This window comes from Heteronotia binoei, chromosome 6 (assembly GCF_032191835.1).
Source record: "Heteronotia binoei isolate CCM8104 ecotype False Entrance Well chromosome 6, APGP_CSIRO_Hbin_v1, whole genome shotgun sequence".
Lineage (NCBI taxonomy): Eukaryota > Metazoa > Chordata > Lepidosauria > Squamata > Gekkonidae > Heteronotia > Heteronotia binoei.
The window spans coordinates 138,692,180-138,797,007 of record NC_083228.1 but is presented as its reverse complement, the minus strand read 5'-3'; the positions used below and the strand labels follow the sequence as shown (position 1 = coordinate 138,797,007).

At 48.6% G+C, this 104,828-nt stretch overlaps 1 pseudogene; it reads left to right on the top strand.

Annotated features, from left to right (window-relative positions):
* Positions 1–27,960: 27,960 nt before the first annotated feature.
* Positions 27,961–92,475, top strand: LOC132574466 (cytochrome P450 2J6-like; annotated as a pseudogene).
* The last annotated feature ends 12,353 nt before the right edge of the window (positions 92,476–104,828 follow it).

Below are 104,828 nucleotides of genomic sequence, written 5' to 3'. Positions count from 1 at the left end.
CAGGATTCCGCTGAGAAGCTGCTCTCAAATCTTCTCTCATGCTGCCCTTATATGGGCAGTTCAAATATTTGGTAACCTATGAATGGTAATTTTTTTTTTATCGACCTCTGTCCCGTGCCTTTATCCGCAGCTTAACCTTAGCAGGTTATCTCAGCGTTTATTTCCCTGTCGTCGAAAGCGCCGCTGTCCTAAACCCTGCTCCCCCTGGAGCGGTTAAAGGTCCAATAGCAGGCCAGGTCTTTCGGTTCTGGACAATATGACAACCCTCCTCGGATAGAACAAAACTGGAGTCGATTGCACCTTTAAGACCACTTAGTTTTATTCAGACGTAAGCTTTCGTGTGCTCTCTAAGATTGCTCGTCTGATGAAGTGTGCTTAGAGAGCACACGAGAGCTTGCGTTCTGAATAAAACTCAGTTGGTCTTAAAGGGGCAATCGACACCTACTACTTCAGACCAACATGGCTGCCTACTACTTGGATCCCTCCTCAGATAATAATTCCAGAGGTGTGTTAGTTTGTGGCTCAGTGGAAGAACCTCTGCTTGGACAGAGGAACTGGTTGGCCCCTGTGTGAGACAGGAGGCTGGGCTAGATGGACCTCACTGGTCTGACCCAGCAGGGCTCTTCTGATGTTCTTATGAAGGCCTCAGCCTCTCTGCCCTGTTGCTGGCCCTCCAGAGGAACTGGCTGGCTCCTGTGTGAGACAGGATGCTGGACTAGATGGACTACTGGTCTGATCCTAAAGGGCTCTTCTGATGTTCTTATGAAGGCCTCAGCCTCTCTGCCCTGTTGCTGGCCCTCCAGAGGACTGGCTGGCCACTGCGTGAGACAGGATGTTGGACTAGATGGACCCTCACTGGTCTGATCCAGCAGGGCTCTTCTGATGTTCTTATGAAGGCCTCAGCCTCTCTGCCCTGTTGCTGGCCCTCCAGAGGAACTGGTTGGCTCCTGTGTGAGGACAGGATGCTGGACTAGATGGACTACTGGTCTGATCCTAAAGGGCTCTTCTGATGTTCTTATGAAGGCCTCAGCCTCTCTGCCCTGTTGCTGGCCCTCCAGAGGAACTGGCTGGCTCCTGTGTGAGACAGGATGCTGGACTAGATGGACTACTGGTCTGATCCTAAAGGGCTCTTCTGATGTTCTTATGAAGGCCTCAGCCTCTCTGCCCTGTTGCTGGCCCTCCAGAGGAACTGGCTGGCCACTGCGTGAGACAGGATGTTGGACTAGATGGACCCTCACTGGTCTGATCCAGCAGGGCTCTTCTGATGTTCTTATGAAGGCCTCAGCCTCTCTGCACTGTTGTTGGCCTTCTAGAGGAACTGGTTGGCCCCTGTGTGAGACAGGATGCTGGACTAAATGGACCACTGGTCTGATCCAGCAGGACTCTTCTGATGTTCTCATTAAGGCCTCGGCCTCTATGCCCTGTTATTGGCCCTCCAGAGTAGGGTTGCCAAGTCCAATTCAAGAAATATCTGGGGACTTTGGGGGTGGACCCAGGAGACATTGGGGTGGACCCAGGAGCAAGGGTGTGACAAGCATAACTGAACTCAAGGAAGTTCTGGCCATCACATTTAAAGGGACAGTACACCTTTTAAAATGCCTTCCTTCCATAGGAAATAATGAAGGATAGGGGCACCTTCTTTTGGAGCTCATAGTATTGGACCCTCAGGTCCAATCTTTTTGAAACTTCGGAGGTATTTTGGGGAGAGGCACTAGATGCTATACTGAAAATTTGGTGCCTCTACCTCAAAAAAACAGCCCCCCCCAGAGCCCCCAATACCCGCGGATCAATTCCCCATCATTCCCTATGAGAATCATTCATGGAGGTGCATGATGGCTGTGGGAGGGGGGAAGCCTGTAAAACCTGGGATCCCCCACTGGGACCTGGGGATTGGGAAGCTACTCCAGAGGAACTGGTTGGCTACTGTGTGAGACAGGAATGCTGGACTAGATGGACCTTCACTGGTCTGATCCAACAGGGCTCTTCTGATGTTCTTATGAAGGCCTCGGCCTCTCTGCCCTGTTGTTGGCCCTTCAGAGGAACTGGTTGGCCACTGTGTGAGACAGGATGTTGGACTAGAGGGGCCACTAGTCTGATCCAGCAGGGGCTCTTCTGATGTTCTTATGAGGGACTTGGCCTCTGTGCCTGTTGTTGGCCCCCCAGAGAGAACTGGTTGACCTCTGTGTGGGATAGGAGGCTGGACTAGATGGACCACTGGTCTGCTTCACCAGGGTTCTTATGTTCTTAATTTACCCTCCAAGGCACGGTAAAATTTTAGGGCTATGAAGAGTTTTCTTTAGGACTCCAACCTTTTAAAAAGCAACAAGCTCTTTCAGGATACATAGCAAAGAGAAGAGGAGGAGGAGGAGAAGATAATGATATTGGATTTCTATCCCGCCCTCCCACTCCGAAGAGTCTCAGAGCGGCTCACAATCTCCTTTCCCTTCCTCCCCCACAACAGACACCCTGTGAAGTAGATGAAGATATTGGATTTCTATCCCACCCTCCACTCCGAAGAGTCTCAGAGCGGCTCACAATCTCCTTTACCTTCCTCCCCACAACAGACACCCTGTGAGGTAGATGAAGATATTGGATTTCTATCCCGCCCTCCACTCCGAAGAGTCTCAGAGCGGCTCACAGTCTCCTTTACCTTCCTCCCCCACAACAGACACCCTGTGAGGTAGATGAAGATATTGGATTTATATCCTGCCCTCCACTCCGAAGAGTCTCAGAGCGGCTCACAATCTCCTTACCTCCCTCCCCCACAACAGACACCCTGTGAGGTAGATGAAGATATTGGATTTATATCCTACCCTCCACTCCGAAGAGTCTCAGAGGGGCTCACAATCTCCTTTACCTTCCTCCCCCACAACAGACACCCTGTGAGGTAGATGAAGATATTGGATTTATATCCCGCCCTTCACTCCGAAGAGTCTCAGAGTGGCTCACAATCTCCTTTCCCTTCCTCCCCCACAACAGACACCCTGTGAGGTGGGTGGGGCTGAGAGGGCTCTCCTAGCAACTGCCACTTTCAAGGACAACCTCTGCCAGAGCTATAGCTGACTCAAGGCCATTCCAGCAGGTGCAAGTGGAGGAGTGGGGATTTAAACCTGGTTCTCCCAGATAAGAGTCTGCACACTGCACCACTACACCAGACTGCATCCTTATAAAAGAAATTGCTTAAGCATTTATTTGCAACGTAAAAACACAGCAGTTTATTTATAGTGTTTGCTAATCAGTATACTGCAGTTTCCGGGTTGCCCACCTAGGGACTCGCAAGCCCAGCAGCTTCATTTATATGCTTATCCCGCTCTTTCAATGGCATTTGGACACCGTGTGCGACTTATGAGTCAGTGAAAACAGATAGGAGCCTGTAAGGGGAGAACCATGGCGGAAATCACATAAAATCTTCATCGTAATGATCTGTACACTTCGCCTATAAACGGAAGAACCCCTCTGCAATTAGACGGATGCCTGCAGAGGAGGGGACTGGAAGGTTATCAACCTCTCCGGAGGTCACGTTCGGATATCAAAACGAAACCTTTGTTTGTTCACGACTGGCAGGAACGCCGCTCGAGTGCCAGCAGAGTTCCCTTCCCAGTGGAGCAGAGCAAATTCAGGCGGGTCTCCGCGTTGGTCTGAAGCAAGAGGACAAAGTTTGAGTCGCATGCAGGGGCGACTAAACTGCAGCCTGGGAGCCATATGTGGTTCTTTCACACATAGCGGGTGGCTCTTGAAGGCCCCATTGACAGGTTTGGAGAAGGTATTTGTCTCTTTAAATCACTTCTCCAAGCCAAGCCGAGCCAGCCAGCAGCTTGGAGAATCTATTAAAATATAAAGTTGCTTTCTCTCCATTTTTCTCTCCCTCCCCATCTATTTTCCTTCCTTCCTTCCTTCCTTCCTTCCTTCCTTCCTTCCTTCCTTCCTTCCTTCCTTCCTTCCTTCCTTCCTTCCTTCCTTCCTTCCTTCCTTCCTTCCTTCCTTCCTTCCTTCCGCAGCTCTCTGAGTTGACAACACATGGTAAGTTCTACCACGTAGAGTATTATATCAACAAATGGCATTCTTTTCGCAGTTGCTTTTTTTGTTTAATGTACTTGGAGACTAAGAGCCCCGCGGCGCAGAGTGGTAAAGCTGCAGCACTGCAGTCGGAGCTCTTCGCTCACGACCTGAGTTCGATCCTAGCGGAAGCTGGTTCAAGTAGCCAGCTCCAGATTGACTCAGCCTTCCATCCTTCCGAGGTCGGTGAAATGAGTGCCCAGCTTGCTGGGGGGAAGTGTGGATGACTGGGGAAGGCAATGGCAAACCACCCCGTAAATAGTCTGCCGTGAAAACGTCGTGGAAGCAACGTCACCCCAGAGTCGAAAACGACTGGTGCTTGCTAGGCTTCCCAACCCCCCCGCTTTGGCGGGAGACTTCTGGGTTCGCAGCTTCATCCCCCGGTCTCCAGAAATCGGGAAGCGGGGGGGGGTGGGGGGTGCAGGCGAGGGGAGAACATACCTGTAGGGTTCATGTTGGTGTAGAGCTCCTGAGCAGTTTGTAAAATGTCTGCCCCTTTAAGGCTGGGCAGGAAGGAGGTAACAGGAATGGCTTCGGAGAACGGCCCCTCCCTTTCTTTCCTTTCGTTTTCACAGCAGGCAGAGTTCTCCGGCAGAAGACCCAGTAAGTATTTGTGTGTGTGAGAGAGGGAGGGAGCAGGGAGGGGGGATTCCCTGGTATGGAGGCCCTCCCCCCCCTTTAGAAAGCGTGGGGGGGAGGGAAATGTCTACTAGGCACTCTATTATTCCCTATGGAGAACGATTCCCATAGGGAATAATAGGGAATTGATCCGTGGGTATTGGGGGCTCTGGGGGGGCTATTTTTTGAGGTAGAGGCACCAAATTTTTAGTATAGCATCTAGTGCCTCTCCCCAAAATACCCCCCAAGTTTCAAAACAATTGGACCAGAGGGTCCAATTCTATGAGCCCCAAAAATGGTGCCCCTATCCTTAATTATTTCCTATGGAAGAAAGGCATTTAAAAAGGTGAGCTGTCCCTTTAAATGTGATGGCCAGAACTCCCTTGGAGTTCAATTATGCTTGTCACATCCTTGTTCCTGGCTCCACCCCCAAAGTCTCCTGGCTGCGCCCCCAAAGTCCCCAGATTTTTCTTTAATTGGACTTGGCAACCCTAGTGCTTGCACAGGGGACTACCTTTACCTTTTGCCTTTTTTTGTTTAATGTACTTGGAGACTTAGGACTAAACTATACTATGATTTCTGTTTCACTTAGAACTTTGATGAAGATGGTTAATTCGAATTTGAGCTATTTTCTGTTACCTTTTATATTTTGACATATTGAAATTTGACTGTAATACTCCTTAAATTTGACTATGGAGATTATCTAGCTATGCAGTATTGACACAGTTAAAAATCATTAATAAAGATATTATTACTTAAAAGAAGAAGAATTACATCCTGCCCTTCACTCGGAGTCTCAGAGCGGCTGTCATCATGAGCCCTGATGAGGGGGAGCTGGAAGGGTTAACAGATGTGGAAGAGTTGCCAACCGGCTCCTCAGCCGTACAACCAGCAGCTGGCCCATCAATCCCTCTCCCCACATTCCAGGCACCAGTGCCAGTTGTTGACAATCAATCTCCTCCAAGCTCTCTCCCTCCCATCTCAAGAGTTCGAAGCAGGCTCCGGAAAGAACTTTCAGAGCGAAGACATGAGGCACGCTGATGCTTCAGAACTCTCAGCCCTGAGATATTCTAGCAGAGTCGCTGCTGCCCAGGCAGCAGGCTGATCGAGGCTCCCATATAACTCCCACCCAAGTCGATTCCCTGGCTTGCATCCACGCTCCTTCCTGATTCCAGATCCTGACCTGCTTGAATTCCTTGGCACCCTGACCTTTTGGCTTTTGGACACTGACTTCTCATTCTGGTTTGTGATTTTGCTTTGGTGACTTGGCCCCTGCTTGACTTCCTGGACTTTGACCTTGGACTGGCTTTGGACTCCCGCCTGCCTGCGCCCTGAGAATGTGACAGTGGCTTACAATCTCCTTCTCTTCCCCTCCTCACAAGAGACGCCCTGTGAGGCAGGTGGGGGCATAGAGAGCTCAGAGAGAACTGCTCTTGAGAGAAGAACTCTGAGAGAATTGTGATTGACCCAAGGTCTCCCCAGATGGCTGCACGTGGAGGAGGAATGGGGAATCAAACCCGGTTCTCCCAGATCAGTGTCCATGCTCTTAATCGCAACACCAAACTGGCTTTCAAGGGGTTGGTGGGCACTGTGATGAGGACTCCTGATCTATGTACCTGTGCACAGATGATGAAATTCTTCCTCCATCTGGTAAGATGGAGGATGGTGTGGAATTGTTTTCTGTGGCCCCAGAAGGCAGGGCCAGAACCAATGGGTTGAAATTAAATCAAAAGAGTTTCCGGCTCAACATTAGGAAAAGCTTCCTGACGGTTGGAGAGACTCCTCAGTGGAACAGGCTTCCTTGGGAGGTGGTGGGCTCTCCTTCCTTGGAGGTTTTTAAGCAGAGACTAGATGGCCATCTGACAGCAATGAAGATTCTGTGAATTTAGGGGGAGGTGTTTGTGAGTTTCCTGCATTGTGCAGGGGGTTGGACTAGATTTATTTATTTATTTAGAATTTATATCCCGCCCTTCCCATGAATGGCTCAGGGCGGCTTCCAATAATGAATCCAACATAAAAATTAAACAATATTTAGGCATGTAAAGGGTTAAACATTTAAAACAGATAAAACCTTAAAATTAATAAATAATCCATATGTATATAAAAGAGATCTGGCAAGTACGTTAGGTTCTCAAGCTAGGTATAGGCTAGCTGGAAGAGGGTCGTCTTACAGGCCCTGCGGAATTGGACAAGGTCCCGCAGGGCCCTCACCTCTTCCGGCAGCTGATTCCACCATGTAGGGGCCATAACAGAGAAAGCCCTTTCTCTGGTGGATTTCAAGCGGGCTTCTTTTGGCCCAGGGACAGTAAGGAGATTTTGTGTTCCCGACCTCAGTACTCTCTGGGGAACATGCGGGGAAAGACAGTCCTTCAGGTAGGCAGGTCCCAAGCCATATAGGGCTTTAAAGGTGATAACCAGCACCTTGTACCGGACTCGGTATATCACTGGAAGCCAGTGCAGGGTCCGAAGGCCCGGCTGAATGTGTCCCCACTTTGGGAGACCCAGTAACAGCCGGGCTGCGGCATTCTGCACCAGCTGCAATTTCCAAGTTCGGGACAGGGGCAGCCCCATGTAGATGACCCTGGAGGTTCCAACTCTATGATTCTAAGAGGACAAAGATGCGGCACCTTAAAGAACCTTTGGACTACACTGAATGTACTGGAAGGTGCTTGGTCTTTTATGGTTCCCTTCCTGCCTTTCAGGTTGATTACCGATTGATTTGATGGTTTTATGGTAGTTTTATCATCTCTTGGTTTTATTGGATGTTTTAATCTGTTATTTGTTTTGGAGTAGATTGAGAACACATACGGATGGGAAAAGGCATGCAAACATGGGGAATTAAAAAATGCATACTGGCTTGCTGCCAAGTTTACAGGGCAATTCTATGCAGAGTTAAGTCCATTGGAGAGCCAGTTTGGTGTCGTGGTTAAGTGTGCGGACTCTTATCTGGGAGAACCGGGGTTGATTCCCCACTCCTCCACTTGCAGCTGCTGGAACGGCCTTGGGTCAGCCAGAGCTCTCTTATCTGGGAGAACCGGTTTTGATTCCCCACTCCCCCACTTGCAGCTGCTGGAATGGCCTTGGGTCAGCCATAGCTGTGGCAAAGGTTGTCCTTGAAAGGGCAGCTGCTGTGAGAGCCCTTTCCAGCCCCACCCACCTCACAGGGTGTCTGTTGTGGGGGAGGAAGGGAAAGGAAATTGTGAGCCGCTCTGAGACTCTTCGGAGTGGAGGACGGAATAAAATCCAGTATCTTCTTCCATTGAAAAAGTAGCTAACAAGTTTACTTTTGCGCATGCCACACAGTGTGTTCCCCAGAAGAACATAAGAACATAAGAGAAGCCATGTTGGATCAGGCCAATGGCCCCTTGAGTCCAACACTCTGTGTCACATAAGAACATAAGAGAAGCCATGTTGGATCAGGTCAATGGCCCCTCCAGTCCAACACTCTGTATCACACAATGGCCAATACACACACACACTGTGGCTAATGGACCTCTGCTCCATATTTTTATCCAATCCCCTCTTGAAGCTGGCTATGCTTGTAGCTACCACCACCTCCTGTGGTGTTCATGGAATTCTTACTTTAAAACCAATCGTGACTGTTCAGAAAGGGGGGGGGGGAGAGGAGGAGATCTTCCCCCTCCTCCACAAGAGAGGCTTCAAAAAGAAGAACAAAACTATGAGAATTGTTGTTTTTAATAATTGTAATTGGGCTGAATATAGATATTCGAATTGATTTGGTTTACAATTAAATAAGCTATAATTGGACCATTAGCATATTATAATTCAGTCTGAATAAAAGCTGAATATGAATATTTGTTCCCAATAATTTATTGGGATAATTCATATTGGGAACAAATAGAATCCTCATACTTAACCCCGTATGATAAAGATTTTTTATGGCATGCAAAGCTAAACACACAAACTAAGCTGACTGAAAACTTGTTCCTAAATTCCTTTTTTTACAATCTGGCAGAGATATAAAAATAAGCTTGCGTCAGATATATCTGTATATACTTTTTTTTTTTTTTTTAAAGCCAGGATTGGTTCTCTTTAGGCCGAGACCATTATTTTTTCAAATACTGGAAAGTGTCAAGTTGTAACCGTCTTATTGACTTGTTGCACAAAAATGAGTTCAGAGACACGTGTCTCCATGAAGGGCCATGTGGACAGAGGGAGAGGACAAAGGGAGAGAGGAGGGGCTCAGAGGGCAGCTCCCAGGTTAAGACAGGGAGAGGCATCCCATTCAAGGAGATAACACTTCTACATTCTTAGAGTGATATTGCTTACTGTCAGCGCCGAATTGGGCTTCCCCCTCCCAGTGCCCAAGACAACTGCCTAGTTTGCCTCTCTCCGCTGCGGCTAGCCACCAACAGCCCCCTCCCTTCCCTTCCGCCATGCTGCGCCTGCCTCCCCGAAGCTTCTTATGTGATTTTGGGTGGCAGGTGGCTTGCTGGCCTTTTGCTGGGGGGGGGGGGGGCAAGGAGAGCCCCAGGTGAGTGAGGCCTGCAAGGGCAGACTGGATCTCTAGTCAGTCCAAGCAGGCCTCACTTGTCTGAGTAGTGTTGCCAATCCCCAGGTGGGGGCAGGGAATCCCCCTGTTCGGAGGCCCTCCCCCCGCTTCAGGGTCTTCAGAAAGCGGGGGGAGGGGAGGGAAATGTCTGCTGGGAACTCTGTTATTCCCTATGGAGATTTATTCCCATAGAAAATCATGGAGAATTGATCCACAGGAATCTGGGGCTCTGGGGGGCTGTTATTTGGGGCAGAGGCACCAAATTTTCAGTATAGCATCTAGTGCCTCTCCCCAAAATACCCCCCACGTTTCAAAAAGATTGGACCAGGGGGGTCCAATTCTATGAGCCCCAAAAGAAGGTGCCCCTATCCTTCATTATTTCCTATGGAAGGAAGGAATTGAAAAGGTGTGCCGTCCCTTTAAATGTGATGGCCAGAACTCCCTTTGGAGTTCAATGATGCTTGTCACAGACTTGATCTTGGCTCCACCCCTAATGTCTCCTGGCTCCACCCCCAAAGTCTCCTGGCTCCACCCCCAAAGTCCCCAGATATTTCTTGAATTGGACTTGGCAACCCTATGTCCGGGGCTCTCCTTTCTTGCATCGGGTTGCCTTTGGCTGGGGGGGACATATGCTGATGAGTTATGCTAATGAGCTCCACCACCTGTTTTTCTACAAAACGACCCCTGCTCAGGTCTGTATCCATTAGACATGGAAGGTCTTTTCCATATATGTGCTCCAGCTTGATCATTAATAAAAAGGTAGTCTGTCATGCAGATCCTACCTACATGCCTAGATCTCTTGCACCCACCAAGAACACTAATCCATGACAAGGGTGAGCTAAAGGGACTGGAAACCTCTGCCCTTTGTGCAGCATTACCAGGATACCCCAAGGCACTGGATACATCACAGACTGGGTTTTGTAACTTGGGATGACGGCAAACAAAGAGGAAACACACTTTTACACGTGTGGCAGAACGGGTCTGCTCTGGCCTTCAGGCCCTGTTTGGAGAGCCGGTTTGGTATGGAGAGCCGGTTTGGTGTAGTGGTGAAGTGTGCGGACTCTTATCTGGAAGAACCGGGGTTGGATTCCCCACTCCTCCACTTGCAGCTGCTGGAATGGCCTTGGGTCAGCCAGAGCTCTGGCAGAGGTTGTCCTTGAAAGGGCAGCTGCTGGGAGAGCCCTCGCAGCCCCACCCACCTCACAGGGTGTCTGTTGTGGGGGGAGAAGATATAGGAGATTGTAAGCCGCTTGGAGTCTCTAATTCAGAGAGAAGGCCGGGGTATAAATCTGCAGTCTTCTTCTAATTCCATTCCACTCCTCCTGAGAGCCAGTTTGGTATACTGGTTAAGTGTTCAGACTCTAATCTGGAGAGATGAGTTTGATTCCCCACTCTGCTGGTGTGACCTTGGGTCAGTCCTAACTCTCTCAGAGTTGTTCTCTCGAGAGCAGTTCTCTGAGAGCTCTCTAAGCCCCACCGATCTCCCAAGGTGTCTGTTGTGGGGTGTGACGGAACTGCCCTGGTTTGGCTGCCAGTTTCTGTCTCAACATTAGGAAGAACTTCCTGACGGTTAGAGTGGTTCCTCAGTGGAACAGGCTTCCTCGGGAGGTGGTGGGCTGTCCTTCTTTGGAGGTTTTTAAACAGAGGCTAGATGGCCATCTGACAGCGATGAAGCTCCTTTGAATTTGGGGTAGGTATTTATGGATTTCCTGCATTGAGCAGGGGGTTGGACTAGATGACCCTGGAGGTCCCTTCCAACTCTATGATTCTATGAGAAGCCCTCCCACTGTGCACCCCCCCCCCCCCCAAACATCAAGAATACAGAGCATCACTGCCCCGGACAGAGAGTTCCAACAACTGATGGACCTCTGTTCCATGTGTATCCAGTCTCCTCTTGAAGCTGTCTATACTTGCAGCTGCCTTTACATCCTGTGGCAGTGAATTAAGAACATAAGAGAAACCATGGTGGATCAATCCAATGCCCCAACCAGTCCAACACTCTGTGTCACACAGTGGCCATAAAAATCCAAGTGCCATGAGGAGGTCCACCAGTGGGGCCAGGACACTAGAAGCCCTCCCAATGTGCCCCCCCACACCCAGAATACAGAGCATCACTGCCCCAGACAGAGTTCCAATGATAAGCTGTGGCTAAGAGCCACTGATGGACCTCTGCTCCATATGCCTATCCAATCCCCTCTTGAAGCTGTCTATGCTTGTAGCTGCCACCACCTCCTGAGGCAGTGAATTCCACATGTTAATCGCCCTTTGGGTGAAGAAATACTTCCTTTTATCAGTTCTAACCCAACTGCTCAGCAAATTCATTGAATGCCCACGAGTTCTCATATTGTAAGAAGTGGAGGAAAGGGCTTCTTTCTCTACCTTCTCCATCCCATGCATAATCTTGTCAACCTCTATCATGTCACCCCTCAGTCGACGTTTCTCCAAGCTAAAGAGCCCCAAGCGTTTTAACCTTTCTTCATAGGGAAAGTGTTCCAACCCTTTAATCATTCTAGTTGCCCTTTTCTGCACTTTTTCCAATGCTATAATGTCTTTTTTGAGGTGCAGTGACCAGAATTGTACACAGTACTCCAAATGAAGCTGCAGCATCGATTTATACAGGGGCCTTATGATACCCTGTGGCTAATAGCCATTGATGGACCTCTGCTCCATATGTTTATCCAATCTCCTCCTGAAGCTGTCTATGCTTGTAGCCGCCACCACCTCCTGTGGCAGTGAATTCCACATGTTAATCACCCTTTGGGTGTAGAAGTTCCAACTGTTGTGGGCAGGGGTCATTTAGAATCATAGAGTTGGAAGGGACCTCCAGGGTCATCTAGTCTAACCCCCTGCACAATGCAGGAAACTCACAAATACTCACAAATTCCCCTAAATGCACAGGATCTTCATCGCTGTCAGATGGCTATCTAGCCTCTGTTTCAAAACCTCCAAATAAGGAGAACCTACCACCTCCTGAGGAAGCCTGTTCCACTGAGGAATCGCTCTGTCAGAAAGTTCTTCCTAATGTTGAGCAGGAAACTCTTTTGAAATAATTTCAACCCACTGGTTCTGGTCCTACCTTCTGGGGCCACAGAAAACAATTCCACACCTTCCTCTAGATGACAACCCTTCAAGTACTTAAAGATAGTGATCATATCACCTCTCAGCCGCCTCCTCTCCAGGCTAAACATCCCCAAATTGTCACACCCTTGCTCCTGGCTCCACCCCTAAAGTCTCCTGGCTCTACCCCCAAAGTCCTCAGGTCTTTCTTGAATTGGACTTGGCAACCCTACATCTACATCATGGCCCTGTCACAGCCTGACTGGCGCAAGGTCATCCACTAAGCTTCGTAGCAGAGTGGGGATTCGAACCTGAGTCCGAGGCCTATATCGTAGCAGGCAGGAGCAGGCAGATCGGAGGTTCAAATGCTGCTCCCTGTGCAACTGCTCTGAGAACAAACAGCGTGTCCCAGAGAAGGCTGATAAAACTAGTTTTCCACCGTAAAGAATACATTTTGTATTCCAGAAAGTCCCCCATACGTGCCTTCACAAGACTTCAACAGGATTAACGCTTAATTATTATAATCCATATCACTCAGATCGCATAGCATGATTTATAGCATTTGATTAATGGATGGTAATCTTCTTCTTTTGAGCCCCGTGGCACAGAGTGGTAAAGCTGCAGTACTGCAGTCCTAAGCTCTGCTCATGACCTGAGTTCGATTCTAGCAAAAGCTGGGTTCAGGTAGACGGCTCCAGGTTAACTCAGCCTTCCATCCTTCCGAGGTCGGTCAAATGAGTACCCAGCTTGTCGGGGGGACCGTGTAGACCAGCGTACCCAAACTCTTTGGCACCAGGGACCGGTTTTGTGGAAGACAATTTTTCCACGGACCGGGGGTGGGGTGGGGGAGCTCTCGGTTTCAGGATAACACAATTGTGCACTTTATTTCTATTAGTTTGGTGTAGTGGTTAAGTGTGCAGACGCTTGTCTGGGAGAATCAGGTTTGATTCCCCGCTCCTCCACTTACAGCTGCCAGAATGGCCTTGGGTCAGCCATAGCTCTCACAGAGTTGTCCTTGAAAGGGCAGCTTCTAGGAGAGCTCTCTCAGCTCCACCTACCTCACAGGATATCTGTTGTGGGGGAGGAAGATAAAGGAGATTGTAAGCCACTCTGAGGTTCAGAGTGGAGGGTGGGATGTAAATCCAAAGTCGTCGTCGTCTTCTTCCATTTGCAGGGGTGGCCAACGGTAGCTCTCCAGATATGTTTTTGCCTACAACTCCCATCAGCCCCAGCCAGCAAGGCCAATGGCTGGGGCTGATGGGAGTTGTAGGCAAAAAAAACATCTGGAGAGCTACCATTGGCCACCCCGTTCCATTGTAATATATAATGAAATAATTATACAACTCATGGCCCAGTTGTTAACAGGCCACGGCCCGGTACTGGTCCACGGACCAGGGGTTGGGGACCTCTGGTGTAGATGACTGGGGAAGGCAATGGCAAACCACCACGTAAAAAGTCTGCTGTGAAAACGTTGTGAAAACAACGTCACCCCAGAGTCAGAAATGACAGGTGCTTGCACAGGGGGCTACCTTTACCTTTTTTAAACAAAATCCTTTTCTTGTATTTCCTTTTTCAAGACTCTGATATCGACTTGCTGTCCTTTTACAGGGAAAGTGATCTCTTGTGCAATGTGCATGGTTTTTATTCATTTTAGTTCATTTATATTCCGCCCTTTCCCGGAAATGGGCTCAGGGCAGATTACAACATCCTAAAAACCAATTAAAACGTATAAGAGGAAGAAGAAGAAGATATTGGATTTATATCCCGCCCTCCACTCCGAAGAGTCTCAGAGCAGCTCACAATCTCCTTTACCTTTCTCCCCCACAACAGACACCCTGTGAGGTGGGTGGGGCTGAAGAGGGCTCTCACAGCAGCTGCCCTTTCAAGGACAACCTCTGCCAGAGCTATGGCTGACCCAAGGCCATTCCAGCAGGTGCAAGCGGAGGAGTGGGGAATCAAACCCGGTTCTCCCAGATAAGAGTCCGCACACTTAACTACTACATCAAATTAAATCAAGCAATATAGAAACAATCCAATAAAAATGCCAAACAAGTTGTAAGAGAGTTATAGATGACGGTTTCAATTGGGCACATTCTACAGCATGCTGATGGTCTAATTCTACAGTAAGTAATTGTTATGATAATAAGATGGTATCACAGCAAAGAAGGGCGCCGATGGAGTAGGACATCTGCTGACTCAACCAAAGGCCCAGCAGAATATCTCCCTTTTACAGATCCTACGAAAAGGTAGCAATTCAGTAAGGGCCTGGGTCTTTGTGGGGAGCTGATTCCCCCAGGCCGGGGCCAAGGCTGAAAAGGCCCTGCCCCTGGTTGAGGAGAGTCGGACGTCCTTCAGGCCAGGGATGGTCAGTAGATGTTCTGATCCGGATTGGGAAGGAAGGAAGGGAGGGAGGGAGGAGAAGAAAAAGAAGAAGACCGCAGATTTATACCCCACCCTTCTCTCTGAATCAGAGTCTCAGAGCGACTTACAATCTCCTTTATCTCCTTCCCCCACAACAGACACCCTGTGTTGTGGGTGGGGCTGAGAGAGCTCTCACAGCAGCTGCCTTTTCAAGGACAACTCCTGCGAGAGCTATGGCTAACCCAAGGCCATTCCAGAAGCTGCAAGTGGAGGAGTGGAGAATCAAACCCGGTTCTCCCAGATAAGAAGACGACTGCAGATTTATACCCCGCCCTTCTCTCTGAATCAGAGTCTCAGAGCGACTTACAATCTCCTTTATCTCCTTCCCCCACAACAGACACCCTGTGAGGTGGGTGGGGCTGTGAGAGCTCTCACAGCAGCTGCCCTTTCAAGGACAACTCCTGCCAGAGCTATGGCTGACCCAAGGCCATTCCAGCAGCTGCAAGTCGAGGAGTGGGGAATCAAACCCAGTTCTTCCAGTTAAGAGTCCGCACCCTTAATCACTACACCAGGCTGAAGGAAGGCAGGAAATCGATCGGAGAGGTGGAAAGAAAGCAACTCACTTTGAATGCCGTCTCCAAACCGGCCGACGAGGCAGTGAGGGCTCCAAGAGCCACACAATATGTGTGAAACAGCCACTTGCGGCTCCTGAGCAGCAGTTTGGCCACCCCAGGTTATACCATGCCACTCCGCATTCCCGACAGCCCAACAAAGGGCTTTCGGCATTTCACAACAACCGTCGGTGGTCCTCAGAGATGTTACTACTATCGCTGGCAACAGTAATCAATCCAAGCAAAGAGGTAGCTCTCTCCCACCTTAGGTGTTGTGTGCAAGCTGAAACAATTCAGTTTTGCAGGCCTTGCAGAACTGAGAGAGGTCCCGCAGGGCCCCGATAGCCTCCGGGAGGGTGTTCCATAAAACTGGCGCTGCCACAAAGAGAGGGTTGCCAATCCCCAGGTGGGGGCAGGGGATCCTCCAGTTTGGAGGCCCTCCCCCCGCTTCAGGGTCATCAGAAAGCGGGGGGGGGGGGGGAGGGAAATGTCTGCTGGGAACTCTATTATTCCCTATGGAGACTTATTCCCATAGAAAATAATGGAGAATTTATCCACGGGTATCTGGGGCTCTGGGGGCCCTGTTTTTTGAGGTAGAGGCACCACATTTTCAGTATAGTATCCAGTGGCTCTCCCCAAAATAATCCCTAAGTTTCAAAAAGATTGGACTAGGGGGTCCAATTTTATGAGCCCCCAAAAAAGGTGCCCTTATCCTTCATTATTTCCTATGGAAGGAAGCCATTTAAAGGAACATAAGAACATAAGACAGTGATGCTCTGTATTCTTGGTGTTTGGGGGGGGCAACAGTGGGAGGGCTTCTAGTGTCCTGCCCCCATTGATGGGCCTCCTGATGGCACCTGTGTTTTGGCCACCGTGTGACACAGAGTGTTGGACTGGATGGGTCATTGGCCTGATCCAACACGGCTTCTCTTATGTTCTTATGTCTGGGGCAGTGATGCTCTGTATTATTGGTATTTGGGGGACAATAGTGGGAGGGCTTCTAGTGTCCTGGCCCCACTGGTGGACCTCCTGATGGCGCCTGGGTTTTTTGGCCACTGTGTGACACAGAGTGTTGGACTGGATGGGTCATTGGCCTGATCCAACATGACTTCTCTTATGTTCTTATGTCTGGGGCAGTGATGCTCTGTATTCTTGGTGCTTGGGAGGGGCAACAGTGGGAGGGCTTCTAGTGTCCTGGCCCCACTGATGGATCTCCTGATTGCACTTGATTTATTGGCCACTGTGTGACCCAGAGTGTTGGACTGGATGGGCCATTGGCCTGATCCAACATGAATTCTCTTATGTTCTTATGTGACACAGAATGTTGGACTGGATGGGCCATTGGCCTGATCCAACATGAATTCTCTTATGTTCTAATGTGACTCAGAGTGTTGGACTGGATGGGCCATTGGCCTGATGCAACATGGCTTCTCTTATGTTCTTATGTGACACAGAGTGTTGGACTGGAGGGGCCGTTGGCCTGATCCAACATGAATTCTCTTATGTTCTTATGTGACTCAGAGTGTTGGACTGGATGGGCCATTGGCCTGATGCAACATGGCTTCTCTTATGTTCTTATGTGACACAGAATGTTGGACTGGATGGGCCATTGGCCTGATCCAACATGAATTCTCTTATGTTCTTATGTGACTCAGAGTGTTGGACTGGATGGGCCATTGGCCTGATGCAACATGGCTTCTCTTATGTTCTTATGTGACACAGAGTGTTGGACTGGAGGGGCCGTTGGCCTGATGCAACATGGCTTCTCTTATGTTCTTATGTGACACAGAGTGTTGGACTGGAGGGGCCGTTGGCCTGATGCAACATGGCTTCTCTTATGTTCTTATGTGACGCAGAGTGTTGGACTGGAGGGGCCGTTGGCCTGATCCAACATGGCTTCTCTTATGTTCTTATGTGACTCAGAGTGTTGGACTGGATGGGCCATTGGCCTGATCCAACATGGCTTCTCTTATGTTCTTATGTGACTCAGAGTGTTGGACTGGAGGGGCCACTGGCCTGATCCAACATGGCTTCTCTTATGTTCTTATGTGACTCAGAGTGTTGGACTGGAGGGGCCACTGGCCTGATCCAACATGGCTTCTCTTATGTTCTTATGTGACTCAGAGTGTTGGACTGGAGGGGCCGTTGGCCTGATCCAACATGGCTTCTCTTATGTTCTTATGTGACTCAGAGTGTTGGACTGGAGGGGCCACTGGCCTGATCCAACATGGCTTCTCTTATGTTCTTATGTGACGCAGAGTGTTGGACTGGAGGGGCCGTTGGCCTGATGCAACATGGCTTCTCTTATGTTCTTATGTGACGCAGAGTGTTGGACTGGAGGGGCCATTGGCCTGATCCAACATGGCTTCTCTTATGTTCTTATGTGACTCAGAGTGTTGGACTGGATGGGCCATTGGCCTGATGCAACATGGCTTCTCTTATGTTCTTATGTGACACAGAGTGTTGGACTGGAGGGGCCGTTGGCCTGATGCAACATGGCTTCTCTTATGTTCTTATGTGACACAGAGTGTTGGACTGGAGGGGCCGTTGGCCTGATGCAACATGGCTTCTCTTATGTTCTTATGTGACGCAGAGTGTTGGACTGGAGGGGCCGTTGGCCTGATCCAACATGGCTTCTCTTATGTTCTTATGTGACTCAGAGTGTTGGACTGGATGGGCCATTGGCCTGATCCAACATGGCTTCTCTTATGTTCTTATGTGACTCAGAGTGTTGGACTGGAGGGGCCACTGGCCTGATCCAACATGGCTTCTCTTATGTTCTTATGTGACTCAGAGTGTTGGACTGGAGGGGCCACTGGCCTGATCCAACATGGCTTCTCTTATGTTCTTATGTGACTCAGAGTGTTGGACTGGAGGGGCCGTTGGCCTGATCCAACATGGCTTCTCTTATGTTCTTATGTGACTCAGAGTGTTGGACTGGAGGGGCCACTGGCCTGATCCAACATGGCTTCTCTTATGTTCTTATGTGACGCAGAGTGTTGGACTGGAGGGGCCGTTGGCCTGATGCAACATGGCTTCTCTTATGTTCTTATGTGACGCAGAGTGTTGGACTGGAGGGGCCGTTGGCCTGATCCAACATGGCTTCTCTTATGTTCTTATGTGACTCAGAGTGTTGGACTGGAGGGGCCATTGGCCTGATCCAACATGGCTTCTCTTATGTTCTTATGTGACGCAGAGTGTTGGACTGGAGGGGCCATTGGCCTGATGCAACATGGCTTCTCTTATGTTCTTATGTGACGCAGAGTGTTGGACTGGAGGGGCCATTGGCCTGATCCAACATGGCTTCTCTTATGTTCTTATGTGACTCAGAGTGTTGGACTGGATGGGCCATTGGCCTGATCCAACATGGCTTCTCTTATGTTCTTATATCCTTTCCCGGGCTGCCACAACTTAGACATAAGTTGTTGATCCTGCTCTGGCCATTTGCCTATTCATTTAATTCCCCAATTCGATCTCAGAGGCAATTTGGCTAACAGAGAAGAGCCACTTGAAGCACTCTGCCACCCATACTCATGGTTGCCCAGAATCATTTGGGGACGTGTGTGAGGTGCCCAGAGACAGTGCTGCTGTTGCCCACGGTAGCAGCACTCCAAACTGCATGAACAGGCCAGGTCTGGTGGGGAAACGATTTCTTGGTGGTATCCTTAGGTTTCCCGAGTCTAATTCAATAAATATCTGGAAACTTTGGGGTGGAGCCAGGTGATATTGGGGGTGGGGCCAGGAACAAGGTTGTGACAAGCATAACTGAACTCCAAAGGGAATGCTGGCCATTACATTTAAAGGGACCCCACGCCTTCCCTCCATTGGAAATAATGAAGGATAGGGGCACGTCTTTTAGGGGCTCATAGAATTGAACCCGGCAGTCCACTCTTTTTGAAACTTGGAGGGTCTTTTGAGGAGAAGCATCGGATGTTATGCTTCAAATTTGGTGTCTCTACCTAAAATAACAGCAGCCCCAGATACCCACCGATAAATTCTCCATTGTTCCCTATGGGAATTGGTCTCCATAGGGAATAATGGACTACCCAGCAGACATCCCCCCACCCCACTTTAATAATAATAATAATAATAAAATTTTATTTATATCCCGCCCTCCCCGCCTAAGCAGGCTCAGGGCGGCTAACAACATCCATAAGATATACAATACAATAAATATACAAGACTTTAAAATCAACATTATCCAAAACAATTCTAAAATTCACATTTGACACAATTTGACAGTAACAGTGATGTTCCTGGCGCTATTTCTGTCAGTTTACATGATAGCGAGGGTCCCTAGGCAAAGTCATTTTGGCGGATCCATTCGTTTAGTAGTCATAAATCAGCAGTCTGTAAAAGCTGACCTAAAAGGATGGTCTTGCAGGCCCCCTGGTTTGGAGGACCTTCCCCCACTTTCTGATGACCCTGAAGCAGGGGAAGGTCCTCCAAACCAGGGGATCTCCTGCCCGTCCGTTTCTCAGAAGCTAAGTAGCGGTTTGATCCAGCAGGGCTCTTCTTACGTTCTTATTAGCTAAGGGACTGATTGTGCTTCGCCCTGATCTTACATATCTCATTTGTTATCTAATTCGTACTTAACTACACCCACAGTGGCCCGAATTTGTCAGGTCTCGGAAGCTAAGTTGGGTTGTCACGGTTAGTACTTGGATGGGAGACCATCAAGGAAGTTCCAGGGCTTCTAGGCCTAGTCAGGTAATGTCACACCATCTTTGAATGTCTCTTGTCTTGAAAAGCCTGTGTGGTCACCTCACCACCACCTAAGGTGGTCAGCAGGGTTGGAATTCCAACGGGAGCTACTTTCCATATTAGGCCACACTTCCCTGATGTAGCCAATCCTCCAAGAGCTTACAAGGCTCTTTTATGTAAGCTTTTGGACGATTGGCTACATCGGTGTGTGTGGCCTAATATGCAAAGGAGCTCCCGCTAGAATTCTACCCCTGGTGGTCAGCATCTTCTTAGCCTCCTCTGCCCACCCTGGTCATACAGCTTGATTGGTTCTGTTCTCTGGACAAAAGGAAATACTTCTTCACTCAGCAAGTGATCAAAATGTGGAATTCACTACTGGAGGATGTAGAGATTTAAAGGGGATTAGACAGATTCATGGAGGAGAGGTCTATATTAGTGGCTTCTAGCCATGGTGATTAAAGAGAGCTATGCCCAGAAGCAGTAAATCTCCGAATTGCAGTGCCAGGAGGCAACATGGGGGGAAAGCCTTGTCCTCTATGCTCTGTTGTTGGACCTGCAGAGCAACTCGTTGACCACTGTGCGAGACAGGATGCTGGACTAGATAGATCACAGGTTGGTTCCAGCAGGGCTCTTCTGATGTTCTTATGAAGGCCTCAGCCTCTCTGCCCTGTTGTTGGCCCAGAGAACATAAGAGAAGCCATGTTGGATCAGGCCAGTGGCCCATCCAGTCCGACACTCCATGTCACACAGTGGCCAAAAACCCCAAGCGCCATCAAGAGGTCCACCAGCGGGGTCAGAAGCCCTTTCACTGTGCCCCTCCCAAGCGAAGGAACTGGTTGGCCACTGGTGGGACAGGATGCTGGACTAGATGGACCACTGGTCTGATCCAGCAGGACTCTTCTGATGTTCTCATGAAGGCCTCGGCCTCTGTGCCCTGTTGCTGGCCCTCCAGAGGAACTGGTTGGCCACTGGTGGGACAGGATGCTGGCCTAGATGGACCACTGGTCTGATCCAACAGGGCTCTTCTGATGTTCTTATTGGCCAATGGCCTGATCTTACTTCACTGGAATTTTACATAACTTGTTTATCATCCAGTTTGAACTTTACCACACCCACGGTAGCCCAATCTTGTCAGATCTCGGTAGCTAAGTTGGGTCCCTCCTGGTTAGTACTAGAGTGGAAGACCACGAAGGAAGTCCGGGATTGTTACTCAAAGGCGGACAATGGCAAACCACCTCTGAATATTTCTTGCCTTGAAAACCTTCTGGGGACACCATGAATTGGCTATGATGAGATGGCCCTTTCCACCCCCCCACCCCACCACCCACAGTTAATCCATAATTTGCATCTTTACCTATCCTGCTTAGCCCTACTTATTGGTTCTATCTGATCATTGCAAGAACACACTGGTTCCAGAAACCTTCCGGCAGATCTATGATAGGCATATCATCTTAGCGATATGTAATAACGTAAGATGCCCTAGTTTGTTCAGATGTGACAAAAGCAGCAGCGTCTTACATATTTCTTCATACGGGAGGAGTCACAGATATTACATCTTGCATTGCTTGAGCTGTTGTATCTGGCCGGCTCTCACCTTTTTTTGTGATTTAAATCCAGTTCAGTTCAGTTACCTTTATTGGCATCGAAGGAGAGCATTTTCGTTTCCATGCTGCACTTGAATTCACCACTGTCGTTATCTCGGGCTTTTGTTTCATTGCTACATGACTGACGCTGAGTTCATTCCAGTTTTGACCCACAATTACCCTGGGATATACGGATGCTGTTTTGCCTAGGGCTTTCCTGCAAGGTAAATGAACACGAGTTCAATTCAGAGAAAACCTGGGTGGAGGTCCAATGTAGAAAGGGCCATAGAAAGTTCAAATAAAACTCCACGGGGAGGAACATGGACATATGGACATATGAAGCTGCCTTATACTGAATCAGACCCTTGGTCCATCAAAGTCAGTCTTGTCTACTCAAACTGGCAGCGGCTCTCCAGGGTCTCAAGCTGAGGTTTTTCACGCCTTTTTGCCAGGACCCTTTTTAGTTGGAGATGCCGGGGATTGAACCTGGGACCTTCTGCTTACCAAGCAGATGCCCTGCCTCTGAGCCACCGTCATTCCCTAAAGTCATTACTGTCTACTCAGACTGGCAGCGGCTCTCCAGGGTCTCAAGCTGAGGTTTTTCACGCCTTTTTGCCTGGACCCTTTTTTGGAGATGCCAGGGATTGAACCTGGGACCTTCTGCTTCCCAAGCAGATGCTCTACCACTGAGCCACCGTCCCTCCCGAAGGGAGAGGGGGAGGGGAGGAAAAAACCAGCATTGCAGGCATTTTACACAGCGCACCACAGTGATTCAGATGCAGAGAGGGTTTTGAAAATAGGAGAAAGCCGTTTGCATCAGCAACGGCTCAGCCGTCTTTGCTAACTGGAGGAAAGTGGGTTTGTACAGACAAGTAAATAGATTCCCCTAGCAGACAGTTACTAAAACAGGGCTGTCTGAAATGACGGGAAAAATCACATTAATAACCAGTTACTCTCTCTCTCTCGGCTTGGCTTCGCGAACGAAGATTTAAGAAGGGTGCAATAGTCCACGTCTGCTGCAGGCTTGCTGGTGGCTGTCAAGACCAATGCGGGACAGGCAGGTCCGGCCACAGTGGCTGCAGAACGGAATATATAAGCTGTCTGAAAAGGGCCGTATTTCTTCATATTGGAGGAGTCACACATATTACATATCGCGGTGTTTGAGCTCTTGTATCTGGCCAGCTCTCACCTTTTTATGATTTATGAGAGCCAGTTTTATGATGTATGAGAGCCAGTTTTACAATGTGTGAGAGCCAGTTTTATGATGTGTGAGAGCCAGCTTGGTATAGCGGTTAAGTTCGCGGACTCTGATTCTGGGAGAACTGGGTTTGATTCCCCACTCCTTCACATGCACCTGCTGGAATGGCCTTGGGTCAGTCACAAGTTCTAGCAGAGCTGTTCCTCTCGAGAGCAGATTCTGTCGGAACTCTCTCAGCTCCACCGACCTTACAGGCAATGTTCCCTCTAAGCTGAGTTGGCGTCAGCTAGCTCGCAGATTTTTAGCCTCCGGCTCACACATTTTTGTCTTGGGAAAAGAGGCCCAGAGCACACTAATTGATGCTGTAGCTCACAACTCTAACGCCAAGAGCTCACAACTTTAATGCCAGCGGCTCGCAAAGTGGAATTTTTGCTCGCAAGGCTCTGCAGCTTAAAGGTAACATTGCTTACAGAGCGTCTGTTGTGGGGAGGAGAAGGGAAAGGAGATTGTAAGCAGAGGAGGAAGAGGAGATTGTATTTATACCCCACCCTTCACTACAGTCCTTTGGGTAGTAAAGGGTGGGGTATAAATCCAACCTCCTCCTCCTTTTCCAATAGGTTGATTCCCACCATACTGTCATCGTTCTCCATGTTGCTGGACTACCCACAGAGCTGTGTTGCGTCAAAGACCCATTGCTTGAGTACCACCATTACTTGCCTGCAAGCTGGGTAGCTTGCTGACACTCCTCTCTAGCATTTCCAACATCCAAGTCAGGCTTGAAGATCCGCCACAATTAAAACTGGTCTCCAGGTGACGGGGACCAGTTGCCCTGGAGAAGACAGCCACTCTGGAGGGTAGACTCTATGGTGTTATACTCCACTGAGGTTCCCCCCCACACACACACACCTTCAACAAAGCCTGCTTTATGGTTGACCTCCAAATCTCCCAGAATTTTCCAGCCCAGAGTTGACATCCCCGCAACACAGACCCAACACATCAGAGGCATGACAGCTAAACAGAATCGCTGTATTCAAAGTATCTGAATTGTTGTTGTACAGTTGAGTCCGACTCTTTGCGACCCAACGGATCAAGTCACGCCAGGCCCTCCTGTCTTCCACCATCCTCCGAAGTCTGCTCAAATTCAGGTTAGTTACATCAGTAACGCTATCCAGCCATCTCCTCTTTTGCCATCCCCTTCTTTTGCCTTCTGTCTTTCCCAGCATCAGGGTCTTTTCCGATGAGTGCTCCCTTCTCATTTGGTGCCCAAAGTATTTGAGCTTCAGCTTCAGCATCTGACCTTCCAGGGAACAGTCAGGGTGGATTTCCCTTAGGACTGACTGATTGGATCTCCTTGCAGTCCAAGGGACTCTCAAGAGTCTTCTCCAGTGAGGGCTCCCTTCTCATTGGGTGGCCAAAGTATTTGAGCTTCAGCTTCAGCATCTGACCTTCCAGGGAACAGTCAGGGTGGATTTCCCTTAGGACTGACTGATTGGATCTTCTTGCAGTCCAAGGGACTCTCAAGAGTCTTCTCCAGTGAGGGCTTCCTTCTCATTGGGTGGCCAAAGCATTTGAGCTTCAGCTTCAGCATCTGACCTCCCAGGGAACAGTCAGGGTGGATTTCCCTTAGGACTGACTGATTGGATCTTGTGTAGCGGTTAAGTGCGTGGACTCTTCTCTGGAAGAACCAGGTTTGATTCCCCACTCCTCCACTTACAGCTGCTGAATGGCCTTGGGTCAGCTATTGCTCTCATAGGAGTTGTCCTTGAAAGGGCAGCTTCTGGGAGAGCTCTCTCAGCCCCACCCTCCTCATAGGGTGTCTGTTGTGGGGGGAGAAGATATAGGAGATTGTAAGCCGCTCTAAGACTCTGATTCAGAGAGAAGAGCGGGGTATAAATCCGCAGTTTTCTTCTTCTTCTTCCAGTCCAAGGGACTCTCAAGAGTCTTCTCCAGCATCTGAATTGCTGTGATGCAAATTGCTTTGCGCAGGGTTTTTCTTTCTAGTAGGGACTCCTTTGCATATTAGGCCACCCCCCTTCCCTTGATGTAGCCAATCCTCCTGGAGCTTCCAGGGCTCTTCTTCCAGGGCCTACAGTCAGCTCCAGAAGGATTGACTACATCAAGGTGCGTGTGGCCCAGGAGTGGAATTCTAGCAGAAATTCCTTTGCATATTAGGCCACACCTCCCTGATGTAGCCAATCCTCCAAGAGCTTCCAGGGCTCTTCGTCCAGGGCCTACTGTCAGCTCCTGGAGGATTGGTTACATCAGGGGGGCGTGGCCTAACATGCAAAGGAGTTCTGACTACAAAAAAAAGCCCTGGCTTTGCGGCTGTACTTCAGAGTTTCCTAGAAGCATCCGATCGGGTGCTTTTCGAAACAGAACATGTGAATTTGAGGGGCATCTGCTCAGGTCCTGCAGGGTTTTTCTTATGTTCTCACTACTGCTTACACCGCCCCAATTACGCCACTCCTTTATGTTAGCAAGACTCAACGTCTTACCCTCAGCGGTACTGTCCGGGAGGTTTGCCAACATCCCTTATCAGGGAAGATTCTGCCCATGTGTTGGAAGGCGCCTCGAAACGGTTGCCCATGTCTTACTCCATTGTGATTTTTACGGGGAAGTGCGGGACTGTATAATCAAAACTATCCTGTCTTTATGGATTATCGGAAGTGAAGATCGTTTTCTTTCTGCTATCTGACCAGTGTTCCCATATCACAAGCCTAGTTGCAAAGTGTCAAGCGTGGTGAAATTCCATTGATAATTGATTGTTGTAGGGTCCTGCCTAAACCTGGCCTGTGAAGTGTCACGGAGGATCCAGCTTTGTTAGCGTTGTTATTCTTTCCCTTCTCCCGTCTTGCTTTATTGCCTAAAAGTAGAAGTAGTGAGAACTGAAACTAACACGAGGAGAAGTAATCAGCACCTTCCCATACATTCCTGGTAGGGAGTACGGTGTATCTCCCCACATGTTCCCCAGAGAGTACTGAGATCGGGAACTCAAAACCTCCTGGTTATCCCTGGGCCAAAAGAAGCCTGCATGAAATCTACCAGGGACAGGGCCTTCTCTGTTATCGCCCCTTCCTGGTGGAACCAGCTGCTGGAGGAGGTGAGGGCCCTGCGGGACCTTGCTCAGTTCCGCAGGGCCTGTAAGACAACCCTCTTCCGGCTGGCTTATAACTAACTGGCACAGGAAACTAAGTGTGGTTTATTAGACTTTTGTTGCTCTTAATGTTTTAATGTTAAATGTTTTACATATTTTAACTGTATTAAATACCTAAACTTAATTTATGTGGGATTTTATGCTGTAAGCCGCCCTGAGCCACTTGGTGGGAAGGACGGGATATAAATCATAAAATAAAATAAATAAATAAAATCTGGGGAAAGCAAGGACAGAGTCCTGATAACACTATGAGAATGTAGACATTTATGATAGTTTATGTGTGAGAGCTACCCCGCACCCCCATCCCTTGGAATCCTTTGGAAGTAAGCCTTAAAAGTATTGTATCAATATATTGGCAGCATTACTCTCAAGAACCTGTTACACAGAAAGTATTGGTCTATCAATAAACGTAGTCTTTGTATCAACTTCATTGAACCCGCATGCTTGACACAAAGTACCTTTTGGCTGCCATAACAATCAGGGAGCAAAAGACTATTCCCCACTTCTTGATGTTTGACTGGCTTTTATAACTTAGGAAAGGAAAGGTCCTGCAGGGTTTTCCTTATGTTCTCACTACTGCTTACGCCGCCCCAGTTATGCCCTGTGCAAGCACCAGTCATTTCTGACTCTGGGGTGACATTGCTTTCACAACGTTTTCATGGCAGACTTTTTATGGGGTGGTTTGCCATTGCCTTCCCCATTCTTCTACGCTTTCCCCCAGCAAGGTGGGGACTCATTTTACCGACCTCAGAAGGATGGAAGGCTGAGTCAACCTTCAGCCAGCTACCTAGAATCCTAGAGTTGGAAGGGACCTCCAGGGTCATCTAGTCCAACCCCCTGCACAATGCAGGAAACCCACAAATACCTACCCCAAATTCAAAGGATCTTCATCACTGTCAGATGGCCATCTAGCCTCTGTTTAAAAACCTCCAAGGAAGGAGAACCCACCACCTCCCAAGGAGGAATCCTGTTCCACTGAGGAATCGCTCTAAACTCACAAACCCCTCCCCTAAATTCACAGGATCTTCATTGCTGTCAGGTGGCCATCTAGCCTCTGTTGAAAAACCTCCAAGGAAGGAGAGCCCACCACCTCCCAAGGAGGAAGCCTGTTCCACTGAGGAATCGCTCTAACTGTCAGGAAGTTCTTCCTAATGTTGAGCCAGAAACTCTTTTGATTCAATTTCAACCCATTGGGTCTGGTCCTACCTTCTGGGGCCACAGAAAACAATTCTCTATATGACAGCCCTTTATTGAAGATGGTGATCATATCACCTCTCAGCCGCCTCCTCTCCAGGCTAAACATGCCCAGCTCCTTCAACCTTTCCTCATAGGACTTTGGTCTCCAGACCCCTCACCACCTTCATCGCCCTCCTCTGGACCCATTCCAGCTTGTCTACATCCTTCTTAAAATGTGGTGCCTAAAACTGAACAGAAGAAACCAGGTGAGGTCTTACCGGAGCAGAGCAAAGCGATACCATCACATCATGTGATCTGGACGCTAGACTTCCGTTGATGCAGCCCAAAATTGCATTTGCCTTTTTTACCTGAAAACCCCAGCTTCTGCCGGGGATCGAACTCAGGTCGCGAGCAGAGCTTAGGACTGCCGTACTGCAGCTTTAACACTCTGCGCCACGGGGCTCATCATTTATAACTGAAACTCTATGTAAATTTGCCATGCTGTACTTTTTATTTTTATGCCAATAAAGGTAGGTATTTGGATCAGATTGGATAGCTGCAGATAGGACTGATCTCCATCTCTGGCAAGTCAGACGGCATGTCACAAGCCAAAAGGTGTAGTCCGTGCAGCTGCGTTTAATTACCAGTTGCAGGTTTCAAAGAGCAAACGAGAACGGGTTTGTTTTTTTTTCCATCTTGGAAGGGCTTTCCAGCCAGAACTCAGTCACAAAAGCTGCTCAACACGCTTCAGCTGAGAAAACGCCTGAAGTGGCAGGCCTGCGATTGGAAGAGGCGAAGGCGAAAGGGAAGGGTTGGTGGAAATCCGTGGATAGTGGATGGGAACACACCCATGGGAAAGAAATAACAGGGTGCTGGGACAGTGCCGCAACGCCGCTGCTCTTCCAGTAGCCTGAGAAAGCTGCAGCGCAATGTTGGCTCTAGGTGCCGTCTTCAGCCTGCTTTTTCTGAGCTACCTTGTGGCGCAGTTTGTCAAACTGCGGAGAGAAATAAGGAAATCCCACCTGGGCCCGCTCCGATCCCAATTGTCGGATGTTTATGGCAACTGAAATATTTTCGATTAGACCGCAGTATCCTGACCGAGGTATTTCTGCAGCTGTGTTTCAAATGAACGATTTATTAAACTGGGGCCGTGATCGCGCACACAAAATAATGCACTTTCAAGTCACATTCAATGCACTTTACGACTGGGATTTTGCCAGTTCAAGCAGTAAAATCGAGTCGGAAAGTGCATTTAAAAGCGGATCAAAAGTGCATTATTTAATGTGTGTGATCATGGCCTAAGAGAGGTTTCTTACTCTATAAGAGGTTTATTAGTCTATACGCAGGCGAGAAGTTTTGGGTTGCAGACGTGGTTTGCATTTTTATTTATTTATTTATTTTGCTATAGCTACGGTATGGCCCCGGTGCGCTCAGAGCGATTGCGGTTGTCGACAGTTGTATATTCATCAAGAGAATGGTTTTGCCTTGGAAATTGCTTTCTGTGGCCCCAGAAGGTAGGACCAGAACTAGCGGGTTGAAATTAAATCAGAAGGGTTTCTGGCTCAACATTAGGAAGAACTTCCTGACACAGCGGTTCCTCAGTGGAACAGGCTTCCTCGGGAGGCGGTGGGCTCTCCTTCCTTGGAGGTTTCTAAACAGAGGCTAGATGGCCATCTGACAGCAATGAAGATCCTGTGAATTTGGTGGGAGGTATTTGTGAATTTCCGGCATTGTGCAGGGAGTTGGACTAGACGGCCCTGGAGGTCCCTTCCATCTCTATGCAACTGTGTTTCAAATGACTGATTTATTAAACAAAGAGAGGTTTATTAGTCTATAAGCAGGCGAGAAGTTTCGGGGCTCTTACAGGTTACAGACGTTTGCATTTTTTTTCTTTTACTATAGCTACTGTGAAGCCCCAGTGCGCTCAGAGCAATTGCAGTTGTTGCCAGTTGTATATTAATCAAGAGAATTGTTTTGGCCTTGGAAATTGCTTTCTGTGGCCCCAGAAGGTCGGACCAGAACCAATGGGTTGAAATTAAATCAAAAGAGTTTCTGTCTTAACATGAGGAAGAACTTCCTGACCGTTAGAGCGGTTCCTCAGTGGAACAGGCTTCCTCAGGAGGTGGTGGGCTCTCCTTCCTTGGAGGTTTTTCAACAGAGGCTAAATGGCCATCTGACAGCAATGAAGATCCCGTGAATTTAGGGGGACGGGTTTGTGAGTTTAGAGTGGTTCCTCAGTGGAACAGGCTTCCTCCTCGGGAGATGGTGGGCTCTCCTTCCTTGGAGGTTTTTCAACAGAGGCTAGATGGCCCTCTGATAGCATTGAAGAGCCTGTGAATTTAGGGGGAGGGGTTTATGAGTTTAGAGCGGTTCCTCAGTGGAACAGGCTTCCTCAGGAGGTGGTGGGCTCTCCTTCCTAGGAGGTTTTTCAACAGAGGCTAGATGGCCATCTGACAGCAATGTGGATCCTGTGAATTTAGGGGGAGGGGTTTGTGAGTTTCCTGCATTGTGCAGGGGACTAGATGACCCTGGAGGTTCTTTCCAACTGCATGATTCTATGATTCTACGAAACGTGTGCCTCATTGGATTCTGCTATCCTCACATGCAAGGCTGTGTGGAAAGAAATGTTCCCTCCCAGTTTCTCTGACTAAGCAGTCTCTTTTTCTTATATATCAAGGGTGGCCAAACTGTGGCTTGGGAGCTAAATGTAGTGCTTTCACACATAATGTGTGACTCTCAAAGCCCCCACACCCTGCTGGCTGGCTTGGGAGAAGGCATTTGTCTCCCCATGCACATCTGGCAGCTTGGAGAGTGCATTTAAAGTTAAAGTTGCTTTTCGAAGATTTCAGGTTTTCACGGCTGGTCACATCATTAGGGTTTGTAGAATCTTTCGGGCTCAAGTGCCGTGTTCTACTGGAGAAAGTTTTCCTTCCAGACGTTTCGTTCTCAGCTGCGGAGAACATCCCTCAGTGGCGTTGCAGCCGGAGCAGGTGCTCTGACCTTCTTGGCTGCTGTGCCAGGGCTGCTGGAGAGCTGCCCTGGCAAACAAACCAATTGCCCTTTACCACACCCCCTCCAGCCTATAAATAGCAGCTCTCCAGCAGCCCTGGCCCCACTCAATGCACAGCAGCCAAGAAGGTCTGAGCGCCTGCTCCGGCTGCAACGCCACTGAGGATGTTCTCCGCAGCTGAGAACGAAACGTCTGGAAGGAAAACTTTCTCCAGTAGGACACGGCACTTGAGCCCGAAAGATTCTACAAACCCTAAAGTTGCTTCCTTTCCACATGTCCCTCCCTCCCTACCCCCCATCTATTTTCCTTCCTTCCGGCTCTCAAACTCCGACGTTCTTGTCTTGCGGCTCTCGGACATCTGATGTGGTTTCTATGTGGCTCTTACGTTAAGCAAGCTTGGCCATCCCTGTTGTAGATGAATGTAGACACCATTTTTGGTACTGATGGGAGAATAGAAAATGGTTGCAACAGAAATATCTTGGGGGGGGGGGGCAGGGGCGGTAGTTCTGTAGGTCCCAGACTAAAACCTTTCACAGGAAGATGGTTGATTAGCGACCCCTCCCCCTCCACGACTAAGTCGTTTCTTTTCATTTCAGGTGGGTAGTCCACTTTTCTGGCAAAGAAGAGCAAGATTTGAGTCCAGCAACAAGATTTGAGTCCAGTCCATTTGCAGCTGCTGGGAATGGCCTTGGGTCAGCCAGAGCTCTGGCAGAGGGTTGTCCTTGAAAGGGCAGCTTCTGTCAGAGCTTTCTCAGCACCACCCACCTCACAGGGTGTCTGTCTCCTGAGAGCCATTTTGGTTGTAGTGGTGAAGTGTGCGGACTCTTATCTGGGAGAACTGCCTTTGATTCCCCACTCCTCCACTTGCACCTGCCAGAATGGCCTTGGGTCAGCCATCACTCTCGCTGGAGTTGTCCTTGAAATGGTAGCTGCTGTAAGAGTTCTCTCAGCCCCACCCACCTCACAGGGTGTCTGTTGTGGGGGAGGAAGGTAAAGGAGATTGCAGGCTGCTCTGAGACTCTGTCCTTGAAAGGGCAGCTGCTGTTAGAGCCCTCTCAGCCCCCACCCACCTCACAGGGTGTCTGTTGTGGGGGGGAGGAAGATAAAGGAGATTGTGAGCCGCTCTGAGACTCTGTCCTTGAAAGGGCAGCTGCTATGAAAGCCCTCTCAGCCCCACACACCTCACAGGGTGTCTGTTGTGGGGGGGAGAAGATATAGGAGATTGTAAGCCGTTTGAGTCTCTGATTCAGAGAGAAGGGTGGGGTAATAAATCTGCAATTCTTCTTCTTCTTCTTCCCTGCAAGTGGGCTCAGGGCGATGCACGACAAATTCGTATCAAATACATTAATCCATCTAAAATCCTGATCGATCAAACTTAATATTTACATGGCACCGTAAAACAAATTTCTGAGCCCCCTATTAACGACAGCGTGGGGGAGTGGGGGGGTGAAAAACAGTAAGCTGGATAGTTGTTAAAACCTGTTAAAACTGTTAAAAACTGTTGCGGTCTTCAACTTGGCAGAACATCTGTGCCTCATAGGCCATGCAGAATTGTAGCCAGCTCTACAGGGCGGTGAGGTTAGAAGAAGAAGAAGAAGATATTGGATTTATATCCCACCCTATACCCTGAATCTCAGAGTCTCACAGCGGTCACAATCTCCTTTACCTTTCCTCCCCCCCACCAACAGACACCCTGTGAGGTGGGCGGGGCTGAGAGAGCTCTTACAGCGGCTGCCCTTTCAAGGACAACCTCTGCCAGAGCTATGGCTGACCCAAGGCCATTCCAGCAGGTGTGTGTGGAGGTGTGTGGAATCAAACCTGATTCTCCCAGATAAGAGTCTGCTCACTTAGCCACTACACCAAACTGGGTCTCAGTTAGTAGTTCCATCAAGTTGAAGCCAAGGCTGAGTTGTTGTATCTGGACGTGCTTTGGACCAGAGACTTCCAGTAGGTGTTGGTTGCCTGAGCATAATGCTCTCTGGGGGACATACCAGGAGAAACTGATTGTCTTTAAACTTTATTGGTCTCAAAGGTGCCACTGGACTCAAATTTCGTTCTATGTCTAATTCATGGACTACTCCACATGCAGCTGAAAGCAGACCACCAATGCAGCTTTAAAATAGGGAATTCCTTCCGGGGATGGGCTTTCTTAGTGTTGGCCCCTACCCTGTGGAGTGCACTGTCCAAAAACACCCACACCCTGCAGGACTTGTTTCGTTTCTGCAGGGTTTGTAGGTCCAAATTGTTCAGGTTGGCCTTTGGAGATTCACTAGATGTTCTGGGTTGGTTTGATAGTTGTGGGGTATTGGAACAAAGTAGGAGTCTACACCTTTAAGGCCAACAAAGTTTTATTCAGAAATTTATTCAGAATTGAGTTATTCATCTTAATATTTTTATGAATTATTTGAGTTTCTTGGTTTTTAACTTATTATGATTTATTTTTTAAAAGTCTTGTGGCCCCAAGACCCTCCTCAGGTGAGGTGGCGGCTAAAACCCCCCCTAATAAATCAGTTAAAAGCTGGGGTTAAACAAAATAAGAACATAAGAGAAGCCATGCTGGATCAGGCCAACCCAGGTGCCATCACGAGATCCACCACTGGGGCCAGACATTCAGAAGCCCCCAAGCATCAAGAATACAGAGCATCACTGCCCCAGACAGAGTGTTCCATCTATAAGAACATAAGAGAAGCCCTGTTGGATCAGGCGAATGGCCCATCCAGTCCAACACTCTGTGTCACACAGTGGCCAAAAAACCCAAGTGCCATCAAGAGGTCCACCAGTGGGGTCAGAACTTCAGAAGCCCTCCCACTCTTGCCCCCCCCCCCCAAGTACCAAGAACGCAGAGCATCACTGCTCCAGACGTAAGAACATAAGAGAAGCCATGTTGGATCAGGTCGATGGCCCATCCAGTCCAACATTCTGTGTCACACAGTGGCCAAAAAAGTCAGGTTATACAATAAACAATAATATGGATTGCCGGCATGACACAAGTACAAAAATGATCCCAAAACCAACAATAGGCAAATGCAAAGGAAATGAAGTCCCACATTGGTATCTTGAGCCCAAGTTCTCCAAAAGAAGACCTAGGTGCTTTATTTTCTCTGTTTCAATTTCATATGAACCTTCAGCCGTGTTTAGTGAAGATGTCTATGAGCCTATAGCGTGGCTCCATTGAGTGGCTCAGAATAAGGACATGAAGAATAATTCCTTGATGTCCAGGACTTTTAATATAAGTGTACAGAATAAGAAACAAAAAAGAACAAGTTGTGATGTGACTTGAACATCATTTCTTGAACAGGAAACAAAAAACACTGTTGAATTTGGTTTGAATCACACCTCATATAATGAAGGCCTAACCACTATTGAAGATTGATATGAAATTGAAACGGAGAAAATAAAGCACCTAGGTCTTCATTGGAGAACTTGGGCTAAAGATGCCAACGTAGGACTTCATATCCTTTGCATTTGCCTGTTGTTGGGTTTGAGATCACTTTTGTATTTCAAAAAACCCAGGTGCCATCAGGAGGTCCACCAGTGAGGCCAGGACACTAGAAGCCCTCCACTGTTGCCCCCCCCCCCAAGCACCAAGAATACAGAGCATCACTGCCCCAGACATAAGAACATAAGAGAAGCCATGTTGGATCAGGCTAATGGCCCATCCAGTCCAACACTCTGTGTCACACGGTGGCCAAAAAACCAGGTGCCATCAGGAGTCCATCAGTGGGGCAGGACACTAGAAGCCCTCCCACTGTTGCCCCTCCCAAACAGCAAGAATACAGAGCATCACTGCCTCAGACATAAGAACATAGAGAAGCCATGTTGGATCAGGCCAATGGCGCATCCAGTCCAAAACTCTGTGTCACACAGTGGCCCAAAAAAACCCAGGTGCCATCAGGAGGTCCATCAATGGGGCCAGGACACTAGAAGCCCTCACACTGTTGCACCTCACCCCCAAACACCAGAATACAGAGCATCACTGCCCCAGACAGAGAGTTCCAACCATACACTGTGACTAATAGCATTGATGTACCTGATCCTGCATCGCTCCCAGTATCTTAACGACAGAGTTAATAGAATGCTCTCCTTTTGTCTGCAATGAGTTCACACTCTCTGGATCGCTAAATCAGTAGTTCATTGTGAAAGAGGTCATTGCAGATCGCTGCATAGTGGGCAGCAGCACCGTTGCAAAGGTATAATGGGATGTGCCATCCATTGGGTAGAAATGTTGATATTCGAGGTTGCGGGTGGGAAGAATGTGGTGGGGTAGAACACGAGGAAGAAAAGCCAGTTGAGCACAAGATCCAGTCAAAATTTTAAGCCGCCTGCTCCGTGTAGGGAACATAAGAACATAAGAGAAGCCATGTTGGATCAGGCAACGGCCCATCCAGTTCAACACTCTGTGTCACACAGTGGCAAAAAAATTTATATATACCACAGACACTGTGGCTAATAGCCACTGATGGACCTGTGCTCCATATTTTTATCTAAACCCCCTCTTGAAGGTGGCTATACTTGTGGCCGCCACCACCTCCTGTGGCAGTGAATTCCACATGTTAATCATCCTTTGGGTGAAGAAGGGCTTCCTTTTATCCGTTTTAACCTGTCTGCTCAGCATTTTCATCGAATGCCCACGGGAGGAAGACTCCCGCTTGCAGCTAGACAGGCAAAGTGAGAGCACTCTGAAATCAGGTCTAATCTAGGAAACGCTTTGTGAAAAATAAGCCGATCCAGTTAGCAGAGTCCAGAGGCACGGCAGAGCCGATTAACATCTGTCAGGGACAAAATGTCTCGTTGGCAGCTGTAGAGAACGAGAAATTTAATAAAGGTCAAGGTTGTCCCCTGTGGAAGCACCAGTCGTTTCCGACTGGTGCTTCCACAGCGAGGGTGACGTCACTTTCACAACGTTTTCACGGCAGACTTTTGACGGGGTGGTTTGCCATCGCCTTCCCAGTCTTTTACGCTTTCCCCCCAGCAAGCTGGGCACTCATTTGACCGACCTCAGAAGGATGGAAGGCTGAGTCAACCTTGAGCGGCTACCTGAACCAGCTTCCGCTGGGATTGAACTCAGGTCGTGAACAGAGAGCTTGACTGCAGTACTCCCCCATAGGCAGACCCGGGGCTTTTTTTTTTGAACAGGAGCGCACAGGAATACAGTTCCGTCAGGCTTTGGCATGAGGGCTATGGCCTAATATGCAAATGGTTCATTCTGGCTTTTTCCTACCAAAAAACCCCTGCGCAAAACAATGGTGATGTCAGGGGGTGAAGCCTAACATACAAATTAGTTTCTTCTGGGCTTTTTCTACAAAAAAAGCCCCAGGCAGACCAAGGCATTAACGTAGGGTGCCAGAGGGTTTTTTTTTGGGGGGGGAATAATAATAATAATAATAATAATAACTTTATTTTATATCCTGCCCTCCCCCGCCAAAGGCGGCTCAGGGCGGCTCACAGACATGTAGGCTTCCAATCCCCAGTCCCAGAGGGGGATCTCCCGGTTTTACAGGCTTCCCCCCTCCCCCAGCCAGCTGGCCAGCGGGGGAAGCCCACCCCCAGCCAGCTGGCCAGCGGGGGAAGCCCCACCCCCAGAGCCATCATGCACCTCCATGAACAATTCCCATAGGGAATGATGGGGAATTGATCTGCGGATATAGGGGGCTCTGGGGGGGCTGTTTTTTGAGATAGAGGCACCAAATTTTCAGTATGCATCTAGTGCTTCTCCCCAAAATACCTCCCTAGTTTCAAAAAGATTGGACCAGGGGGTCCAATTCTATGAGCCCCAAAAGAAGGTGCCCCTATCCTTCATTATTTCCTATGGAAGGAAGGCATTTAAAAAGATGTGCAGTCCCTTAAATGTGATGGCCAGAACTCCCTTGAAGTTCAATTATGCTTGTCACACCCTTGCTTTTGGCTCCGCCCCCAATGTCTCCTGGCTCCACCCCAAAGTCCCCAGATATTTCTTGAATTGGACTTGGCAACCCTGCAGACATGGCATTCCATGATTCAAGTAAAACAATGTAGACAGTTTTAAATATAATCAATTACATAATAAATTTTTTAAAAATAGGTAAAATATATAAATTAGGTGCTAAAATACTGTAAATCATAATATCCACAAGATGGCTGGTGGCCACACGTCAGGTTAATCAGGTTCTGTCTCAAAAGCAAGCTGGAAAAGAAAATGTTTTGCAAGCCCTGCGGAATTGATTCAGGTCCCGCAGGGCTCGCACCATCTCCGGAAGGTGGTTCCACAATGAGGGGCCATTTACCGAGAAGGCCTGCTCCCTAGTAGCCTTCAACCTAGCTTCTCTTGGCCCAGGGATTGTTAGAAGGTTCTGAGAGCTAGATCTCAGTGCTCTCTGGGGAACATATGGGGAGAGGCGGTCCCTTAGGTAGCAGGTCCCCGGCCATATAGGGCTTTAAAGGTAATAACCAGCACTTTATAGCGAACACGATACACAACCGGGGAAGGGACAGAGACACCAAATTATGGATCACATTAAACTGAAGGATGAACAAAGCCAGTGTTCGCTCTAAGCTGAATTCGTGTGAGCTAGCTCCCAATTTTTAAGCCTCTGGTGCACACATTTCTGTCTTAGCTGTGGAAAAATGACCCCAGAGCAAACTAGGGTTGCCAAGTTCATTGTTGCCTTTGACGGGGGAACCTAGTGTACCATAGAATTTCTCCTCCCAAATGGCTAGAGCATCCGGGAAAACCATAGAGTTTTCTCGGAAAGACCTAGAGTGGCCCACTGCGCCATGTCTCCGACACGGTGACGTCTCTTCCGGATGATATCATCACACCAGTGACATCGGTGAAGGTTCCCCCTACCCGGACTGGGGACTTGGCAGCCCTAGAAATAAAGGAGAGTGACAAAATGTCTACGTTTGGGTGGATCGTACATGTTTACTATTAGTCTTCCCAACGTTTTATAGCATTGGAAAAAGAGCAGAAAAGGGCAACTAGAATGATTTAAGGTTTGGAACACTTTCCCTATGAAGAAAGGTTTAAAACGCCTGGGGCTCTTTAGCTTGGAGAAACGTCGACTGTGGGGTGACATGATAGAGGTTTACAAGATTATGCATGGGATGGAGAAGGTAGAGAAAGAAGTCCTTTTCTCCCTTTCTCACAATACAAGAACTCGTGGGCATTCGATGAAATTGCTGAGCAGTCGGGTTAAAACGGATAAAAGGAAGTCCTTCTTCACCCAAAGGGTGATTAACATGTGGAATTCACTGCCACAGGAGGTGGTGGCGGCCACAAGCATGGCCAGCTTGAAGAGGGGATTGGATAAAAATATGGAGCAGAGGTCCATCAGTGGCTATTAGCCAAAGTATATATATGTGTGTGTGTGTGTGTGTTTGTATATGTGTGTATATGTATGTGTGTATATGTGTGTGTGTGTACACACACATGTAGTGGCCACTGTGTGACACAGAGTGTTGGATTGGATGGGCCATTGGCCTGATCCCACATGGCTTCTCTTATGTTGTTATGTGACCCAGAGTGTTGGACTGGAGGGGCCATTGGCCTAATCCAACATGGCTTCTCTTATGTTCTTATGTGACACAGAGTGTTGGACTGGATGAGCCATTGGCCTGTTCCAACATGGCTTCTCTTATGTTATTATGTGACACAGAGTGTTGGACTGGAGGGGCCATTGGCCTGATCCAACAGGGCTTCTCTTATGTTATTATGTGACACAGAGTGTTGGACTGGAGGGGCCATTGGCCTGATCCCACATGGCTTCTCTTATGTTCTTATGTGACACAGTGTTGGACTGGAGGGGCCACTGGCCTGATCCAACATGGCTTCTCTTATGTTCTTATGTGACACAGAGTGTTGGACTGCAGGGGCCATTGGCCTGATCCAACATGGCTTCTCTTATGTTCTTATGTGACACAGAGTGTTGGACTGGAGGGGCCACTGGCCTGATCCAACAGGGCTTCTCTTATGTTCTTATGTGACACAGAGTGTTGGACTGGAGGGGCCACTGGCCTGATCCAACATGGCTTCTCTTATGTTCTTATGTGACACAGAGTGTTGGACTGGATGGGCCATTGGCCTGTTCCAACATGGCTTCTCTTACGTTATTATGTTCTTAGAGCAAACTAATTTATGCAGGAGCTCACAACTTCCTTGCCAGTAGCTCACCAAGTAGAATTTTTGCTCACAAGACTCTGCAGCTTAGTGGGAACTTTGAAGGAAGCATGCAATAGTACACTGTCCCGCTGAAATAAAGGAGAGGGACAAAATGTCTACGTTTGGGTGGATCGTATACGTTTACTATTAGTCTTCCCAATGTTTTATCTGTGTAGATGTATGGGTGTGAAGCAACAGATCAAAGTTTGGTCTGTTTGGTCCGCTCCAGCAGGGCACTTTCTGATGTTTTAATGTTCTTAAGAGGTGGCGCAACGGGCTCCTTTACCTGCACTTCCTCGCTTCCTTGCGAGAGCTGAGTCAGCTGACATGTCTTTTGCCAGTTGCCTCCCAGGCAAGGCTGGGCAGACAGAGTCTTCAAAGCGCTCCTTTCAAACATAAGCACTGCCAAGGAGAAGTCTTGACACCCAGCTTACATAACTTTTACAGCTCCAGAGATGTGGTGTTAAGCAGGGCGGCAGCATTCCTTTTGTTTCCTTTTATGAGCATTTTGTGGCTTAAGCAGAGGCTAGATGGCCATCTGACAGCAATACGAGTTCTGTTATATAGGCAGATCGTGAGAAGGAGGGCAGGAAAGATTGCACCGGGGCATGATTCTTGTGGCCGTTTCTTACACGTCCAGGGAAGAAGAAGAAGAAGAAGATATTGGATTTATATCCCGCCCTCCACTCCGAAGAGTCTCAGAGCGGCTCACAATCTCCTTTATCTTCCTCCCCACAACAGACACCCTGTGAGGTAGATGAAGATATTGGATTATATCCCGCCCTCCACTCCGAAGAGTCTCAGAGCGGCTCACAATCTCCTTCCCTTCCTCCCCCACAACAGACACCCTGTGAGGTAGATGAAGATATTGGATTTATATCCCGCCCTCCACTCCGAAGAGTCTCAGAGTGGCTCACAATCTCCTTCCCTTCCTTCCCCACAACAGACACCCTGTGAGGTAGATGAAGATATTGGATTTATATCCAACCTCCACTCCGAAGAGTCTCAGAGCGGCTCACAATCTCCTTTATCTTCCTCCCCCACAACAGACACCCTGTGAGGTGGGTGGGGCTGGAGAGGGCTCTTACAGCAGCTGCCCTTTCAAGGGCAACCTCTGCCAGAGCTACGGCTGACCCAAGGCCATTCCAGCAGGTGCAAGTGGAGGAGTGGGGGAATCAAACCCGGTTCTCCCACATAAGAGTCCGCACACTTAACCACTACACAAAACTGGATGCCAATCACCACTGCCAATCAGGAAGCAATTTGTCTGCTGGCCAGTTGGGTTTGTTTTTGCCAGGGGTGGAATTCTAGCAGGAGCTCCTTTGCATATTAGGCCATGCCCCCCCTGAGGTAGCCAATCCTCCAAGAGCTTACAAAAAAGAGCCTCGTCAGCTCTTGGAGGATTGGCTACATCGGGGGGGGGGGTGGCCTAATATGCAAAGGAGCTCCTGCTAGAATTCCACCCCTGGTTTTTGCCATCTTCTGGGCATGGAGCAGGGGTCGCTGGGGATGCATGTGTGTGAGGGAGGTACATGTGAAGTTCCTGCAGGGGGTTGGACTAGATCAGGGGTGGCCAACAGTAGCTCTCCAGATGTTTTTTTTGCCTACAACTCCCATCAGCCTCAGCCGTTGGCCATGCTGCCTGGGGCTGATGGGAGATATAGACAAAAAACATCTGGAGAGCCACTGTTCCCACACCCCTGGACTAGATAATCCTGGAGGCCTCTTTCTTCCTCTCTGATTCTATGAAGCGGCACAGTCATGTCATTTCTGGGGCAAACCCAGGCATCATGTCACACCGCTCTAGGATTCAGCAGGAACTCTATGGTTAAACCATAGAGTTTTGGCTGAATCCTAGAGTGGTGTGACATCACTTCTAGGTTCACCCCAGAAATGACCAAGGGCATTTTTTCTTATTCTCCTCCAGCCTAGTGAGCAGGCGTGGGAGCCAGGGTGTGGCCAACAGGAGATCTTTTGCCGTTGTGTGTTACCTAACAGCCATAGCTGAAGCCCCTCCTTTCCACACACCATGCCGCTGGCTTAGTGTTGCCAATTCCCAGGTGGGCCAGGACAAGCAAGTTAACAAACCTCTGCGTAAACCAGCCTCAGAAATTATAGACTTAAGTTTACGAAACATGATATAAAATTAATATTCCATATTGAACCACGTCATTACACAGGAAAAGTGCATAAGGAACTCGCCCAAAGTCACTTGAAAGGCAATTAATGTCCGACTTCCGGGGTTGGAAAATGCCGAGCTGAATTGCTTCTCAGAAGGGGAGCAGGCTGGAACTTCTGTTTGGGGTAGTGGAAGGCAATCTAATGCCTACTGCCTACTTTTCTCAGTCAGAGATTAGTCCAAGATATGCACAGGAAACTTTGAGGAGATTTACCTTGGCTAAAAGGGAGACCCGGGGCGGGGGGCGCTCCTTTGAGGCTTTGAGGGGTCTCCGGAGATGAGTTGCATTTTCATCATCTGCAGAAGTTTCCAGAGTCATTTATTTGACATAAGCTCGACAGGATCCTAATCTTCTTTGATACTGCTAAACATCTAAAGCTATACAAGACTGGTGTTGATCTGGATAACAACAGAAAAGGTACAGATCGCTATCTTTCATTCCGGGACTAATTAAAGTTAAACAAAATAAAATCAGAAGGTGGGAAATTGAAATCCAGAAAGCTTGGAAGAAGAAGGGGAGAAGGGGCAAAATTTGGACTTTGTAGATTTAAAGGACAGTGCTAAAAAGTGGAAAGGAATTTATTGTTTTGTCTACTTGCGGTTTTGGAGAAAAAGCCCCATCGTCATAGATTTGCAGCTCCCACAGCCAACACAGGAAATACGTCAAGTATCATGAGATCTCTCTACCATCCAAAACGGGATTTGGTGGCAAGCAAAGCAGGAAGTATCAGATGGAAAAGGTAAATCATTGAAGCAGCCAGCCTACTCTAGAACTATAATATCATAAAAAAACATTGGTGGCCATTGCTAGGAGGCTAAAATTTTTAAAGTGTTCGGGACATTAAAAATTGGTGGAGCCGACAGAGGTGACGATTACAAGGTAAAGACTATTGGACATTACTGTTAATAACCATTTTAGAAGCCTCTAGAGGAAAAAGGGAAAAAATTTAAAGTGAAGCAGAAAGTCACGACCACCATTTTGGAAAAAATGAAAACTTTAAAAATTAATATCTGAGCCCAGGAGGCTCTGAGGACAGCAAAATTAGGCTTATTGGAAAGAGCAAGCCTCACTCTTTTAAATCTGATAGTTGAAATTTAATTTGGTGAGGTCAAATTTTTCAGTGTTTTTACATGTCAGACCAAAAGCAAACCAGTGCAAAGACTGCTTCATTGGAGAAAATGCAGGACCAATTAGATGCAATGGAAGCCAGGATAATGAAAGGGACGAAAGAGATGATAACTGCTTCCAAAAAAGAAATTAGAAAAGATATTGAAGAGCTAAAAAAAGATATAGAGGATCTCAGAAATGAGACTGGTGACATCAAAATAAGTGCAAGAGGTGGAAGGGAGAGTGAAAGTACATGATTCCACCTTGTTAAAAATACAAGAAAAAGTGGCAACATGGAGTAAAATGGACAAATTAACAAGAATTTTAAGAGACTATGACTTAGAAGTTTTTAAGATGGAGTGGGAAAAGTTCAGAAGATATGTAGAAAAAGAGTGGAAAATAAAAGGACATTGGACAATTTTTGATAATGATTAAGTCTTAGAAGGAAGAAGAATGTAAATTTTTGTTTTTATTAGTTAAGGGTACCTTTTAATATTAGTATTATAAGTAAATAACACTGGCGGGGGTCAAGTAACGGGGGGAGGGGTGGTTAGAAAGTAATATATGGGATAGATAAAAAGAAGTTATTAATGATGAAGAAATAAGATATTGTTACCATATGTTACTAAATAAAAAAAATTGTTTAAAAAAAAAATAAAGAAAGGCAATTAATGCCCAAATTTCACAGCTGAAAGGCGCTTTCAAGAGAAGCGAAGGACAAATAGAAGTGTGGAGCTGTGCTTGATCCTTGGAGAGAAGCAGAGCAGTGCCAAATTGCAATTGTCCTCGTAGGAGCAATCGCGAAATGTGGAATAAGTACAGCCGCGTCGCGTTTCGGTTTTTTTATGCCTTGATGTACAGAAGAGATTGTCAGCGGCGTTCGTCTCCATGGAAAACTCCACCTGTGGAATTACTGCCTGCAACAACTTTCTAAAATTTGGACATTAATTGCCTTTGAAATGACTTTGGGCGAAAGTCATTTCAGTTCCTTATGCACTTTTTCTATGTGATGATGTGGTTCAGTATGGAATCTTAATTTTATATCATGTTTAGTGAACTTAAGTTGGTATAATTTCTGAGGCTGGTTTACGTGGAGGATTGTTAACCTGCTTGTCCTGCTCCACTAACCGCGTTGCTCTTTGTTGGTTGCGCAATCCCCAGATGGGGGCAGGGGATCCCCTGATTTGAAGTCCCTCCCCCGCTTCAGGGTCATTAGAAAGAGGCCAGGGGAAGGGAAATATCTGCTGGGCACTCCATGGAGAATTGAACTGTGGGTATCTGGGGCTCTGAGGGGGCTGTACTGTGAGGCAGAGGCACCAAATTTTCAGTGTAGCATCTGGTGGCTTTCCTCAAAACACCCTCCAAGTTTCAAAAAGATTGGACGAGAGGGTCCAATTCTATGAGCCCCAGAAAAAGGTGCCCCTATCCTTCATTATTTCCAAAGGGGGGAAGGCATTGAAAAAGGTGTGCGGTCCCTTTAAATGTGATGGCCAGAACTCCCTTTGGAGTTCAGTGATACTTGTCACAACCTTGCTCTTGGCTCCACCCCCATGTCTCCTGGCTCTGCCCCCTAAAACTCCAGACGTTTCTTGAATCAGACCTGGCAACCCTACCCTGGCTGAATTGGAACCCAGAACGCTTGGGAACTTCAGTGCCCCAATGTTGCTTGTGACTGCCATTCGGTAGGCTTGCCAATCCCCAGGTCCCAGCGGGGGTTCTTCCGCTTTCCCAGACTCCTTCCCGCCCCCAGTCTGGCCAATGGGGGAAAGCCCCACCCCCAGAGGACCATGTGCCTTTGCACCTCCTGAGGCTTCAGTCTCCGATTGAAAGGCTTTCTCTTGGGATGGGGTGTCTGTGTTGCTGTGAAGAAGTTGGCAGCAACTTCTGAGTAGAGAGGCAAATCCCCCGTCAGAGTCGCCAGAAACGGGGTGTGGGGGAGGGAAAGGGGAGGGAAACGTCTGCTGAGCACTTCATTATTCCCTATGTGGAGATCGATTCTCATAGGGTATAATGGGGAATTGATCTGGAGGTTTCGGGGGCTCTGGGGGAGCTGTTTTTTGAGGTAGATGCACCAAATTTTCAGCATAGTATCTAGTCCCTCTCCCCAAAGTACTCTCCAGGTTCCAAAAGGATTGAACCAGGGGGTCCAATTCTATGTGCCCCAAAAGAAGGTGTCCCTATCCTTCATTATTTCCTATGGAAGGAAGACATTTAAAAAGGTGTGCTGTTCCTTTAAATGTGATGGCCAGAACTCCCTTGGAGTTCAATGATGCTTGTCACATCCTTGTTCCTGGCTCCGCCCCCAAAGTCTCCTGGCTCCACCCCCAAAGTCCCCAGATATTTCTTGAATTGGACTTGGCAACCTTACCATTAGTGTCGGAGGACCCCTGATCTGAGTCCAGACTGAGCCTTGCCAGACGGAACCAGCAGATTTGCCCACTGTCCAGCAGAAGAAGAAGCCGGGCTGGGTATTTTGTTTCTGTTGGGAGAGCTGCCATAAAAATCCAGGGGCAAGGCCTGTTTCTGTGTTTAGACGTACAGCTCAGGGGGGATAGACAAATCTGTTTGGTGCGCCTCCCTGTCTGGGTTCGACGCCTCCAGCCCTGTGCTTACCGCAGGGGGTTGTGAGCCCCACCAAGGGCGTGTTGTGCCACCAAGGCCCAAGGCTGGGGCTGGTGTCTCTCAGGTCTCAACCACAAAAACAAATACTGGAACTACCGGAGCAACAATTCTGTACTCACAAGTAAACTCACCGTGCTAGCAAATTATTATGTCTATTAAATAGTATACAATTCTTTACAACACTTCTTTACAGATTTATAAGCGCCTCTGTGTTTTACGGAACAGCTTTTTGATAACACCAGTGCAACAGATGCTTGACAATGGGTCAAGCCCCTCCGTTTCTTTTTAGCTATTCAGGAGTCGATTGCACCTTTAAGATAGGCTTGCCAATCCCCAGGTCCCAGCGGGGGTTCTTCCACTTTTCCAGGCTCCTTCCTGTCCCCTGTCAGCTGGCCGGCGGCGGGGGGGGGGGGAAGCACCGCCCCCAGAGGATCATGTGACTTTCCCCCTCCGGAGGCTTCAGTCTCCGCTTGGAAAGGCTTCTTCTTGGGATGGGGTGTCTGTGTTACTTTGAAGATGTTGGCAGCAACTCATGAGTAGAGAGGCCAAGCCCTCACTTCAGCGTCGCCAGAAATGTGGGGCGGGGGGAGGAGGGATACGTCTGATGAGCACTTCATTATTCCCTATGTGGAGATCGATTCTCATAGGGTATAATGGGGGATTGAACTGGAGGTTTCGGGGGCTCTGGGGGAGCTGTTTTTTGAGTTAGAGGCACCAAACTTTCAGTATAGTATCGAGTGCCTCTCCCCAAAGCACCCCCCAAGTTTCAAAACGATTGGACCAGGGGGTCCAATTCTATGAGCCCCCAAAGAAGGTGCCCCTATCCTTTATTATTTCCTATGGAAGGAAGACATTTAAAAAGGTGTGCTGTCCCTTTAGATGTGATGGCCAGAACTCCCTTGGAGTTCAATTATGCTTGTCACACCCTTGTTCCTAGCTCCACCCCCAATATCTCCTGGCTCCGCCCCCAAAGTCTCCTGGCTCCACCCCCAAAGTCCCCAGATATTTCTTGAACTGGACTTGGCAACCCTACTTTAAGACCAACTGAGTTTTATTCAGAACGTAAGCTTTTGTGTGCTCTAAGCACCCTTCATCAGACGAGGAATCCAGCACAGTGAGCAGAGCCATACATAGCTGGTAGGCAATGGCTCAGAATGTAAAATGGTACCGATTTAAGATCCAATGACAGAATAGTCAAATTATCCTGCAGGCAGGGGTTTAGAATGTAAAATGGTACAAATACAAGATCCAATGGCAGAATAGTGAAATTAACAAATTGAGCAAACTTCTGTTCTGAATAAAACTAAGTTGGTATTAAAGGTGCAATCGACTCCTATTTTGTTCTACTACTTCAGACCAATGCGGCTGCCTAGCTATTGCTCAAGGTCTCCTGTTACTTTCTGTTACTTACTGCTTAGCTGGCCTGGAAATCCGACATGCTGTTGTTTATAACCCAAGATAGTTCCTGTTGCGTCTCCGGTGGAATGCAACACGTCACCCTCCCTGGTTCTCAGAGGCCTTATCTATCCACAGGTCCCTGCTAGAATGCTTTGTAGTGGAAAGTTATGGGGTTTATGTTAACCTGGTAACCTTTAGGTGTGAATGTTGCCGCCATTTGGTAACGGCTTACGTTATCCAAGAGCCCCATGGTGCAGAGTGTTAAAGCTGCAGTACTGCAGTCCTAAGCTCTGCTCACGACCTGAGTTCAATCCCCGGCAGAAGCTGGGTTTTCAGGTAGCCGGCTCGAGGTTGACTCAGCCTTCCATCCTTCCCAGGTCGGTAAAATGAGTCCCCAGCTTGCTGGGGGGAAAGTGGAGATGACTGGGGAAGGCAATGGCAAACCACCCCAGAGTCGGAAACGACTGGTGCTTGCGTGGGGACCTTTCCTTCCCTTCCCTTCCCTTCCCTTCCCTTTCCTTTCCTTTCCTTTCCTTCCCTTCCCTTCCCTTCCCTTCCCTTTCCTTTCCTTTCCTTTCCTTTCCTTTCCTTTCCTTTCCTTTCCTTTCCTTTCCTTTCCTTTCCTTTCCTTTCCTTTCCTTTCCTTTCCTTTCCTTTCCTTTCCTATGTTATCCTATATATATATAGTGAATGTGTAACTTGTATTGCCTGACAAGTGTCAGTGAAGCATCTCCTGTTCTTCTAATAAATGCATCTAATTTGAAAACCCAAAGGATCTCATTACTGGAACGTCGGGGCTTGGCACAACGGTTACAGTTTCCCCCCAAAGAGCTGTGGGGATGCTACATGAGCGTGTGACTTCAGCACTTTAAAATGGTTTTAATAATTTTAATTGTAATGTTTTTTAAACTGAAAATGTTAAATTATGGTTTTATATATTGTACTGGTTTAATTGTGTAGATACTGTCAGCCGCCCTGAGTCCGCTTGCGGAGAGGGCGGGATATAAATCAAATGTAATAAATAAAATAATAAATAAATAAGCATGGTTGCAGTGCTTGCAAAAAAGAGAGAATTTCTGCAAACGCTGCAACCGTATTGAAGTCACACGCTCGCATAGCATCCTCGCAGCTCTTTCGGGAAAAAACGTCCATCACCTTTGTCAAGCGTCTGTTACACAGGTGTTATCAAAGAGCTGTTGTGCAAAACACAGAGGCGCTTATAAATCTGTAACGAGTTGTTGTAAAGAATTGTATACTATTTCATAGGCGTAATAAGTTGCTGGCACGGTGAGTTTACTTGTGAGCCTCTCAGCAGGTTGTGGTTTTGACAGAGTCTAATCAGCATGAAGGAGCCCAGCTAAATGATGAAAGAAGTGTGTAAAGTTAAAGTGAAACTTTCCGGGAAGGTGTTATTTATGGGAATACTGGGGAACCTTAAAGTGGATAAGCCTTTCCAGGAGTTATTTAAAGCTATGATTTTGGCAGCTCGGGCTGTCATAGCATTTGGTTGGAAAGATGCCACGAAATGGACTTTGGATAAATGGAACAGTTACTTATACAAATAGATTCAGTCAGATATATTATCAATACTAAAACGAGGAAAGCAAGGCGAGGACACGATTGAAGAAATTAAGGAAAGATGGTATAAATATATAGGATGGGTAAAAACTGGAGGGGCCAATTAATGAAGTAAGGCTCAGGCTCCAAAGGGTGTGCAGGTGAAGAAGAAGAAGAAGAAGAAGAAGAAGAAGAAGAAGAAGAAGAAGAAGAAGAAGAAGAAGAAGAAGAAGAAGAAGAAGAAGAATTGCAGATTTATACCCCGCCCTTCTCTCTAAATCAGAGACTCAGAGCAGCTCACAATCTCCTTTACCTTCCTCCCCCACAACAGACACCCTGTGAGATGGGTGGGGCTGAAAGGGCTCTCACAGCAGCTGCCCTTTCAAGGACAACCTCTGCCAGAGCTATGGCTGACCCAAGGCCATTTCAGCAGCTGCAAGGGGAGGAGTGGGGAATCAAATCCTGTTCTCCCAGATAAGAGTCCGCGCACTTAACCACTACACCAAACTGCCTCTCTTGTGGTTAAAAATATAAATGAGTTCTATAATGGTCGATTTGGGAGGGGTGAAAGGAGGGAGGGGGAGGGAGGGAGGTAACTGATGGATCTGTAATATGAGTGTAATATACCGTAGGAATGTAAGATGGAGAAATAACATGAGTTATAATACAAAATAAAAAAATTATAAAAAAAGATGATGATGACGATGATGATATTGGATTTATACCCCGCCCTCCACTCCAAATCTCAGAGTCTCCGAGCGGCTCACAATCTCCGTTACCTCCCCGCCTCCCACAACAGACACCCTGTGAGGTGGGTGGGGCTGAGAGAGCTCACCTAGAAGCTGCCCTTTCAAGGACAACTCTGTGAGAGCCATGGCTGACCCAAGGCCATTCCAGCAGCTGTAAGTGGAGAAGTGGGGTATCCAACCCGGTTCTCCCAGAGAAGAGTCTGCACACTTCACCATGACCCCAAACTAGATCATCCGTGGCACCCTCAGGGGCAGAAACCAACGCACCCAAGTTTAAAGAGGTCCAAGGGGAGGGACCAGTTTGCTCATCAATCCAAGGCAAAGATCCATTTGCCCAGTGGCCTGTCACCCCAAAAGAATGAGTTGGGGCGGGGAGATTGGCAGAGCCCGGGGTTGGCTTCCCCTTGGGGAACCATTTAAATGGCATGCTCAGGAGCACCCAGGGAAGAACCAAACCAGTTCCCCATCAGGTGGATATAGACAAAATATACAGAGAAAACACCATGCTATAATATATATTCCAACTGGGGATGGAGGGAAATGTCTGCTGGGCACTCCATTATACCCTATGGAGACCAATTCCCATAGGGTATAATGGAGAATTGATCTGTAGGTATCTGGGGCTCTGGGGGGGGGGTCTGTGTTTTGAGGTAGAGGCATCAAAGTTTCAGCATAACATCCAGCGCCTCTCCTCAAAACACCCGCCAAGTTTCAAAAAGATTGAACAAGGGGGTTCAGTTCTATGAGCCCCCCAAGAAGGTGCCCCTATCCTTCATTGTTTCCAAATGGAGGGAAGGCATTTAAAAGGCATGCAGTCCCTTTAACTCAAGAGCCCCGTGGCGCAGTGGTAAAGCTGCAGTACTGCAGTCTGAACTCTCTGCTCACGACCTGAGTTCGATCCCGGCGGAAGCTGGATTCAGGTCACCGGCCCATGGTTGACTCAGCCTTCCATCCTTCAGAGGTCGGTCAAAAGAGTCCCCAATTTGCTGGGGGGGCGGGAAGTGTAGATGACTGGGGAAGGCGGTGGCAAACTACCCCATAAAAAGTCTGCCGTGAAAACGTTGTGAAAGCAACGTCACCCCAGAGTCGGAAACGACTGGTGCTTGCACAGGGGACTACCTTGACCGTTTTTAGTCCCTTTCAATGTGATGGCCAGAACTCCCTTTGGAGTTCAGTCATGCCACAGAAATTGTGTAAGATTTATACCAATATGTCTTACAAATGTTGGAAGTGAACTAAACGGACTGGTACTTTTTACCATATGTAGTGGACGCGTGAGATGGTGAAAGACTACTGGGAAATGGTGTATGAAATGTTACAGATTATGAAGACTCAGATACATTTCAAACCAGAACTTTTTTTATTGAACATATTTCCAGAGGACCATTCTAAAGAGATGAGACATTTGTTGTCACATTTTAATACAGCAGCTAGGATCCTTCTGGTGCAGAGATGGAAATCTCAGGAAATTCCCACGAAAATGAACTTGGTGGGAAAAGTTTTAGAGACAGCAGAGCTGGACTTTTTATCCCAGTTGATGGCTGGGAGATCTAAAGAAGAAGCAAGAAAAAAAAATGGATGAAACTGCATGTTTGGTTGGATACTCAAGACTCTTACGATTCTCTGGCGTGAATTGGTTTTGTTTTTCTTTTTTCCTGTATCTTATATTATAAAATTTACCTTTACTGGAATTGTCAGATTATTAGATAATAACAAAAGACATACTATAAAATTTTAAAATGGATCATATACAGCTCAGATAAAATAATATGGGACAATTTATGTAAAGAAAATATTGTAGAATTATCCTTGTGTTTTTGGAAAGTATTCTATGTAAAACAAGGCCAGAATGTATTGTGCTTTCATTTTTCTTTTCCCCTATCCCTATCCCCCAATTTTTCTGAAACTAATAAAACTTTTGAAAAATTGGAGTTCAATCATGCTTGTCACACCCTTGCTCCTGGCTCCACCCCCAAAGTCTCCTGGCTCCACACCCCAAAGACCCCAAATTGCTGGAGTACTCACTGATCTTTGAGGATGTGTTCTGAACTTTTAAACTATTTCTGTCTCCTGGAGGGTGACCAATGGTCAATGAAAATAGCCTTCTATTACACCTCAGGAAAGATCAATGCCCACCTCATAGAGTTGCCAGCCTCCAGGTGGGACCTGGAGATCCTCCTGCTCTAACAACTGATCTTCAGCTGGCAGAGATCAGCTCCTCTGGAGAAAATGGCGGCTCTGAAGGGTGGACTCTGTGGCTTTGGACCCTGCCGAGGCCCCTCCCCTCCCCAAATTCCACCCTTTCCCAGCTCCTCCCCCAAGGTCTCTAGGTATTTCCAACACAGACCTGAAAACCCTAATAGGCTTGCCAGCTCAAGGTAGGGTAATACCTGGAGATTTTGGGGGTGGAGCCTGGCAAGGGAAGGGGTTTTTTCTGGGGGGGGGGGACTTCAATGGGGTATAATGCCATAGAATTCACCTTTCAAAACATCCATTTTCACCAGGTTAACTGATTTCTGTCATGTGGAGATCAGTTCCAGGAGATATCCAGTCACCTAAACTGTATCATCATCGTCGTCGTCATCGTTTTGTTGTTTCTGTTATTATTGTAGGTTGGTGTAGTGGTTAAGTGTGCGGACTCTTATCTGGGAGAACTGGGTTTGATTCCCCACTCCTCCACTTGCAGCTGCTGAAATGGCCTTGGGTCAGCCGTAGCTCTGGCAGAGGTTGTCCTTGAAAGGGCAGCTGCTGTGAGAGCCCTCTCCAGCCCCACCCACCTCACAGGGTCTCTGTTGTGGGGGAGGAAGGTAAAGGAGATTGTGAGCCGCTCTGAGACTCTTCGGAGTGGAGGGCGGGATATAAATCCAATATCTTCATCTACCTCACAGGGTGTCTGTTGTGGGGGAGGAAGGTAAAGGAGATTGTGAGCCGCTCTGAGACTCTTCGGAGTGGAGGGCGGGATATAAATCCAATATCTTCATCTACCTCACAGGGTGTCTGTTGTGGGGGAGGAAGGGAAAGGAGATTGTGAGGCGCTCTGAGACTCTTTGGAGTGGAGGGCGAGATATAAATCCAATATCTTCATCTACCTCACAGGGTGTCTGTTGTGGGGGAGGAAGGGAAAGGAGATTGTGAGCTGCTCTGAGACTCTTCGGAGTGGTGGGCGGGATACAAATCCAATATCTTCATCTACCTCACAGGGTGTCTGTTGTGGGGGAGGAAGGGAAAGGAGATTGTGAGCCGCTCTTGAGACTCTTCAGAGTGGAGGGTGGGATATAAATCTAATATCTTCATCTACCTCACAAGGTGTCTGTTGTGGGGGAGGAAGGGGAAGGAGATTGTGAGCTGCTCTGAGACTTTTCACAGTGGAGGGCGGGATATAAACCCAATATCTTCAACTACCTCACAGAGTGTCTGTTGTGGGGGAGGTAGGGAAAGGAGATTGTGAGCCGCTCTGAGGCTCTTCGGAGTGGAGGGCGGGATATAAATCCAATATCTTCATCTACCTCACGGGGTGTCTGTTGTGGGGGAGGAAGGTAAAGGAGATTGTGAGGCGCTCTGAGTTTCTTTGGAGTGGAGGGCGGGATATAAATCCAATATCTTCATCTACCTCACAGGGAGTCTGTTGTGGGGGAGGAAGGTAAAGGAGATTGTGAGCCGCTCTGAGACTCTTCGGAGTGGAGGGCGGGATATAAATCCAATATCATCATCTTCTCCTCTTCTTTATTATTATTAATTGTTTATTTATATTCCGCCCGTTCCCCCATTACCATTTCAGTGTGTGGCCTATAGGCAACGATTGCACATGGACATAATTGTTAGCTATTTGGAAACTACTTAGAGATGCTTATCTGTAACCCGCCATGATTGTTTTTATTATTTCATTGTCAAGAGCTGATTCTTACCAATAGTATATGCATTGGTATAATCAAGGCTTCTGTATTATTTCACTTTGCACTGTTATGTCTTTGAAACCATGTTGTTGTTAAGTACTGTCTCTAGCCTGGCTAAAGAAAGGCCTCTCCGAGGCAGGGAAACATGCCTAGATGCAGCTGCAGAGGTCATCTGTTATCTGTTCAGCCAGTGACTTTAACTTTCGATTCTTCAGAAAGCAGGTTTTGAACTGGGGGGCGGGGGGAAGTACCTGTCTAGAAAGTTTTCTTGAATTATATTCACGCTTAGCTGCTTCAAGCCTTCTTTTCACACCTGATTGCTAACATGGATAATGTTCATAGTAAGGTATAAATGTAATTCTTGACCCGAGGGGTCAGTTCTAACAAAGGATGTCTTGACTGTGAACACGATGCTCGTTTAATAAAAGCCTTATTTGATTTATCTCAAAGACATTTGACATTTATATCTTGACTTGACATTTGACATTTGACTTGACATTTATATCTTTCTGTTTTAAAACATTTGAAAAGAAAAGAGACCAGGATCTTTTAGATGAGGGTTTGTTTTTTTGTTTTTTAAAAAAATCCACCTGTGTTTGTTGGTATTTCTCCACAGTTAGCTAAATCCTATGGGAACATTTACACTATGTGGTTTGGACAGACCCCTGTGGTTATCTTAAATGGATTCCAAGCCGTGAAGGATGGTCTCACCACCCACCCAGAAGATGTCGCGGGCCGTCCGCTGGCCCCTTTCTTCTATGCGATGGCCAATAACAAGGGTAAGATTATCTGGGGAATTGTGTGATAATCTGGGATATCTATTCTTATAAGTCTAGCTAAAGGACCATCAAGTTGCAGCCAATTTAAGGCACTCCCGCAGGTGCTACGGAATCTGTCACAGAATTGAGGAAATGCACGCTTGGTTCAAATTTTCTGAGAAACCAGGCGACCAGTGAAAAAGTTTATTTATTTATGTTTTATTCATTTACTTAGGCAATTTATATTCCACCCTCTCCCAAAATGGGCCCAGGGCCAATCACAACATTCCAAAAACAGTTTAAAACCACAGTTAAAACCAAATCCATAAGAACAATACAATCTGATAAATCATAATGAGTTATAATAAGTTAGTGGCTCAGTTGGGCACATTGCTATATAAACTGAGAGTCTAAAACAGTAGTAGTAGAAGAAGAAGACTGCAGATTTATACCCTGCCCTTCTCTCTGAATCAGAGCGGCTCACAATCTCCTATATCTTCTCCCCCCACAACAGACACCCTGTGAGGTGGGGGCAGATTTATACCCCGCCCTTCTCCCTGAATCAGAGACTCAGAGTGGCTCACAATCTCCTATATCTTCTCCCCCCACAACAGACACCCTGTGAGGTGGGGGCAGATTTATTACCCCGCCCTTCTCCTTGAATCAGAGTCTCAGAGCGGCTCACAATCTCCTCTGTCTTCTCTCCCCACAACAGACACCCTGTGAGGTGGGGGCAGATTTATACCCCGCCCTCCTCCCTGAATCAGAGTCTCAGAGCGGCTCACAATCTCCTCTATCTTCTCCCCCCACAACAGACACCCTGTGAGGTCGGGGCAGATTTATACCCTGCCCTTCTCTCTGAATCAGAGACTCAGAGCGGCTCACAATCTCCTCTATCTTCTCCCCCACAACAGACACCCTGTGAGGTGGGGGCAGATTTATACCCTGCCCTTCTCCCTGAATCAGAGACTCAGAGCGGCTCACAATCTCCTCTATCTTCTCCCCCCACAGCAGACACCCTGTGAGGTGGGGGCAGATTTATACCCCGCCCTTCTCCCTGAATCACAGACTCAGAGCGGCTCACAATCTCCTATATCTTCTCCCCCCACAACAGACACCCTGTGAGGTGGGGGCAGATTTATACCCCGCCCTTCTCCCTGAATCAGAGACTCAGAGCGGCTCACAATCTCCTATAACTTCTCCCCCCACAACAGACACCCTGTGAGGTGGGGGCAGATTTATACCCTGCCCTTTTCCCCTGAATCAGAGACTCAGAGCGGCTCACAATCTCCTATATCTTCTCCCCCCACAACAGACACCCTGTGAGGTGGGGGGCAGATTTATACCCCGCCCTTCTCTCTGAATCAGAGACTCGGAGCGGCTCACAATCTCCTATATCTTCTCCCCCCACAACAGACCACCTGTGAGGAGGGGGCAGATTTATACCCCGCCCTTCTCCCTGAATCAGAGACTCAGAGCGGCTCACAATCTCCTATATCTTCTCCCCCCACAACAGGACACCCTGTGAGGTGGGGGCAGATTTATACCCCGCCCTTCTCCCTGAATCAGAGACTCAGAGCGGCTCACAATCTCCTATAACTTCTCCCCCACAACAGACACCCTGTGAGGTGGGGGCAGATTTATACCCTGCCCTTTTCCCTGAATCAGAGACTCAGAGCGGCTCACAATCTCCTATATCTTCTCCCCCCACAACAGACACCCTGTGAGGTGGGGGCAGATTTATACCCCGCCCTTCTCTCTGAATCAGAGACTCGGAGCGGCTCACAATCTCCTATATCTTCTCCCCCCACAACAGACACCCTGTGAGGTGGGGGCAGATTTATACCCCGCCCTTCTCTCTGAATCAGAGACTCAGAGCGGCTCACAATCTCCTATATCTTCTCCCCCCACAACAGACACCCTGTGAGGTGGGGGGCAGATTTATGCCCCGCCCTTCTCCCTGAATCAGAGACTCAAAGCGGCTCACAATCTCCTATATCTTCTCCCCCACAACAGACACCTGTGAGGTGGGGGCAGATTTATACCCTGCCCTTCTCCCTGAATCACAGACTCAGAGCGGCTGACAATCTCCTATAACTTCTCCCCCCACAACAGACACCCTGTGACCGTGTTCCTCTAAGCTGAGTTAGCGTGAGCTAGCTCACAGATTTCTAGCCTCCAGCTCACGCATTTTTGTCTCAGCTCAGGAAGGAGGACCCCCAGAGCACACTAATTTATGCAGCAGCTCACAACTTTAATGCCAGCAGCTCACAAAGTGGAATTTTTGCTCACAAGGCTCTACAGCTTAGAGGGAACATTGCCTGTGTGGTGGGTGGGGCTTAGAGAGCTATCCCAGAAGCTGCCTTTCAAGGACAGCTCCTGCAAGAGCTATGGCTGACCCAAGGCCATTCCAGCAGCTGCAAGTGGAGGAGTAGGGAATAGATAGGATGAAATTCATATTACAGCAGAGATGGTACCGTAGCATAGAGCCAGCCGATGGAATAGGACGCCCGCTGCCTCAGTTACAGCAGTTGTGTTGGACAAATGAGGACCTTTTGTTTCCCAGTATTTTTTTTCCTTGTAAATTTTTTGTTGCTGTTCAGTCGCACAGTCGAGTCCGACTCTTTGCGACCCCATGGACAAAGTCATGCCAGGCCCTTCTGTCTGCCACCATCCTCCAAAGTCTGCTCAAATTCGTGTTGGTTACATCAGTAACGCTGTCCAGCCATCTCATCTTTTGCAGTCCTCTTCTTCTTTTCCCTTCTGCCTTTCCAGCATCAGGGAGTGCTCCCTTCTCATTTGGTGGCCAAAGTACTTGAGCTTCAGCTTCAGCATCTGACCTTCCAGGGAACAATCTGGGTTGATTTCCCTTAGGACTGATTGGATCTTCTTGCAGTCCAAGGGACTCTCAAGAGTCTTCTCCAGTGAGTGTTCCCTTCTCATTGAGTGGTTAAAGTATTTGAGCTTCAGCTTCAGCATCTGACCTTCCAGGGAACAGTCAGGGTTGATTTCCCTTAGGACTGACGGATTGGATTTTCTTGCAGTCCAAGGGACTATAAGGAGTCTTCTCCGGCACCACAGCTCGAAAGCATCTATTCTTCTGCGCTTGGCTAAATTACATATACCTTAAAGTGTGGTCACCAATTTTACAATACAACCCTAAGAACATTTTCTTGAAGTAAGGCCCATTGAATAGCCTTGAGCCCGATTCTCAATAGGCCTCTTTAGGATGGCCTTAAAGACATATTTGCTTTGACCCTCCACTCCAAATCTCAGAGTAATGCTGTTTTTCAGGCTCCTCCCCACAGTCAGCTAGGGTTGCCAAACCCCATGTGAGGGCAGGGGACCCCCTGGTTTGGAGGCCACCCCCCCACTTCCAGGGTCATTAGAAAGCAGGGGGAGGGGAGAAAAATGTCTGCTGGGAACTCTATTATTCCCTATGGAGACTGATTCCCCTAGGAAATAATGGAGAATTGATCCGCAAGTATCTGAGGCTCTGAGAGGGCATTTTTTTTGTGGTAGAGGCATCAACATTTTAGTATAGCATCCAGTGCCTCTCCCCAAAATACCCCCCAAGTTTCAAAAAGATTGACCAGGGGGTCCAGTTCTATGAGCCCCCAAAGAAGGTGCTCCTATCCATTATCCATTATCCTATCCATAAGGTATTTAAAAAGGTGTGCGGTCCCTTGAAATGTGATGGCCAGAACTCCCCTTTGGAGTTCAATTATGCTTGTCACACCCTTGCTCCTGGCTCCACCCCAATGTCTCCTGGCTCCACCCCCAAAGTTCTCCTGGCTCCACCTCCAAAGTCCCCAGATATTTCTTGAATTGGACTTGGCAACCCTACTGCCAGGCAGCCTGCCAGCAGGGAAACCCTGCCCTAACAGCCACCATGTGCCTTCAAACCTCCACGGATTTAGAAGAGGCTTGCAACTGTTAGTGTTTCTAAATGCGTCTGTGCCTTTAATCTCACCAGAAATCTGCAGGGGGGCGGGGCGAGCAATCACAGCCAGGTGGCTCTCAGTCCCTCTGTTTGTTTGGAGGAAACATCCACCCCCCTAGGCTGTTCTTTCATTCTCCTGGTTGAAATTCAGCAAATGGTTACATTCATCAACTCCCATGATTAAATTGTCCCAGTGAGATCACAAAAGTATATGCTTACTAACTGTGTTTATTTTGGCTGCTTTGTGAGAGTGTGTGGGTTCACTTTCATTTAGTGGATCTTTAGCTGCTGGGGGACGAGGAAAGACTGTATTCAGGGGAACTGCACTCTTGTATTTTTACTTATTTTGGGGGATGGGAAAGTCTCCTGGCTCCTCCTCCAATGTCCCCAGATACTTTCTGCGTTGGACTTGGCAACCCTACTAAATATATACACAAAACCCCTGTTTCCCTTCCTCCCTCCCTCCCTCCCTCCCTCCCTCCCTCCCTCCCTTCCTTCCTTCCTTCCTTCCTTCCTTCCTTCCTTCCTTCTTCCTTCCTTCCTTCCTTCCTTCCTTCCTTCCTTCCTTCCTTCCTTCCTTCCTCCCTTCCTCCCTTCCTTCCTTCCTTCCTTCCTTCCTTCCTTCCTCCTCCCTCCTTCCCTCCTTCCTTCCTTCCCTCCTTCCCTCCTTCCTTCCTTCCTTCCTTCCTTCCTTCCTTCCTTCCTTCCTTCCTTCCTTCCTTCCTTCCTTCCTTCCTTCCTTCCTTTCTTTCTTTCTTTCTTTCTTTCTTTCTTTCTTTCTTTCTTTCTTTCTTTCTTTCTTTTCTTTCTTTCTTTCTCTCTCTAAGTTTTGAGTATCTACAACTTTTTAAACTTCTTTTCAATGGATTCAGGTATTTTGCTGGCAACCGGCAGTACATGGAGGCATCAAAGAAAGTTTTCCCTGGTGACTCTGAAAGTCTGGGCTTGGGGAAGACCAGCCTTGAGTACCAGATCCAAGAGGAAGCCAGCCACCTGGTGGAGAACTTTAGCAATACCAAAGGTATGGGATGGCTGAAGGTATGGGATGGCTTTATTTTCCTCTCCATGAATCTGTCTTTCGTTTTAAATAGAAAAAATGACCCCTTGGGACAAGTTCAGACACTAAGAATACAACAGAAGAACACAAGAAAAGCCCTGCTGGATCAGACCAGTGGTTCATCTAGTCCAGCATCCTGTCTCACACAGTGGCCAGTCAGTTCCTCTGGAGGGCCAACAACAGGGCAGAGAGACTGAGGCCTTCATAAGAACATCAGAAGAGCCCAGCTGGATCAGACCAGTGAGGGTCCATCTAGCCCAGCATCTTGTTTCGCACAGTGGACAACCAGTTCCTCTGGAGGGCCAACAACAGAGCACAGAGATCGAGGCCTTCATAAGAACATCAGAAGAGCCCTGCTGGATCAGACCAGGGGTCCATCCAGTCCAGCATCCTGTCTCACACAGGGGCCAACCAGTTCCTCTGGAGGGCCAACAACAGGGCAGAGAGGCCGAGGCCTTCATAAGAACATCAGGAGAGCCCTGCAGGATCAGACCAGTAAGGGTCCATCTAATCCACCATCCTGTCCCACTCAGGGGCCAACCAGTTCCTCTGGAGGGCCAACAACAGGGCAGAGAGGCTGAGGCCTTAATAAGAACATCAGAAAAGCCCTGTTGGATCAGACCAGTGGTCCCTCTAGTCTAGCCTCCTGTCTCACACAGTGGCCAACCCATTCCTCTGGAGGGCCAACAACAGGGCAGAGAGGCTGAGGCCTTCACAAGAACATCAGAAGAGCCCTGCTGGATCAGACCATTACTGACTGCCACTTTAGGGTCAGGAAGCAGATTTTCTCCAGACCAGTTTGGCCAGGGATCCTGGAGATCTTTTTCTTCTTCTGAGAGTGGAGCAGGGGTCACTGGGGGTGTGTTGGGAAGTATTTGTGAGTTTCCTGCATTGTGCAGGGAGTTGGACTGGGTGACCCTAGAGGTCCTTCCAACTCTGTGATTCTAGGTGGTCTAGGGAACCAAAAGCCTTTAGGCCAGTCTCACAGCAGTTTCATTTGCAGGAATGATTTCACCTGTTTGTGAATGAGGCCTTTAGCTGCAACAATTGCTCTCAAAAGTCAAAAGTTTAGGTATGACTCAAAATTCCGAGGCTTTGACATAAAACCTCGCTACAGCTGTGACTCAGAATGAGGATTCGAAAATGACTTGTGTTCTACTTCCTACTGAGAAAGTGTTATCAGAGCATATGGAACTGTGACCTACATCAGTTGGACTTGCCATTCCCAACTGGAAGAAACTGTCTAAAGCCAAACCCTCACAACTATTTATTGTCCAACAGGGTTCAATCTGAGGTTCATGGAGGATATCTTGCTCTTTAGGACATATGAACATTTGAAGCTGCCTTATACAGAATTAGACCCTTGGTCCATCAAAGTTGCACCTGCTGGAATGGCCTTGGGTCAGCCATAGCTCTGGGAGAGCTCTCTCAGCCCCACCCACCTCACAGGGTGTCTGTTGTGGGGGAAGAAGATAAAGGAGATTGCGAGCCTCTCTGAGTCTCTGATTCAGAGAGAAGGCTGGGGTACAAATCTGCAGTCTTCTTCTTCTTCCGTTCCACTCCTCCTGAGAGCCAGTTTGGTGTCGTGGTTAAGTGCACAGACTCTTACCTGGGAGAAATGGGTTTGATTCCCCACTCTTCCACTTGCAGCTGCTGGAATGGTCTTGGGTTAGCCATAGCTCTTGCAGAAGTTGTCCTTGAAAGGGCAGCTTCTGTCAGAGTTCTCTCAGCCCCACCCACCTCACAGGGTGTCTGTGTGGGGGAAGAAAATAAAGGAGATTGTGAGCCGCTCTGAGACTGAGATTTGGAGTGGAGGGCGGGATATAAGCAGGGCTCTTTTTCTAGCAGGAGCTCCTCTGCATATTAGGCCACACCCCCTTGATTTAGCCAATCCTCAAAGAGCTTAGAGGGCTCTTAGTACAGGGCCTACTGTAAGCTCCAGAAGGATTGGCTACATCAGGGGGGCGTGGCCTCATATGCAAAGGAGCTCCTGATAGAAAAAGAGCCCTGGATATAAATTCAATATTATCATCATATCAAAAAAGTCCGTAGTGTCTAAAGCGGTGGTTCTCCAGGCCTCAGGCTGAAGTCTTTCGTATCACCTCCTACCTCATCCTTTCAACTTTTATTCCCATGTGAATTATGCATCTGATTGTCCACTTGATGATGATGATATTGGAGTTATACCCAACCCTCCACTTTGAATCTCAGAGCCTTAGAGCGGCTTAGGGGAGGGACGGTGGCTCAGTGGTAGAACATTTGCTTGGTAAGCAGAAGGTCCCAGGTTCAATCTCCGGCATCTCCAACTAAAACAGGCAAGTAGGCGTGAAAAACCTCAGCTTGAGAACCTGGAGAGCCATGAATGGGGATGTGGCTCAGTGGTAGAGCATCTGCTTGGTAAGCAGAAGGTCTCAGATTCAATCCCTCGCATGTCCAACTAAAAAGGGTCCAGGCAAGTTGGTGTGAAAAACCTCAGCTTGAGACCCTGGAGAGCTGCTGCCAGTCTGAGTAGACAATACTGACTTTGATGGACCTCTGAGGGTCTGATTCAGTAGAAGGCAGCTTCATATGGATTTAGCGGAGGGACAGTGGCTCAGTGGTAGAGCATCTGCTTGGTAAGCAGAAGGTCCCAGGTTCAATCCCCGGCATCTCCAACTAAAAAGGGTCCAGGCAAGTAAGTGTGATTCAGTAGAAGGCAGCTTCATAGGTTCATATGGATTTAGCGGAGGGATGGTGGCTCAGTGGTAGAGCATCTGCTTGAACATATGAACATATGAAGCTGCCTTATACTGAATCAGACCCTTGGTCCATCAAAGTCAGTATTGTCTTCTCAGACTGGCAGCGGCTCTCCAGGGTCTCAAGCTGAGGATTTTCATGCCTACTTGCCGGGACCCTTGGTAAGCAGAAGGTCCCAGGTTCAATCCCCGGCATCTCCAACTAAAAAGGGTCCAGGCAAGTAGGTGTGAAAAACCTCAGCTTGAGACTCTGGAAAGCTGCTGCCAGTCTGAGTAGACAGTACTGAGATCAAGTGCCGTGTTCTACTGGAGAAAGTTTTCCTTCCAGACGTTTCGTTCTCAGCTGCGGAGAACATCCTCAGTGGCGTTGCAGCCGGAGCAGGCGCTCAGACCTTCTTGGCTGCTGTGCATTGAGTGGAGAGAAAACTGAGTAAAAACTTTCTCCAGTAGAACACGGCACTTGATCCCGAAAGATTCTACGAACCCTAATGATGTTACCAGCCATGAAAACCTGAAATCTTTGATAAACAGTACTGACTTTGATGGATCGAGAGTTGATTCAGTAGGGCAGCTTCATATGTTCACAATCTCCTTTACCTGTCTCCCCCACAACAAACACCCTGTGAGGTGTAGTTGTAGGTGGGGCTGAGAGAGCTCTCCCAGAAGCTGCCCATTCAAAGGCAACTCTGTGAAAGCTGTGGCTGACGCAAGGCCATTCCAGCAGCTGCAAGTGGAGGAGTCAAACCTGGTTCTCCCAGATAAGAATCGGTGTCTTTTGAGGGGAAAGAAGGGAAAGGAGATTGTAGGCTGCTCTGAGACTCTGTCCTTGAAAGGGCAGCTTCTGGGAGAGCTCTCTCAGCCCCACCCACCTCACAGGGTGTCTGTTGTGGGGGAGGAAGATAAAGGAGATTGTAAGTCGTTCTGAGACTCTGATTCAGAGAGAAGAGTGGGGTATAAATCTGCGGTCTTCTTCTTCTTCTAGGCCGGGAGCACCATAGAGACCAACATAGAGGGTACAAACTTTTGAGGGTTAAAGTTCCCTACGTCAGGTATCTTGTTGGTCTCTAAAATACTACTGGACTCAAATATTGCTCTTCTACTCCAGACCAACATGGCTACCCACTGAAGCCATCTTCATGCATATATTGTGGTGACCGGATTCAGTGGCACGTTCTATGATCATATCCCTCAGAAACTGAGTACCGATTTGGGGATGATCCAGTTCTTCCATGGCAATACTGGACATATGAGAACATAAAAATAGAAGAGCCCTACTGGATCAGACCAGTGGTCCATCTATTCCAGCAGGTCCAGTCCTATGAGGCTAGGGTGACTGACTTGGAGAAGTGGAGGCTACAAGTCTATCAGTGGCTACTAGCTACGGTGGCTGAGGGGATCCTCCACATTCAGTAGTACTTAGCTTCTGAAACCCAGAGTCAGGAGGCAACATCAGGGGAAGGCCTCAGCCTCTGTGTCCTGTTGTTGGCCATCTAGAGGAACTGATTGGCCACTGTGTGAGATGGGAGGCTGGACTAGAGGGACCCTCACTGGTGTTCTTATGAAGGCCTCAGCCTCTATGTCTTGTTGTTGACCTTCCAGAGGAACTGGCTGGCCACTGTGTGAGACAGGAGGCTGGACTAGAGGGACCCCTGGTCTGATCCAGCAGGGCTCTTCTGATGTTCTTATGAAGGCTTTGGCCTCTATGCCCTGTTGTTGGCCCTCCAGAGGAACTGATTGGCCACTGTGTGAGAGAGGATGTGGACTAGATGGACCACTGGTTCAATCCAGCAGGTCTCTTCTGGTGTTCTTATGAAGGCCTAGGCCTGTTGTTGGCCGTCCAGAGAAATTGGTTGGCCCCAGCGTGAGACAGGAGGCTGGCCTAGATGGACTACTGGTCTGATCCAGCAGGGCTCTTCTTATATTCTTATGTCCTCTAACCTCAACACTGTCGGTCTTCACAACACCAGCAAAACTGTCACCTCTCATCCCAGGAGTGGGCCTGTCCTTCAAGGCCTTGTCCCCAAACCTCTCTCCCCCTGACTCAGCTTCTCCAGGTTGGCAACACTAGATTCAAGGGAGCGAACCTGCTTTCTGAGAGCCAAGAGCTTCATGCATTGAGCATACACCTACGAGTTCTGCCCAGGGGCAGATAATCATACATAATAATATATAATAATAATAATTTTTTATTTCTATCCCGCCCTCCCCGCCGGAGCGGGCTCAGGGCGGCTCACAACATAAAATAAACATTACATCGGTTTTACATTATAAAACATGGTTAAAACAGTTATAAATTATTAAAATTAACATAACATAACAATATGGCGTTATAAACATTAGATTTGGTAGACTTCTAAGAATAAGACATTAAAACATTTCCAGCAGCATGCCTAGCTTTGTCATTGATTCTGTCACTAGTTGAAGGCCATCTTGAAAAGGTGGGTCTTACAGGCCCTACGAAATTGATCTAAACATCTTAGGGCCCTCACTTCCTCAGGAAGTTGGTTCCATAGTAGTGGAGCAGTGACAGAGAAGGCCCGATCCCGGGTGGCCTTCAGTTTGGCCTCCCTTGGCCCAGGGATATTCAACTGGTTTTTCCCAGATGACCTCAGTGCCCTCTGGGGCTCGTATGGGGAGAGACGGTCCCTCAGGTAGGTAGGTCCTCGGCCACATAGGGCTTTAAAGGTAATAACCAGCACTTTGTAGCGAGCTCGGTATACCACTGGCAGCCAGTGCAGCCCGCGCAGCCCCGGCTGTATGTGCTCCCATCTTGGGAGCCCCAGCAACAGCCTAGCCGCCGCGTTCTGCACCAGCTGCATCCGCCGAGTTCGGCACAAGGGCAGCCCCATGTAGAGGGCGTTGCAGTAGTCCAGTCTCGAGGTGACCGTAGCATGGATCACCATTGCTAGGTCACGGCGCTCCAGGAAGGGGGCCAACTGCTTCTCCCGTCGAAGATGAAAAAACGCGGACTTGGCAGCGGCCGCTATCTGTGCCTCCATTGATAATGAAGGCTCCAGAAGAACCCCCAGGCTCCTGACCTTATGTGCCGCTTTAAGCTGCACACCGTCAAGAACCAGCAAGGGGATTTCCCTTCCCAGGGCACCGCGACCCAAGCAAAGGACCTCTGTCTTCGTTGGATTCAACTTCAGCCCGCTTAGTCTGAGCCAACCTGCCACGGCTTGCAATGCTAGGTCCAGGCTTTCTGGGATGGAGCCAGGCCGGCCATCCATTAGTAGATAGAGCTGGGTGTCATCAGCATATTGATGGCACCCAAGCCCAAACCTCCGGGCAATCTGGGCAAGGGGGCGCATATAGATGTTAAACAACATCGGGGAGAGAACTGCCCCTTGTGGCACCCCACATACTAGTGGGTGCCTCCGGGACCGTTCCCCCCCAATGGCCACCCTTTGTCCCCGTCCTTCGAGGAAGGAGGAAAGCCACTGTAAGGCCAATCCCCCAATCCCCGTGTCGGCGAGCCGGCAGGCCAGTAGCTGGTGATCGACCGTATCAAATGCGGCCGACAGGTCCAACAATATCAGCACCGCCACGCCGCCTCGGTCCAGATGCCGCTGGAGGTCATCCACCAAGGCGACCAGCACTGTCTCCGTCCCATAACCAGGACGAAAGCCGGACTGGTGAGGGTCTAAGGCGGAAGTGTCATCCAAAAAGCTCTGCAACTGTGACGCCACTGCCCTCTCTATGACCTTACCTAAAAATGGTAGGTTGGAGACCGGTCAATAGTTTGCCAATTCGGCCGGATCTGCTGTACTCTTTTTTAGGAGAGGGCGGACCATGGCCTCTTTCAAAGATGTTGGAAATTGCCCTTCCAAGAGGGATCTATTTACGATATCCCGTATAGGATATCTAAGCTCCCTCTGGCAGGATTTAATTAGCCAGGAGGGGCATGGGTCAAGGTCGCAAGTTGTAGGGCGTACAGTTGAGAGGACTTCGTCGACTTCCCCAAGACTAAGCGCGTCAAAGTGATCCAAGATAACATCAGGAGACAGGCACGGAGCCCCGGGTTCATCTACTGCATTCAATGTGGCAGAAAAGTCCTGGCGGAGTGACGAGATTTTATCTGCAAAAAATTTCGCAAAAGCCTCACAGCCTATTTCCAATTCTCTCATATTTGGTCTGCCTTGGGGCAGAGTGGTCAAATTTTCAATTATCTTAAATAATTGTGCTGGGCGCGAATTTGCAGATGCAATCCTAGCCGCAAAGTATTCCTTCTTTGCGGCTTTGACTGCCATCTCATAAGACTTCATAAACGTTCTATAGGATGTTCTCGTCGCTTCGTCACGAGTATGCCGCCACCGCCTCTCTAGTCGTCTGAGACCCTGTTTCAGTTGGCGTAGCTCCGGGGTGTACCAAGGAGCCAGCCTACTTCGAGGGCGCAGAGGACGCCGGGGTGCAATTTCGTTGATGGCCCTGGATAACCTGTCATGCCAGGTATCTACCAGGTCATCAAGGGAATTGCTAGGGGGCCAGGGGTCCCGCAGAGCCCTCTGGAACCGCTCAGGGTCCATCTGACTCCGCGGGCGAGCCAAAATAGGCTCGCCGCCTATACAGGGTTGAGGAGGCGCACCCATACGAGCCTTGAGGGCTAGGTGGTCCGACCATGGCACCGCCTCTACTGCGATATCGTCCACCAAGATCCCGGATGCAAAGATCAGGTCTAACATGTGCCCGGCCTGATGCGTGGGGGTGGTAACAAATTGGGAGAGTCCTAGTGTCGCCATGGAGGACACTAGGTCCAGCGCCTGATTGGAGGCCGCGTCGTCTGCATGGACATTGAAGTCGCCCAAGACCATTAGCCTCGGGAACTCCAACGCCCAGCCCGCCACCGCCTCCATCAGGGCTGGTAAGGCGCCGGCTGGTGCGTTAGGCGGACGGTACACCAGCGGACGGTACATCTAGTCCCCCCTCCCGGGCATCGCTCACTTTGAACACCAAGCACAAAACACTCCATGTGTTTTCTCTCCCTTGCCTCAAGCAAAACTCTCTCTCTGTCTCAGCTCTTCAGCTTTGGGAGAAACCTGCTTCACTGCCTCTCCCTCTGTCCCGGCGCAAGGCCCTAAAGCCAGAATTTCTTTGCCTCGATTTCACAGCTGGTACAAGCGATCGCATACTCAGTATGGATGAGAAAAAAACAGTAGAAACCGAGTAGCACCAGCACGTATAATCTTAAAGATACAGTACCGCACCAAAACAAAATTCCCACAAAGTCAATGCATGAAAGAGTCTATAGGAGAAAATGAAATCCTCAATGTCCATCGTTCCTTGACTTGAATCCAGGGTCCATCAATCCCTTGCTGTTACCAGTAATATGAATGTGGCATGCTATGTCAATTTGGGGAGAGACGGTGGCTCAGTGGTAGAGCATCTGCTTGGTAAGCAGAAGGTCCCAGGTTCAATCCCCGGCATCTCCAACTAAAAAGGGTCCAGGCAAGTAGGTGTGAAAAACCTCAGCTTGAGACTCTGGAAAGCTGCTGCCAGTCTGAGTAGACAGTACTGAGATCAAGTGCCGTGTTCTACTGGAGAAAGTTTTCCTTCCAGACGTTTCGTTCTCAGCTGCGGAGAACATCCTCAGTGGCGTTGCAGCCGGAGCAGGCGCTCAGACCTTCTTGGCTGCTGTGCATTGAGTGGAGAGAAAACTGAGTAAAAACTTTCTCCAGTAGAACACGGCACTTGATCCCGAAAGATTCTACGAACCCTAATGATGTTACCAGCCATGAAAACCTGAAATCTTTGATAAACAGTACTGACTTTGATGGATCGAGAGTTGATTCAGTAGGGCAGCTTCATATGTTCACAATCTCCTTTACCTGTCTCCCCCACAACAAACACCCTGTGAGGTGTAGTTGTAGGTGGGGCTGAGAGAGCTCTCCCAGAAGCTGCCCATTCAAAGGCAACTCTGTGAAAGCTGTGGCTGACGCAAGGCCATTCCAGCAGCTGCAAGTGGAGGAGTCAAACCTGGTTCTCCCAGATAAGAATCGGTGTCTTTTGAGGGGAAAGAAGGGAAAGGAGATTGTAGGCTGCTCTGAGACTCTGTCCTTGAAAGGGCAGCTTCTGGGAGAGCTCTCTCAGCCCCACCCACCTCACAGGGTGTCTGTTGTGGGGGAGGAAGATAAAGGAGATTGTAAGTCGTTCTGAGACTCTGATTCAGAGAGAAGAGTGGGGTATAAATCTGCGGTCTTCTTCTTCTTCTAGGCCGGGAGCACCATAGAGACCAACATAGAGGGTACAAACTTTTGAGGGTTAAAGTTCCCTACGTCAGGTATCTTGTTGGTCTCTAAAATACTACTGGACTCAAATATTGCTCTTCTACTCCAGACCAACATGGCTACCCACTGAAGCCATCTTCATGCATATATTGTGGTGACCGGATTCAGTGGCACGTTCTATGATCATATCCCTCAGAAACTGAGTACCGATTTGGGGATGATCCAGTTCTTCCATGGCAATACTGGACATATGAGAACATAAAAATAGAAGAGCCCTACTGGATCAGACCAGTGGTCCATCTATTCCAGCAGGTCCAGTCCTATGAGGCTAGGGTGACTGACTTGGAGAAGTGGAGGCTACAAGTCTATCAGTGGCTACTAGCTACGGTGGCTGAGGGGATCCTCCACATTCAGTAGTACTTAGCTTCTGAAACCCAGAGTCAGGAGGCAACATCAGGGGAAGGCCTCAGCCTCTGTGTCCTGTTGTTGGCCATCTAGAGGAACTGATTGGCCACTGTGTGAGATGGGAGGCTGGACTAGAGGGACCCTCACTGGTGTTCTTATGAAGGCCTCAGCCTCTATGTCTTGTTGTTGACCTTCCAGAGGAACTGGCTGGCCACTGTGTAAGACAGGAGGCTGGACTAGAGGGACCCCTGGTCTGATCCAGCAGGGCTCTTCTGATGTTCTTATGAAGGCTTTGGCCTCTATGCCCTGTTGTTGGCCCTCCAGAGGAACTGATTGGCCACTGTGTGAGAGAGGATGTGGACTAGATGGACCACTGGTTCAATCCAGCAGGTCTCTTCTGGTGTTCTTATGAAGGCCTAGGCCTGTTGTTGGCCGTCCAGAGAAATTGGTTGGCCCCAGCGTGAGACAGGAGGCTGGCCTAGATGGACTACTGGTCTGATCCAGCAGGGCTCTTCTTATATTCTTATGTCCTCTAACCTCAACACTGTCGGTCTTCACAACACCAGCAAAACTGTCACCTCTCATCCCAGGAGTGGGCCTGTCCTTCAAGGCCTTGTCCCCAAACCTCTCTCCCCCTGACTCAGCTTCTCCAGGTTGGCAACACTAGATTCAAGGGAGCGAACCTGCTTTCTGAGAGCCAAGAGCTTCATGCATTGAGCATACACCTACGAGTTCTGCCCAGGGGCAGATAATCATACATAATAATATATAATAATAATAATTTTTTATTTCTATCCCGCCCTCCCCGCCGGAGCGGGCTCAGGGCGGCTCACAACATAAAATAAACATTACATCGGTTTTACATTATAAAACATGGTTAAAACAGTTATAAATTATTAAAATTAACATAACATAACAATATGGCGTTATAAACATTAGATTTGGTAGACTTCTAAGAATAAGACATTAAAACATTTCCAGCAGCATGCCTAGCTTTGTCATTGATTCTGTCACTAGTTGAAGGCCATCTTGAAAAGGTGGGTCTTACAGGCCCTACGAAATTGATCTAAACATCTTAGGGCCCTCACTTCCTCAGGAAGTTGGTTCCATAGTAGTGGAGCAGTGACAGAGAAGGCCCGATCCCGGGTGGCCTTCAGTCTGGCCTCCCTTGGCCCAGGGATATTCAACTGGTTTTTCCCAGATGACCTCAGTGCCCTCTGGGGCTCGTATAGGGAGAGACGGTCCCTCAGGTAGGTAGGTCCTCGGCCACATAGGGCTTTAAAGGTAATAACCAGCACTTTGTAGCGAGCTCGGTATACCACTGGCAGCCAGTGCAGCCCGCGCAGCCCCGGCTGTATGTGCTCCCATCTTGGGAGCCCCAGCAACAGCCTAGCCGCCGCGTTCTGCACCAGCTGCATTCGCCGAGTTCGGCACAAGGGCAGCCCCATGTAGAGGGCGTTGCAGTAGTCCAGTCTCGAGGTGACCGTAGCATGGATCACCATTGCTAGGTCACGGCGCTCCAGGAAGGGGGCCAACTGCTTCGCCCGTCGAAGATGAAAAAACGCAGACTTGGCAGCGGCCGCTATCTGTGCCTCCATTGATAATGAAGGCCCCAGAAGAACCCCCAGGCTCCTGACCTTATGTGCCGCTTTAAGCTGCACACCGTCAAGAACCGGCAAGGGGATTTCCCTTCCCAGGGCACCGCGACCCAAGCAAAGGACCTCTGTCTTCGTTGGATTCAACTTCAGCCCGCTTAGTCTGAGCCAACCTGCCACGGCTTGCAATGCTAGGTCCAGGCTTTCTGGGACGGAGCCAGGCCGGCCATCCATTAGTAGATAGAGCTGGGTGTCATCAGCATATTGATGGCACCCAAGCCCAAACCTCCGGGCAATCTGGGCAAGGGGGCGCATATAGATGTTAAACAACATCGGGGAGAGAACTGCCCCTTGTGGCACCCCGCATACTAATGGGTGCCTCCGGGACCGTTCCCCCCCAATGGCCACCCTTTGTCCCCGTCCTTCGAGGAAGGAGGAAAGCCACTGTAAGGCCAATCCCCCAATCCCCGTGTCGGCGAGCCGGCAGGCCAGTAGCTGGTGATCGACCGTATCAAATGCGGCTGACAGGTCCAACAATATCAGCACCGCCACGCCGCCTCGGTCCAGATGCCGCTGGAGGTCATCCACCAAGGCGACCAGCACTGTCTCCGTCCCATAACCAGGACGAAAGCCGGACTGGTGAGGGTCTAAGGCGGAAGTGTCATCCAAAAAGCTCTGCAACTGTAACGCCACTGCCCTCTCTATGACCTTACCTAAAAATGGTAGGTTGGAGACCGGTCAATAGTTTGACAATTCGGCCGGATCTGCTGTACTCTTTTTTAGGAGAGGGCGGACCATGGCCTCTTTCAAAGATGTTGGAAATTGCCCTTCCAAGAGGGATCTATTTACGATATCCCGAATAGGATATCTAAGCTCCCTCTGGCAGGATTTAATTAGCCAGGAGGGGCATGGGTCAAGGTCGCAAGTTGTAGGGCGTACAGTTGAGAGGACTTCGTCGACTTCCCCAAGACTAAGCGCGTCAAAGTGATCCAAGATAACATCAGGAGACAGGCACGGAGCCCCGGGTTCATCTACTGCATTCAATGTGGCAGAAAAGTCCTGGCGGAGTGACGAGATTTTATCTGCAAAAAATTTCGCAAAAGCCTCACAGCCTATTTCCAATTCTCTCATATTTGGTCTGCCTTGGGGCAGAGTGGTCAAATTTTCAATTATCTTAAATAATTGTGCTGGGCGCGAATTTGCAGATGCAATCCTAGCCGCAAAGTAATCCTTCTTTGTGGCTTTGACTGCCATCTCATAAGACTTCATAAACGTTCTATAGGATGTTCTCGTCGCTTCGTCACGAGTATGCCGCCACCGCCTCTCTAGTCGTCTGAGACCCTGTTTCAGTTGGCGTAGCTCCGGGGTGTACCAAGGAGCCAGCCTACTTTGAGGGCGCAGAGGACGCCGGGGTGCAATTTCGTTGATGGCCCTGGATAACCTGTCATGCCAGGTATCTACCAGGTCATCAAGGGAATTGCTAGGGGGCCAGGGGTCCCGCAGAGCCCTCTGGAACTGCTCAGGGTCCATCTGACTCCGCGGGCGAGCCAAAATAGGCTCGCCGCCTATACAGGGTTGAGGAGGCGCACCCATACGAGCCTTGAGGGCTAGGTGGTCCGACCATGGCACCGCCTCTACTGCGATATCGTCCACCAAGATCCCGGACGCAAAGATCAGGTCTAACATGTGCCCGGCCTGATGCGTGGGGGTGGTAACAAATTGGGAGAGTCCTAGTGTCGCCATGGAGGACACTAGGTCCAGCGCCTGATTGGAGGCCGCGTCGTCTGCATGGACATTGAAGTCGCCCAAGACCATAAGCCTCGGGAACTCCAACGCCCAGCCCGCCACCGCCTCCATCAGGGCTGGTAAGGTGCCGGCTGGTGCGTTAGGCGGACGGTACACCAGCGGACGGTACATCTAGTCCCCCCTCCCGGGCATCGCTCACTTTGAACACCAAGCACAAAACACTCCATGTGTTTTCTCTCCCTTGCCTCAAGCAAAACTCTCTCTCTGTCTCAGCTCTTCAGCTTTGGGAGAAACCTGCTTCACTGCCTCTCCCTCTGTCCCGGCGCAAGGCCCTAAAGCCAGAATTTCTTTGCCTCGATTTCACAGCTGGTACAAGCGATCGCATACTCAGTATGGATGAGAAAAAAACAGTAGAAACCGAGTAGCACCAGCACGTATAATCTTAAAGATACAGTACCGCACCAAAACAAAATTCCCACAAAGTCAATGCATGAAAGAGTCTATAGGAGAAAATGAAATCCTCAATGTCCATCGTTCCTTGACTTGAATCCAGGGTCCATCAATCCCTTGCTGATACCAGTAATATGAATGTGGCACGCTATGCCAATTTGGGGAGGGACGGTGGCTCAGTGGTAGAGCATCTGCTTGGTAAGCAGAAGGTCCCAGGTTCAATCCCCAGCATCTCGAGTTAAAAGGATCAGGCAGGAGGGGATGGGAAAGAACCTCAGTGGCTCAGTGGGAGAGCCTCTGCTTGGTAAGCGGAAGGTCCCAGGTTCAATCCCCAGCATCTCCAGTTAAAAGGACCAGGCAGGAGGGGATGGGAAAGAACCTCAGTGGCTCAGTGGTAGAGCCTCTGCTTGGTAAGCAGAAGGTCCCAGGTTCAATCCCCAGCATCTCCAGTTAAAAGGACCAGGCAGGAGGGGATGGGAAAGAACCTCAGTGGCTCAGTGGTAGAGCCTCTGCTTGGTAAGCGGAAGGTCCCAGGTTCAATCCCCAGCATCTCCAGTTAAAAGGACCAGGCAGGAAGGGATGGGAAAGAACCTCAGTGGCTCAGTGGTAGAGCCTCTGCTTGGTAAGCGGAAGGTCCCAGGTTCAATCCCCAGCATCTCCAGTTAAAAGGACCAGGCAGGAGGGGATGGGAAAGAACCTCAGTGGCTCAGTGGTAGAGCCTCTGCTTGGTAAGCGGAAGGTCCCAGGTTCAATCCCCAGCATCTCCAGTTAAAAGGACCAGGCAGGAGGGGATGGGAAAGAACCTCAGTGGCTCAGTGGTAGAGCCTCTGCTTGGTAAGCAGAAGGTCCCAGGTTCAATCCCCAGCATCTCCAGTTAAAAGGACCAGGCAGGAGGGGATGGTAAAGAACCTCAGTGGCTCAGTGGTAGAGCCTCTGCTTGGTAAGCAGAAGGTCCCAGGTTCAATCCCCAGCATCTCCAGTTAAAAGGACCGGGCAGGAGGGGATGGGAAAGAACCTCAGTGGCTCAGTGATAGAGCCTCTGCTTGGTAAGCAGAAGGTCCCAGGTTCAATCCCCGGCATCTCCAACTAAAAAGGGTCCAGGTAATAGGTGTGAAAAACCTCAGCTTGAGACTCTGGAGAGCTGCTGCCAGTCTGAGTAGACAAGACTGATTTTGATGGACCCAGGGTCTGATTCAGTAGAAGGCAGTTTCATATGTTCATATGTTCAATTGAATTTTCAGTACTGGTGTCCCCGTTTATAAATAATTATTGGTACTGGGAAACCGTGATGCATTGGTTGCCACAACAGTCTACGATTGAAAAAGGTGTGACCGAAACCAGTATTGTGGACTAACTCATTGTGGATTTATTTCTTGCTGCATTGATGGGCCCTGGACCCAAGGAACGACGGACATTGAGGATTTCATTTTCTACCATAGGCTCTTTCATGCATTGACTTTGTGGAAATTTTGTTTCCGTGCGGTTCTGTATCTTTAAGATTATCTGTGTTTGTGCTGCTCGGTTCCTACTGTTTTTTCTCGACTTCTCAGCTGGCATTCTGCCATATAAGCTTCATCCCCTAGACCGACTCATAGTTGCCCTCACGTCTTTCAGGAAAGCCCATGAATCCGTCGTTCGCCCTCACACTTGCCGTTTCGAACGTGATCTGCGCCGTCGTCTTCGGACATCGCTTCTCCAACGATGACAAAACCTTCCATCGCCTGCTGGAAGCCATGGAGTGTATCTTCAAATTTGGAGGGAGTATCTACCATCATGTAAGTATCTTGTCTTTATGTAAGTGTCTCATCTTTCCCCCCTTTCTCCTTCCCCTGAAACATGCATGATTTGCAAAGACAAAGGATGATCTCTGTAGAAGAGGAGGAAGACGACGATATTGGATTTATATCCTGCCGTCCACTCAGTCTCAGCGTGACTCACAATCTCCTTTACCTTCCTCCCCCACAACAGACACCCTGTGAGGTGGGTGGGGCTGAGAGCTCTCTCACAAAAGCTGCCCTTTCAATAGGGCTGCCAAGTCCAATTCAAGAAATATCTGGGGACTTTGGGGGTGGAGCCAGGAGACATTAGGGGTGGAGCCAAGATCAAGACTGTGACAAGCATTATTGAACTCCAAAGGGAGTTCTGGCCATCACATTTAAAGGGATGGCACACCTTTTCAATTCCTTCCTTCCATAGGAAATAATGAAGGACATGGGCACCTTCTTTTGGGGCTCATAGAATTGGACCCCCTGGTCCAATTTTTTTGAAACTTGGGGGGTATTTTGGGGAGTGGCACCAAATTTTCAATATAGTATCTAGAGCCTCTCCCCAAAGTACTCCCCAAGTTTCAAAACGTTCAATTATGCTTGTCACACCCTTGTTCCTGGCTCCACCCCCAATGTCTCCTGGCTCCACCCACAAAGTCTCCTGGCTCCACCCCCAAAATCCCCAGATATTTCTTGAATTGGACTTGGCAACCCTAGATAGTGGCAAGACTCCTGTCTGGGTTCAGACATTCACAATGTGTAACCCTAGTGTTGTGACTAGTGCGGGCTGGTCATGCACCTATTAAAGGCATAACTGCTGGGGGGTGGAGGTGGGAAGGAGAAAAATACGATGATGGAGATATCACTGGTGTGTAGTGGTGGTTAGGCTGCTAGGCTAGGATCTGAAGACCCAGGTTCTATATTACAGGGGTGGCCAACGGTAGCTCTCCAGATGTTTCCCCCCCTACAACTCCCATCAGCCCCAGCCATTGGCCATGCTGGCTGGGGCTGATGGGAGTTGTAGGCAAAAAAAACATCTGGAGAGCTACCGTTGGCCACCCCTGCTATATTAGACCAGGAGACTAATGCCCTGATTATTTATTTGCCTCCGGCCTCTCTTCCAAGTGACGGGTGCTACTTTTAAAGCCTTTCACGTCCTAGAGCTTTTTTGCATCTCCTGGTATACCCCACAGTGTGCCAGCTACCCTCCCCTGACGGTTTAATCTTTACAGTGCCTTCTCTTAAATTTTTGGTAAAGCAACAGTCAGTTCCTAGCAGGGCTTTTTGTTGTAGCAGGAACTCCTTTGCATCTTAGGCCATACACCCCTGATGTAGCCAATCCTCCAAGAGCTTACAGGGCCTTCTGTAAGCTCCAGGAGGATTGCCTTCATCAGGGGTGTGTGGGCTCATATGCAAAGGAGTTCCTGTTACAAAAAAATAGCCCTGGTTCCTGGGCTTTCTCAGAAGCAAGCTCAGCTTTCTAGACTGGCCTACCTGACTGGGAAAGGAAGGCTCCTTCACTTCCTGCATTGAGGAAGGTACACAAGGCATCCTATTCCAGGGGGCATTTTGGTGGAAGGTGAATGGTTCTCGGCAGAGTTGATTGGGCTTTTAATCTCTGTGTTGTTTTGGTTTTGTTAGTAGATGGAGGGGCCATTGGCTTGATCCAACATGACTTCTCTTATGTTCTTATGTGACACAGAGTGTTGGACTTGGTGGGCCATTGGCCTGATCCAACATGGCTTCTCTTATGTTCCTATGTGACACAGAGTGTTGGACTGGAGGGGCCATTGGCCTGATCCAACATGGCTTCTCTTATGTTCTTATGTGACACAGAGTGTTGGACTGGATGGGCCACTGGCCTGATCCAACATGGCTTCTCTTATGTTCTTATGTGACACAGAGTGTTGGACTGGATGGGCCACTGGCCTGATCCAACATGGCTTCTCTTATGTTCTTATGTGACACAGAGTGTTGGACTGGATGGGCCACTGGCCTGATCCAACATGGCTTCTCTTATGTTCTTATGTGACACAGAGTGTTGGACAGGGTGGGCCATTGGCCTGATCCAACATGGCTTCTCTTATGTTCTTATGTGACACAGAGTGTTGGACAGGGTGGGCCGTTGGCCTGATCCAACATGGCTTCTCTTATGTTCTTATGTGACACAGAGTGTTGGACTGGAGGGACCGTTGGCCTGATCTAACATGGCTTCTCTTATGTTCTTATGTGACACAAAGTATTGGACTGGGTGGGCCATTGGCCTGATCCAACATGGCTTCTCTTATGTTCTTATGTGACACAGAGTGTTGGACTGGGTGGGCCATTGGCCTGATCCAACATGGCTTCTCTTATGTTCTTATGTGACACAGAGTGTTGGACTGGGTGGGCCATTGGCCTGATCCAACATGGCTTCTCTTATGTTCTTATGTTCTAAGGGAAGACTTTGGATATTCCCGCCGAGCTCATTGGAGCCATACGAACTGAGCTTGGGGACTTGGGAACAAAAGGCTGCAGGATCCAGATCCCTGCAGCCCTCGACCAATCACAAGCCCCCACCGGTTTGAATGACCCAATGATGTGCTAGCTTGGGAATCCAGAGACATATATAAGTTGGGCCGGTAGGCCCCGTCTTCAGTCTTGTACTGTAACCTTTACTATGTGATTCCTATTAAAGAGCTTGTTATCACTTACTCCGAGACTCTGCCATGCGTAGAACCCACTATATTATGATAGACATACAATAGTTCGTGGCCTTTGCAGTGCCGCGCTGTTAGCCCCCTCAAGTCCAAAGAATGGAGATGGAATATAAATAACTGGCCAAATACCCAAATGCATCCATAAAGATTGTTCTTTGTCTGGTGGGGGAAGGTAAAGGAGATTGTGACTGCTCTGAGACTCTGAGATTCAGAGTATAGGACGGCATATAAATCCAATATCTTCTCTTCTTCCTTAGTAGCATGTGTTGTAAAGCACAATATTAGCCACAGCTTATTGTTGGAACTCTCTGTCCGGGGGCAGTGATGCTCTGTATTCTTGTGCTTTTGTGGGGGGGGGGGGCACAGTAGAAGGGCTTCTAGCCCCACTGATGGACCTCTTGATGGCACATGGGTTTTGGCCACTGTGTGACACAGAGTGTTGGACTGAATGGGCCATTGGCCTGATCCAACATGGCTTCTCTTATGTTCTTGGCATCCACAAGTCTAAGGCCACTAGCAGTCTGCTTCTCCTCCTTTATTATCTCAGCCCAGTTTCTTAGCTTCCCTCTTGGACACTTCCCTTCTGCAGGTCTACGATGTCTTTCCTTGGATGATGCGCCATTTGCCAGGACCTCACAAGAAGGCTTTGGCATGCTGCGAGGAGGTGTGCTCCTTCATAAAGAAAGAGATCAGGATCCATCAAGGCAGCACAGCTTCGGATGAGCTGCAAGACTTCATTCACTGTTACCTGGCTCAAATCGAGAAGGTCAGCGTCTTGTGATGGACCACAGCTTTCTTTGGAGACTGGTAGCACATATTGCTTTCCTCCCTCCCTCCCTTTCTTCCTTCCTTCCTTCTTCCCTCCCTCCTTCCTCCCTCCCTCCCTCCTTCCTCCTCCCACCTTCTCTCCCTTCCTTCCCTCCCTCCCTCCTCCCACCCACTCGCCCTTACTTCCTCCTCCCTCCTTCCTCCTCCCACCCTCTCTCTCTTCCTTCCTTCCCTCCCCTCTCCCACCCACTCTCCCTTACTTCCTCCCTTCTTCCCTTCCTCCCTCCCTCCTTCCTTCCTCCCTCCCTCCTTCCTCCTCCTACCCTCTCTCCCTTCCTTCCTTCCCTCCCTCCTCCCACCTACTCTCCCTTCCTTCCTCCTCCCTCCTTCCGCCTCCCTCCCTTCCTTCCCTCCCTCCTTTCTCCTCCCACCCTCTCTCCCTTCCTTCCTTCCCTCCCTCCTCCCACCTACTCTCCCTTACTTCCTCCCTCCCTCCCTCCCTCCTTCTTCCTTCCGCCTCCCACCCTCCCTTCCCTCCCTCCCTCTTTCCTCCTCCTACCCTCTCTCCCTTCCTTCCCTCCCTCCTCATTTTTCCTATAATTGCCAGCACTCTGTGCCATAGAGATTGTATGTGTTTGTTCTTGGCACCATATCTCACATCCCTACTTGTACATGAGTCCTCTCCTCTTTTCCATGAAATGCTGGTGGTTTCATTGCTGCCTCTGTGGACCTCGTTCTTCAAGATTCAAGCCGGTGAACTACAACATTCAAGTTCTCTACTCTCTGTAATATGCAGGGTAATGTGCAGAGACTCTTCAGCATTCCCTCCTAGAAAAAAGTGTTCCAATCCCGCCATAATCTTGGTTGCGCTCTGTCAGGTTTCTCCAATCGGGGAATATGGGAAGGGCTGAGAGATGGCTCTGTGGGTCGAGAAGCTGCACTTCAGACCAAGCCAGTGGCGGGGGGTTTCAAGACACCCCAGTCCCTCTCTGGCTCTGGCTATTGTCTGTTTCTCTATCTGGAAACCTCTCACGTCTCAGGCACCGAGCTCTTCCTCCCTGGTGCGGCATGTCCCCTTCCCTCAAATGCCCATCCCCTGCGTCCCCGATTCCTCCCATCAGCCATCCCTGAGATTTATTATCACTCCTCCTCTCTTCCACTAGGACTAGGAGTAAAGTGGGGCCAACGGCTTTAGATGCGGTGTGAGGATCCCCCTGATCTGGCTCCCTTGTCCAGCCATTGGCTTCCTCGCCAGAGATGGAAGTGCCAGCGATTGACTCGTTGGCTGGTCAACTGTGAGCCTGGTCCACCCTCCTAGGCAGGAGGGGACAGCTCAAGGCCAGGAGAGGGTCCACAGACTTGACTCCCAGACACCCTCTTTGGCACTTTTTTCCAGCTCGGCAATATCCTTTTTGAGATCAGCTGACCAGAACTGTACAGCAGGGGTGGCCAACGGAAGCTCTCCAGCATGGCTGGTGGCTGGGGCTGATGGGAGTTGTAGGCAAAAAACAACTGGAGAGCTACCGTTGGCCACCCCTGCTGTACAGTACGCCGAACAAGACCACACCATAGCTCTGCACAAGGGCATTGCAATGTTGGCTGTTCGTATCTTCAGTCCCTTTTCCAGGGCTCTTTTTCTGGGAGGAGCTCCTCTGCATATTAGGCCGCGCCCCCTCGATGTAGCCAAACCTTCTGGAGCTTACAGTAGGCCCTGTAAGCTCTTGGAGGATTGGTTACATTAGGGGACGTGGCCGAGGAGTCCTGCGCTTTCCTAACAATTAGTAGCATGCAATTTTATGGCTGGATGAATTACCTTGGAAATACAACATACCTCTTTCCCCCTTTGTGCTGCCCTGCAGAACAAAGATCAGCCCAAACCAGCCTATGACGAACAGAACATGATCCAGTGCATCTTTGACCTGTTCTTGGGCGGCACAGAGACGTCCAGCACCACGCTCTACTGGGCATTGCTCTATATGGTGGCGTATCCAGATGTCCAAGGTGAGTCAAGAACAGCCCCATAGCCAGGATTTGAAGAATTGGGGGCTCCTGATTTTTTTCAGGGGGTACATAGTGGCCACCAACCTCCATGGCCTTCTCTCTTACCACCGCGGAGGAGGAAAGCTGCCAGCTCGCTTCCATACAGCCTTCCCACTCCCCACAGCCGCCCCAAGGTGATCCCTTTCCACCTAGGGTTGCCAAGTCCAATTTAAGAAATATCTGGGGACTTTGGGGGTGGAGCCAGGAGACATTAGGGGTGGAGCCAAGATCAAGGCTGTGACAAGCATCATTGAACTCTAAAGGGAGTTCTGGCCCTCACATTTAAAGGGCCATCACCTTTTCAATGCCTTCCTTCCATAGGAAATCATGAAGGATAGGGGCACCTTCTTTTGGGGCTCATAGAATTGGACCCCCTGATCCAATCGTTTTGAAACTTGGGGCATATTTTGGGGAGAGGCACTAGATGCTGTACAGAAAATTTGGTGCCTCTACCTCACAAATAGCACCCCCCCCAGAGCCCCAGATACCCGCGGATCAATTCTCCATTATCTTCTATGGGAATAAATCTCCATAGGGAATAATAGAGTTCCCAGCAGACATTGCCCTCCCCTCCCCCCGCTTTCTGATGACCCTGAAGCGGGGGGAGTAGGGTTGCTAAGTCCAATTCAAGAAATATCTGGGGACTTTGGGGGTGGAGCCAGAAACAAGGGTGTGACAAGCATCATTGAACTCCAAGGGAGTTCTGGCCATCACATTTAAAGGGACAGCACACCTTTTTAAATGTCTTCCTTCCTTAGGAAATAATGAAGGATAGGGGCACCTTTTTGGGGGGCTCATGGAACTGGACCCCCTGGTCCAATCGTTTTGAAACTTGGGGGGTACTTTGGGGAGAGGCACTAGATACTATACTGAAAATGTGGTGCCTCTACCACAAAAAGCAGCTCCCCCAGAGTTCCAGTGGAAGTTGATACCTTTGGAGAATGGGGGTAATCCATAAGAATCTAGGATTGATCCACTGATGGCAAAATAATATAAGATGGCCTAATGTCTCTATTGAACCTGCTGCACAGTCATATACTCAGTCAGAGAATGGAATTTTAGCAAATTTGGGAGCCAGTTTGGTGAAATGGTTAAGTCTGCGGGCTCTTATCTGGGAGAACCGGGTTTGATTCCCCACTCCTCCACTTGCACCTGCTAGCATGGCCTTGGGTCAGCCATAGCTCTGGCAGAGGTTGTCCTTGAAAGGGCAGCTGCTGTGAGAGCCCTCTCAGACCCACCCTCCTCCCAGGTTGTCTGTTGTGGGGGAGGAAGGGAAAGGAGATTGTGAGCCGCTCTGACACTCTTCGGAGTGGAGGGCGGGATATAAATCCAATGTCGTCTTCTTAAAAAATCATCCACTCAGCTCTGCAGTTGGGAAAGCATTCAATCTAGCAAGTGTAAGAACATATTATTATTATTTTTATTATTGTTAGTTTATTTATATTCCGCTCAGAGGCTCAGGGTGGAGCACAGCATAAATAATTAGATCACAATAAAATCATATAGTAATAAAAGTCAATTACAGTGATTCAATAGGACAAAATAGCTCGGCAGAACAATATGATGAAATGAGGGAGGGATGGTGGCTCAGTGGTAGAGCCTCTGCTTGGGAAGCAAAAGGTCCCAGGTTCAATCCATGGCATCTCCAACTAAAAGGGTCCAGGCAAATAGGTGTGAAAAACCTCAGCTTGAGACCCTGGAAAGCCACTGCCAGTCTGGGAAGACAATACTGACTTTGATGGACCAAGGGTCTGATTCAGTAGAAGGCAGCTTCAATAGGTTCATATGTTCACCTGCTATTGGGGAGGGATGGTGGCTCAGTGGTAGAGCATCTGCTTGGGAAGCAGAAGGTCCCAGGTTCAATCCCTGGCATCTCCAAAAAAGGGTCCAGGCAAGTAGGTGTGAAAAACCTCAGCTTGAGACCCTGGAGAGCTGCTGCCAGTCTGAGAAGACAATACTGACTTTGATGGACCAAAGGTCTGATTCAGTATAAGGCAGCTTCATATGATGCAGCAGGACAGTGCAGCAAATTAGCACAGTAAGATATCCAGTAGGGGAGGCCAACCGATCTAATGGGCAGATGCCCGCCACCTCACCTGAAGACGTCTAGGGTATCTACATCTAGGGTAAGAAAACTCATATGGGGGGTAAGTTTCATGGAAGGCACAATTCCAAGCGCAGAATTAAGAGCACACCCACCTTGCCCGAGTTGAAGTGCTGATTCGGTGGTCCTTTCTTATGCACACAGGGGAATGCAGATTGACACTTTGGGGTCAGTCAGAAATTTTTCTCCAGGCCAGATTGGCAAGGGATCCTGGAGGTTTTTTGCCATCTTCTGGGCGTGGAGCAGGAGTCCGTGGGGGAGGTATTTGTGAATTTCCTGCATTGTGCAACCGGTTGGACTAGATAACCCTGGAGGTCCCTTCCAACTCTATGATTCTGTGTAAGGCAAGGAAACTTGTTCTCTGACTGAATTTGAGCCTAAAAAGGTAAAGGTAAAGGTAGTCCCCTAAGCAAGCACCAGACGTTTTCGACTCTGGGATGATGTTGCTTTCACAATGTTTTCACAGGAAACTTTTGACGGGGTGGTTTGCCATTGCCTTCCCCAGTCCTCTACGCTTTCCCCCCAGTAAGCTGGGGACTCATTTGACCGACCTCGGGAGGATGGAAGGCTGAGTCAACCTGGAGCCGACTACCTGAACCCAGCTTCTGCTGGGATCGAACTCAGATCGTGAGCAGAGGGCTCCGACTGCAGGACTGCAGCTTTTCTACTCTGCGCCACGGGGCTCTTCGAATTTGAGTCTAGTGATACCTTTAAGACCAACCAAGTTTTTTATTCAAGGTGTGAGCTTTTGTGTGCATGCACACGTCCTCAGATGCATACGAAAGCTTCTACCTTGAATGAAACTTTGTTGGTCTTAAAGGTGCCTAACTTTGGACTATTGCTGCCTACGGCTACCTACCTGGATCTATTGTTCTCTGAGCACTGGTGACAGCCTTTGTAATTCTCTCTGTGGGTGATCTGTTTGTCCTCAGCCAAAGTACAGAAGGAGATCGATGCCACAGTGGACCCCGGCCACGTGATCTGCTATGAGGATCGGAAAAACTTGCCCTACACAAATGCTGTGATTCACGAGGTCCAGCGCTTCAGCAACATCATCGCAATCGGGGTACCCCGGTTATGTGTGAAAGACACATTGATCCGACAGTTTTCCATTAAAAGGGTAAAATGAATTGGCTTTTCACACAACTTTCTTTCCTTTTAATGTGGGAGGATGTAGCTCAGATTTCTTTCTTTCTCTCTGTCTCTCTGGGCGTTTTCGCACTGACCTTATTCCGGAGCGATGTCCCTCTTCACCGCGCAGCGTCTGCGCGGATTTCGCACACGTTGCTCCGCAGAACCCGGAAGAGCCACAAAGTCCCGCGGCTTTTGCGTCGCAAATGTAAACCGCCAGAAACCAGTTTACATTTGCGACGCAAAAGCCGCGGGACTTTGCGGCTCTTCCGGGTTCTGCGGAGCAACGTGTGCGAAATCCGCGCAGACGCTGCGCGGTGAAGAGGGACATCGCTCCGGAGTAAGGTCAGTGCGAAAACGCCCTCTCTCTCTGCCTCTCTGTCTTTGTCTCCCTCTCTCTGTCTCTCTCTCTTTTTTTTTGGTGGCATTTTTATTCCCTTCCTCTCCAACTGGATAGGAGGTCATAAGTCACAAATGGGGACACGTCCCAGCTCTTTAGTTTGGAGAAACCAATAATGAGAGTGTGATAAGGTGTGCCTGCAAAAAAAGCAGTTTGTACTGGTGTCCCCATTTGTGAATAACTGATGATATTGGGAAACTGTGATGCGTTGATCGCTGCTAGAGTCTACAATTGAGAAAGGCGTGTCCGAAACCGGTATTGTATACTACATTGCCACGTGGATAGCTGTCTTCTCTGGATTCGCATCAAGGATCAATGGATACTGAGGACTTGATTTCCATACAAGAATTTTCTATGACACGGACTTTTGTTACACTTGGCTGTAAATTGGTAATGTATCTTTAAGAATATAGAGTGTTGTGCTACTCGTTTTTTCTTGGTGTTGCTAATCTATACTGAGTAGCCATTGTTTGTTACCCACCTGGAGGTTGGCAGCCCTATAGCTACAGTATGCATTTTTAGTGTTGATTTAAATAAATAAATAGAAGAAGAAGATATTGGATTTATATCCCGCCCTCCACTCCGAAGAGCCTCAGAGCGGCTCACAATCTCCTTTACCTTCCTCCCCCACAACAGACACTCTGTGGGGCTGAGAGGGCTCTCACAGCAGCTGCCCTTTCAAGGACAACCTCTGCCAGAGCTATGGCTGACCCAAGGCCATGCTAGCAGGTGCAAGTGGAGGTGTGGGGAATCAAACCCGGTTCTCCCAGATAAGAGTCCGGATACTTAACCACTACACCAAATAGGCTCTACCCAGATTTGCCTAAATCCGCATTTCTAAGCCCTCAAGTCTCACTGTGGAGAGAAGAGCAGAAAATATGCAAGTGATGCTCTGTATTCTTATGACCTCCTATCCAGTTGGAGAGGAAGGGGATAAAAATGCCACCAAAAAGAGAGAAGTTTACAAGTCTCACTGTGGAGAGAAGGGCAGAAAATAAATACTTTAACTGATAATTTTGTGAAAGCGTTTCCCTGAGATCTTGGATGGCGGAGGTCTTATTTACGAGGGCCCCTTCCCACTTCCCCTCATTCTCTCTGAGAGAAAAAACAATAATTAATTCGTTGCTTTCCCCCTCGCAGGGCACCATCATTTTCCCAAGCATCGCTTCGGCCTTGTATGATCCTAACGAGTGGGAGACACCAGGAGAGTTCAACCCGAGCCATTTCCTGGACAAAGATGGGGAATTCACCTGCCCCGAAGCCTTCGTTCCATTTTCTATAGGTGACTCGATTGCTTGTGAACATCTGTTTCCATGAGTACTGTGTAGAACTCTGGTCACCGCACCTCAAAAAAAGATATTATAGCATTGGGAAAAGTCCAGAAAAGGGCAACTAGAATGATTCAAGGGTTGGAACACTTTCCCTATGAAGAAAGGTTGAAACGCTTGAGGCTCTTTAGCTTGGAGAAACGTCGACTGAGGGGTGACATGATAGAGGTTGACAAGATGATGCATGGGATAGAGAAGGTAGAGAAAGAAGTCCTTTTCTCCCTTTCTCACAATACAAGAACTCGTGGGCACTCAATGAAATTGCTGAGCAGGCGGGTTAGAATTGATATCAAAGGAAGTTCTTCACCCACGTGGAATTCACTGCCACAGGAGGTGGTAGCGGCTACAAGCATAGCCAGCTTCAAGAGGGGATTGGATAAACATCTGGAGCAGAGGTCCATCAGTGGCTATTAGCCACAGCATATTGTGGAACTCTCTGTCTGAGGCAAGTGATGCTCTGTGTTCTTAGTGCTTGGGAGGGACAACAGTGGGAGGACTTCTAGTGTCCAGGCCCCCCTGATGGACCTCCTGATGACACCTGGGTTTTTTTGGCTCCTGTGTGACACAGAGTGTTGGACTGGATGGGCCATTGGCCTGATCCAACATGGCTTCTCTTATGTTCTTATGAATCAGAGTCTGGAGTTCAGATTCAAGGGGATATCTTCAATGCTTCTCAGGGCTTTTTTTGTAACAGGAACTGCTTTGCATACAAGGCCACACACCCCTGATGTAGCCAATCCTCCAAGAGCTTACAGCAGGACCTGAAAGAAGAGCCTTGTAAGCTCTTGGAGGATTGGCTACATCAGGGGTGTGTGGCCTGATATGCAAAGGAGGTCCTGCTAGAATTCCTTACAGGGCTCTTCTTACAGGGCCTACTGAAAGCTCCAGGAGGATTGGGTACAACAGGGGGTGTGGCCTAATAAGCGGAGGTCCTGCTAGAATTCCTTACAGGGCTCTTCTTACAGGGCCTATTGAAAGCTCCAGGAGGATTGGCTACATCAGGGGGTGTGGCCTAATATGCAAAGGAGGTCCTGCTAGAATTCTTTACAGGGCTCTTCGTACAGGGCCTGCTGTAAGCTCCAGGAGGATTGGCTACATCAGGGGTGTGTGGCCTAATATGCGAAGGAGGTCCTGCTAGAATTCCTGACAGGGCTCTTAGTGCAGGGCCTACTGGAAGCTTAAGGAGGATTGGCTACATCAGGGGTGTGTGGCCTGATATGCAAAGGAGTTCCTGCTACCAAAAAAAAAAGCCCTGACCTTCTTATGTGACAGTCCAGCATTAGGATCAATATGCACTCAAGCAGAAATGGGGATTTCCCCCCCTTTGCTGTCTTGCCTTTTTGCTATGAAGTCCTCAAAAGGGGTTTAAAAACCCATACACCCCAACGATGCTGTGAAATATCCCACGGTCCACAATTAAAAACCAGTTTAACAAGAATCCACCTTGAAGAACCAGACAGAAAAATGCCTAGGTGGGAAAAGAGAAAGTTTTAACAAGGTTTCTAAACGACACCTTGCTGTTACCTGGACGTCCCAGGCTAACCTGATCTCATCCGATTTCGGAAGCTAATCGTATTCACTTTCTAATGATAGGGTTGGGGGAGCTCGGGGGCAATGCTTTGGTGTCGTCCTCTCCGTCTCTCTCTTCCTCTGAAAGAGAAAGAAGGAAAGACACCTCGACTGAAAGTAGTACTAGAAAGGAGTACTTTTCTCCCTTTCTCACAATACAAGAACTCGTGGGCATTCGATGAAATTGCTGAGCAGACAGGTTAAAACGGATAAAAGGAAGTACTTCTTCACCCAAAGGGTGATTAACATGTGGAATTCACTGCCACAAGAGGTGGTGGCGGCCACAAGTATAGCCACTTTCAAGAGGGGTTTTGATAAAAATATGGAGCACAGGTCCATCAGTGGCTATTAGCCACAGTGTGTGTGTATATATAAAATTTTTTGCCACTGTGTGACACAGAGTGTTGGACTGGATGGGCCGTTGGCCTGATCCAGCATGGCTTCTCTTATGTTCTTATGTCCATCAGTGGCTATTAGCCACAGTGTGTATGTGTGTGTGTGTGTGTGTGTGTGTGTGTGTGTGTATATATATATATATATATATCCTCCCTGGGGCCTGGCTGGCCAGTCAGAATTGCTGCAGGGCCTAGAAAAGTTGCTGTCACAGTTCAATATATATATAAATTATATATATATAATTTTTTTTGCCACTGCGTGACACAGAGTGTTGGACTGGATGGGCCATTGGCCTGATCTAACATGGCTTCTCTTATGTTCTTATGTGACACAGAGTGTTGGGCTGGATGGGCCATTGGCCTGATCTAACATGGCTTCTCTTATGTTCTTATGTGACACAGAGTGTTGGGCTGGATGGGCCATTGGCCTGATCTAACATGGCTTCTCTTATGTTCTTATGTGACACAGAGTGTTGGATTGGAGGGGCCATTGGCCTGATCTAACATGGCTCCTCTTATGTTCTTATGTGACTCAGAGTGTTGGACTGGATGGGCCATTGGCCTGATCCAACATGGCTTCTCTTATGTTCTTATGTGACACAGAATGTTGGACTGGATGGGCCATTGGCTTGATCTAACATGGCTTCTCTTATGTTCTTACTGGGAGAACTCGTTTGGGAAGGGGATGGTCAAAACTTTGGAAAACACCTGGCCAGCTTGGATGTCTAAGAGCAAAGTTAAAACCAGTGCCGGATTAAACCCTGTGGAGGCCCCTAAGCAGTCGGAATCTCGGGGGGTCCTCTGGAAATTATCTCAGAGCCGGAGCACCCACCCCACCACCCGCAGACCCCGCTGCAGCCCGCAGGCCCTTCTCCATACCATACCAAACCTTTAATGGCATAACAGTTGCAAATAAAAATACACACAAAATAAAAAATTAAACATTGGAGATAAAATCAACATGAAACCAAGCTAAACAGATGCATTCATACACGGTCAGATTTAAATTTAAGGATGTCAGCCAAAAATTTGGCCACAGCCCCGCTAACCTCCCCCTCAGAATCGTTCAATAAATAATAACAGGGTGGCAGAATAGACAAATCTGGGGAGAAAGAAAGCTTACAAAATAAGCCTTTACGGAGATTATGATAAAAGGACACAATCTTGCAATGTAGGCTGAGTTGAGTCGGGAATATTCGCTCCACAGGAACAGAGCCTGTCGCCTAAAGGGACTCGATGATATCTCCCTTATAAAACTTTGGAGGGAAACGCATTTAGTCTAGCCAACAGAAACGCCCCGCGATGACTTAGAAAGCTCAAGTCTGAGAGATAATGGGGCATTTTGCCACAGAAAGCGTGAAGACCTAAGGAAGCTGGGGAGCAAATATAACGGTCTGTTGGACGTAGTTTCGTTTCCTGCACCTCCAACAGTCTCAGTTTAATACATCTGAAGGTATATGACTCATCAGAAGTAAAAAAAAAATCATCAACCTCTATCCCCAACCAGGCCCCTTCTCAAAAGCCCCTTTGACAAAGCTGCGGGGGAGAGGCAGAGAGAGACTTGGCGATGACGCCACCAGCAGCCACACCGGGCAAGTCGGGCAAAGAGCAGCTCAGTCGCTGGCTGGGAGGGCTGCAAGCAGGGAGGAAACCTGGGGGGGGGGGGAATGGCCCAGAGCCCCTGAAGGCATGGGGACCCCTACTTGGCCGAATTGTTAATCCGGCCCTGGCTAAAACGATGACATTTCAGAGCAAACTCTGGCCACCTTGTTCCAACTTACACTGCAACTTATTTGCCCACTTTTCCTTTTGGACCAGTTTTAAGAAAACATTTTCAGTAACCGTGATGTTTGGACCTCAGAAAAAGGGTCATAAGGTCTAACCTGGAAACGCCTTCGCCTACCCCAGGGGTGGCCAACGGTAGCTCTCCAGATGTTTCTTCCCTACAACTCCCATCAGCCCCAGCCAGCATGGCCAATGACTGGGGCTGATGGGAGTTGTAAGCAAAAAAACATCTGGAAAGCTCCCATTGGCCACCCCTGACCTAGACGACCCAGGTTAGTCTAGTCTCCTCAGATCTCCCAAGTTAGGCAAGGGTTGCCAGGTCCAATTCAAGAAATATCTGGGGACTGTGGGGGTGGAGCCAGGAGACTTTGGGGGTGGAGCCAGGAAACATCGGAGGGGGTGGAGTCAGGAGCAAGGGTGTGGCAAGCACAATTGAACTCCAAAGGGAGTTCTGGCCATCACATGTAAAGGGACCGCACACCTTTTAAATGCCTTCCCTCCTTTGGAAATAATGAAGGATAGGGGGCACCTTCTTTGGGGGCTCATAGAATTGGGGGCTTATAGAACTGGACCTCCTGGTGCCAGGTGCCATCTGGAGGTCCACCAGGACACTAGAAAGAGCCAGTTTGGTGTAGTGGTTAAGTGTGCGGACTCTTTTCTGGGAGAACCGGGTTTGATTCCCCACTCCTCCACTTGCATCTGCTGGAATGGCCTTGGGTCAGCCATAGCTCTGGCAGAGGTTGTCCTTGAAAGGGCAGCTGCTGTGAGAGCCCTCTCCAGCCCCACCCACCTCACAGGGTGTCTGTTGTGGGGGAGGAAGGTAAAGGAGATTGTGAGCCGCTCTGAGACTCTTCGGAGTGGAGGGCGGGATATAAATCCAATATCTTCTTCTTCTTCTTCTTCTTCAATCCTTTTGAAACTTGGGGGGGTGTTTTGAGGACTGGCCAGCTGGCTTGGCTTGGAGATGCGATGTAAAGAGAGCAATGCCTTCTCCAAGCTGGCTAACAGGGTGGTGGGAGCTTCAAGAGTTACACAATATGTGTCAAAGATCTACATGTGGCTCCCGAGCTGCAATTTGGCCACTCCTGGACTAGGCTAAATTCCACCAGAGCCCCAATAATCTGGAACAACTTTCCAGAAGCCATCAGGGCCCTGCGGGACTTATCACAGTTCTGCAGGGCCTGTAAGATCCTGATGGCATATGACATCTAAATGGGAGAGGGCTGCCACCCCCACCTGGACTTATCTTGTATTAATACCAACTTCCTGGGATTCGATGGACTTGGAGAGAGGGCGACACCATAAGATCCTGCCTTTAATAGATGTAGTAGCATCACTGTGGTTTTATTTGATTGTTTTATTGGCATGGTTTTAATCAGGGCTTTTTAAGTACATAAGACAATAAGAGAAGCCAAGTTGGATCAGACCAACAGCCCATCCGGTCCAACACTCTGTGTCACACTGTGGCCAAAAAAACCCAGGTGCCATCTGGAGGTCCACCAGGACACTAGAAACCCTCCCACTGTGGCCTTCCCACAAGCACCAAGAATACAGAGCATCACTGCCCCAGACATAAGAACAGAAGAGAAGCCATGTTGGATCGGGCCAATGGCCCATCCAGGTCAACGCTCTGTGTCACACAGTGGCCAAAAAACCAGGTGCCATCAGGAGGTCCACCAGTGGGGCCAGGACACGGGAAGCCCTCCCACTGTCCCCCCCCCCCCCCACAAGCACCAAGAATACAGAGCATCACTGCCCCAGACATAAGAACAGAAGAGAAGCCATGTTTGATCAGGCCAATGGCCCATCCAGGTCAACACTCTGTGTCACACAGTGACCAAAAAACCAGGTGCCATCAGGAGGTCCATTAGTGGGGCCAGGACACCAGAAGTCCTCCCACTGTTGCCCCTCCCAAGCACCAAGAATACAGAGCATTATTGTCCCAGACATAACAACATCAGAGAAGCCATGTTGGATCGGGCCAATGGTCCATCCAGGTCAACACTCTGTCACACAGTGGCCATCAGGAGGTCCACCAGTGGGGCCAGGACACGGGAAGCCCTCCCACTGTCCCCCCCCCCACAAGCACCAAGAATACAGAGCATCACTGCCCCAGACAGAGAGTTCCAACAATACGCTGTGGCTAATAGCAACTGATGGACCTAACAGCCACTGATAGAAAAAGCCCAGCAGGAATGCATTTGCATATCAAGCCACACCCCCTGGCGTCACCACTGTTTCGCAAAAGGCCTTTTTGTTGCAAAGGCCCAGCTTGAGCTCATTTGCCTATTAGGCCACACCCCCTGACACCAATCCAGCCGGAACTGCATCCCTAGGCATTCCTGCTCAAAAAAGGTCCTGGTTTTAATACCGTTTCCTAATGTTGCCTCTGTTCATTTTATGTGGTTAGCCGCCTTGAATCTTCGCAGAATGGGCAGGATATAAATCTAACGTAAAATAGTAATAATAATAATTGTTGTTGTTATTCTTGAATTGGACCTGGCAACGCTAGCTGGGCCTTCCCGGAGGGACAGTGCCTCGGGACAAGTCTGGGTTTATATTTCCCAGGTGCGTCGTGATAGAGGCCTTGGATTCCCCTCCGGGCAGCCCTTTCTCACACCACCGCCAAACAGAAACACCTCCCTGTTCATTTTTGCTGTCTGCTATGCAACAAATCCCTGAGGGGGTCTCTGCGCTAGTCTTTTGCAACCTGCGCAAAAAAAAAGTCACTGTGCGGCACCTCAAAGATTAAGAGAGTTAAGAAAGCCTAAGCTTGCTGAATTACAGCGGAGAAATGCACAATCTGTGCACAGTCCGCACTCAGTCTTTATGTATGAGATGAGTAATTCTCTTGCTGGAGCCCCGTGGCGCAGAGCAGAAAAGCTGCAGTTCGAACTCTCAGCTCACGACCTGAGTTCGATCCCGGCGGAAGCTGGGTTCAAGCAGCCGGCTCCAGGTTGACTCAGCCTTCTATCCTTCCGAGGTTGGTCAAATGAGTCCCCAGCTTGCTGGGGGGGGAAGCGTAGATGACTGGGGAAGGCAATCGCAAACCACCCTGTCAAAAGTGTGCCGTGAAAACGTCATGATGCGATATCGCCGCAGAGTCGGAAACGACTGGTGCTTGCGCAGGGGACTACCTTTACCTTCTTTCATTCTCTTGCTATATTCAACGCATGGACCGATGAAAGCTCACGTTGATCCAGAAAATGGTCCCTGGTTTCATTTGCAAAGTGAACTCACGTTGGCTCTTGCTACCAAGAAAAAGCAATGAGAGAATCATGGAACAAAAGTGAGAGAAATACAAAAATATAACCATGAATACTTTCTAAATCAGGGGTGGTCAAACTGTGGCTCGGGAGCCACATGTGGCTCTTTCACACGCATTGTTTGACAAACTTTCTAAAAAGTTTTCCTCACAAAAAATGGGGAAATCACCAAAACGTGTCAAGCAGACAGATGGGAACCTTCCTCAGGCCGCTGTGGCTGCCTAGGAGAAAGTAATTGAAAAAGCATGATGGGAGTAAGGTTTTATTATGACAATTCTAATTCAAGAAGCATTTTTAAGGTAGATGCTGAGCTGATATAATTTAGTACACCTTCTGGTGATGTCAGGGGTGTGGGGCAATGGCAAATGAGTTGTGCTAATGGGCTCTGGAACTTCTTTTTCTACAAAATGACCCCTGGTTACAGCAATTGGACGGTGGCTCAGTGGTAGAGCAACTGCTTGGGAAGCAGAAGGTCCCAGGTTCAATCCCTGGCATCTCCAAAAAAGGGTCCAGGCAAATAGGTGTGAAAAACCTCAGCTTGAGACCCTGGAGAGCCGCTGCCAGACTGAGAAGACAAGACTGACTTTGATGGACCAAAGGTCTTGTGTTCATATGTTCAGTTTACCGTCGGAGTTGCCAACCTCCAAATAGAGCCTAGAGCAGGGGTGCAAACATGTGGCCCGGGGGCCAAATCAGGCCCCCGGAGGGCTCCTCTCAGGCCCCTGACCAACTGGCTCTTGTCTGCTTCCTTCTCCCTCTTTCTTACTTCCGTCTGCATCTCAGCTTGCTTTGCAAGGCTTGCTCAATTGCGCAGGAGCTACAAAGCAAAACCTTGATTTTCTCCATCGGCTGAGGCTCCTCCCTCGGGGAGGAAGGGGAGGTGGAAAAGCTTGCTTTGCCAGGCTCTCTCAATCGCACAGCAGAGCTATTGAGCCGAGCCTCTCTTCCTTCTATTGGCTGAGGCTCCTCCCCCTCCCGGTCCCCTGGGGAAGGAAGGAAAGAGCCAGAGCTTCCTTTGCCCAGTTCCCTGGAGCCCATGGGAGAAATACAAAGAAAGCACCTTTAAGACTGACAAGTGCTAAAGTTTTAAGCTTGTTTTATTTTAAGATTTTTTTTTTTAAAAAAAATCTTTAATCACGTTTCTGTGTCCTTTATAAAGTTTCTATCTCTGCTACCTAATCTTAAATAGGTACGCACATGGCCTGGCCTGACATGGCTCGGCCCGACAAGGCCTCATTTATGGCAGATCTGACCCTCATAACAAATGAGTTTGACACCCCTGGCCTAGAGAGCCCCCAGAATTACACCTCATCTCCAGACTACGAAGACCCATTCCCCTGGGAAAACACTGGCTGCTTTCGGAAGGTGGCCTCTATAGAAGATGAAGAAGAAGATATTGGATTTATGACCCGCCCTCCACTCAAAGTCTCAGAGCGGCTTACAATCTCCTTTATCTTCCTCCCCCACAACAGACACCCTGTGAGGTAGATGAAGATATTGGATTTATATCCCGCCCTCCACTCCGAAGAGTCTCAGAGCAGCTCACAATCTCCTTTCCCTTCCCTTCCTCCCCCACAACAGACACCCTGTGAGGTAGATGAAGATATTGGATTTATATCCCGCCCTCCACTCCGCAGAGTCTCAGAGCGGCTCACAATCTCCTTTCCCTCCCTCCCCCACAACAGACACCCTGTGAGGTAGATGAAGATATTGGATTTATATCCTGCCCTCCACTCCGAAGAGTCTCAGAGTGGCTCACAATCTCCTTTACCTTCCTCCCCCACAACAGACACCCTGTGAGGTGGGTAGAGCTGAGAGGGCTCTCACAGCAGCTGCCCTTTCAAGGACAACCTCTGCCAGAGCTATGGCTGACCCAAGGCCATTCCAGGAGCTGCGAGTGTAGGAGTGGGGATTCAGACCTGGGTCTCCCAGATAAGAGTCTGCGCACTTAACCACTACACCAAAAGTGGCCTTATATTACACTGAGGTCCCTCTGTTCCCGAAATCCTAACTTCCTAAGGCTCTACTTCCCATCCCAACATTGGAAGCATTATTTACAGTGCATGTGCAATTTTGGGGCCCTCATCTCTCTCCTCTTCTTCCCCCCTCCCACAGGACACCGGATGTGCCTGGGAGATAATTTGGCAAGGACGGAGCTCTTCCTTTTCTTCTCCAACCTCCTGAAGGCCTTCGCGTTCCGTTTCCCAGAAGGAGTGAAAGCCGTAAACATGGAGCCCGTTTCGGGGGGCACGTTGCAGCCTCACTATTTCGAGATTTGTGCCGAAGCTCGCTAAGCTTCGCGCGGCCGAGACGGAGTGGACTTGGGTAGCCGCGTGACAGTCGTTCGGGACAGCGACTTCATGAATCTCGTTTTCTGCTGGAAGAGTCTTTGGAATTGTGAGAATCTCTGGTCTGGTCAAAAGACCATTCTTTCGTTTCCTTCTGCCTCCTGAGGATTCGCCTTAATCCTTCTTTACAGTGTGTCTCCCGGGTTTATTGTAGACTGCAGGTCTTATTATTATTATTATTATTATTATTATTATTAGTTTATTTATATCCCGCCCATTCTCCCATTGGGGGCTCAGAGCGGAGTACAGCAAATAGAAATAAAGACACAATAAAATCATAACACCAATTACAACGTTCATGAAAGTGCAGCAAAATGACATGGCAGCAAGGTGGTATAACTAGGGTTGCCAATCCCCAGGTGGGGGCAGGGAAATTCCCTGGTTTGGAGACCCTCCCCCCGCTTCAGGGTCGTCAGAAAGCGGGGGGAGGGGAGGGAAATGTCTGCTGGGAACTCTGTTATTCCCTATGGAGATTTATTCCCATAGAAAATCATAGAGAATTGATCCACAGGAATCTGGGGCTCCGGGGGCTGTTTTTTGGGGTAGAGGCACCAAATTTTCAGTATAGCATCTAGTGCCTCTCCCCAAAATACCCCCAAGTTTCAAAAAGATTGGACCAGGGGGTCCAATTCTATGAGCTCCAAAAGAAGGTGCCCTTATCCTTCATTATTTCCTATGGAAGGAAGGAATTGAAAAGGTGTGCCATCCCTTTAAATGTGATGGCCAGAACTCCCTTGGAGTTCAATTATGCTTTTCACAGCCTTGATCTTGGCTCCACCCCTAATGTCTCCGGGCTCCACCACCAAAGTCTCCTGGCTCCACTCCCAAAGTCCCCAGATATTTCTTGAATTGGACTTGGCAACCCTAGGTATAACACAAAATAGTACCACAATACAGCATCACGGTACAGTAGAGCAGCAGAGCAGAAGGGGGGAGGCCAACCAATCAATGAATAGATGCCCGCTGCCTCATCCAAAGTAGGTAGGGCTTCCAAGTTCCCGGGCTGGGTGGAGCTTCCCCTTCCTGGGAGGTTCCCAACCTGCCACTTGCATTGGGCTGACAGATCCTCCCCAAATGTCACTGGAGTGATGACATCACTAGCAGTGACATCATCATGCTGGCGACATTGTGCGCCGGCCACTCTAGGAGCTTCTGGGGAAACGCTATGGTTTCCCCCAGATGCTCTAGCAATTTGGGAGGGAAAACTCTATGGTACCTATTGTACCATAGAGTTTTCCCTCCCAAATTGCTAGCGCGTCCAGGAAAACCATAGAGTTTTCCTGGGAGCGCCTAGAGCGGCTGGCGTGTGACATCGCCGGTGCGATGATGTCGCTTGCATATGATGGCATCACTCCGTGTGCGCGAAAGCGGTCCCCCAGCGGAGGCTGCGGGGGACTTAGGATTGCCAAGTCCAATTCAAGAAATATCTGGGGATTTTGGGGGTGGAGCCAGGAGACATCGGGGCGGAGCCAGGAGCAAGGTTGTGACAAGCAAAATTGAACTCCAAGGGAGTTCTGGCCATCACATTTAAAGGGACAGCACACCTTTTTAAATGCCTTCCTTCCATAGGAAATAATGAAGGATAGGGGCACCTTCTTTTGGGGCTCATAGAATTGGACCCCCTGGTCCAATCGTTTTGAAACTTGGGGGGTATTTTGGGGAGAGGCACTAGATGCTATACTGAGAATTTGGGTGCCTCTACCTCAAAACACAGTCCCCCCCCCAGAGCCCCCAATACCCACGGATCAATTCCCCATTATTCCCTATGGGAATCATTCTCCATAGGGGACTAATTGCCCAGTAGACGTTTCCCTTGTTGATGCACCTGTGCTTAGTGAGGGTGGCCTTTAGTGACGCAAAGAATGAAGGCTTGCACAGCAGTCTTAAAACCACTATATATACTATTTATTTACACCTCCACTCTTCGAACCGACAGAACGCTCCGCTGCACCTCCACCATACATATCCCACACACAGTAAAGTGTCTTTGTCCATTTATACATAAGGTCCACCCAGGTAACCAATCAGCTTGCTGCTGAGTCATGCTGACATTGCCCAGGCTGATGCAATCTGGCAACCAGCCACCTTCTGTCACTTAGATGATCTACCTGGCAGTTCTGTTACTTTCACTTTCCCAGCATATGCATAGAAACTGCTTGGCTTTGCCTATATACTGACATCCCTCCCCCCTCTGCCACTTTCTGATGACCCTAAAGCAGTGGGGGGCCCCTCCAAACCTGGGGATTGGCAACCCTCTCTCTCTCTCACACAAACACACTTACTGGGTCTGGTTCTTCCACAACATCTGAAAAGAACAGGGGTTATGCTGCTCTCTCTCTCTCTCTCACACACACACACACATTTAGTTGCTCTGAAACGGAAGCGAAACCAAGGGACCGTGCTGCTGACCCTTCCCATGAAGTACTTCCTGCTCAACTTTAAAGGCACACACACACATTTTGAAACGGACCTGTTTGCAGGTTTCTAAATCTGCCCAAGATCTCGAGCTGTATGGTGGCTGTGTGGGCAGGGCTTTCCCCACCGGCCAGCTGTCTGGGAGCGGAGGAAAGCCTGTAAAACCAGAGAATCCCCCGCTGGGACCTGGGGATTGGGAAACCTAGGGGGACTTGGCAATCCTACTTAGAGGGGAGGGCCACAGTACAGATCCCAACGTCAAAGTTGCCTAAATGGCAACATGCCTTATTAGATGGGGTTTTTTACCACTCCAATAGGATCAACTCAAAGATTCTTGGAAGTAATAACAGAGGCCTCGACATCCCAGATTTATCAATGTATTATCAGGCATGTAACTTCGTTAATGTAGTTAAATTAACAGATAAGAAAGAACAAAATAATTGGAGGCATATAGAGGAGTTAGTTAATTGTCCTCTTCAAATAGAAAGTTGATCTGGAGGTCAAAGAAATGAGACCAAAATCTATAGAAGTTAACCCATTTTTTGTTTAATTTGACCTTGCAAATGTGGGATAAACATAGATCTCACTTGGCCCCAGTGATCTCTCCTCTTTCTGCTTTTACTAATCAATCCTGGTTTGGGTGAGGGCAGAGTGATCAGGGTTTTGATTTCTGGAAAAAGAAAGATGTATATAGATTGATAGAGTTAACTAAAAACGGACAGTTATGTTCTAAATTAAAGCTAGAAAATAAGCTTCAGTCATGGATCTCCTGGTTGGCCTACTTGCAATTGCAACATCTACTGGACTCCTCTCAAATTAAATCTTCAGTCACTAGACAGCTAACTGAACAAAGCAGGAGTCAAGTGGCACCTTTAATACCAACAAGGTTTTATTCAGAATGTAAGCCAGGGGTGACCAAACTGTGGCTCAGAAGCCACACGTGGCTCTTTCATACATATTTGTGGCTCTCGAAGCCCCCACTTCCCCATTGGCTGGCTTGGAGAAGGCATTTGTTGGTGGCTTGGAAAATGCATTTAAAGTTAAAGTTGCTTTCTTTCCACCTCTCCCTCCCTCCTTCCTTCCTTCCTTCCTTCCTTCCTTCCTTCCTTCCTTCCTTCCTTCCTTCCTTCCTTCCTTCCTTCCTTCCTTCCTTCCTTCCTTCCTTCCTTCCTTCCCTCCCTCCCTCCCTCCCTCCCTCCTTCCTTCCTTCCTTCCTTCCTTCCTTCCTTCCTTCCTTCCTTCCTTCCTTCCTTCCTTCCTTCCTTCCTTCCCTCCTTTCCTCTCTCCCTCTTGTGGTTCTCAAGCATCTGACACTCATGTCTTGCGTCTCTCAAACATCTAATGTTTATTCTATGTGGTTCTTAAGTTGTGGAAGTTTGGCCACCCCTGATGTAAGCTTTCGTGCACTCTAAGCACATTTCATCAGACGAGGAATCAGGCACAATGAGCAGAGCTACATATAGCTGGCAGGCAGTGGTTTAGAATGCAAAACGGTACAAATTTAAGATCCAACAACGGAATAGTAAAATTAACAAATTGAGCAAACCTTTGATCTAGGTAGCATGAGGATGAGAAAGCAATAAAACAGGAGTATGTCAATGAATGTCTGTTAATCACTCGTTATAAGTCTGGGCCGAAAAGGCATTTCTATCTCAGTTTTCCCATCCAACTAATTTACTTTTTAACATGTAACATACATATAGTTTGCCATTAGGAGAAAAACACATTGAAATATAGTGGAAGATGGGTTTAGTATATGTAATGAGATAAACAGCCCATATCCATAGTTGAGTCTGTCAGTACAGCTAAACGGGAAATACATTGGATGTTCTTGTCCACCTAATTTACTTTTTAACATGTAAACATCATTCTAGGTTGCCATTAGAAAAAAAAGAAAACAAGAAAATATAGTCAAAATGGGTTAAGTATATGTAATGAGATAAACAGCCAATATCCCTATTTGGTAGGGTTGCCAAGTCCAATTCAAGAAATATCTGGGGACTTTGGGGGTGGAGCCAGGAGACATTGGTGGCGGAGCCAGGAACAAGGGTGTGACAAGCACAATTGAACTCCAAGGGGGTTCCGGCCATCACATTTAAAGGGACAGCACACCTTTTTAAATGCCTTCCTTCCATAGGAAATAATGAAGGATAGGGGCACCTTTTTGGGGGGCTCATATAATTGGACCCCCTGGTCCAATCGTTTTGAAACTTTGGGGGGTATTTTGGGGAAAGGCACTAGATGCTAAACTGAAAATTTGGTGCCGCTACCTCAAAAAACAGCCCCCCAGAGCCCCCGATACCCGCGGATCAGTTCTCCATTATTCCCTGTGGGAATCATTCTCCATAGGGAATAATTGTCTGGTAGACATTTCCCTTCTCCCCCCCCCCGCTGCTTTCTGATGACCCTAAAGTGGGGAGGGGCTCCAAACCTGGAGGGGATTGGCAACCCTCTCTCTCTCTCTCTCTCACACACACACACACACACACACACACACACACACACACTTACTGGGTCTGGTTCCTCCACAACGATATCTGAAAAGAACAGGGGCTATGCTGCTCTCTCTCTTTCTTTCTCTCTCACACACACAGTTGCTGTGAAACGAAAGCAAAACAAGCCGAGGGACCGTGTTGCTGACCCTTCCCATGAAGTACTTCCTGCTCAACTTTAAAGGCGCACAGACACATTTTGAAATGGGACCTGTTTGCAGGTTTCTAAACCTGTCCAAGGTCTAGAGCTGCATGGTGGCTGTGGGGGTGGGGCTTCTCCCGCCGGCCAGCTGGCTGGGGGCGGGGGGAAGCCTGTAAAACCGGGGAATCCCCCGCTGGGACCTGGGGATTGGGAAGCCAACTATTTTGAGTACGTCAATACAAAAAATTATTCTGATACACTATTCTAAAAGAGAAATACATTAGAATACTGTAGATGTATAACTATACTCAGTGAGAGTGGATTCAGCTAACTGAACTTGAAAAACGAATGAAGGCATACGATGGAAAACTTTCAGGTCTCGCCTCAAAGATCTATAAAACGTTACTGGTCAAAGGGTCAAAAGTCATGGAGAAATGCCAATTATCAGGGGTCATTTTGTAGCAAAATAGGTGGTGGAGCTCATCCAGGGATTGTTTTGCAGCTGCACCTACTACTCAATGGACAAGGAGGTGGAACTCTCGGAAGGAGGAGGAGGAACTCTCGGAAAGGTTCAGGAGCTGTGCTCCTGTGAGCTCCTCTCGAATCTGAGGCCTGCCAATTATATTGGCTGGAAATCTCCCAAAATAGAATTGCAGGTTCAGATTTGGGGAAAAATATCAGGTAATCCATTCCTATACTCAAAAGTATTTAGTATTCATTTCCAAGCTTTTAAGACTTTAACAAAATTGTATAGGAGCCTGTCCCCCTTAGGCAGCCCCGTGGTGCAGAGTGGTAAAGCTGCAGTACTGAGGTCAGAACTCTCTGCTCACAACCTGAGTTCGATTCTGGCGGAAGCTGGATTCAGGTAGCCGGCTCAAGGTTGACTCAGCCTTCCATCCTTCCGAGGTCGGTAAAATGAGTCCCCAGTTTACTGGGGGGGAAAGTGTAAATGACTGGGGAAGGCAATGGCAAACCACCCCGTAAAAAAAAGTCTGCCGTGAAAACGTCGTGATGCAATGTCACCCCAGAGTCGGAAACGACTGGTGCTTGCACAGGGGACCTTTCCTTGCATAAAATTCTGCCAACTTACCCTTCACTCTCTTGGAAAGGATGTAGATCAGGGGTGTCAAACGTGCAGTTCGGGAGCCGAATCAGGCCCCTGGAGGGCTCCTATCAGGCCCCTGAGCAACGGGCTGTCATCTGTTTCCTTCTCCCTCCCTTCCTTCTGCGTAACAGCTTGCTTTGCAAGGCTTGCTCAATTGCACAGGAGTTACAGAGCAAAACCTCTATTTTCTACATAATCTGAGGGTCCTTCCTTGGGGAAGAAGGGGGGGGAGGCAGAGCTTGTTTTTCCAGCCTCTCTCAATCGCACAGCAGAGCTACTGAGCCAAGCCTCTCTTCCTTCTATTGGTTGAGGCTCCCCCCCCCCCCCCGCAGTCCGCTGGGAAAGAAACAAAAGAGCCAGAGCGTCCTTTGCCTAGTCCCCAGATCACATGGGAGAGATACAAAGCACGCACCTTTAAGACCAATAAGTGCTAATGTTTTAAAACAAGTTTTAAGTTTTTTTAAAATATATATATTGAATTGTGTTTGTCTGTGTACTTTATAAAATTTATATCTCCGCTACCTAATCTTAAATAGGTACACGCGTGGCCTGGCCTGACATGGCCCGGCCCAACCTGACATGACCTGATCCAACAAGGTCTCAGTTATGTCAGATCCGGCCCTCCTAACAAATGAGTTCGACACCTCTGATGTAGATAAATCCAAATGGGCAGCCGTGTTGGTCTGAAGCAGTAGAACGAAGTAGGAGTCAAGTTGTCCTAGGGTTGCCAAGTTTAATTCAAGAAATATCTGGGGATTTGGGGGGTGGAGCCAGGAGACTTTGGGGGTGGAGCCAGGTGACCTTGGGGGCGGAGCCAGGAGACCTTGGGGGTGGAGCCAGAAGCAAGGGTGTGACAAGCATAATTGAACTCCAAAGGGAGTTCTGGCCATCTCATTTAAAGGGACCACACATTTTTTCAATGCCTTCCTTCCATAGGAAATAATGAAGGATAGGGGCGCCTTCTTTTGGGGCTCATAGAATTGGACCCCCTGGTCCAATCCTTTTGAAACTTGGGGGGTATCTTGGGGAGAAGCACCGGATTCTATACTGAAAATATGGTGCCTCTACCTCAAAAAACAGCCCCCCCCAGAGCCCCAGAACCCACAGATCAATTCCCCATTATTTTCTATGAGAATAAGTCTCCATAGGGAATAAGAGTTCCCAGTAGGCATTTCCCTCCCCTCCCCTCGCTTTCTGACGCCCCTGAAGCGGGGGGAGGGCCTCAAAACCGGGGGATCCCCTCCCCCACCTGGGGATTGGCAACCCTAAGTCGCACCTTTAAGACCAACAAAGGAGAGCCCGTTTGGTGTAGTGGTGAAGTGTGCGGACTCTTATCTGGGAGAACCGGGTTGGATTCCCCACTCCTCCACTTGCACCTGCTAGCATGGCCTTGGGTCAGCCGTAGCCCTGGCAGAGGTTGTCCTTGAAAGGGCAGCTGCTGTGAGAGCCCTCTCCAGCCCCACCCACCTCACAGGGTGTCTGTTGTGGGGGAGGAAGGTAAAGGAGATTGTGAGCTGCTCTGAGACTCTTCGGAGTGGAGGGCGGGATATAAATCCAATATCTTCATCTACCTCACAGGATGTCTGTTGTGGGGGGAGGGGAAGGTAAAGGAGATTGTGAGCCGCTCTGAGACTCCTCGGAGTGGAAAGCGGGATATAAATCCAATATCTTCATCTACCTCACAGGGTGTCTGTTGTGAGGGAGGAAGGTAAAGGAGATTGTGAGCCGCTCTGACACTCTTCAGAGTGGAGGGCGGGATATAAATCCAATATCTTCATCTACCTCACAGGGTGTCTGTTGTGAGGGAGGAAGGTAAAGGAGATTGTGAGCCGCTCTGAGACTCTTCGGAGTGGAGGGCGGGATATAAATCCAATATCTTCATCTACCTCACAGGGTGTCTGTTGTGGAGGGAGAAAGGTAAAGGAGATTGTGAGCCGCTCTGAGACTCTTCAGAGTGGAGGGCGGGATATAAATCCAATATCTTCATCTACCTCACAGGGTGTCTGTTGTGGGGGAGGAAGGGAAAGGAGATTGTGAGCCGCTCTGAGACTCTTCGGAGTGGAGGGCTCACAATCTCCTTTACCTTTCTCCCTCCACAACAGACACCCTGTGAGGTAGATGAAGATATTGGATTTGTATCCCGCCCTCCACTCCGAAGAGTCTCAGAGCGGCTCACAATCTCCTTTCCCTTCCTCCCCCACAACAGACACCCTGTGAGGTAGATGAAGATATTGGATTTATATCCCGCCCTCCACTCCAAAGAGTCTTAGAGCGGCTCACAATCTCCTTTCCCTTCCTCCCCCACAACAGACACCCTGTGAGGTAGATGAAGACATTGGATTTGTATCCCGCCCACCACTCCGAAGAGTCTCAGAGCGGCTCACAATCTCCTTTCCCTTCCTCCCCCACAACAGACACCCTGTGAGGTAGATGAAGATATTGGATTTATATCCCGCCCTCCACTCCAAAGAGTCTCAGAGCGGCTCACAATCTCCTTTCCCTTCCTCCCCCACAACAGACACCCTGTGAGGTAGATGAAGATATTGGATTTATATCCCGCCCCCCACTCCGAAGAGTCTCAGAGCGGCTCACAATCTCCTTTCCCTTCCTCCCCCACAACAGACACCCTGTGAGGTAGATGAAGATATTGGATTTATATCCCGCCCTCCACTCCGAAGAGTCTCAGAGCGGCTCACAATCTCCTTTACCTCCCCCCCCCCACAAAACAGACACCCTGTGAGGTGGGTGGGGCTGAGAGGGCTCTCACAGCAGCTGCCCTTTCAAGGACAACCTCTGCCAGAGCTATGGCTGACCCAAGACCATGCTAGCAGGTGCAGGTGGAGGAGTGGGGAATCAATCCCGGTTCTCCGAGGTAAGAGTCCACACACTCAACCACTACACCAAACTTTGGTGTAGCCAGTGGACTTTGGTACCATTACAGCAATTGGAAATTAATTTGTATTTTGAGTTGTGCTGTATTCATGGACGTTTGTAAGAATTTTGGTGAAGAATACATGAATAGGATATAAGAAATATCTGCGGAGCAATTATTTGCAATATATAAGTAAGGCAGTGGTTTATGTCAGTTGTTACTAATCAGTACATTGTGGTTTCCGGTTTTGCCCACCTGGGGATTGGGAACCCTAATTAGGCCACTCCCCCCTGATGTAGCCAATCCTCCTGGAGTTTACAGTAGGCCCTGTTTGAAGAGCCCTATAAACTCTTGGAGGATTGGCTTGGCTACATTAGGGGGGAGTGGCCTAATATACAAAGGAATTCCTGCTAAAAAAATAACCCTGCTCTTGGGAGATTTATATACTGCACTCAATACCATGATTCTATAACTGGGGGAAACTCTGCTATATAAACCAAATATAGCAATAATCTGACAAAAGTAGATTGGACTCTCGAAGGTTTGTGCCCTGCAAATCACGTTGGTCTTTTAAGGATTCCAGGACTGGAATCTCACACTTTTACTGCCCTCTTGAGGCTGCTAAGTAGTACTGACAGCACAAGACCTGTAGAAACAAACACAAAGTTCTGCGATCGTTTTAAAGGACTCTTTTTTACTCTCAAAGATTTATTTATTCATTTGGGGGTGGGGGTGGGAAACCCCTCTGCGTTCTGCCTTTGCAAATTGGTTAAAAGCGGCTACGAAGGAAATGAAATATAGAATAAAAGCGCCAAGATCAACAGGAAAACCAGAAACCAGCTCAATCCCAACAAAAATAAAAATATTTCTCGAGAGAAGTCACTGTAGGAATGCATACCTAAACACAACCCAAAGGTTATAGTGACAAATAATTAATATATTGACAAGCAGTAAACATCCACAATCGTGAAAAGAAGAAGACGACGACATTGGATTTATCTCCCACCCTCCACTCAGAGTCTCAGAGCGGCTCACAATCTCCTTTATCTTCCTCCCCCACAACAGACAGCCTGTGAGGTGGGTGGGGCTGAGGGGACTCTCACAGCAGCTGCCCTTTCAAGGACAACCTCTGCGAGAGCTATGGCTGACCCAAGGGCATTTCAGCAGGTGCAAGTGGAGGAGTGGGGAATCAAACCCAATTCTCCCAGATAAGAGTCCGCACACTTAACCACTACACCAAACTGGCTCTCTCAAGTCCCTTGATAAAAAACAGTCCAAAAATGTCCAAGTTACAAGTGTCAGTTTCCTGTTCCCAAGGAGGAATCAGTGCATCTTATTCCAGCAGATGCTGAAGCCTTTAGTCCTCACACGTAGACAAATACACTTATAGGAACTCTCTCTACAGGCCGTCGACTTCTATTGCACCTGTTTCTGATCTTTATCAATGGGGGATATTCCACAAATATGGCAATAATGAATATCACAATTCTTAAATACAATTCGTAGGGACTGGAAGTCTCCACCAACGTTCTCTCAATTGTGGGTCACACTCATAAATGGCTCAAGAGAAGTCCAGGTGGGGTGAGCATGAGCCACAAGTGTATTTGTTGTGCTTATGTATGTAATCCCAACAAAAAGCAAGAGCTTGCACTCCGAACAGTGTCACGTGTTATTTCCGAAAGAACCCATTTTATACAGTCGCCAGAATGACGGGAAGTAGAAGGTCCACCAAGCCTCCTCCAGCAAGCTAATCAAGAACGTGGAGCCCTCACTGAGGACAGCTGACTTCCATGGAGGGGCTGTGGTTCAGTGGAAGAGCCTCAGCTTTCCACACAGAAGGTCCCAGGTTCAATTCCTGACCTCTCCAGTTAAAAGGAACAAGGTGATGTGAAAGACCTCAGCCTTGAGACCCTGGAAAGCCACTGCCAGTCTGAGTAGAAAACTGATCTTGATGGACACAAAGGTTTGATCAGGGGTGGAATTCTAGCAGGAACTCCTTTGCATATTAGGCCACACCCTCCTGATGTAACCAATTCTCCAACAGCTTACAGAAAGGAACCACAGACAACAAGACAGGTGGCTAGGTTCTGTTCCTGGGTTTATAAAGAACGCAAAAAAGCGAGACAAATAGGCCAAACTGTAAATCTTTTAACAAATTTTAAAGTGACTTTTAAAAAGGTTGAAAGGGTCAAATAATAATCTTTTATATTCTTTTTTACTGTTATAACCCTCAAGTCATCAAATCCTAATATGTAGGCTCTTCGTGGGACTTTTTATAAGGTACTTTTAAGGTCGTTCTAAATTATCTACATGTTCTGGCCAATGTCTGTAATAATAAACTGACTGAGCCTTGTAAGCTCCTGGAGGACTGGCTACTTCAGGGGTGTGTGGCCTAATATGCAAAGGAGCTCCTGCTAGAATTCCACCCCTGGGTTTAATTCCATAGAAGGCAGCTTCATGTGTTCATGTGGTGGCACAACGTAACTACCAGAGTTTGTTTTGTAGCAGGCACTCCTTTGCATATTAGGCCACACCCCCCTGATGTAGCCAATCCTCCAAGAGTTTATAGGGCTCTCCATACAGAGCCTACCATAAGCTCCAGGAGAACTGTCTACATCACGGGGGTGCGGCCTAATATGCAAAGAAATTCCCTGCTAAAAAAAAAGCCCTTGCAAAGAAACCATGATGCCAGCTAGGACATCTGAGCTGTACTTTTGTTTGCTCCTCCTGTCTCTGTATTAGTTGCCAAGTCCAATTCTAGAAATATCTGGGGACTTTGGGGATGGAGCCAGGAGACTTTGGGGGTGGAGCCAGGAGACATTGGGGGTGGAGCCAGGAACAAGGGTGTGACAAGCATAAGTGAACTCCAAGGGAGTTCTGGCCATCACATTTAAAGGGACAGCACACCTTTTTAAATGTCTTCCTTCCATAGGAAATAATGGATAGGGGCACCTTCTTTTGGGACTCATAGAATTGGACCCCCTGGTCCAATCGTTTTAAAACTTGGGGGTTACTTTGGGGAGAGGCACTAGATACTATACTGAAAATTTGGTGCCTCTACCTCAAAAAACAGCTCCCCCAGAGCCCCCGAAACCTCCAGATCAATTCCCCATTATACCCTATGAGAATCGATCTCCATCTAGGGATTAATGAAGTGCTCAGCAGACGTTTCCCTCCCCCCACCACCCCGTTTCTGGCGACTCTGAAGCGAGGGATTGGCCTCTCTACTCACGAGTTGCAGCCAACTTCTTCCAAGTAACACAGACACCCCATCCGAAGAGGAAGCCTTTCAATCAGAGACTGGAGCCTCCGGAGGGGGAAAGTCATATGGTTCTCTGGGGGTGGGGCTTCTCCCCACCGGCCAGCTGACTGGGGGCGGAAGGAGCCTGGGAAAGCGGAAGAACCTCCGCTGGGACCTGGGGATTGACAAGCCTACTCTGTATATAAAATTCAAGTGTGGCCAAAGGCTGGGGCTGCCATCCTCCAAGCGCTAACTGGAGATCTCCCTTTATTGCAACCAGGCCAGGGTGGAATTCTAGCAGAAACTCCTTTGCACATTAGGCCACACGCAGGACATTTTCATGGCAGATTTTTCTTGTTACAGGG